General features: G+C 38.3%; 6 protein-coding genes and 2 long non-coding RNA genes across 9 annotated transcripts; 2 read left to right on the plus strand and 6 right to left on the minus strand.

Annotated features, from left to right (window-relative positions):
* Nucleotides 1-2,946: 2,946 nt before the first annotated feature.
* Nucleotides 2,947-8,379, minus strand: LOC136687755 (polymeric immunoglobulin receptor-like). 2 transcript variants are annotated; one of them, XM_066662302.1, is made up of 6 exons: nucleotides 8,129-8,379; nucleotides 7,431-7,757; nucleotides 5,616-5,936; nucleotides 4,939-5,004; nucleotides 4,680-4,738; nucleotides 3,049-3,162 (listed from the first exon to the last, which is right to left on the minus strand). In XM_066662302.1, exons 1-5 carry the CDS (start codon nucleotides 8,172-8,174, stop codon nucleotides 4,689-4,691), a joined length of 810 nt encoding a protein of 269 aa, XP_066518399.1. In that variant the 5' UTR covers nucleotides 8,175-8,379; the 3' UTR covers nucleotides 3,049-3,162; nucleotides 4,680-4,688. The 2 variants fall into 2 exon arrangements, with proteins under 2 accessions (XP_066518398.1, XP_066518399.1); XM_066662301.1 differs by lacking the exon at nucleotides 4,680-4,738 and having other exon boundaries at nucleotides 2,947-3,162.
* A 1,462-nt stretch (nucleotides 8,380-9,841) lies between these two features.
* Nucleotides 9,842-14,268, minus strand: LOC136687789 (CMRF35-like molecule 9). Its single transcript, XM_066662343.1, has 7 exons — nucleotides 14,226-14,268; nucleotides 13,263-13,592; nucleotides 12,724-12,771; nucleotides 12,552-12,614; nucleotides 11,262-11,378; nucleotides 10,807-10,856; nucleotides 9,842-10,435 (listed from the first exon to the last, which is right to left on the minus strand). Exons 1-7 carry the CDS (start codon nucleotides 14,263-14,265, stop codon nucleotides 10,133-10,135), a joined length of 951 nt encoding a protein of 316 aa, XP_066518440.1. The 5' UTR covers nucleotides 14,266-14,268; the 3' UTR covers nucleotides 9,842-10,132.
* Nucleotides 14,269-15,934: 1,666 nt separating this feature from the next.
* Nucleotides 15,935-41,064, plus strand: LOC136677449 (B-cell receptor CD22-like). The gene is made up of 12 exons (XM_066654979.1): nucleotides 15,935-15,986; nucleotides 17,256-17,501; nucleotides 18,056-18,313; nucleotides 18,403-18,660; nucleotides 28,086-28,343; nucleotides 36,130-36,387; nucleotides 37,450-37,698; nucleotides 37,798-37,888; nucleotides 38,252-38,303; nucleotides 38,748-38,819; nucleotides 38,906-38,971; nucleotides 39,878-41,064. Exons 1-12 carry the CDS (start codon nucleotides 15,935-15,937, stop codon nucleotides 39,911-39,913), a joined length of 1,896 nt encoding a protein of 631 aa, XP_066511076.1. The 3' UTR covers nucleotides 39,914-41,064.
* LOC136686698 (uncharacterized) lies at nucleotides 32,690-34,225 on the plus strand. The gene is made up of 3 exons (XR_010800362.1): nucleotides 32,690-32,730; nucleotides 32,818-32,884; nucleotides 34,092-34,225. It is a non-coding gene; the product is annotated as an uncharacterized lncRNA (long non-coding RNA).
* A 12,693-nt stretch (nucleotides 41,065-53,757) lies between the features above and the next one.
* LOC136677454 (B-cell receptor CD22-like) lies at nucleotides 53,758-59,082 on the minus strand. The gene is made up of 5 exons (XM_066654990.1): nucleotides 59,022-59,082; nucleotides 56,603-56,669; nucleotides 55,720-56,052; nucleotides 54,565-54,813; nucleotides 53,758-54,008 (listed from the first exon to the last, which is right to left on the minus strand). The coding sequence occupies exons 1-5, from the start codon at nucleotides 59,046-59,048 to the stop codon at nucleotides 53,758-53,760; spliced, it is 927 nt and encodes a 308-aa protein (XP_066511087.1). The 5' UTR covers nucleotides 59,049-59,082.
* A 6,326-nt stretch (nucleotides 59,083-65,408) lies between these two features.
* On the minus strand, nucleotides 65,409-76,283 carry LOC136677459 (sialoadhesin-like). Its single transcript, XM_066655004.1, has 9 exons — nucleotides 76,229-76,283; nucleotides 74,788-75,120; nucleotides 74,306-74,554; nucleotides 68,530-68,772; nucleotides 68,352-68,430; nucleotides 68,159-68,204; nucleotides 67,999-68,067; nucleotides 66,118-66,195; nucleotides 65,409-65,536 (listed from the first exon to the last, which is right to left on the minus strand). The coding sequence occupies exons 1-9, from the start codon at nucleotides 76,281-76,283 to the stop codon at nucleotides 65,441-65,443; spliced, it is 1,248 nt and encodes a 415-aa protein (XP_066511101.1). The 3' UTR covers nucleotides 65,409-65,440.
* Nucleotides 76,284-82,767: 6,484 nt separating this feature from the next.
* On the minus strand, nucleotides 82,768-86,525 carry LOC136677467 (B-cell receptor CD22-like). Its single transcript, XM_066655016.1, has 9 exons — nucleotides 86,471-86,525; nucleotides 85,945-86,184; nucleotides 85,454-85,702; nucleotides 83,861-84,103; nucleotides 83,693-83,771; nucleotides 83,514-83,556; nucleotides 83,360-83,428; nucleotides 82,953-83,018; nucleotides 82,768-82,773 (listed from the first exon to the last, which is right to left on the minus strand). The coding sequence occupies exons 1-9, from the start codon at nucleotides 86,523-86,525 to the stop codon at nucleotides 82,768-82,770; spliced, it is 1,050 nt and encodes a 349-aa protein (XP_066511113.1).
* Nucleotides 86,526-94,721: 8,196 nt separating this feature from the next.
* Nucleotides 94,722-98,612, minus strand: LOC136686696 (uncharacterized). The gene is made up of 5 exons (XR_010800360.1): nucleotides 98,490-98,612; nucleotides 98,182-98,366; nucleotides 95,453-95,524; nucleotides 95,309-95,374; nucleotides 94,722-94,824 (listed from the first exon to the last, which is right to left on the minus strand). It is a non-coding gene; the product is annotated as an uncharacterized lncRNA (long non-coding RNA).
* Between the last annotated feature and the right edge of the window lie 45,567 nt (nucleotides 98,613-144,179).

The following is a 144,179-nucleotide window of genomic DNA, read 5'->3' on the forward strand; positions in this document are numbered from 1 at the left end:
TGCCAATGTTAGGTTTCATGTTAATTTTCTGATTAATGTGTACAATGCAACATGCAATGTGACAGTTGTCTAGACGACTAGCTCTAAATGTACCCATTGAACAAGCCGTAATAACATTGCACTGTAAGACTGAATGTCTGCACTGGACCCAGTCAGTTGAACTTTGATGTGAAGCTTCCTCAGAAGTGTTGAGGCCTGTAACGTGTTTAATCTTCACTGAGGGTTTGTTTTGACACAGAACATCCCAGCAACTGGATCTTCAGATTTTGGAGTTTGTGTTGGTTCAGAGTCAGGGCCTGGAACTTTCTTCCCTAAATGTAAATAAAAAAAAGACAGAACAGAGAAAAGATCAAACTTATTTTTATTTGTTACCAGGTGTAAATTGAAGAGATGGTATTTTAAGTATATATTATATGACCAGAGACTTACATACATTGAGTATTTACAACATACACACAATCAAGTACATAGCACCTTTCAAAGTAAATGATCTTTTCTTGGCTCTTACTGAGTGATTTTCTTGTGCTTGTGGTTGTTATGGAATGACTGATGGTGGTGTTGGAGGTTTCAGGTTGTATTGTTCCCTTTTACACAATAAAAATGCACATGACATGTGCTGTCTACAATACAAAGTCAGAGTCTCTAATCTTCTGGGAAGGCTTTACACTGGAGGTGGAATGCTGCTATGAGGATTTGATGGCAACAACATCATCTCATATTTCTGTGGCTGAGTGCCATCAAATCCTCACAGGAATGGTCCAGATTCTAGTGTCTGGAATCAGATGAGCTTGTGATTGTTCTACTGTGTACAATCACAAGTGTTAAACTCAAGCTGAAATGATCCTGCTGGTTCTTGTCTTAATCAGTTCATGGTTAGAATGACTCTGGACTCTCAACCCTTCACCACGTGGACAGTGAAATTGGCAGGTCATGTGTGTTTGTTTCCCCACCAATATCCTTGACCCACTCTTACGTTCTGTATCAGAGCTCAGGGAATGTGTCTTGTCCAATCAGATCACTCAGATCAAGCTAAACATTGTAGACAATAAAATACAGCAGATAGCAGCAGACAGAGTGCAACAAAACTTCTGAAAGGACCTAATGGCAAATTATCCTAATATTTCTGGAACAAAATGGAACTTGTTAAACTTAAACATGGATGAGCACAAAGTGTCATATCCATACACTACACTTTATAATGTATAAATGCTTCATTAATTAGTGATATTGAAACAAATACACTAATATCCTATTTTTATTGGAGGCTAAAATGTGCTTTATGGTCATTTGTCAATATTTTGAATTTCTTTGAGGATCAATAAAGGATTTTGTTATTTTATTCAAATCTTAATCAATGCTCTGCCAAGTATTTACAGAATTTCCATCAAGTGCCCATTTGAACAGAGAACAGGTGAATGGTAATAAATCGGTCACATCTTCTACCACAGACTTTCAATATGTCTAACCTTTTAAAACTTTTACAGTCACTAGGGGGTCTTTTAAGAGTCTTCTATCCACTCCACACCAGTACATTCCAGAGTCTGACATCTTCAGTTTAGAGATGGTCACTGTGAAGACCCCTGAACCTTCATCGTATATTGAGAACCTCCCCCTGGTGTTTGGGTTGTGAGTTTCTGAACTCTTAATGATAATGTCTCCATTAGTTTTACATACAGATTTGCAAAAGTACTTCATGTTATCACCAGCATTTTCATGAGAACATCTGATCTTCAGGTCTTCTCCAACATGACCCGTGAAGATCAACATATTCATGACGCTGCCCTGAAACTGATACAAAGGAAAACACTGAGAACAATGTGGGTAAAACATATCATTACATATATGTGTGTAGTCTGACAGCAGCAGGGAGGAAGGATCTACGATAACATTCCTTCATACACATATTGTGGAACACCCTGTCATTGAAGGGGGTGAGAATCATTCTCCAGCATGGATGCTCTTAGATCCTGCTTTCTCCCTTCATCTGGAACAGGGTCTACAGGGGGACTCCCTAGAAAAGAGGTTATTGAGTTTCTCCAGTCTCATCCTCTCTGCACTAGAGATGCTGCTGCGTCATAAAGCACTCAGTACAAAATGGCTATAGAATGGCTGAGAACTATATGTAGTAACTTTTGATAAACTTTTGTTTGGGGGGTTCACAGAAGAAGAAATAAATCTAAAGATATTGTAACTGTTCTTAAATAAAAAGATAGAAATGTCTAGTCAAACCTGTGAAGGTGCAGATGACCGTGGTCAGAAGAAACGTTCTCATTCTCACCTCAGCTCAGAGTTTTCTACAGCATCTCTGTCCAAAACTTTTCTTTGTTCAACATTAAATGTGTGTGTGTGTGTCTGGTATTATTCTAAAATTCTCAGATGACTGCAGGCTTTTTCTTTCCTCATTGCCTTACTGAGTTTCCAGTTTTTACACGCAGAAAAAAAAAAAAAAAACCTACTTCCCCATTCATGTTCAGACATGAGAAGCTGTGTCCTAATACCCAACACTCCCCACCTCCCAACCCCCTTCACTCTGACCACACAATGCCCAGACACACCAGCCCCACAGATGAAGCTAAACCCAGAAGGACTGACCAGTTCCTGGAGAGGTACTGGTTGGTGTAGTACAGCAGAAACACCTCTGGCTCCCTTGTGAGAGACATGGGCAAGCAGTCTGTGCTACACCAATAAGACTCCTAACTGCACTGGCCTACCTGTAATACCAGTAATCTTTTAAGTCACTCTGGAAAAGAGCATCTGCCAAAAATGCCAATGTAAATGAGAAGTCTGACCACAGAAAATGAGCACAGACCCTGCTGAAAAAAACACATCCATAAAACAAGGAACAAATACAACAAGCAAAGAATTTACATTCCACACAACATAATTATATTATTTATTATTCATTTATTATTAATTACAGAGTTAAGTTTTACAAATGAACCCTGACATAACCCCTCACTCTTCTTGATTATTCATGTGTATTGATCTACTGCTGGGTTTCGTCTTCTGTAGACAGCTGCTGATCTTGAGGAAGCTATTAAAGCAGGTGTGTGATATGTGTGTGTAATCTCTACTGAGTGTTAGTTTTCATGCAGAACAACACTGGGTCCTCAGACTTTGGAGTATGGGTGGTTTCAGGGTCAGGGCCTGGAACTTTCTTTGCTGTATATAAAGAAAATAAAATCATTCATTCATTCATTCATTCATTGAAACAAACCCAGGTACCATCCCTGTCCAGTGTTAATATGTATAATTATTTGCAGTTGCAGTTTAACATCTTCAATTTTTCAAAAGCTGGTTTCACTTTTACCAAATGATGGATATTTCTGTAGAAATTCATCCATCCATCCATCCATTATCTGTAACCGCTTATCCAATTTTTAGGGTCACGGGGGGTCCAGAGCCTACCTGGAATCATCGGGCGCAAGGCGGGAATACACCCTGGAGGGGACGCCAGTCCTTCACAGGGCAACACAGACACATTCACACCTACGGACACTTTCGAGTCGCCAATCCACCTGCAATGTGTGTTTTTGGACTGTGGGAGGAAACCGGAGCACCCGGAGGAAACCCACGCGGACACGGGGAGAACACACCAACTCCTCACAGACAGTCACCCGGAGCAGGAATCGAACCCACAACCCCCAGTCACCCCCCTGTGTGACTGCGACACTACCTGCTGCGCCACCGCGCCGCCGTGGAAATTCATAGTTGTCATAGAATCTTTTATTAGTTCTCAAGGTCAGTGAAGTTTAATGACAATCTCCCTACCCCTTGTTTTTGAGTGTTCTATTGCTAGTGTAGTGTTGTCATGCCCTCCTCATGTCTGTTTTGTCCGGCCATGTGCTGAGAGCGAGCACATGGCTATGTTTGTTGTTTTTTCCTGTCTCTGCCTTTGTTCCGCCTCCTCGTCTGTGTCATGTGTTACCCTGCCCCCTTGTTATCTGTCTCAGGTGCATCTCGTCTGTGTTTTGTATTTAAGTCCCCTTCCTGCACTTCCTGTTTGTTGGTCATTTGTTCTTTGTACTGTGTCAAGTCAGTTATCAGTCTGTCTGTCTGTCTCTGCAAGTTTCTACGTTATTGTTTTCCACGTTGTCGTTGTATTTCCTCTGTCGTTTCGTTCTTTAGTCTGTCTGTCCCGTTTGCCCTGTTTAGCTCCCCGTGTCCCGTTTAGCCCGCTTGGATCCCGGTTTCTTGTCCTTCTGTTAAAGTATCTTTGTCTTGTTATTTTTCGTAATTAAAGTTTATCTGTGCTTTAGCGTGTGCGTCCGCTCGGTCAGTCCGCCAGGTGATCCTGACAAGTGTAGTGACCTTCCCCTAAGAAACAGGACAGCCTTTCAAGATTATGTTATAAGGAGCTCTGCCAGTCTGCAGAGATATGCTGCTGGATTTTAGTTACATTTAGAAAATCATTCGCCTTCAGAAGCAGTTCCATAATCAGATATGATCCCCCTCTCCTCACTCTTCCGTGTATAGAACTTACATCTTACTCTGCAACTATTTGTTAGAAATTTCCAGTTTTGCCTTAGATGTTGCAGTAGCCTCAAGCGCCAGAATGTAAATGCTTCACCATTTAAGGTGGAACTGTAAATTTACAGCTAAATACAGAGGCATCAGCTACTCTATGCTCTAAGGTAATACACCGAGTTTTCATAGAGTTTAAAGAAGAAAATACTGACATCTCTGGGTCATGGTGGTGATTCACAAGGCGTCATAAGTCCCTGTTTGGAGTATGACTCTGAAAAAAAATCAGTGTGAAGGGCTATGTCACATTTCAGCCCCTCTATCCTATAAAGAAATGAAGCACCCCACCCCCACCCCTAGGTAAAGCAGGGGTAGGACTAAGAGGTAGGGACAAGGGAAATGGGTCTGGGCATGAGAGAGAGAGAGAGAGAGAGAGAGAGAGAGAGAGAGAGAGAACAAAGCACTTTTACTCACTTTTCCCAGGTACTGTTGGGGTTGGTGTTGCTGATGCTGGGAAATGATCTAACACTTCCCTCTTATCTAGAGAACAATAAGAAAACATTAGCAAGACTTAGCTCACCGTTCATCTCTCAGATTTAAATTTTTATTCTCAGAAAGAACATCAACCCTTGTTTAAAATCAACCAATAGCATAACAGTCCCACCCCCAAACGGACAAAGCCAACCAATTAAAATGGTACAGTTCTTGTCCACCAGAGATTTAAACAGTCAGACAGTTCCTGTCTGATCCTGTCTCTTTATTTATCTGGACTGAATTCAACATGGGCGGCACGGTGGTGCAGCAGGTAGTGCCGCAGTCACACAGCTCCAGGAGCCTGGAGGTTGTGGGTTCGATTCCTGCTCCGAGTGACTGTCTGTGAGGAGTTGCTGTGTTCTCCCCGTGTCCATGTGGGTTTTCTCCGGGTGCTCTGGTTTCCTCCCACAGTCCAAAAACACATGTTGCAGGTGGATTGGTGACTCAAAAGTGAATGTGTGTGTGTCTGTGTTGCCCTGTGAAGGACTGGCGCCCCCTCCAGGGTGTATTCCTGCCTTGCGCCCAATGATTCCAGGTAGGCTCTGGACCCACCGCGACGCTGAATTGGATAAGCGGTTACAGATAATGAATGAATGAATGAATTCAACATGTCGTACCCTCTAGAACTGTCAGAAACACCTCCTGCAGGAAGTCGTCAAGTAACCCCTCCACGCCACAAAAGTACGTTCCAGAATCTGACATCCTGAGGTTGGAGATGATCACAGTGAAGCCCCCTGAACCTTCTAATAATGAGAACCTCCCCCTGGTGCTGGGGTTGTGCAGTGTTGAACTCGTAATGATATAGTCTCTAGAAACAGATTTGCATTCAGACTTGCAGAAGAACTTCAGGAAATATTCAGCATCATCATGAGGACATTGGATCGTCACGTCTTCTCCGACGTAAGCAGTGAAAACTTTTTTCGTAGTGCTTCCTAAAACTGACACAAGAAAAGCACAGAGTGGGGAAAGAAATATTAATTTAAAACAACATTTTCTGTTGATGTTTGTTTAGAAGACATTTTTATTGATTTTTATTATTTCTATGATTGTGCTATTTAATGTATTTGAGTCATTTCTATGATTATGTAATATTAATTTACTATTTTATTGCAACTTTTTTCTTAGCTTCAGCATTATGTTTACATTTCAGATATTTCCATTTATTTTATGATTTATTTTGCATTTTTCTCTCTGTGATTTACTTCAGCTGCACTGAAACCATGCATCATCATCATCATGATCATTACTTTTATAATCGGTGATTATTATTTTGATTAATAATTACATGCTGGAATATAAATAACAAATCATTAGCTGAAAAATGACGTACAATGTAGTTAATTATGGAAATGTGTGTTTGGTAGCTTAGGATGTTTGAAGAAACAAGACATATTGGCAATGTGAAAATGTATTCATTTAACAAACAGGAGCCTCAGTAGTGGGTGGAAGAACCATAGCCACAACAGCCTGGCACCTCCTCCTCACGCTGGTCACCAGCCTGGTCACACACTGCTGTGGGATGCCATCCCATTCTTCAACCAGCAGGAGATGCCACACCATCACACAATACAAACTGTTTGCCATTGGCAGAGAGAATTTGACAAATTCAGCTCTACTGCTCATCCCACAATTGCAGGTTCCTTACAAATGTGGCACTATTTAAAAGGGAAATTAACAGACATTCCAATGGTATCTACCAAACACAAATTTCCTTTTTGTGCTATTTTTATTTATTACTTTGAATATGGACTTGTTGTGTGTTATTTATATTATATTGCACTCACAGTTCAGGAATAAAATAAAATCCTTCTTCTGTTCCTCAATAATTTATCAGAAACTTTGGGAGCATAATGTTTTTAAGTGAAAAGATAGAAATGTCCAGTCAAACCTGTGAAGGTGCAGATGACTGAGGTCAGAAAAAAGGTCCTCATTCTCTCTTCAGCTCTGAGTTTTCTGCAGCGTCTCTGTCCAAAAACCTGATGTGTTCAACGCGAGATTGTGTGTGTGTGTGTGTGGTAATTTTTAACAGATGATTGCATGTTTGTGCTTTATAACTCAGTTATTGCAGGCATTTTCTTTCCTCATTTTTTTTTCTGTTTCCCCATTTCCATTTACTCCTTTAACTACAACAGCAATAACATGAAAGAGTCTCACACCCTCCTCATCACAGTTACCTCAGTGTGACAGTGTCAAACATACTGAAACTTAGTGGCAGAACCAATCAAAATCTCCATCTCAGCTGAGGGGGCGGGGCATTTCACATGAATATTACATCACAGTGTTAATGTCTTACAGAAGTGGAGGCTTCTTAAAAAAAAAAAAAACTTTAAAATGAACCCTGACATAGTCCTTTATTAACTTCATTTAACTCCTGAATTTAAAAAGTATGAAAACAACATCATCATTTATTAACTTATTAATTTATTTCCTACCTTCCAGGACTGTCACAATCACCTCCAGAAGAGAGTTCACAGAGCCTCTCTTCACTCCACACCAGTACGTTCCAGAGTCGGACATCTTAAGACTGGAGATGGTCACAATGAAGACCCCTGAACCTTCGTCTGATAATGAGAACCTCCCACTGGTGGCTGGATTGTGGTTTGTTGTGCTTTTAATGAGGATGTCCTTTTCAGTCAGGCACTGTACATTGCAGAAGAATTTGATGTTCTGATGGTGGAACTCATGAGAACATCTGATCTTCAAATTTTCTCCAACGCGACCCTCCAAGATCAACGCCTCAGGTATAACACTCTCTAAAACTGACACAGGAGATCTGAGTGAGGAACAGTGCAGTGGAATTTACATCCAGGAACAGAGAGAGAGAAATAATAATAATAATAACCATTAATTTATTAATGTATTCATTTATTTATTGAACTTGTGCACCTCTCACAGCAGCGGACTATTTCACACACACAGTCTCAGACAACTCTTTATATATATGTTTCAGTGTTTACAATAATTATTAAATATTAAAAATGATAATCATTTTAGAGTTCAACATTAAAAGATATTGTGTACACATTAGAAATGGATACATGCAGGGTAGACATATTAAAAAAGCATAAACACTGTATATCCATGTACCCCCTCACTATAAGGATTATATAAATCTCTTGTGCAGTCGTACCTGTCAGGACACAGATGATATTGATCAGTAGAAGGTTCATGTTCATTGTGCAGCTTATCTGAGAAAGGACTTCACATGTTGTGCAACCTTTTATCTTTTGGTCACTTTCTCTAATTAGTTCATGGTTTTCCCTTCCGCCCTTGTCTGGTCCTCCTTCCCCAAATCACTTTCTTTCTTTCAGATTCTCACATGTCCCTCTCTCTTCCCTTCAGTTCACAAAGAGCTGTCTCATATCGAAACATTATTTCTTCTTTAGTTGTAATTATTTCTTTATTCTGTGTGTTTTATTAATAACAATACTTTCATGAGTGTTTGGTTCTTTGTTTGAATTTGAGCCACTAGAAAGAGAATGTGAACTCAGGTCTTTCAGGAGAGGCTTCTTATATGTTTTATTTTTTAATACTTTTTAAACTATGTTCATGTGCATGTAATACTTTGTTCAATAATTCATTACAGTTTTATTAAGTTAAAAACCTTGATTTATTTCTGATTCTTCTAATAAAAGTCTTGGATGTGGCCAGAAATGTCATGTTTTCAACTTTTATAACCTCTTTGTCTCTTTATTCAACTTTACTTCAGGTAGCACCTCAGCTACAGCTCGTCGAAGCATTTATTGCTGGTGTCTTAATGTTAAATTTGAATTTTTGAGTAATTCTCAATATAATGTTTTATATTTTCTAAACAAATAAATAGTTTGTGTCATCAACACAATAAAAATAGTTAAACATTAAACATGTATGCCATGCCTCGTAAAAAAAATATATATTTTTTTTAAAGTATTTTCACATGCTCAGTATTTTCAATTTGAATATTTATTTTGTGGAAATAAATAGGCATTTTTTAATATGTTAAATAAAGTTAAGATTAATTAAGATGGGGGGTGGATCTATGATGTTTTAAAAGTTCAATTATATATATATATATATATATATATATATATATATATATATATATATATATATATATATATATATATATATATATATATATATATATATATATATATATTATGGCAAGCCAAACAGGAAATGAACGCTGATATATATAGAATGAACGCTGATATATATAGAATGAACGCTGATATATATAAAATGAACTTTGATATATATAGAATGAAAGCTGACATACAGGGGTTGGAAAATGAAACTAAAACACCTGGTTTTAGACAACAATAATGTATTAGTGTGGTGTAGGGCCTCCTTTTGCGGCCAATACAGGTCAATTTGTCTTGAGAAAGTCCTGCACAGTGGTCAGATGGATTTTAAGCCATTCTTCTTGCAGGATAGTGGCCAGGTCACTACGTGATGCTGGTGGAGGAAAACGTTTCCTGACTCGCTCCTCCAAAACACCCCAAAATGGCTCAATAATATTTAGATCCGGTGACTGTGCAGGCCATGGGAGATGTTCAACTTCACTTTCATGTTCATCAAACCAATCTTTCACCAGTCTTGCTGTGTGTATTCGTGCATTGTCGTCCTGATACACGGAATCGCCTTCAGGATACAATGTTTGAACCATTGAATGCACATGGTCCTCCAGAATGGTTCGGAAGTCCTTGGCCATGATCATTCTATATATATCAAAGTTCATTAAATATTTCCTGTTTGGCTTGCCATAATATATATATATATATATATATATATATATATATATATATATATATATATATATATATATATATATATATATATTAAGAGAGAGAGAGAGAGAGAGAGAGAGAGATTTGGTAAAAACAAACAAAAACACTAATATATATGCAAAATTGTTCAGTTATTGCAACTGCTGGAAAGTACAAATACACAATAAAACCATGAAAACAATGAAACATTTACTGTATTTTCTGCAGAAATCCAGTAAAAACTATTTTGGGGGAAAAACACTAACAATGGAACATTGCAGGTTTGGGAGGTGCATGGAGGGGGCAAATATGAACATATTTATTCAGACAGACCCTGTTCATGGTCCTGTACCTAAACTCCAAACCCTCCCGGTGAGCCAGTCTGGTCAGCAGGAGTCTATGTCCAGTGTCTGGTAGATGGGCTCCTGGACGGACTCCACCATGAGGGTCTGATACACTCTGCTGAGCCGAAGATGGTCTGGATCCATGTATTCCGAGTGTAGTTCAGGACTCCCCAAGGCGTAAGGCTGTAGATAGTAGGGGTCTAAGTCAGGGCTGGTGGGGACCACCTCTGCACCGGGGAGGTGGGACTGAAACAGTGGGTGACCTTCACACGATGCAGATCTCCTGTCTTCGTTCTCAGGCAAGCTGACCTGGATGATGCCAGGGTTCATTCTCACATAGTCATCCTGCAGAGGAAGTGAGAGACAAAACTTTGGTTACACCTGCTCTACACATGTGGGGCTTTTTTTTCTGAACCGAGAAATATTTATAGGGATGTTGTGTTCCGGTACTGCAGTAACTACCTCTGTTCCGCTGGGACTGGCTTTGGAACACTGCTGTGCCTATTTTATTGTACACTGAGATCATGATAATAATTAAATAATGAAATAATGCTGAATCATATTGTAATGTGCATGGTATTTTACATATCACCGTGGTTACCATATCTGTCATCATCTATATGTAATTTTCCTTATTTACACCATAGCTTACACATTCACATGCTCTCGTTCACACTTTAACACTCACTTTTTCACATTCACTCTATCACACTCACCTCAGTGAGTTCTGGGTTTGATTTTCCTCTGCTGTGGTAAAAGGCTGAAACTGTGGGAATAAAATAATAAAAGGAACTATAATAAAAATAAACACATCTGTCACCATGGTCTCTACTGCCCTGTCCTGTGCTTTGCTGCCCTCTACTGTTAGAGAGCATGACTCTGCCATTTGTTTTTAAAGTGGAAATATTACAACAACATCACTTGTACAGTGCATTTTTACATGAATAGGTTTATCTGGAGCCCACCAACACACACAGTAAAACAAGTATCACCAGAGACAAATTACCTACAGCAGCTAAATTGACCCCAACATCCAATTTGTCCACACATCTGATTTACCCCAATAGGTGATTCAAAGCCATTATTCAGATTACCACCAGCAGCCAATTTATCCCCAACAGTTTACCTTCAACTGCTCTAATTTTGGACAATGCATGGTGTGGCTGTTCACCTGAGAGCTGGGCACTGCTGTTGCGTCTGAGAATCAGAACCAAACTGAAAACACACACGAAGAGCAGCATAACCCCACACACCATGGTCACCACAGCCAGGAACCTGAAGTGAGATTCTGCAAAGAAAAGAGAAGCGAGACTGGCCTTCACACAAAAACACACACACAAGCACACATCTGAGGGGAAGAATAAACATATTCAAACAAACAAACAAACAAAAACAAATAAGCTAGGATTTAGTAATCGAGGAGTGTGTTTATATTCACCATGAGAAGGAAACCTTTTAACATGCTGCAGACATCCGCATGAGCTTTGATTTTTAAATAAACACAATGATTTGTTTTTTTTTGTTCAAGTCACATTTGTTTGTTTATTTTTTAAATTAGTTAAATTGTACATTAATATACTTTATTGTAATTAATATCTGACTTTTTATTAAATTTAACATGAAACTTCTAACAATGTGACCTGTGCTATAGTATATTACCTAATAAAAGCAAAAACATAATGCAATGAAATATATCACAGATAATGAGTTAATTACTAAACAAATTAAACAGTTAAGAGAGGTCATTACTAATGTTAAATCTTATATTAGACTGAATCAGCCCCCACTCTGGATTGATCCAGGAGAAATCTGCTTTGTGTAAAGTATACACTGTACCACTAGAGGGGACAGTATCATTGATGTATCTCCTTTTAAAAATGCTCCAAAATTAAAAAAAAAAAAAGGAATTATTTTTTTTACATTCACTTCCACTGAAAGTTTAGAAAGGTTTTTTTCTCTCCTCTGAAATTTCTATTTTGGGAGAAACTGGTTTTGTTTGGCCGATGACAATATGAAAACTCCTTTGTTCAGTGTATATGATTTTTTTTTTTTGGGATCTGGAGCCTACCAACACACACACGGTGAAACAAGATCACCCAATCAGTTTCTATGTGCTGCCAAAATCAGAAAAATACATGGGATAAAGTGAGCCATTCTGATTCTAATCTGTTTCTGATGTCAGGTACAGAGATTTCAGAAATGCGCTGCAAATTGAGTGCAAAAATGACTTTTAGGGTTTAGGGTTAGTTTAGGGGGTAGAGGTTAAGTTTTGGGTTATGTAAAGGGTTTAGGGATTAGGTTTAGAGTTATAGGGTTTAGGAATTAGAGTTAAGGGTAGGGTCTAGGTAAAACCTCCAGAAACCTTTGAGACAAGATAACATTTGAGTATTTGCTTGTGGGTGGGTGTGTGGGGGGAGTGTGCATGTGTGCATGTAAGTGCATGTGTGTGTCAGTGTCATACCTTCCTCTTTTTGCTGTGGTGCTGTGGTTTTCTGTCTTGTGAATGCACTTGTGCTGTTCTCCACTTCAATGTAGAAACGGAAGTCATCATACATATAAAGATGGCCTAACCACAGTTATGAAATGAATATTACTAAAAAGTAATGCTGAATGACGTAACAGGATAATCTCACCTCCATCCACATGAGTTTCTCCTGTAACTGCTTGCTGAGTGGAGAGATCTGAGCAGAAAAGTAAAAGGACTCACTTGCTGTTCAATTCTGTTTACTTACAGTGACTTGTATTGTTCTATTTCTGCTGCCTAAAGGTTTACAGAAATACCTCATCTTGAGTGGACTCAGTTTATTTAAGAGTAACCAATCGGGGACTATGACCAATAAAATTACACAATCTGGAGCAACTGCACATTTGCCTGAGCTCATCATGCTCATTGTCCATGGTTAGATGTGTATAACGCCTTGTAGTATTGGGTATCCAACATTTGGGATCAGTTGGAGTGATACTTCTAGTCCAGAACTAATCATTCAACATCAGTACTTCACCTCATTAATGTCTGTGTGGCTGAATGCCATCAAAAACTTACAGCTATATACATATGTCTAGTGTAAAGCCTGCCAGAAAAATAGATAAAACCAATAAAAAATATATACAATAGCTTTCATAGTTAAACACATATTTGACAGTGTAGTGTTAATAGTGCAGTTGTACTTACTGCTCTTGACAATTATCCTGACTTCACTATTGAAATCTTTGAGAAATTTGATGTCCACTCCACACATGTACTTCCCTGAATCGTGAGTCTCCAACTTCGAGATGATAATGCTGAAAAACCTGGCACTGCTGTTGTCGAACAGAGCAAAGCGTCCTTGTGTGTCCCAGGAGTTGTGAACAGTTGTGCTAATACAGTCCTTGTAGTCAACATCCTGGACTCTGCAGAAATATTTTCTTTTTCCATCATTCCCTGGAGGATATGGGCAGTCAACCTGTAAACTTTGTCCTTCTTGAGAAGTGAACTCAGCGCAGTCTGCAGAGGAGCAGGTTTCTGTGAAGAAACAAAACCTCAGTATACATCTAAAAACTTGATTTGAATGAAATGATCCTGTGAAATCATTTAAGACCTGTACGCAAAGCAGTCAGTGTTGTCCACCAAGAAAATGTGATTATGTCATTTGATAATTTCACTTAAAACAGTGGCCAGGAAAAAAGAAGCGTCCAAAAATTGCTTTTAATCTTATAATTAGTGAATGTATTTCTCTCAGTGTGAAATTTGAGTTATATTGATTAAATTTACGAAGATTTAATTTTTGAAATAGATTATTTTTGAATGGTGTATAACAATAAGGAATATACACCAGTCTATATAACAATACTCAGGATTTCAGGAAAATCTGGAGCTAATTTTACATAAAAATGTTATGGTTATTTTAATGTTATGTTTTTTTAAGTTGAGAGCTCAAAACTCAAATTCTTAAATGTAATACTTTTATTAAAAATTCTAAATTCTAAATTTTTATAAAAAATATAATTATATCATTGCTTTTATAAAAATATATCATTAGATTGTTATAGAATTTAGTTTCACCTTCAACCTGGTAACTTTTAGCTATTTTTCTAACAGTTTAGCAGATTTTTTATGTTACAGGAAATATATCAAATGTACATTAAATATTCCTACCTGAGAATAAGAGTACTAAGACACAGAAGTAGACTCTCATTGCTCCAGCTCTTTGACCATGAAATGAAACTCAGATTTGTGAAAGCATGAATCAGTTTGTTTTTGAGAACATGAATCTAAACAACTACTTCTCATTTTCACTCTCAGTTCACAGCAAACAAAAATATAGGCACGCAAAAAGATACAGTAGTGTAACTAAAGATACAAACAGTGTAAATATAATTTTAAAAAGTAAGAGCATTGGTGTTAAAGTCCAGTTGTGTTCCCTAAAGGTTTATTATATTCTCTTCTCCAGAAAGAGATTAAAAAAACATAATGAAAGTCCTGGAGATGAAACGGGACGAAAGAAATCAACACAACTTTAAAATCGACAGTTGTTATAGAATAAAGTGCAATTATGTTCCCTATATAACTAAAGGTACTGAATATGCACCCTTTAGGGTACACCCACAGTGAGTTTATTTTTAAAACACACAGTGCCCCCTTCAGATCACATCATGGAAGGTCAGAGGTTTTAACACTGTAATCAATAAATAAATAAACAAAAGAACATTCTATTTTTCCTTTTTTGCGATTAAAATGGACTTATTGCTTCTCTCAATCGTGATGACAAATAGTGTGAACTGGCCCTTGGCTTGAAGGTTGCTAGGTTACAAAGATATTTTTTTTCCTTTACCACATCCTGCCTCTAAGCTCAAATGTGAGATATATTTAACTCTTAAGATCATAGACTATTCCTTTCAAATGTCTCAAATACAGTAATCCTGGGTAAATGATATGCATTTAGAACACAGGTGAATTCAGTCCCGATGCATGGACTTCTTTTCATATTTGCGGGTTGACCCAGTAATCAGAGCAGTGTTCAAACCTAAGGCAACAGAGACAAAGGGTTAGAGGGTGAGGGTTAAGGCTCTGGTGGTATATGAATATTGCTAAACACTTTCTGAGATATTAGGTTTGCACCTTCTCTATCTTCCAGCAGACAAAACGAGGTAGGAAGGTAGGAATCAGGGGCATATTCATTTATTTATTTTATTTCTTTATTTATTTATTTACATTGTTTAAAAATAATTAATCAGTAACATATGTATTAATTAGCATAGCTAGTATATAGTATGAAATGTATAATAATTTTTGTAATAAATGTAGTATTAATTGTTGTAAACACATAATGCATTTTGGAATGACAGTATAACAATACAAAAGGTTTCATGTTCTTATGATTGTCCAAAAAAAATTTGCACAGTACAATTTCTTACTAAGAATGTAAATATAAAATTGGCTTTGGCTTTTCAAATTTGCCTCAGATGACAAATGTGATTTTAGGATTCATCCATTAATTAGTTTTTGTTTTTTGGTAGTTGACCTGTCACCAGTTGCTGGTTTAATGGAATCCAGTCTTTTTCAGATGCTCATTTTCCTGGTTTTCCTCACACATGGTCAGTCAATGTTTCTCTCAATCAACAAACACACTTGGGGCAACTTACAGTGACGAAAACAATGCTTAAATATAAGTATCAGAGAACAGAGCCCTTATATAATTTTTATACCAATTGCTCCTGTTTGAGGATAACTGTATTGCTTATTAGTATGTTATAAACCAGTAACTGATATACATGTATAACACTTTGAAATACAATGAAATTGAATGATTTTCTATGACATGCCTATGATTTTCTGGAGGTTCTGCTAAGAGGGAGAAGGTGAGGATGCTTGGCAGTCCACCACTTATAAACAGCTGTGTAAATGGGTCATCTCTCGGTAAGTATACAACTTTAAAAGTGTAACACAACTGAAAAGTAGTTGTTATGGCTTCCAAATATTGTCTCTGACCTTGTTGTTCACTGGGGTTTGGCTAATGGTCTTATCAGCATCTTAGATAATTTATTATAGATTTATCTTATTTGTTACAGTGGAAGGGGTATAAGCTGTAGTTTTCAACAATGCTACAACAACATTGTCCCAGTCATGTCTGTCTTCTCAGTCCCATGTGGTTTTTTTTGTTTGTTTTTTTTTTCCTCTCTGGTATACTTTGTTACTACTGAAATTAAATTAATAATCATTAACAAGCCTTTAACTTGTTATTATCTGTTCACAAATATTTGATCAATTGGGCTCTATGTTTTGGATCACTGTCTGGTGGGAATGTGTTGTCTTCTAGCAAATGTGCTTGAAAATCAGAATAATGTTTTTGGGGTTGAGTTCATTTCTTCATTTGTGCAAAATAGGTCACAAATAAATTAATTATTTCTTCATCTGTTCATCAGTTCTGTTGTTCTTATAGTTGTTGTTGATTTTGATTTTATTAACACAAATGGATGACTTTTGTTTGCATATGAAAGGAGAAGCACTTAATATCTAGCTGTATTCCCTCATCTGGTATATTTATTTAATGTTATCCAGAATGATTTAGTTTAATGCAGAATTGGGAATCTTGTCCAAATGTTTACTGGTTTAATTGAAGTTACTGCTTGAACTGGGAACAGAACCTAAGTCTAATCTATAGGGGGCTGTGGTTATACTCGCTACTTTACATTAAAAACATTTTTCAGTTGCCTGAGTTTCTGGTGTTCTGTGGTTGTTGATCTTTGACAGCAGTTGGATGGATGCTTCCAAAACAAGAACAAATTATTCTATGTCACATTGTAATGAGAAACACAGTTGTACAGTACTTAACACACAGATGAATGGTTTGCTAAATCACATTTGCTAGAACCCAAAATCATTTGAAGTTTTGATGTTCAAAAACATTTGAAATTCTTTATTTTTCTTGCCAAAATAAAAATTATTGGACATAGAGCCTATTGTCAAACCACACACACACACACACACATATATATATATATATATATATATATATATATATATGTGTGTGTGTGTGTGTGTGTGTGTGTGGTTTGACAATAGGCTCTATGTCCAATAATTTTTGGACATATATATATATATATATATATATATATATATATATATATATATATATATATTAAGATGGACTTGGCCTGAATAGCTAACATTGTCTTGTTGCCTTAGAGCTCCGTGTAGAAACTCCTGAAGCAGTGACAGAAGGAGGAGCAGCAGTTCTGAAATGTGTAACCACTTGCAGTTTGATCACCCCAACATTCATCTGGTACAAAAATAGACATCCCTTAACCACAAAGACCTCCATCAACAACCAGCTTCGCCTGCAGCCAGTCAGCAGTGAGGATGCAGGCAGTTATATCTGTGCTGTACAAATGTCAAGTGTCTTCTCTCCTCCAAAAGACCTCATCGTTAGATGTAAGTACAGGCCTAACGTTTCTCACAACATTGAGGTGCCAACAGTGTCTGTAGCAAAAGGTCTGGGAAACATACCAACCTTAAACATAAGGCCAAATCAAAACCTCAATCTTAAGCATAAACATTATCCTATGTTCCAGAAGGTCGGGAGCTGCAGGACTGTCTCTTGTGTAATGATCTCCCACAACAGTTTCAACACTTTTCTGTGAACCTCGTTCAGAAAATTCTAAAAAAAGTTTCAGTAACACAGTCATAGTCTATAAAATACTATTCTTGGCTTAAAAAAAAAAAAAAAAAAAAAAAAAAAAAAACTCATAAAATTATTAAAATAAATCCCTAAATATTTTAGGCCCATTTCTGAACATCTCATACCCAATCACTCATCACATACATTTAGAATGTGACCCTGTCATCTGTTCAGCAATAGCAAATGACGCACCACTGTCACCACAAATAAGACAATATCGCCTGTCATTGTGTTACTAACATACGCTCATAAATTGAGTGTGTTGTGTTGAACTTCTCACTTCTTAATTTCTTATTTGTAATGGCAGATCCTCCAAAGAATGTCTCAGTGTCCATCAGTCCCTCTGCTGAAATAGTGGAGGACAGTTCAGTGACTCTGACCTGCAGCAGTGATGCCAATCCACCTTTGCAGGTCTACACCTGGCTTAAAGAATTAAAGTATATTGGAACAGGAAAGACTTATAGAATTTCCAACATCCGCTCTGAGGACAGCGGAGATTATACCTGCCAGAGTCAGAATCAGTTCGGAGAGGGAAGATCTCCTGCTGTGAACTTAAATGTTCAGTGTAAGTTTGTGATGTTTTATTTCATATCATGGAGAATCATAATCATGTATGTCTAGAGAATATTATTTAATGTTTTTTTTCTTATAAAGATCCTCCAAAGAGTGTCTCAGTGTCAATCAGTTCCTCTGGTGAAATAGTGGAGGGCAGTTCAATGACTCTGACCTGCAGCAGTGATGCTAATCCACCTGTGGAGAACTACACCTGGTTTAAAGGATTAAAGACTATAAGAACAAGAGAGAGTTTCAGAATTCTCAACATCAGCTCTGAGGACAGTGGGGAATATACATGTGAGTGTCGCAATCGATGGGGGAAGAGAAGATCTCCTGCTGTGGATTTAAATATTCTCTGTGAGTGAGCTCAATATACAAATGTCAGAACAGTCAAAATATCTGATAACATAACTAAAACATATTTACAAATGATGACCATAAATAAATAATACTTCATCCTTTGGTTTGTCTAATTTTAGTTCAAATTTAAGTTTACAAAAATAAAAACACATGGGGAAGTATGTTACTTTTCCCCCACAGAGATGAATATCTCAAACATAATTGCCATCTTGATTTCGTGTCTTTTGTAGATTCACCAAGGGATGTCTCCATGTCCATCAGTTCCTCAGGTGAAACAGTGGAGCACAGTTCATTAACTCTGACCTGCAGCAGTGATGCTAATCCACCTGTGCAGAATTATACCTGGTTTAAAGCAGGTAGAGCCTCACCTGTTGGATCTGGATTGAAATTCAGAATTCCTGCAGATGATGGAGGGGGGTTTTACTGCGAAGCTTGGAATAAAGTAGGAAGACGGAATTCATCAACTGTTATATTTCAATGTCCAGGTTGGAACTTAGTTTTACCCACTTTCATTTACTCATAGCAGAAGGTGCAACTAAGAAATGTGTATGCTTGCTGCAGTGTGAGTTACACTGCTGATTTTTATCCCACAGGCTGGGGTTTAATTCCCTGCCTGTGCAACCACACACTGTCCTTAAAGAAGACTCTTAACACCATATCCAGCAAAACTGTGACATGATTCAAATTGGAAGTCACTGTGAATAAGAGCCCCCACCAATTTTTGTGAATGTGTTTCATTTTTCTGATCCCAGGACAGAATTATACACTTGTTTTTGTTCTTGTGGGACTAGTGTGTGTTGGAGGTCTGGCCTTCATTTGCATCAGATTTTCTAAAAGGAACTGTCAGGTAAGCTTTTGGAATCATCTAATGTATTGCATCACATCATTACACAAAGCTGACTCTATTTTTTAGGGATTTTCCTGTCTCTAAAACAAAGTAAATGCATAATCTGTAATAACTATATATTAACATGTTCACACATATTTAACAGCATTACTAGTCATGTTTTACACTTACAGATGGATCATAGTGCAGTTTCACGGCTTATGAATTGATACATGCCTGTTACACGATTTAATTTTTACAGTTATACAGAGCATTTGCACTTGTGTAATTACACATCTAATAAGTAAATTGTTGCCACATTACATTTACATGTTTCATAGTCACATGATTTGGTTACTACATCACAAATCAATGTCTTTTCTGTAGCTGGATAAATGTTATCAGAATTTTATATGGTTTTACAGACAACTGTAATCAAAAACAGCAATAAATTTTCAGTTTACCATCCAACCTATTACACATTTTACACAATGCATTATGCATAGTGGATACAAGAGTGATATAAAAGTATTTATACAAGAGTAAATACCCTGTTACACTTGTGTAACCCTGACTAAAAAGTTGATACAAATGTATTTAGAGAAATCGGTGATTACATTGTTGATAATATGGATCTACATATTTATTACAAATAACACATACATATTTTTTTTAATGCAAGAAATCTAATTCATTATTTAAATATATCTGTATGAAATAAGATCAAACTTTGTTGCTTTTGTTTAAAACTCAGGGCTTCCGAAATGCTTCTCCTGCTATGGTAAGGGATTTATATTATTCAAACAGACTGTTTTTATCTAATTTTTGATCTAGTGATGCTATTTGCTTTGTTCCTTAAGTAATAATTTATTTATTTATTTTACATGATTTGACTTCAGTTTATCTATTACATTTTAACACTGATTTAAATTGATTTAAAATTTTTAAGATGGAAGGCAAGTGTGTTTCTATGTATGAAGCAAGCTTGAAATTTCCATTGTTCTATACTGAGCTGAATCCTTTACTAAAGAACCATTAAAGAATGTTTTTCTTTTTTAAATGACAAGGTGTTGTCAAGAATTTGAGAATCGGTCTCTTGCTGTCTCTCAGTCTTTTACGCAGACAGATCTGCAAATGTCCCAAGATGAGAACCACAAGGTTCTGAACACATACTCTACAGATGTATTTGAAAACCAGGGCCTTTTCAATACGGACCCATGTTGCGGTGACCATCACGACACTTACCTTAATCCTGGGGCTTTGTCCTACACTGAAGAAGCAATCTACGAAGTGAGTAACAATTTAATACTGATGTTTTATTTTACATTAAATGTAAATAAATGTAAAAATATTGTGTCAGATGCCAATTTAATATTATAAATATATGTTCAGTTTTGAGAAGGACACTTTGTATTTTGTGACTTATTTTATGTCACATTCAGCCATATAAATATGGTCACTTTTCAGGTCTAAAATCAGCAAAATAACTTAAGATGCATATGTAGGCTGCAGTTTCATAATTCTATATGCTACTAGAAAGTCTAATTTCTCTCTCTTTTCTTTTCTCTGTCTTCCAGAATATTCAAACCTATTCCACAAATTACATCTGAGGATTTATCAAAAGTGTGAAAAACATGTCTTTTGTACTTAAGGGTTAAAACTTATATTTCAAGGTTCATTGAGTCTCTCTTAACAAAAAGAAAAAAAAAAAAAAAGGATTATATTATAAAAATTGTATTAACCTTAATTATAAACAGTTACACTTATTAAAAATGTTGTCTCTCTTAGCAAAGTACTGAATTATGCTAAAGGCTTCAATTAAGCAGTATGTTATTAATATTACACATTCATGATATAATCTGCTTATTGCTTTTGCTATGATCGTTATGTTGCTCTTTCAAAGGTCACAAATAAAAATATCTACATTATCCTTTCATTCTGTTCATTTTTTATCTGATCATATCATGCATACACACAGTTTAGTGGCACATGCACTTCAGAGAAAGACTACAAACAACATATTTATCTGCGTAGCAATTTAGATTTTTTTTTTACAAGAACATAAGAAGCTATTAGGATACAGAGCCTAGGAAGTAGGGTCCACACAAATTGGATTTAAGGTATAAAATCTGGGATGAAGGACATTTAAATTAATAGAGTTCAAGTTGCAGGACACAATTAGGATCCAGGGCCAACTGATGTTTGTTTACGAATAGAGGGAGTAACCCACAAATTAGTTCATATATATGGAACTTGAATGGACAAACACACAGGCAAATCTGAAGTCTGAAACAGAAACAAATTATTCTATTTATCTGTGCAATTATTTAAACCAAAATAGTGCATTAAAACTTGGATAACTGATATTTGTAGAAAATGTGTACATAAGAAATATGCGTCATTTCATTTTTGGCCTTTAATTTGAAGGCTGCTTCCACAGGGACTTTATGACGAATGAATAACAATTGAATAACACATTTATAAAACAATGCTTTGGTATGTATAAAAAGATGACACAGCTAAGTCAAGTTGTTACTTGATTTTAAATTCTTTTCTATTGATGCAAGGGATTTTTCATTAAATGTAGCTTCATTTATAACACCTTCATGAAGGTTAGACAAGTTATTAAACAAGTCTACCTCCCTGTAGTTTAAAGGGGATATATTCTCTCAGGTTCCATGGTGGAACACAGTTCTGTTTCTTAATGAAACGTCTGTGACCTGCTTTGGTCCAAACTCCACAAGCACCACAGCAGCGTTCTCCCCCTGTCCAGAACACCCACTTTCAGCACCTGTCCCTTTAAATAATAACGTGCCACTCGCTGTTCGCTCTGACCCTACTGTATGTTTTTACTCTAATTTCTCTGCACTCATTGGGTCATTTTTGCTGCTTTTAACCTTGTCTAGGTGCTCTCACGTAAACACAGGTCCAGTGCTGAGATTGGACAGACATAGATAAGAAGGCGGGGCAATTGTAATCAGAATGGATAGGCCACAGAAACTGACTTGGCATTCTTGTTCCACAGTTTGTGTTTTGGTGTGAGCTTCATGTGTTATGAAGACGTTATATATTTAGACTCGTGGTAATGTTTCCCAACATTGCACATGGTTGAGGACCTGTGACCTAGACAGTAGAATCTTTTTTTAAATTCAGTTTTAAGATTATGAACAGTTCATGACAGCAAAATTCACTTATGTCTCAATGACTCTTTCCACCTCTTACCACAAAAGGAAGTCACAACACGAGGAAGTTGCTCAATTTCCCTGGTTAAAGAAAGGGAAGCTGTGGGGTAATACAGAGCCTTACAACTGCTGGAAGGAAAGAGCACATTGTCAGTTTAAGATTCACACTTTTGAAGCAGATTTTTTAATGACCTATGTAGTTAGAAATTGAGATTAACAGGACGAGTCAATGATCTCTGTGTTGGCTTTGTATCAGCTTCATTCTGAAGACTTGTTAAAAGCAGAGAACATACAGACGGAACAAGAGAGGAAGGGACGTTTCTGCTTGGTTTGCTGGGGTTTTCTTGTGAGTGAATGGGTTTGTCACATGACCGCTGTGGCTGTTTATTCAGGGATTATTAACTAGAACTCATAGACCATGGTAAGTCACCGCTGTCTGTTGCTACAATATAAACAACAGAAATCTAAAGATATGACTGGATTGGTACCAATTTGCTATTTTTGGTAATACTTCCTTGTACAAGCCTTTAGGTACTTCTAGATAGCACAACAGGGGACATGACTGTAAATTCCAAGCCAGTTTAACTAAACTGATTTGAAAGTCTTTGCCAGTATCTGGGTAAATAAAACCTAGTTGTTGGATGCTTATGTGTCTAAATACTTTTGGAAAACCTAAATTCTGCCGGTATAATGAAGGATTTCATTCAGTTTTGCTGCAGTAAAGCATTCACCTTTTTGGAGAGGTCTTTTGAGAGTAGACACTGGAGAAATTATTAGCGATTATTTATACATTCCTTTGTTGATGTGGTATAATAGATTATTATATTGTTATATTATTTATGGTTGAAATGAACAACATTTTAAAGTTTGGATTTCATTATATATCATTTGTTTATTTTGTGTGAGTGCGTAATTTTGTATAGCAGTGTCACTTTATTCAGTTCAGATACTGTTTTTCTTAACTTTGATAACACTGATTAAAGGCAAGGTTCATGATTGTAATGATCTAAAAATATTTTTATAAATTTTAGAAAAGTGTTTTATCACCATTTGCTGGTCTCCAGTCAGTTTGTGCACTGGAAAATGGACTAATGCTTTAAATGGAACACAGGTGTCACTAAGCAAGAAAGGGCTAGGCTTCCAGCAAAACAGCAAAGAGAGACCTACAATCACTGAAATCAGTATATTTCTTTATTCTTGCTGCACATGTGGGTAATACTGACTTATTTTTGCTGTTTCCGATCATTTAGGCAGGAACCCACTGTAATTTACTGAGAGTGCTAATTGTATAAAAGTAAACACAGAATAAATATGCTACAAAACTTAACTCGAGTTGCAAATGAATTTCTGTGGTAATTCAAACTGTGAATAAAACAACAGACAAGTTATACTTAAGCCACATACAAACAACAACAAAAGTATTTTTTTTTCCTCCAAAGCACCTTAAGATGCAGAGCTTCTGAATGTAAACTAACCAGAGAGAACTGCAGTTCCCCACAATCATAGCTGCCCCCTTTAAATAGTACTGATAAAACATTTAAACACTGTTTGAGGAAAAAGTCGACAGAGCTCAGTTTTTAACTAGAAATTTCACACTGATATGTGTTAAATGCTTGCTCTTAAACTAAACTTATTTTTTTCTTGTTTTCTTTTCTTTTTTTTTTTTTATATATATAAGATGTTTCTCGTAACCACTCTTCTGCAGTTGCTGTTCTTTCATCTGACACTCCCTGGTGAGTCAGAGCTGTTTCTTGCACCCACCCTTACTCACTCTATTATTTATTAACAAGTGTGTAAATATTTAGACACCCTGAAAATCATTTTTCATCAATAAAATGAACAGAGGTGGCGCTGTGGTACACCAGGTGTATTCAACGGCACACAACACTGGGTTCTCGGGGTCCTGAGTTCAATCTCCACAGACCTGAAGATACTGCAAAAGTCAAAGTAAAAACTCACTGCAAAATCAAAAGAACCATTAGATATTCGTCAGGATGTAGTCCAATGATTGATGGAAAACTGTGGATAAAGTAGAAAACAAACAACATGGTTTACCATCACTGAAAGTAATAACAGATAATATGATACTATAAATTACAGCTTCAAAATCATTGTGATGCTTCACTGAGCTGTAATAGAAAGAATAGCCTCTATCATTGCTCCTCTGGGCTCAGCACTGCAGAAAGTGTACTATGTAACTCATAGGAGGCAAGCAGAAAATAATGTCCCACCCTCACCCTTGATTTGAGGACAATGCTCTAAAAGATGATTTAAACCTTTCAATTTGATAGAAGGAGAATTTGATAGGAGAAAATCGAGCACCACTTTTACTCACTTCAGATCTGAGAACATCCAAAGCTGTCTGGGTCCATCCTTGTACTGTGAGAACAGCTAATCACTGGGTCTGAAAGGATGTAGAGACAGAGAGGAGACACTCAGGCTGAGAAAATGGAATTAAGCAGCAGAGCAATTAAGCAGAGATTGTGCTGGTGTTTCTCAGAGTAATGGACTCACCTCAGCCCAGACATCACTGTTAGTGAATGCAGAGCATTTTCCAAATGCACCCAACTTCTAAGACTGAAGTCTGAATTTACCTTTTCCACTGTTAAGCTGTTTCATGCATCTTGTTTTCAGTGGTTTCTGAACAACAGTGGAATGTGGTATACACCAGAAGACAAATATGTGTTTTAAAGGGGTCCAGAGTGACTATGCACAGCAGCTTTAAATATCCATCTTATCTCAAATCGGTCAAGATGTTTTGGGTCAAGAGTCCAGTCAAACATGAGGAAGGAGTGGATCTGAGGGAAGATCCGGATTATAAACACAGGACTGAGTATCTGGAAAATCCACAAGGAAAAATATTTTCCCTCAGACTGGAGAACATCACAGAGAAAGATGAGAGCATGTTCTGCAGTAGAATCACTTCAGATTCTAAGAGACAAAGGTTTCTGGGCTTTCCTGGAGTGAATCTTATAGTCACAGGTGTGTTAAAGCATTACTTTTAATTTTTATACTATTTATTTTTATTTCTGCTTAAAATAAAGACAATAGCAGGTTAACTAATAAATAAACTTATAAACTGATAAATGATTAGTAAAAGTCTTGCTATAAATGTTTTTTTAAAGTTCAAAACAAGACAAATGTATTATTTTCTTATTATCAGTACATAATTAAAATTAGATAATTGAAAATTACTAAAACCATTCATATCGTTATTAGTCATAATAATCTTCAAAGGCCTTTTATCTACAAGGTGTTGGGTCTAAATTCAACACTCATTTGCATGTAATTGGCAGCATTTAATTAATTTACGTTCTAGATAGTGCTAAATGGCCTGCTGTATTGTAGTTTTTTGTGGTTCTTAGCTGCTTTGGGATGTACTCAATATTTTAAGCATTTTAGTTTTATCTATTAAAAGTCTTACTATAGAACACTTTCTGATGTTGTCTTTAAGTAAAAGCCTTTTAAACCAGTAAAAGAAAGTGTTAAATTTCTGATACAGTAGATAGAATTGGCACATTTTCACTTTTAGAAATGAATAAAACTCAGCTATAACTGATTTATGATTTTCTTTCTATCTTGTCTTTTGCAAAATGTCTTGATTTCAACCAAGGGCTAGAGTTAGTTAAATGGTTGAATGTGTAACTGTTAAACTTCTTAACAGTGTTAGTTACAATGTTTTTATTTTTATAGGAACTACAGTTTTTTATTGGATCGTTTTTGATTTAAAGTTTTGAAGATATACAATAACTTTGTGAAGAATGTTTGAAATGAAGAAGTTTAAACTGTTATAATATAACAAATATTTTCACACCAATATTCTTTGACTATTAGTTTAATTATTAATGATTCCAGGTAGGCTCTGGACCCACCGCGACCCTGAATTTGATAAGCGGTTACAGATAATGAATGAATGAATGAATAATGTGTGCAAGGTTTGAAGGTGTCTGTACAAACTTCTGAAGCCTGTATAGAGTGAAAAATCATCTTCAAATGTAACCCTTATATTGTCTTTCTCTCCTCTCACTCTCTTTCTTCCACTCTCTCAGGTCTTAGAGTGGAGATTCCTGAGAATGTTACTGAAGGAAATACAACCCTTCTGACCTGTTCATCAAACTGCAGTCTGATGGATGCGTCAGCCTTCATGTGGTTTAAAGACGGACACCGTATCGCTACAAATAAAAAAAATAACACACTCTCCCTCCAGCCGACAAGAAAAGACCACTCGGGCAGTTATAGCTGCGCTGTTCAAGGTTATGAACACCTTCCCTCTCCTGCAGTCACCCTCAGTGTCAGATGTGAGTAAATGCTGTGGCCCGACATACTTTAAACAGTTCTTTTTATAAGAAATTAATAACATTCTGATTACATAGCAATATATATATGTTATAACATAAGCTCCACAAATCATTACATAAAACCAAGGCAACCTGAGTAAATACAATATACAATTCATGTAACAAATGGGGAGGAGAAAAAAACACTATTAAACAACCCTATGTTAACATATTAATTTGTTAATAGAACTAATTAAATTTAGCACATGATACGACAATGCAATTAAATTGTGGAAGACATAAGGGTTAAAAAATAAATCATATATCAGTTTGGGGAAGTGTAACTATGCCATTGTTATGCTCTAGGATTCTGAACCTTACTCTGTAGACTTAGTTCACTACAAATTAAACTAGCATTCACGAGTTGACCATTAGAAAGATACTGGTTACAAATTGTTTCCAATAAAGGGAGTTGTCTCATTATTCTCAAAGATAGGAAGCAAATTGGTCTAGTTTTGTACAAAAAAAAAAAAAAAAATCAATCCCTGAAGCACAGTGATGATTTTCTGAAAGTGTAGGGCTACCATGCTTTTTCTGTACACTGGTGACATGCTATAACTGAAGGTACTATGGTGTATAGGATAAGTCATCTCTTCACAAGTGAATCAAGACAATGATCCAAACTACATTTCCTTCCCATTGGCCAAATCTGGTCCTGAAAGCAGTCCCTGCTCAATAATGCTTCCAACTAGGGAGGGACTAAAATGGTGAGGTGTAAAATGGCCACAGACCCGTTAATCATCATGAAATGCAGAGCTCCAGCAAAAACTCACTGCTTGTAAAATCTCTGAAGTTGCAGCTGTTTTCACATTTGTTTTATCCAACTCAATGGTAGCTTGTAACATGTCCCTGAGGAATTTTGAAGAGGTTCAAATGCTCCTTGGGGTGGTGGCTGACAAAAGTCTTCAGCCAAAGCAGAACGTACATCAAGTAAAACTGATCTGTGAGAACTGAGGAACAAAAACAATCAGCTAAAAGGGAGCTTAGTCGAGTCGAGCTGATCCTATGCAGTGGAAAAGCGCCATACGTTTATGGGTCAGAGTTCTTAAACTAATGATCTCACTCATCAATCTGCAGATCCGCCAAAGAACATCTCAGTGTCCATCAGTCCCTCTGGTGAAATAGTGGAGGGCAGTTCAGTGACTCTGACCTGCAGTTGTGATGCTAATCCACCTGTGATGGAATATACTTGGTTTAAGAAAAAGCAATTGGTAGCAAAGGGCAACACTTACACCATCTCCAACATCAGCTCTGGGGATGATGGACTGTACAAGTGCAAGTCCATCAATGCAGTGGATTATCGGTACTCTGCGGGTGTTACTCTGAAAATAGTTGGTAAGGCTAAGTGTATTTGTTATGCACATTAGAAGGCTCAAACTACTGGAGTCCTCAGTGGTACAGTATTTAAGAGCATACATTGTGATTTCTCATTGTTCACAGCTGGACAGAGAAAATGGGTTCCTGTTGTTATTGGGGTCATCGTTTCCTGTGGAACTTTGTTCTTTGTGGTCTTCTTAGTTCTCCTGAGGTAAACCACTCATACTACTTGTTATTTTTATTAAAAGTAAACATTTACTGAAAGCAGTCACAATTAGGAAGAAACCAAAGCCATCAGGAGATTATAATCATATACAAGATATGACGTAAAATATCATATGCCAATTCTTTAGAATTTCACATGGGACCCACCCAACCCTACCCTCTTCCAACCGGTAGCCACAAAATTTCTTTTGTTCCAGTCCTACAGCTACACCATAAGTTTACAGTGGCCATTTACGATCCGATCTGCAACCAGCTACACTTAACATCTAAAGCTACTCATTGAGCAGATCACATGAGTACCCAAACCACCCACTGCATCACTAGCTTTTCACAGGGGGCATCAGGTAGGCCCCTCTCCTTGTCAGTGTTTCACCAAATTAAGCCCACAACACCTCCAGAACAGTGTAGTCTGGCATCCCAGACCCATCTCCACTCCAAGCCAGCTTTACAGCCCTACGTTACCTTTTACCATTAACAACCGTAAATCCACACTGTCCTCCCTGCTGACTAGTGCTGTACCTAGCCCCACTGACACCGTTAACGCATGCTCAGTGCCACCAGTTCCATGTGATCAGGGAAAGACTGTATGGCTCAAAACCCGAGAGCAAAAGGAGACTTAAGTAAATGTTGACTTCCAAAAATAAAGAGGGAAAAGGCAGCTAAACAAAAGCAATGATGCCAAACACAAAGATTGGTGTGAAGCAAATAATTAGAAACCTAGAGATCAGTAGAAAGAATTTCCTTAAGATAGACAAAAGGCTCAAGAGAAATTAGAGAAAAACTGAGCAGTCCAAAGACTTGATAGAAAGGAGACCCAGAAGAACACTCGAGGGGACTTTACCAAAATTACCAGTCAGGCTTGTATAGCACTCTTGAAAAAGAAACCCAAAACTGAGTACTGAGGTGTGTGTTGGCTTTCCTTAAGTAGGAGAGGAACAGCTGCTGCTGATTTCTCCTAATTATGGAGTGGTGTCTCCATGTCTCCCTCTGGTGGCTGGGAATGGCCTAGAGGGCAACTGGGCCCCTGTCTGGACTTACTGTTTTTGTTTTTATATTTACATCACTGTTTTCTCATACCCGAATGGACATTATACTTCTTATAGTGGGCCTACCTCAAGGGGTTGCCCAGAAACTCAAATCCAGTACAATAGGTGTCATAACCTAAGAAAATAATCATTGGGAGTTGCCACAGCCATCCGTAAACAGGAGCCTGGGAATCTCAAGTTTCTCATTAGGAAGCCCTTTTCACTTCCCCCATTCTTATCCTATGATGCTAACCAATGTGTATGACTGCTAGCTAACACAGTGGAAAGTTACTGCTCTGTTCCAAATGTTACAAGCTAAGAAAAGATTGTATTAAATCTGATAATATTGTATTAGTTTGAAAACCGCAATGGCTGGACACATGCTAAATGTTAGCAATCGAGCAGGAGAAACTGCTGTAAAGTAGCATGCATTAAGGAATTGAAATGAATTGTGAAAGCATATTTTATACAGGATTCTTGAACCATCACAAAAATTTCACTCATACATTTTTAGCACTTGTATTTTTACAGCGCTCTCAAACTAAGTAGCATACAGTTTCTACTGTACTTGTTTTAATGATTTTAATTGAATAAAATAATAAATATGACATTTGTTTGAAACAGGAGGAAGAAAAGGTACTGCTGGTCTGAGGGTCACATCTTCAGTCAGGTACGTCTGTGCACAGTCTGCTCAGCTAAGTAGAAATGTATCTATAGCCATTTTGGTATGACCAAAGATGACAGAGCTAACTGGAACATGGTCAGTTTTCATAACTCCCATAATGTCTAAATAATTGAGGTTTTAATGTAAGCAGAACATTTATTTCGTTTCCTAAACTACTGTTTTGCTTTGGTTTTGTTTGTTCAGAGAATTAAATAGGCCATATTCTCTCTCTTCTCCAGAGTGGAATAGTTCTGCTTTGGTCAAAACCCAACAGCAGCATTCTCCCACTCTCTAAACAGCCCAATTCAGAAAACTCACTTTCAGCACCTGTTCCTTTAAATGATAATGAGCCGCTCACTGTTCACCCCAACCCTGAGCGCACAGCAGTGAGAAGCGAGGAGCAGAATCTCTTTTTAGCAGAATCTGTTTTTTTAGCCATTTTCACTTGGTTCTCTTTCTTCTCTGTTTTCGTTTTCCTGTTTTTACTCAGTGCTCTTATTACTCTGCACTCATTGCTGTGTTTAACCTCATCTTTGCACTCTCACATAAATGCAGGTCCAGCGCTGTGATTGCACAGACTCGGATGAGATGGGTGTGGGGGGCGATTCTTAAGTCTCTGCAGTGTATGATGCAGTGCAAAATCTGAACAACACTAGTTACATTAAATAGTTTCATTGCTGGTGACTTCATGAATTTATTTATTTATTTATTTATTTATTTATTTATTTATTTATTTATTTATTCATTCAATCATTTTTAACAGACTACTACTGCTCTAGTCATTCAGGATGAGGGTCACTATGCCAACAGTGTACCCCACACTGGGGGCTCTTGTATCTCCAAAGCTGAGGAGGTGGAGTATGCCAGTGTCCAGCACAGCAGCAACAAAAAAGAACGTAAGACTCAGCAGGGCGACGATGTTGATTACGCTGCTATTGTCTTCAATCACTCGCCCAGGTAGAGTACCCTATACTGCACTTTATACACTGCTCATTACTAGCATAGCGTAGTGGACAACACGTTCTTTATGTGTGGCTGGGGTTCAAATCACTACTCAGACATGCAATATCAATATAAACTTACACTGTACAAGCCCCTTTTTTAACCTTGTAACCTCACTGAGTGTTTGTCATGCGATCCTCTTGTTAGACCTGCTGACACAGTGGACTCCTCGGTCATCTACAGCACGGTCAAATGATGGACAAAACTGCCACCACCTCCTCTTCAGTTCTACCTTCAACTTCCACAACTGCAGCTGCTTCCAGAGACAGGATCAAGGGTTAACATATTGGACACTATATAACATATTGCATGTCCTGTGATGTTTGTATAAATTACGGGATGTTTTCTGAGTGTTCTGGTATGTTTATGTCTGCTGTGAATATTGAGTTTGATTCAGCTCAGTGGATACAGGCCTATAAGTACTGGCATTGTCATTTTTCTAGGCTGCTATTGTGTAATGTTTTGAAAATATTATACTGTATATTTCATGTCATGCATTGTGTACTGGGTTGTGTTTTTTTTATTGGTTGGTTTTGATGAGGTTCTGTTGGCCTTCTTTTGAATGTTCTACTGTGTATATCATCACTATCCAAAGACAAACATGCATCTTCAAAATAGTAATTTTACACAAGTAGTAAAGCAACCTTAACTTTCAATGGAAGTCAGTGTAAAAAGATTTAATTTTGGAGAATTTCTATTGGTTGGTTTGCCATGACATTTTCACGCAATGTTAAGGGCAGCTGCTGTATTTAAAATTTACAAAACTGAAGAGATATGATTTTCTCTGGACAGCATTGATATGTACAAAATTCTCTTAAAATTATGGGATGTTTTCTGCTGGCATTTATTCTCCAGTTCCAACTTGGAGAATTTCTCTTGAATATGATTAAAAAAAAAAAAAAAAAACATCAATATTAGGTCATTTAAAACTGATGTGTGTTTAATTTTGTATCACTTATGACACACACACACACACACAGAGTTTCTACACCACTGCAACAAAGGGAACAAACTCCCTATTAACAGCAAAGCAGCCAGGTGTTTTGGATACCCTAAAGGGCTTAGACTCAATGCTTTTTCCAGTGCAATGCCACCCAAATCTTACCTGCTCTGTGGTGGTTGTGGAGTAAAGAACAGGGTAAAATTGGCTAAAATATATGCAGAGCAACAGATGGACTACAGTCTGATGTAAAATTAAATTGTGCTCCTGTGTGGTCAGAGGAGCTCTAGAACAAAATAAGGTGGTCATAATGTTATGGCTGGTCTATGTATAAAAAGTAGAAGTAATACATATTTGGAGTTGCTTTGCAGTAAGTGCAGGCAGGGGTGTGTTTTGACACGTTATGACTCAGCTCTCTGGGCCAAGCGGGAAGTCTGGTGTCTGGTGTGTTTCTAATGTTCGCTGTCAGTCAGACTCTAGTTGTACACTTCTCCCTCCACGGGTCGATGGTGAAGGACGACTACACTCTGAAAGACGAATGTAAACAAGGTAAGCCCACCCTCCCCGCACTCCTTTGTCTTTAATGAAGCCAGTGATTGGGCCGAATCTTCCTCTGATGTGAACTCTGCTGGGCAGATGGGGTCTCGTGTGCTGCAGTGGGCATTGCTGAATATAGTTGGGCTGATTTCTCTTGCTGCACAAGGTCAGTGTTTTTAATTAAATTAATTGAATTAAACAATACATATTATAAACACACTTGGCTTACATTTGAAGTTCTCACACTTCTCAGCGCTGGACCTCATCTCATCCACACAGCTTCCTCTTTTTTCAAACCTCAAGGAGAAGTAAAATAGTAATCCTTAATGCAATGGTGTTTTTTCGAACTAATGTGTTTATTTATTTTTGTTTGTTTGTAAACAAACCCAATTGATGTGGCACCACTGGTGGTCAGGTTTCTTGGGTTTGCAGCGCTGTGTATAGTTCAGAGCCTATCTTTGCATTTACTAATGTTCTGCTAATATTTACAGTGAGGATGTGATGACGTTCAACTTCACAAACGTTAGTCAGGTCAGTGGCTGGTGCTGCATGGTCAGTTCTAGATCATAAACCTCGGTCCAGTCCATCCAACTGCTCAAAAGCCCAGTGCTAGGGGTCTTTATACCCCTTTAACTGACACTTGACAATGGGCATGAGGATGTCTAGCTCATGTGTAGCTACTCCAGAATTTCAATTTGTATTATTTGCTTTCCAGTGGAGCTTAAATTAACAATACCATCTTAATGTAGCTTACACTGTGAAAAAGAAAATGCTGAGAACTTGTCAACAAGGTTTTATGCAGCTGTCTTTACTTAAATTAGTCTGTTTCACCAACTTTATTTTATATTACTTGTTCAACCAATGCTCAGTATTTCCTTCTGGCTACAGAGTATGTAATGTTGTGCTAACTAACATCATCTTCAGTGAATAATAATTTAAATTAAAACCTAATTCTCTCTAAAGAGAAATTAGTGAGAAAACTAAACTACTATGTCATCATGATGCATCAGGATGTTTGGGTTGTCTTTGCCTAAGTAATTAGTTTAACCAACCTACACTGTACAAAATTCACCAGCTTCAACTCAAAAACGTTCAAAAAGCTGCCTTAAACTTTTAAGTTAAATCCAATTAGAATTACTCTTCATTGCAACTCATGGCTTTAAGTCGTTTGGCTTTGAATTATTTTCTGTGAGTTGATTTGACTTTGAACTTCTTGTTGTTTCAACTTGACTACATACATTGAAACTACACATGACTTTAAAGAAGTATTGACATTATGTGACGACCTCATTTTTACAGTGCACCCGTACTATAATATTATATGTCTTTACAAATTGTTTCCACATGTATTTTATACACTTCTGGACCCACAGAGTCTCTGTCCAAGGATTGGAGCGTGACACATGTTCCAAGCAAAATCTGCACCCTCCATCACACCACAGTGGTCTTACCCTGTAAATACTCCTATCCCAGAGGTCAGGTGGTCACCACTTCTTTCTGGCAGCTCTATAAGAATATGAAAGGGGCGGAGCCTCTCTCTGTGGGCGGGGCACTTGGAGGAGTTGCCGGTGACTGTTCTCTCACTCTGAAAAACGTCACGCAGGGCGATGCCGGCATCTATCAGTTCTTCTTCAGGACCAACACTTCCACCCAAGATCGGACCAATGAACATGGGGTAACTCTAGAGACCACAGGTGAGGAACTTATTCTGAGGCTCTTTCAAACCCAACATCTACAGGTGACGTGGTCAGGGCAGGCTGCTGGGAGATTGCTGTGAGGATTTGATTGTATTCCATAATGATGTAAATTAGGATACATTAACATTAGAGTTTTAATCCTGCTGTGGATGTAGGTGAATGACGTGTTAGTAATCCCAGTTGCCTGCACTGGGAATCAAACCCTGGTCTGCTGCATGATGGGAAGTGGCTTAACATGCTACAGACCACAAAAACAACACTATCAAATCAAGAATAATAGCTATAAAATAGATACAACCCAACAGACAACAAGAAAAACTTACAAACAAATATCAGAGTCTATGACAGACTAGAAATCAAGGCATAGGGTCGAGCAAAGACAACACCCAAACACTGGGTTAATATACAGGGAAACAAACTAGAGAAGGAAACAGGGACTGCAGATAAGGCAACAGTGAAGAGCAGAGGTTCCTCATTGCATCTTGCTTCCTCTTGTTCTTAGGGGAGTCTTCTTCCAGTCAATGGCATGCGTAGCAATAATGTCATGGACAAAAGTTCATTCATTCATTATCTGTAACCGCTTATCCAATTTAGGGTCGTGGTGGGTCCAGAGCCTACCTGGAATCATTGGGCTCAAGGCAGGAATACACCCTGGAGGGGGCTCCAGTCCTTCACAGGGCAACACACACAGTCACACCTACATACACTTTTTTTTTAAGTCACCAATTCACCTACCAACATGTGTTTTTGGACTGTGGGAGGAAACCCACGCAGACATGGGGAGAACACACCAAACTCCTCACAGACAGTCACCCGGAGCAGGAATCGAACCCACAACCTCCAGGCCCCTGGAGTGGTGTGACTGCGACACTACCTGCTGCGCCACCGTGCCGCCCATGGACAAAAGTTCCAAAAGAAAAAAACAAAAATCTAAGAAAAACTAACTTAAAAGCAAAAATATGATGCTTTGAATGCTATTTTACTTTCCTGTTATCTTCTTCTGTTCTTGCCAGTTTTCTTGTCCCACGGTTTTCACTAAATCAGGAGTGAATGAACATTATTCTGATCTCACATAGAGGAACTGCAGAAAAAAATAAAATACTGTGCAAGAAATGAATAAAATATCAACAACTTCCAGTGCTACACTTCTTAGCAATCACCTGGAACAATGTATTAACCACTTACCAGAAGATATAGCCACATCCTCATGACAACTAACCAATATACTCCATATTCCAGCTGTTATTTAAAGAGTTTGGTGTTATTTATATTGTCATCCAGATCTAAAGGTGGAGATGTACTCAGAGATAGAGTCAGATGTTGTGGAGGAGGGAAGCTGGGTGACTCTGAGCTGTGGAACATGCATCCCTTCCCTCACCGTACCAACTTATGTCTGGATGAAAAATGGACATGAACACAGCAGGATAAATGGCAACAACCTATTGGATAAACTGCAGGTCAAAAGGGAAGATACTGGCAGCTACTCATGCTCCATTGGTGGACACTTGACTTCTTCAGTGGTGAACTTTACTGTCAAATGTAGGCCAACGTCCATCATACTAAAACAGTATAAAGCACTGTTGATTTTGGAATCTTAAAGAGTGTTTACAAAAGTTATATATTAAAGCACTGACCAAAAACATACTAAATTATCTCTTTCCCCCCAATTCCCTATTTAATTTTAAATATCTTTTTGTTTTAATGTCTTCACCAGCTCCTCCAAGGGACATCTCAGTGTCCATCAGTCCCTCTGGTGAAATAGTGGAGGGCATTTCAGTGACTCTGACCTGCAGCAGTGATGCTGATCCACCTGTGGAGATCTACAGCTGGTTTAAGGGTTCTGCCAAATTAGGAGAAGGAGAAATCTACAGCGTTCTGAACATCAGCTCTGAGGACAGTGGAGAATACACATGTCAGTGTCAGAATCAAGACGGCGAGGGGAGATCTCCTGCTGTGGGGTTAAATGTTCTGTGTAAGTAATGAAACATTTTTTAATGTGGAAAACTAAAAACTAAATTTCAAAAGGGATTTTAGGAACAAGTGGCAATATCTGGGGCCCAAGCAAAGCTCATAGAGGTTTCATTTTAGAAATGGAGCCCTAGTGGCATGGAGACAGAAACACCTATGATAGGCACCTATGATGCATTAAACATAACACTATAATGTGGTAGCTGGCACATGGGTGGGTTTGAACCAGAGATCTTTTATATAAGACACCAATGTTAACTGAGTCAGCTACCAGTGGAGTTGTTTGTAAAGGGACTGAGTTAAAGAATAAACTGAAAACTAAAAAATTAAAGGCACCAAGTAGGTGTTGGTGTGGACCAGGATAGGGAAGATCTCTGGAACAGAGTGAAAGTAAATTCAAGAGAACTGCCCTGCTCCTGGCTTAGAGGGTAGTGTAAACAAACTGCAACACTGCGAGGAATTTGAGGCAAACCAAAGCTATCAGGGAAAGACTAAATGGCTCAAAAGTTGAGAGCAAAAAGAGACTTAAGTAAAAGTGGACATCCCAGGATTTTTTTCCTTTTTTATGATAAAGAAAAGGCTTAAGAAGAATGAAAGAGGAATGGAGCAGTCTAAAGACTTGAATGACACCCAGGAGAACACTTGAGAGGCTTTATAAAAATGAGCAGCCAGGCTTTTGTGACAAAAGAGAAACCGAAGTCTGAGCACAGAGGAGTGTGCTGGCTTCACTTAAGTAGGAGAGGATCAGGTGCTGTTGAGTTCTCCTAATTAAGGTCTGGTGGCTGGTAGGGGCCTAGCCGGCAACTGGGCCCCTGTCTGGACCCTTAAATACTCATTGATCAAAGGCATTCAGTAAGATATGTCATCTGATGAATTAGTTTTTTTTCGGGTTTCTGATGTTCCATAACGGCAAATATGCACTAAAATCATCACATGACCTCAGCATCTGTTGTGACACAAGGCTGCCGCATTTAATTTCACTCAGACAAAGCATTTTTTAGTTTCAGCTTTTCTTAATCAACTAAATGACTTGATGAGCACAGATACTATTGCTTATCTCTCACAGATCCTCCAAAGAACGTCTCATTGTCCAACAGTTCCTCTGGTGAAATAGTGGAGGACATTTCAGTGATTCTAACCTGCAGCAGTGATGCTAATCCACCTGTGGAGAACTACACCTGGTTTATAGAAGGTGGGGTCTCACCTGTAGGATCTGGACACAGTTATAGTCCTCTACAGAGTGGATCCTACTACTGCGAGGCTCGTAATGAACATGGAGCTCAGAGATCAGCTCCAATTACTTTGATATTAAAAGGTAAACCACTTATATCTATGTTTATTTTATTTTGAAGATATTGTCCTGAGTTTATACTGAAATAGCACCTGTAAAATGTTTTTCTTGACCTTGTCTCAGGAGGTCATTCCATCACTCTGTATGTAGCTGTTGCTGTTGGAGCTGGACTCTGTGTCATTGCAGCTCTTCTTATTTTAGCCCTGAGCTTGAGGTGAGGCTGGTGTATTGTTTAATTTTCATATTCATTCGCTCCTTAATTTTAGGTGTTAATAAACCTTTAAAAACAATTTATATAGTGTTGTATGGCAATCATAATACCCTATAAAATCGCATGAATCTATGATGATTTAATCATTAAAGCCTCAATCAGAACATAGCAAATCACAATAGTTGGCTTTGTCATAAAATCTTATCTAATAGTTAGTATACACTATGTGAGCCATAATAAGGCATTTTTAGGTGTTAGGAATGTCATTAAATGCCTTAAATTGTGTTTATGATATATACTGGATTAACTGGAATTACTTTAGAATGTAAAAGAATTGTCGTCTATGCTATTTAACACTGGGAGCAGGAGACAAAATCAGAAGAAGGACAAGACAAAGACAAATAAGAGTGAAAATCAGGTGAGCTCTCTCCAGAACAGCAGAACGCTATATATTCAATAAATACATTCCCCTGTAAGTGGCAGTATTTCAAGTAAAAAGTAGTAATGTAAATAAATAAATAACAGTAAAAACAACATAAAATTACAATTTTTTTAAACCAATGTTCAAATAAAATATTTACTAATTACATAAAAAAATAAATAGTTTTCACCTTTAATTTCCAAAACACATTCAAAAATGTAAAAATGTTCTTAAATGTTATTACTTTAACTTAATGATATGCAAAGGAATGCATTTTCTGACCAATTCAAGGCTATAACCACACACACACATGCGCATGCGCAAACAGTTTATATGTTTACAGTAAGAAATGTTAATAAAAGATCACCATTTTAGCTTATGTTTGTTAAGGCTTACTTAACAGTTAACTACAGTGCAACAACATGTATGTTCCCAATGCAGGAAGTTGAAGGTGACACATACATGGCTCTGGATCCTTCAGTCAGGGCCAGTGATGTGTACCAAACACTCACGGTAAGTGTCTATAAATTTAAATCAATGTTATTCAGAGGTGTTTAAAGTTAACCATTTCTAAACATTTCTTTTTCTGTTTTACACAGAATCTGCGTCCTGATCATCCTGTCACTGTAAACACATCTGTATCCTCTGATTATGAGAACATAGAAGTGAGTGTCATCTATTAGACCCAGTACACTGTCTTTAAAGAAATATAATATAAATAATATTTATGTGGTCTGACTTTCATAAATCACTTGAAACGTCAAGCACAGCTATAGAATATTATTTAGACTAGAAAATATGAGCTGTATATTTATGAATGAAAATAATACAAAAATAATAATTTGAAGCTATTATATTTGTTAATTTCAAAATACCATAACAAACCAGCCCTAAATTAACACAGCAGTTTTGGATATTATTGGTAATAAATACCTTAACAGATATTTATCAAATCTAAACATTTACAAAATGAATATTTCTCTACAGATTTATAATAATAATAATAATAATAATAATAATAATAATAATAATAATTATTATTATTATTATTATTATTCTGTGACCCTGTGACCCTCCAGGGTGTATTCCCACCTTGCGCTCAATGATTCCAGGTAGGCTCTGGACCCACCGCGACCCTGAACTGGATAAGCGCTTACAGATAATGAATGAATGAATGAATGAATTATTCTGTGAGGAGTTGGTGTGTTCTCCTCCTGTCCGCTTGGGTTTCCTCCTGGTGCTCCGGTTTCCTCCCACAGTCCAAAAACACATGTTGGTAGGTGGATTGGCGACTCAAAAGTGTCCGTAGGTGTGAGTGTGTGAGTGAATGTGTGTGTCTGTGTTGCCCTGTGAAGGACTGGCGCCCCCTCTAGGGTGTATTCCCGCCTTGCGCCCAATGATTCCAGGTAGGCTCTGGACCCCCCACGACCCTGAACTGGATAAGTGGTTACAGATAATGAACGAATTAATTAATTAATTATTATAATAATTATTATTATTTTACAAAAAAAAAAAATGGCAGTCACCTATATTATATATATATATATATAAAGTCTTTACTTTTCTTTCAGACGCTGAATAACAAGATAAAGACCAGTCAGTGCTGAGACCACCCCTCAACAAACCCTGAAGAGCCAAATAACACCCCCATATAACAATAACATTGACTTCAGGGCATTATATCATTTTACATATAAATGAACAGAGCTGGGAGAAATACTTGTGGCTGAACAATGCTCAGATATTACTGACACTGATAAAAATGAAGCATATTGTTGGAATACAATAATATACACTGACTGCTACTTGCAGGAACAGAGAGAGCACTAAGACACTTATATAAAGTTTTAGGGTAGCTAACACGTCTGATAGGAAATGACACGAATGAGAGGACCTGGAAATGACCAAAAGAATGTGGATTGGCCCCAGAGGAGGTTAGACTTCAGTCATGTACCAAGTCTCTGCTCAGGCTGCTAACTATTTTCAACAGAGTGCTTTAAGGAATTTTGATTTTGTTCAGCTGTGGACTCTGAGTAAGTTTAAATAAACCCCCACTCTCACAGTTGTAAAAGAGAAGAGAATCAGCACTCTGGACAGCTCCACACTCATCACCTTTCATAAAAATATAAATCTTCTAAATATCAATGCCCTCTAGAGTCAGAGAGTGGTGATGAGTCTAAGTTAAAAACCACAAACACAAATTTACAAACTTAAAACTCTGTGAGAAACTCAAGCTACATTTAAAATAAAAATAATTAACACACAAACATATTTAAATCTCAAAAACCCTCCTTTTATGGCAGTGTTTATCCTGATTTTATATAAATTTAACTGAATCTGACTCTCCAGATCACAGCTGAAACTACCCCACCGCTCCACAGTCCTCTCTCTGCTCTTCTGCCAAACCCCAGGCAGTGAGTGTTGTATTGTGTTATTATTATTATGGTCTCAGCATTTAGACCTGCTCTGTTTTTGGGGTCTTCCAGCTCCAGGCAATGGTTCACCCAGTCAGGGCTACTGTTTAAAAAAAAAATATTTGAAAACAGGGAAAAAAAACGAGGCTTCTTGCAATATAATAAATGTAAATATGTATATAAGTACAAGCAAAGCATATGGTTCTGAAACTGTCTCTCTGTCTGTCTCTCTCTAATGTCTTTTCACTGAGCTGTATTTTATGGAGGGCTCCTCCTCCGTCTCAGACAGGGTCCTATGAACAAAAGAAAATCATATGAAATACACTGTATAAACATAAAACAGAGAAAAGTGTTGAAGAAAAACATGATGTTATTCTGTAATTAATAATAAAAGTTATAGTACAAAATGTTCTTAGGCCTATCCTCATAATATGAGAACTTCTGAACTTCTGAACTGCATAGAAAACAAGAGAGAGAGAGCTATTTGAGGTTTAATAGCTCACCCTGTGGTGTATTTTAACATTGCTAAACATGAGTGAGTGAGTAAAGCCTGGTCACTGACGTGCCTTAAAACCATTCACTATGTTTAAGTGAATCGTACTGGTGACATTCACACACTGGCAGCTTTAGGATGGTGGACAGTAACAGTAGACTGTAAAAAAATTCTTGTAAATTTTACAGTAAAATACTGGCAGCAGAGTTCCCAGGCATTTACTGTATTTTTACAGGAACACTACTGTATTTCAAATTTACAGCATATTACTGTAATTGAGTATTACAATAAAATACTGTAGCAAACGCTGTACAAACCGGATTCCAAAAAAGTTGGAACACTAAACAAATTGTAAATAAAAACTGAATGCAATGATGTGGAGGTGCCAAAATCTAATATTTTATTCAGAATAGAACACAAATCACAGATCAAAAGTTTAAACTGAGAGAATGTACCTTTTTAAGGGAAAAATATGTTGTTTCAAAATGTCATGGCGTCAACAAATCCCCAAAAAGTTGGGACAAGGCCAATTTTTAACATTGTGTGGCATCCCCCCTTCTTCTTACAACAGACATCTGGGGACAGAGGAGACCAGTTTCTCAAGTAAATAGGAATCCTCTCCCATTCATGTCTAATACAGGCCTCTAACTGTTCAATCGTCTTGGGCCTTCTTTGTCGCACCTTCCTCTTTATGATGCGTCAAATGTTCTCTATAGGTGAAAGTCAGTGATGCATCAGTGATGCAGGCTTCTGAACGGAGCGTTGATAACAACTTGGGTTATCCTTGTCCTCTCTGGTCCGGATGACATGGCGTCCCAGTGTTCCATAAAGAACTTCAAATCGTGACTCATCTGACCACAGAACAGTCTTCCATTTTGCCACACTCCATTTTAAAAGACCCCTGGCCCGGTGCAAACGTCTGAGCTTGTGGAGCTTGCTTAGAAATGGCTTCCTCTTTGCACAGTAGAGTTTCAGCTGGCAACGGCGGATGGCACGGTGGATTGTGTTCACTGACAATGCTTTCTGGAAGTATTCCTGAGCCCATTCTGTTATTTCCTTGACAGTGGCATTCCTGTTTGAGGTGCAGTGATGTTTAAGGGCCCGGAGATCACGAGCATCCAGTAGAGTTTTACGGCCTTCACCCTTACACACAGCAATTGTTCCAGATTCTCTGAATCTTTTGATGATGTTATGCACGGATGATGATGATAACTTAAAAGTCTTTGCTATTTTACGCTGGGTAACACCATTCTGGTATTACTGCATCTTTCTGCGCAACAATGGTGGAATTGGTGATCCTCTTACAATCTTGGCTTCAGAAAGACACTGACACTCTGAGAAGATCTTTTTATACCCAATCATGTTGTCAATTGACCTAATTAGTGTTAATTGGTCTTCCAGCTGTTGGTTATATGCTCAATTTCCTTTTTCCAGCCACTTATTGCTACTTGTCCCAACTTTTTTGGGATTTGTTGACACTGTGACATTTTGAATCAACATATTTTTCCTTTAAAATGTTACATTTACTCAGATTAAACTTTAGATCTGTCATCTATGTTCTATTACGAATAAAATATTGACATTTGCCATCTCCACATCATTGCATTCAGTTTTTATTCACAATTGGTTAAGTGTTCTGTTTTTTTATCACATATATTGTTATATTTGCTAAATATTTCTGACCTGTAGATGCAGATTAAAACCAGTAAAAAAGAGAAGGAAGCCTCCACCTCCTCCTCCTCCCACAGCAATCCTAACTGTAGATGAACCCTGCCCTGCAGTCAGAGGAACATTACCAGGATTAATTTCACCTATTCTACTCAGACCATTCATAAGATAAGATATATCATAAGATATATCTTATTCATTAATAAGATAATATGTTAAGCATATCTGTGTTTGTTGCAGAGGGTGAGTGTGTTCCAATTGAAAAACCCACTCCTCATTGTTCCCTCCTCCCTCCTTGTGTGACATAGTAATGTACCTCAGAGTGGTCAGTGAATGTGGGCGAGGGCAAATGAAAATCAGAATGGAAACACAGATTAGCTCTATATTTTCCATTGGACAATTAAAGAATCTCAGTTCACTTAGCCATTCCACATTAAATGGTGCTACAGAACATTGTGTTTTAACACTGAGAAAAGTCTAGGAAAAAGGAATAAAACACATAAAAAGTACATGTTTTCAAGCTCCTCCCTAATCACTGAACTCCTCACCTGATCACGGAGAGTACGCCCAGCAAACCATCAGAAAAAATCTCATCTCATGACTTGAATCCCCGATCTCGTTCTTTCGGTCATTACCCAGAGCTCATGACCACAGGTGAGAGTGGGTACGTAGACGTAGGAGGCTGAATACACTGTTGTTAGGTGCATATGTGAGCCAAAACCTCTTGCCTGTCAGGGACAAACACCAACTGTACAGCCATCAGCCAGGGTATACCTTTTCTGCTAGTCATAGGAGTGCTTGCTGGATTGTGTTTGTCTGGACCTTCACTTCAGATTTCTTTATCCATGGTTAACCCTACTGGGAGCTAACAGCTCCTGACGACGTAGCCCTGGAGGTCATCAGACGACCCAAGCCCTCCCGCTATGACAAGGCCACGATACAGGAAACATGGTGTCAAAATTCACAATGTTTTTATGAAACCTCTTTACCTAATTATTGAAACTGGTCTCAGCTCTACAATCTAATTTTACATTAGCGTGTGTGCTATTTCACCATCTCCTGTTTTGAAACTTGTGGTCTCAGTAATCTTCGGCTGAGTGTAAATGACATTTGTTTCTGTTGCTGCTCTGAAAAAGAGCTGATTTTCCAGTAGAGAACATCCTTTTTATGTGTAGTTTATTTATTTATTTATTTATTTATTTTATTGTTTAGAGTGTAAATTATATTTATTTCCACTTTTGACTCTCAGCTCTCTGCAATTCAAACAAAGCTTATCCTATAAACAGGACACTGACTAATTTCAGATATACACACTTACAAAAAAAAAAAAAAAAAAAAAAAATTAACCCTTTAAAGGGAACGTCTACAGTCGAGGGCAATTACAGTTCTCTGGTTGCTTACGTTCCATCTTTTAAACTTGAATGGTATGTTTAAAGTGAAAACTGTTGTTTGAAGTTTAACTTGTCTGTAAGTTTTTATTCACTGTTTGAATTACCACAGAAACTCATAACTCATAAAACACTCACCATTCCAATGACAAACAGACATCCTCATTCTGTTTTTCAAGTAAAAACACATTTTCACACACAGCAAAGTGTAAACTGACGAAACAACTGTTTGTGCTTTAAATGTTTTTAGGCTGAGACTGGTAATCACACCTCCCTCCCCCAGGAAGCAGGTCTCTGTGTGCAACACCCACACAGTGATGACACATTTTAAGTTATTATTATTATTTATTATTATTATTATTATTATTATTATTATTATTATTATTATTATTATTATTATTAGCTTATTTTCTTTTTAAAATAATCTGCAGATTTTTTTTATACATTTCCTTTAAGTGTATAGATTACTGTCATAGAGTTTGACCAGTAGGGGGAAGCACAGTGCTATGTAGTAACTGCTTGTTAACCGACTAGAAACACAATACAGCCTCATAAAATGGAAGACGCCCCATTTTGTTGATGCAGCGAGGTTAATATCAGACATGTGTACAAATAGACCCCTAGTGGTAATCAAGCGCCTGCCATTTTGCCCTGGGTGAGGAAAGTGCACTTTCTACTTTAGCCCAGTTTTTTCTTTATCAATATTATTTATCAATAATTAAAAATAAAGATTACCCTCTCTGTCCTCAGTTCCCCCAAAAGTCTTTTGATATCTGATAGCATTTATTTGAGTTCTTGTGAGAATCTTGCCCTGAGGTAGTGGTTGATTCAGGGTAGGTTCTGACCCCACCGTGACCTTGAACTGGAAACGCGGTTACAGACAATGAATGAATGTTTGGATATGATGAACTGTGCAAAAGACTCCATTTAGAGAATATAGTCTTTATATATAGTATAAGAACAAACAGAGGGTAATTATGAGAATATAAAGAGAGCAGAGAATGTTTAAACAGTCAGCCACATAACCTTGTGTCCCATCACTTTTACATTTTACACTTTTAGATTACATGGCCCATACTCTTACATTGGTCCTTGAATAGTCTCAAAACTTGTGTTACACCGTACTAAGCTCGGAGAGTGTATAACAAGTTTTGACAGCTTTTTACAGAGGACCAATCATTGGGATCTCCATCCAATGACTTGGGAGTAGATGTAGTGCTGTTTGTCCAATCATCAAACATCAGAACCTGACCTCAGTAACTCTAACTGCCATCAAATCCTCACAGCAGTGTTCCAGCACCTAGTGCAAACCACTACCAGAATAACAGAGACTCCTTAAGCAGTAAACGTTCATATTTTGTGATCATTTATCCCACTGATATGATGTTACATTTTTAACCTTCTTTCAGGAGTCTGATTAGTGTGTGTTAAATTATTAAATTAAATCTCTTTAAATTACTGCATTGTGATGTAATCACTGGGCCTGCATCTGTCTGCAGTTTGTTAAGAGACAGGAAGTGGGTTCTGTGCTGTACAAATTACAAACTCCTGATTACAATATCATTGACTTTGTGGCATTATATATCTTCACATATACATAATAAACCACTGGGATTAATATATGTGGCTGGACAAAATTTCAAATATATGCGACCCATACAAATAAATGTGCAGTATTTAAATAACATTAGAAATATTGGCTACTAATTTGCAGGAAAAATCATCTTTACTAAGTACTAAGTTTTAATGTAGCTAGCACATCTATATTAAAATGTCTCACATGAGAGCGAATGACCACAAGAATGTGGATTAGCCCCAGAGGGAGTCAGATCGCAGGTCATGTACAAAACTGCTCTTGCACTGCTCACTATTTAACAATGCCCTCTAGAGTCAGAGAGTGGTAATGATTCTAAAAGATACAACTCACAGACACATTTATAACGTTAATTTTATTAGTTTTCACCTTCTGCAAGAAACCCAATCTGCATTGTCCAGTTTTAACAAACATAAATCTCAAAACACTACTTCATGACTCTATTTATCTAGATTTTATACAAGCGTAAATGAATCACGGCTGATCTCCAAAATCTTCTGCTCTTCTGCCTATGGGAAAGTCAGTGCATGGTGTATTATGTTATTATTATTGTCTCATTTTTGCATGTCATTGTGTGAATGTGTTTTGCACCATATTCACTGCTTCAACTGCTGCAAAATTGTGAGCGTATGATATTTTTGTACTTGTGTGTGTAGATTTAGATTTGTGCACCTGCAATGAAAAATTTGTGAAGGTGTAACTCTTAAGTTGCATTTGTGGGAGAGGAACAATCTACAAGTTTGTAACTCTGGAGATTTACTCTGTGACTTCAAATTTACTGATACACATGTGTGACTATTTTCTACAACTACACATTTCACTGTCACAGGTGCTCAGGGGTTTTGCACCAAATACACCTTCCATTTTAATATAATGCTAGTGTTTTGTAAATCCCACCCATCAGTGACCAATGCCAATGGAGATTCAAGGTGTACTCCTTCCTCTAAAACCCTCCCATATGTGAAATTTGTTTCAGAACTCAGAAGAAAAAAAGTTAATCAGAGATTCCAGAAGCAAAAGAACCTGACTGGAGAAGTCCAAGAAAAAAAAAATGAAAAAAAAAAAAAAACAATAAAAGCAAAGACTGGCAAAATATGAAATATGAAAAATAAGTAATCAGTATCAAATAACAGCAAAGAGTAAGTAAAGAGACGGTAACCAAGTATATTTTAAAGATATACTTTAGATATTTTTTTTTTCTTTTTTTCATTTACAATATATACTTTCTGCTCTTGATTCTAGGGATTTTGCTTGCGGACTTATATTTTCTTTTGTAAAACTTTTGACACAAATTATATATATATATATATATATATATATATATATATATATATATATATATATATAATCACAATTCCACTTTGTAGAACAGCCAATACAGATTTTGTACTCCCCCCCTCTCTCTCTCTCTCTCTCAGCTGGTGTTGTTCATTTGTCCATTTGATGTTTCATTTGGTGTTGATGTCCTACAAGAAAATAACACAAATATAAGTTGTTGTTTTTTAACTCCATTAAACTGTGACACAGTTCTGAATCACTTCTGTAAGATCACTCACTGTAGGATTTATACCATTATTATTAGCTTTCTGCAGTTATCTGGTATTTATTCACACTCATGTAGACATAGCACTGTTTTTATTATAGGATTTAAAGGAACACTGTAGTATTTCTACCTTAAAATTACAGCTTCTAAATGATTGTAATGATTGCCAGGTCCTCTGCTGGTTTACTGCACTGAATCATGGGGCGGAGGACTCTCACAAGAAATGGGTAACACTTAACAACACATAGCTCACAGGTGAATCATTACTTAGCTACAAGAATAATCTAGCTCCATATTTCTGTGTGTGTGGGTGTGTGTGAGAGAGAGACAGAGAGAGAGAGACAGAGAGAGAGAGAGAGAGAGAGAGAGAGAGCGAGAGCTAGGGAGCATGTGTGCAAGAGCCGGCCATGTTTAAGGGGGTTAGAGAGGGAGCGAGAGATGTGTGAGACTCGATTTCAAAACAGTACTGTAAACAGGTAGGGGGGTCTCAGGAGACAAAAAAGCTAATTCTTGCATAGTATTTTTAAAGGAAGACTGATAGAAGCTTGGATTATAGTTGAGTAATGGGAGTTTCAGCATATCACCACCCTTTCTCTGATTTACTCTTTTTCTCTACATCTGAGCATGTGCAGAAACAGAAACACAGAGGACATAATAGATGCGTGTCCTTTATTTAGACATACATCTGAAAAATCACGTTATATTTCATGTTTTGTTTAATGTTCACTTTGTTAAACTCAGAAGGAAATCAGAAGAGATGTCAGTTTTTGTTCATTTTCGCAGGATGTGTAGCTTATTTCAACACACACCATACTTACACCGATACTGAATTAGCACCAAAAATATCTGTTGTTTGTTTATAAAACAATGTGAGCCTTAGTTCCAATTTGTCCTCCAGGTGTCACTATTACCTGCTCTGAGTTAATAATGTGTAGTTCTCTTTGTGAAGAAAAATCTTTACTATTTCCAGCTGCTACTGAAAGAATAACCAGAGGAAGGTATTTCTGGACTTTATCTTAAAGAATGTCAATCTGTGTCAGCACTGTACTCTCTGAGATTAATTTAGATTGTGAAGTCTGATCAATACTCACTGCTACATTTGCATAAACAGTACTGAAGACATCTTCATCATCAGCAGCATCATTAGGATAGACATTCTTATCCTGCAAAACATGAGTTAGACAACAGTTTAAACTTGAGCACAGAGATAAGTTTGCAATGCTATTTTAGCTATTTAATATAGAAAGAATTTGTAAGTTAACTATGCAGTGATGTACTATGAAATACTGTAATATTCTGTAGTATAATGCAGTTGTCAGGGGAACGTGAAGGGCGGACTAATGGAGACGGACGCACTCGCTAAAACAGACTTTTATTTACAAGTAATTAACAAAACAAACGAAAACGAACTCGAGGGAAACACCAGGCGAGGAACTGGAAACAAAACGACAAGGAAATGGAAAAACACAAAACAACATGACTTGAAACAGGAACACCACAAAAGAACAACCCGACTTGAAACATAGCAAACAATACAATACAAAACAAATGACCGATGACAGGAAGTGACAACAACGGAACTTAAATACATGAACAAACGAGACACACCTGACACAGATAACGAGGGTGACGAACAAGGAGGCGGAACGAAGGCAGAGACAAAGGCGGAGACATGGACAATAACAGACAGACAGAGCCACATGGCGGGGGAAAGCAAACAAGATAGGGCCAGGATGTGACAGCAGTGTATTATGCTAGGTTATATTGTACGTTATGCCAAGTTTTTATGGTGGATAATTCATTTGAGAATACTTGTTTATCCCATATTTTTTGGTTGAAGTTTAAATGAATAAAAATCACGTATTAGACAATTATTTTGCAATTAATGAAACTTACTTTAAAATACATTTGTTTATTAAAGATTTATGAACTTTTAATTCATAATGTACTTGTCATGAACTAATAAAGCATTTAGAACTATATATTGTTCATTAATACAAACACTTATAAATATAAAATAAGAACATACCAGTAATTCAGTTTTTATACATCATTTATGTACTTATTAAAATATTAATTCCTATGTAATTAGCATATATACAAATGATTGTTAATGTGGGATTATTACATTCACATAATAATATATACAATTTTAATTCTTGATTTACTTATAATGAACTAATCATGTATTTAAGAGTTATTCTTTATTTTAAATAATGATAGTGGTGGCTATGGAGCAACATAAGTCTAAACTATTTATTCATCATTTATTCATCAGCCCTGTATCCTCTTAAAACTATTTCAATGTTTCATAATGGTCAGTAATCATTAATATGCACCTATCCCGTTTATAAAACATCTGCAATGTGGATGTAAACAGTTCACTAAGAAAAATACCATTTGTACATTATGCGTCATCAGAATTCATAGTTGTTGGATGTTCACTGAGTAATCTCCCAGCCATTGGTGGCGCTGTTTCACTAAATACACTGTATGCCTTTGGTACCTAAAGGGTTAGGGTTAGATTTCGTGGTTGTTGTTAGCAATAGCATTTAGTTCTCTCAAAACTGTGATGTCTCTCATATTTTGTAGCTTAGTGTTAGGTTTTTGGTTATGTTTAAGCAATAAACTCATTCATAATGTCTCTGGGGCACACCCTACAGGATGTATTCCTGCCTTGCGCCCAATGATTCCAAGTGGGCTCTGGACCCACCGTGACCCTGAATTGGATAAGCAGTTGCAGATAATGAATGAATGAATGAATAAATGAATAATGTCTCTGGTTTAAGGTTAGGTTTAGAGTTTTGTTCAGGGGAATATTTTATTTCAAGTTTTTGTTTCCTCTTTGATAAACAACAGGGAACAAATGAGTCTTAAAGCAAATCAGAAGAAATTTTATTTACATTTCTTCTTTTTGGAGGATTTTCACTTAGAAAATCAACACACTCCATAGTTACATTCATTCATTCATTCATTTAGGTTTGTGGTGGGTCCAGAGCCTACCTGGAATCATTGGGCACAAGGCAGGAACACACCCTGGAGGGAGCACCAGTCCTTCACAGGTCAACAAACACACACACACACACACACACACACACACACACGCACACACCCTTATGGAAACTTCTGAGGCACCAATCCACCTACCAACATTTTCTTTGGACTGTTGGAGCAAACTGGAGCACCTGGAGGAAACCCATGGACACCCTGGGAAAACACAACAAATTCCTCACAGAGAGTCACCTGGAGTGGGATTTGAACCCATACCACCCATACATTCAGGTTCCTGGAGCTGTGTGACACTGATACTAAATTGTAACCAGACATGTCTGTTGTGTCTTTATAAAATAATGTGAGCCTTAGTTCCAGCATTTGTCCTCCAGGTGTCACTATTACCTGCGCTGAGTGAATAGGGTGTAGTTCCCTAGGGTGTGAAGAAGAATGGTGTGTAAGTGTGAAGGGATAAAAGAAACGTTGCTGTTGCACTGCTATTGGACTCTCCTTAATTATGTAACCACACAGATATAACAACATCTAGATTAATCTTTACCATTCCCACTATTGCTACCTAAGGAATGACCAGAGCAAGGTGTTAATGGACTTTATCTTAAAGAATTTAAAACTACAGGAATCTGTGAGCTGGATTTAGATTGTAAATTCTGATCAATACTCACTGCTACATTTGCATAAACAGTACTGCAGGCATCTTCTTCTTTATCATCATCATGAGGATGGATATTCATATTCTGAGTTAGACAACAGTTTAAACATGGGAGTAGAGGTGAGTTTGCAAGGCTAATATCTATTAAATATAGAAAGAATGCATAAGTTATAAACAATGCATTGATATACTACATAATACTGTAATATACTAAAGTATAATGCAGTATATTATGCTAAGTTATACTATATATCAGGTATATACAGGGGTTGGACAATGAAACTGAAACCTGCCATTTTAGTGTGGGAGGTTTCATGGCTAAATTGGACCAGTAAGAGTAGAGTGTGAAGGTTCAATTAGCAGAGGGTAAGAGCACAGTTTTGCTCAAAATATTGCAATGCACACAACATTATGGGTGACATACCAGAGATCAAAAGAGGACAAATTGTTGGTGCACGTCTTGCTGGTGCATCTGTGACCAAGACAGCAAGTCTTTGTGATGTATCAAGAGCCACGGTATCCAGGGTAATGTCAGCATACCACCAAGAAGGACGAAACACATCCAACAGGATTAACTGTGGACGCAAGAGGAAGCTGTCTGAAAGGGATGTTCGGGTTCTAACCCGGATTGTATCCAAAACACATAAAACCACGGCTGCCCAAATCAGGGCAGAATTAAATGTGCACCTCAACTCTCCTGTTTCCACCAGAACTGTCCGTCGGGAGCTCCACAGGGTCAATATACACGGCCGGGCTGCTATAGCCAAACCTTTGGTCACTCATGCCAATGCCAAACTTCGGTTTCAATGGTGCAAGGAGCGCAAATCTTGGGCTGTGGACAATGTGAAACATGTATTGTTCTCTGATGAGTCCACTTTTACTGTTTTTCCCACATCCGGGAGAGTTACGGTGTGGAGAAGCCCCAAAGAAGCGTACCACCCAGACTGTTGCATGCCCAGAGTGAAGCATGGGGGTGGATCAGTGATGGTTTGGGCTGCCATATCATGGTATTCCCTTGGCCCAATACTTGTGCTAGATGGGCGCGTCACTGCCAAGGACTACCGAACCATTCTGGAGGACCATGTGCATCCAATGTTTCAAACATTGTATCCTGAAGGCGGTGCCGTGTATCAGGATGACAATGCACCAATACACACAGCAAGACTGGTGAAAGATTGGTTTGATGAACATGAAAGTGAAGTTGAACATCTCCCATGGCCTGCACAGTCACCAGATCTAAATATTATTGAGCCACTTTGGGGTGTTTTGGAGGAGCGAGTCAGGAAATGTTTTCCTCCACCAGCATCACGTAGTGACCTGGCCACTATCCTGCAAGAAGAATGGCTTAAAATCCCTCTGACCACTGTGCAGGACTTGTATATGTCATTCCCAAGACGAATTGACGCTGTATTGGCCGCAAAAGGAGGCCCTACACCATACTAATAAATTATTGTGGTCTAAAACCAGGTGTTTCAGTTTCATTGTCCAACCCCTTTATGTTGATAGTTAATTTTTGATTACTTGTTTATACTATAGGTTTTTTGTGCTTGGAATTTAAATGAAAAATAAACTAAGAACTAAAATGACAGAAAGCTAAAAAATACTGAGCTACAGTCAAAGATAATTAAGAAGTAAAACACTAAACAACAACATAAGGACAAAATGAGAAACTAAAGCAAAATAGAAAGAAGAATATACTAAGGATACAAATAAGGAACTAGTGAGACATGTACTAACAAACCATGAACAGAAAGAGCAAGAAATGTAGAGAGAGTAAATACCATAGTCAGAACAGTGAGAGCTAGGAAGAAGAAACGCTAGGAAATCTCCAAAACCTTGACTGGCAGACAAAGACAGGGAAAAATAAGCGGGGCTATAAACCATTAGAGATCATGAAACACCTAGGGATGATTGAGACACGTGACAGCGACACGAGGAAGACAAGCACAGAATGCAAACAAAACACAAAGCAGAGACAAGAGAACCAGACTAAAGCCAAAGGGAACAGAACACAGGAAGTAAAGAAACACCAAACCTGGCAGGACTGTATTTCTATGAGGTTTCCTATTAATGATAGGAACAATGCACTAAAATTACTGTCTGTATCTGCTTACCTGTATTAAATACATATACATTTTAATGGCTGGTCCTTACTTGTACATTCTCGTATTCAGGAAAACTGGACGCATCATCCTCGGGAGGTCGGGTGCTGTGGTCAACATTCTGTGGGAGAGAGTTACAACAGGGAACTAATGAGTCTTTAGTCACTCAGGACCCTTCACTGACTGAGATCTGGAATCCTGCTGGAGCTCACCACATAGAGATCTTCATCCTTCTTCATATTTCTGTTCTGCCTCTTCCTTCTTCTGTCAGAGAACAGCACACAGTCAATCACCCAAAGAGTAAAGCATCAGCCACTGTGTTATTGTATAATTGCTTTTATTAAATTCATTTTCTACTAAAAGTATCAAACATTTTTATGTATTTAACACAATTCTCTTTGAATAAATATTCTCACCTCATGGAGAAAATGACAATAAGAATAAACACAATCCCACGAAGTCCAACTCCAACAGTTACAACTACAAACACAATCAGAGGGTGTTTGACTGAAAAAAAAAAAAAGCAAGAGTTAAGTAATGAATTTTGAATCAAGCAAAACACAAACCAAATCAACAGCTACAGTAATGTTATTTACCTCTGATAACGAATGGAGCTGATCTCTGAGCTCCATGTTCATTACGAGCCTCGCAGTAGTAGGATCCACTCTGTAGAGGCCTGTAACTGTGTCCAGATCCTACAGGTGAGACTCCACCTTCTATAAACCAGATGTAGTTCTCCACAGGTGGATAAGCATCACTGCTGCAGGTCAGAGTCACTGAACTGTCCTCCACTATTTCACCAGAGGAACTGATGGACACTGAGACATTCCTTAGAGGATCTACAACAGACAATTAGCTTGATAAACAATTACTGTTGAAATACTCATTAAATCAAGATGAACTCACACTGAACATTTAAATCCACAGCAGGAGATCTTCTCTCTCCAATTTGATTTTGACTCTGGCATGTGTATTCTCCACTGTGCTCAGAGCGAATGTTGGGTATTCTGAAATGCTCTCCTTTTCCAATAGACACTGATCCTTTAAACCAAGTGTAGTTCTCCACAGGTGGATGACCATCACTGGTGCAGGTCAGAGTCATATATATAACATATAACTTTAGTAGCACAACTTAAAAAAAGTAATTGGATTTATATATTGAAGACTTATCCAGATTTTATGTATTATATAATGTACAAACACAGACATACACACAAATATATGAACATATGGTAATTTTGTAGTGTACTTTGTGTATTGTTGATATAGTTAAAGGTTAATGGATGTACTTAATCTACATGAATTACTGAAATGTCCTACAACCAAACACAGCTCTTATATACAGCACTGAGCAAAATATGGTCATGTTCATTTGTCCAGAATTATTACACCTACATCTGACAGTGAGAGTGTGATCAGGGGAAGGGAGGTGTTGATATCCGTTTACAGCACAGCTATAACTGCCTGCATCCTCACTGCTGACTGGCTGCAGGTGGAGCTGGTTGTTGGTGGTGGCCTTTGTGGTTAGAGGACGTCCATTTTTGTACCAGATGAATGTTGGGGCAGTCAGATTGCAGGTGGTTACACATTTCAGAACTGCTGCTCCTCCCTCTGTCACTGCTCCAGGAGTTTCTACACGGAGCTCTAAGCCAATGAGAGAAGATCAAATCAGGAAAGAGAAAGTGTAAAGCTGTAGCTGCTCAGGTTCATATGTTCTACACTTTGAAACAGATCAGATCACAAAGGGAATCAGAGGATAAACAGAGTCAGGTTTATTCAAACAGGGGAAATCAAAACATGCAGCACCCAGCACAGGAGTGGAATGAAGGCACTGACTGTTTTCAGCAGGAACTCATTAGTAACTGATCAGGTGCAGTTTTCTGACTCCACTGTGAGATGATGAACTATGTTTCACTGATGGAGAATATGACATCACTCACCTGTAACTGTTAGATCAACTCCAGGATAACCCATTACCCAGTACCCATTACTTTATTTGTTATAATTCTGAAGCAGTACTGATGTTCATCCTTCTTCTTTACATTACTCAGTTTGAGGGATAAATGTTTCTTCTGTTCATCAGTAAAATACTCCACTCTTCCTGAGTAATTTGACACATTTCAGATCAGGTTTCTCCACACCTTTAACTGGGTCTATGAACCAAAAAGTTTATGTCACTCAAACCATCTGGGTGAGTGTAAGAGCCGTTCATAAACACTGTGGACCCTTTTAAAGCACATATTTTCCATTGGTTGTATTTCACACTCCACTCTCACTCAGAACTGTTGTTCCTCCCTCTGTCACTGCTCCAGGAGTTTCTACACAGAGCTCTAAGACCAAATCTATGTAAAATATCACTTTCATTCTTGTGTATTAAATAATCAGAATCAGCAGCTATGGGAGACCCAGGTGATAAGAATGGTGTTAAAAAGGAGACACCAATGGCTACAGAATATAGAACAGTAGTGCAATAAAGTCCTGGTCTAAAAACCTGTAAATAATTTAAACAATGAGCTCTGAATTAGTTGTGGACTTGGTTATTTGACATACCTGTAATTTTGAGTTGAACTCCAGGATAACCCAACCATTTATCTTTATCTGTTATGAATCTGAAGTAAAAGTCCCGTTCATCCTTCTTCTCTACATTACTCAGTTTTAGGGAGAAGTGTTTCTTCTGTTCATCAGTAAAATACTCCACTCTTCCTGAGTAATTGGGGTCTTTGGACATATCAGGTTTCTTGTCTGTGTTAATGGACCAAAAAGCTTCTTTCACTGTAAGATTATCTGGGTGAGTGTAAGAGCCATTCATAAACACTGTGGAGCCTTTTAAAGCACATATTTTCTGTTGGTTGTATTTCACACTCCACCCTGCTCCAGAAGCCCCTGAAACACATGATTGATGAAAGAGCTGGTTACAGACTGGAGCCCATAAGACAGTCAGAGTTACTGTAGTTTACAGCTTCACTTCTCTCTAACTCCAGCAGCTACTGTACAACACTGAGCTGATTCTGAGAGAAAGCACAAAGAGAGAAGAGTCTGAAAACACTGCAGTTATTGCCCCAAGATGTTTCATTACCACATTGCAATTAATATATAGATCTAGCAGGGCTGACAATTTATGGACCTTACAGAATCTTCTGATATTTCCAAGTTTAAAGTCACTGAGCTCTTCAGTGTGACCCCGTTCTACTCTCAGTCTTTGTCTGTGGAGGAAGCATGGCTGTGTACTTGATTCAATACCTGTTAGCAACCAATGTGACAGAAATATCTGGATTCAATAATTATGAGAGCTGTCCACATACATTTGGACATATAGTGTATTGTATAATAGCAAATGTATACAGAGTAAATCTACTGTTCATCTAGATTTGAGCAGCTTTAAAGATGTTTAAAGTTGCTGTTGTAGTGGAGATATTCTGGATCTGCTACTTACCCATAATCATTAACAGAAAGGCCACAGGAAGAGGAGGAGCCAGTGTGAGTGACATCTTCATGACTTCCTGTAAGAGGACAAAGAGACAGTAAGAAGGTGATAGAGGACATAGAAGCAGAGAGGGATATGGAGGACGTAGAGACAGAGAGAAGGATACAGAGGATATAGAGAAAGATACAATAGATAGACGTAGGGACAGGAGACTAATATTTATATCTGTATTTTATATAGTTAACAACAACTGAATGTCAAATAAAATTACAATTACAGTAACAATTCTGTATGTTTGAAACGTTTGTTAGTTTTCAGATGAAATAGGACCGATTATACATGAGTCATCACTGGATTTGGAACACCTTGCTTGTTTCTACACTCATCGCCCATTCTGTCAGCTTCACTGACCACACATGAGGGTTTATAGTTCTACAAAAAAAATATATATATAATAAAAAAAACAGACTGTAACGTATATATGTTTTGCTGCATACATTTTTGTCCCTATTTAACCCTGTTCTTCGTAGGTCAGGACCCCCAGGGAGCAGGTATGATTTGGGAGGTGGATCATTGTCAGCTCTGCACTGACACTGACGTGATGGAGATGTGTTACACCTGAACAGACCACCACCACATCAGTGTCAAGGCAGCACTGAGAATGACCCACATAATACCTGCTCTGTGGTGCCCTTTCTTGCTAGTACTCTTCTCCAGCTCTAGACAACTGTGGAGGAAACATGCAGTAGGGACAGGGACAGCTTAGCCACTTCCATGTTGGCAAACTTAAACTCATATCTATCACAACATCACCCTGAATTCAAACCCTGTAATTATCATATAACCAATTACAGTCATTACCCAGGATCAGGTTATTCAAACCTTTTTCTTTGAGCATAGGACACATCTTTACAAATTCTGTATTTGGCATGGTGGCGCAGCAGGTAATGTCACAGTCACACTTCCTCCAGGGACCTGGAGGTTGTGAGTTTGAGTCCCACTCTGGGTGACTGTCTGTGAGGTGTTTGGTGTGTTATCCCTGTGTCTGTGTGGGATGCCTCTGGGTGCTCTGGTTTCCTCTGGGTGCTCCGGTTCCCTCCCATGATCCAAAAACACATGTTGGTAGGTGGATTGGTGACTCAAAAGTATCCATAGGTGTGAGTGAATGTGTGAGTGTGTGTTGCCCTGTGAAGGACTGGTGTCCTCTCCAAGGTGTGTTCCTGCCTTGTGCCCAGAGATTGAGTGTAGGCTCTGGACCCACCGTGACCCTGAACTGGATAAGTGCTTACAGACAATGAATATACATATATAAGTTAGGAAAGCTTTTGTCTTTTTGAACATTTTTAAACATATGAACATGTGAGCTTCATTTGAACATTACTGAGAGATGGAGCTTATGTAACTAAACAAATACTAAACAATGTCTGTTTCTGTTCTGTTTCCTCTGTGTTCATGGTGTCTCATTGTGTTAGTGCTTCTGCGTCTGTTCAGTGTGAAGCTGGATTGCTGTAGTTACTACTCATGTGTTCCATTTTGTATATAATGAACCAAATTCATCTCTGCATGTGCTTCTGTTTTTCATCTCCCTCATACCCCACCTGACATAATGAGAAACCTAAGTGAAGAAGTACTGAGATGGAATATTTTAATATTTACTTTAATATTTTTTTCTGAATAGAAGGAATCACAAAAGCTGTCTCTAGGAGAGAAGGATACGTCAAAACTGCATCTATCATTCTTTACACAGCATCTCTTTCTCTCTTTCTGGCTGGGTTTCCATCCAAAAACATAAAGGTTATGTGCAGTGGAATTGTGGCACAAAAGATGTGAAATGAATTTTGTTCCCATTCACTACACTTCTGTGAATAAACGTCAGATGATGTAGATGTAGATGTAGTCAATAAATACTGCGTGGCCTCTTGCAAGTTGCTGTAAATTTTTACTAAAGCAACACAAACTAAAATAAGCTACGTTTGTGGTAGTCCTAAAGCATAGATAGGTGAGAAGAGGAAGGATGCCTGTGGTCACACGGTCCAGTCTGCGGTGTGGGCTGTGCTCTGTTTGCAGCATGTACTAACCAGCAACATAATTTATTAAATAATAATAAAAAAACAAAATTCCATTACTCTTTTAAAGATCATGGTATATATATATATATATATATATATATATATATATATATATATATATATATATATATATAGAATTCACAAAAACTCTGGATGGAAATCACAAACCCTCTCACAGTATTATTTTCTACTCCATGTCTTATTTTGAGTTAGTTAGAAAGTTTAGCTGTTTGTTGAGGTGTGAGCTTTTACACTTTCCACAGCAACTTCGCAAAAATCCGCAAATATTAAACTATATGATGACACTGTGGATTGTAATCTATTTCCTTAAAATCTTCCAAAATGAAAACAGTTCTCACCGTTCTGACGAAGCTCATTTCCAGCATCCAGTGAATAAAAGCTAAGGAAAGGCGCAGAATGTAAATTGATAAACAGCCTATGGTTTACAAGCTTGTTGGAACAGGAATCTCACCTCTCTCTCACAGGAAACATGTGACCTTAGATACAGTGAGTTATGGGCTTAACTTTAAACTTCTGCAAATTCAGTAACATCAGGGAAACTACATAATGTCCAAAAGTTTCAACCCCTTAATGTTAGTGGATACAGTTAATGTAAATACCTCAGTAGAAAATTCTAAAATGTAATAGGAGAGATTGAAACAGACACACAGTCTTAAGGCAACATGTTCTATAAAAAATGAAAAAAAAAATTGTTAGATTGGTACAAAGAACCCCAGCATTGGGCTGTGAAACAGGGGTCTGTGTTCTTTGGAGAGGTGGAGCCCTATCTAGTGTTTTCACATGACGATCCTAGCATCTACCTTCTGTCAAACTTCACCTTGTTACTAAATGTTAATCTATACATGATGTTATCAATCGCCTATAGCTATAATTCTACTACTAAACATTGATTACTGATATTCAGTACATAGCTGTAACTCATGGACAGTGTAATAATCATTCAGTAACTTCTAATGGACTTGTTCTGTCTGAGTGCTGACACTGGTCTCAGCTCTACAGTCAAATCTCAGATCAGTGTGTTGATTGTGACACAGTGAGTATTTGGATTCACTCACGTGTGTAAATGTGTTTTGCACCATATTCACTGCTGAAACTGTAGTAAAACTGTGAATGTCTGCATACAGAATTGCATTTGTGCACAAGAAGTTGTTATGTTGTTACTTGCCTTGTTCTGGTTAGTGTTTGAGCCAATTTGTCACCCATAGTTGTAGTCCAGAATACTCAAGCGTTATGGGTAATGTGGTTTTACACAGAGTGGGTTGATTAGTGTAAACACCCTTCAAGTTCCTGTATATATTGTGGCATAGTGTTTATGAGTTTATGAGTTGGTTAGGAGCATGTGGCTGGGCATCGTTAATTAAGGGATGGGCATTCATGTCACCCAGCATGTTGGGTAATAAAGTTAAGTTACCGTCACTGAACTCCAGGGCTCGGGATAAGTGATAGCAGGCTTTTCAAATAGAGGTCATGCTTTCTGAACGTTGCTGTTCTGTTTAAAAGAATACAAGTTCAATAAAGCTTCTGAGCAATCTTCCAGCTTCTGGGTTGTTCACTTCATCACAATATGTTTATCCTCTGTAATACTCTGTAAAGCCACTCACTGAATACTGTGATTTCAAAGTTCATTTGGATGATGCTCTCTGTGATACGTTAGTGTGTGGATTAAAGAGTGAGGTGATACAAAAACAGTTTTTCACTGAAGTTGACCTAATGCTACCTAATGGTAGCAAAAAAGCCACAACCATTGGGGGCTGCAGCTAGAGTGCACAATATATCTGCCATTTCATTGGTATCAGACACATTTTAAAGGAGAAGCTACACCATGTATTTCTCTCACACTCAAATGTACAGCTCAAGACTTATACTAGTGAGGCTGTGCCAATGCTTGGCAAGGCAGACATTTGGGTATTAGTAGGTAAATTAATAGAAAGCCACTCTGCTCATTTATGTAGTCAAGTGAGACAATTCAGCTCTTATAGTAAGACCGTAGTTCAATAAACTGCAGTGGACAAGAACTGGACAAGAGTGAAATCATTATTGGATGAAGAACGAGAATGTTTGTCTTGAAAGAGCTAAACTTTGGACACTGTGTTATAGTCTGTATGAAGGAGCTGGCACACAGCTATATTTGGTGGCCAGGTTTGGATGTTGAAATTGAAGGAACTGTCAAACCCTGGCAATGTATTCGTCTTGATTTTGTAGGACCATTGGAGGGTGCAATGCTGTTAGTCGCTGTAGATGCACATTCGAAATTGCCTGAGGTTTCAGTCATGCCTACAGTAAATTCAGAGCCAACAATCCAAGTTTTAAGGGAAATGTTTGGCAGGTGTGGTCCTTCATCCATGTCTAAAGAGATGGGGGAGTTCCTACAGAACAACGGGATCCAACATATCTTCTCCAGCCCTTATTACCCATCTATTAATCGCCTAGCTGAGAGAATGATCCAAACCCTAAAACTTGCACTAAAGTCATCGATGCATGGAGCTCCTGTTAAGCAGCGTCTCAATAAATTCTTGCTCAAATATCGCAATATACCCCATACATCCACGGGAGCATCACCTGCATACCTGTTCATGAGGAGACATCTTCACACATGTCTTGATTTATTGAAGCCCACACCTACCAAAACATTTCTCTGATGGAGATCAGGTCCTGCAACCATTTGTGGATACATTGATGGACTGTGATTACAGTGATTTTTGGAAATGAATTTGAGGCTGTATTTATTGCTGTCCTGTCTGAGGGCCCTAGGACCACTAATATTGATTTTGGGCCTTGTAGTGTATGTTGTGTATACACCGTGATATATATATATATATATATATAAATATATATATTTATATATTGTGTTTGTAGCATTCGACCTTATTCAAACTCTTATGATTACTGATGTTTGACTAATGATAATAATTAAAATTTTATGATTGACTTAAATAATTAAGACATTAACAAGTAGTTTGAGAATGAATAATGGCCTAGCTACGTGAGTTCTTCAGGATCTTCAGACTTTTAATGAACAGACTCCACACACTGTTATTTCAAATAATGGAAATATTTATTAAAAAGAAAAAGAATATTTACTTAACATAGCATAATCTTAGGAATTCTCACTGGATCAACGCAGGTCAAACTAGTTGGAATCTAAAGATAGGCTAGGCGATATGACTTGACTAATGTGTTACTAAATGAGGTTTTAATTAATGTATAAATTTATCAAGAGACTTAATTAGGCATCAGCTTCTGAAAAGTGAGTAAAGTTTGCTTGCTTACTCTTTTTTTGCCTTTTTCACCGAGCCGTCGGGTCCCGCAGTTTCAATCTCCGTGCTCCGGGTTTTTGCTTCTTATCCTCCCCGCGTCATTGAAGGTAGGCTCGCTGGAAAGGGGATTCCTTCCAGGTTGAGTCAGACACTCTTGGCCTTAGACGGGTGACGTCAGTCGGGAGTTTCCCTTCATGGAGGACTGCAGGCCTGGCTGGTCTTTCCCCTGAATGGGGTGGCTTCTCAGAGTTGTTCCGTCCGTTACTCGAGTCTCCAGAAGCGATGCCCTCAGAAGTCAGCTTATAACGCTAATGTATGCGCTATCAACTAATCTCAAGGGGTGATATCTTATTCTGGCCACGAATAAGTTTCACCTGCTTTGATCAATCGTGAGATTAAACTTAGATTGGGCGATAAAACATGAACACAATTAAAAAAACAAAGACTATTTGGAGTTATTCGACGTTACTTGTAGTTTTCTTTCACACTGCTAGCTGGCGCAAGACGTCTCTTGGAAGCTGAGTGAGGTCCTTTAGAGTCTTTGTTTCGTCGACGTAAGGAAGAGAAAAGTGTCGCGCTTAGAGAGGTTGCGCAACGTGAGGATGTCTTCGAAGCGGCCGAGAGAGAGTTGAGAGCGTAAGAGCCGTTAGAAACTAGAGAAAGTTCGGAAGTTTTAGAGAGACTAAGGAGGAGGCTCAAGAGAGCAAAGTCGGAAATCTAAGAGATCGGAAGTCAGAGAGATCGGAAGTTAGAGAGAGCTGAAGTCAAGAGAGTAGGTCAGAGCAACCAAGGTCGGAAATCAGAGAGAGCGAAAATCAGAACACATTCTCTTTTCAAAGGTGGCGCGGTCACACCCAATTGGGAGGTGTCCTTCCTTTGATTGGATCCTAGGTCTGAGGCTCACGTGACTTGTTTCACGTTTCAGAGAGAAAAAGAGAGAGAGAGAGAGAGAGAGGAAAGATTCATGTATGCACAAAATTACTTATACATGTTTGAGACATAGCACAATGAGTGTCCTGGATTATTAATATCAAACATCTACGTGTATATATCTTGGGTAATTTATGATTACATCCCACTACAATATTATGCTAGAAGATACTAATTCGTTTTCTTAATCAGAGACAGAAACTTTCTTTCATGATTGAAACAGTAATACACATCACTTCATTGGTTGGTAGACGTTCATCTGAGGACAACAAAAGGGGTTGACATTAATACAGATTTGCATAAAACAATGTTCATAAACACTCGTTGCTCGGTGTGCATTTAGGAGTCAGTAGGGCGAAACACGATTTCGCAAACGTCCACTTGGGGTCGCTGTTGGTCCATGCTGTTCGTCCTGTGCGGATGGGTTACCAGGAGGTCAAACCGAGTTTAGTTAGTGTTGCCATCTGCTGATTTTCACAAGAGATAACGTTTCGCCATTTAGGCGCCACAGCCAGAAAGAGTCCTTTTAATTCTGGTTTTCACCACTTTGTTTGTTCTTCTCTTTGCCTGAGAGCATCATAAACTGGGTTTGTTATCTGGGCCGTAACCAGGCGTCCTTTGATGCAGGCCTTAAGTGGGTGTTTGTGTGTGTGTGTGTGTGTGTGTGTGTGTGTGTGTGGGAAACAGGGTCTGTGCGCACACACACAATCCTGTGGAATGTGGGGTTCTGTTACAAACACAATCCTTATTAGAGTGGAGAGTTCCCCACTCAGAATCTTTCATTTCTTCATTTGATTTGATCCATACTCCACTACAGCCTTGTCTAGTCCAAATAGAGATTTCTCCAGATCCTCTGATTTATTTTAATGTTTTGCACCATATATTGTTATATCCCCAATTCCTTTAATATTTTAAGTTAAAAAAAATAATGCCTGCAGTCTTTCACACAGTGATAATGCCTTCTCCAAATTTACCTCTGAAATACTCCAAGATGCTCTTTGTAAACCTAATCATATCACTGATCTGTTTCCAGTTAACCTACTTAACATTTATCTGTAGCATTACACCGTTTAACCAGCTTATTGTAACTTCATCCCACCTTTTTTCTAGAACAAAAACACCCTTTTTTTAAATTGTTGTAGGCATATTAGGTGAGCAGTTTTTTTCCCCAAATATTATACATTTTCTAAGTTTCAATATTTAAAAAGTAGTATTTGCACCATTTTCTATTAAATATAGTATTTAAAATTATTCATTGCATTGTTTTTTGCATGGTGTTTTGCATTGGTTTATAAGTGAAATTAAGAATTATATCCCCTCAAACAACCCACTGCTGCACATCTTAATACCCAGCTGATGCAAAAGTACTTATATACTGAAGATATTCAAATATATAAAAAATAATAATAATAAATAAAACAACATTTGTATAAAATATATGGCATGCTTTATTTCATTCCCACTTTCAACTGTAAAACTCAGCAAAATCAAAGATGTGTGTTCTCTTTGAAGAATTAAGTTAATCATTTATTGTCTGTAACTGCTTATTGAGTTCAGGGTCACGGTGGGTCCGGAGCATATCCAGAATCATTGGGCACAAGGCAGGAACACACCCTGGGGGATCCACACATTTGGAGGATGTGTACAATAGATAATTCAAACAAATATAAACTATTTCTCTATTTCTCTCTCTCTCTCTCTCTCTCTCTCTCTCTCTCTCTCTCTCTCTCTCGAAGGGCTTTAATTTATATATTTATTTAATTAAATAATTCAATAATGTGAACGTGATTTCCTAATTTTTGTAATGTGTTTTTTTTTTATCTTTGTTTCTGCTTGGTGTATCGCAGCCTATACAAAATCAATACAGCATTTCAACAAAAGTAAACGGTTTATGTGTCTTAAACCAGCCGAGTGGTGAGATCACACTTGCGTATTCCCTGACTCCAGAGTGGTAGTAGCACTCAGCTTAATGCCAAATGTGGCGAATGAATATCTGTAGGCCTAATAGACATGGCTTTAGCAGAGGTCATTTGGTACACGTCATCTTGATGGATGCAGGATATTGCAGGAAAAATTAATGTGATTTCAGGACAATTTTTTAAATACCCAGAAGGCTGGATAAAACAGTTTAATGGGCAGTAAATGGTCCATGGGCTGTAGTTTGCCAATGACTGGCTTACAGTGTTTTTAAATTCACACCATTAACACAATCATTATCAGATTATTCATTTACACTCATGTAATTAGAAAACTGTAATTTATAAGACTGTTACAGGATTTAAGGAAGTTGGATGTAGATCTGGATTATAGCTCAGTACAGGTGTCTCAGAGCATGTCTACACTTACTCTGAATCAAAAGAAATGCTATGTTTAAGTGTGTTCTCTGTGGAGGATGTGTAGATTATATTCACACAATACATCAACACACTTGAAAGCTACTGTGAAACCAGAAATATCCAGACTAACCTTTACCATTTACATCAGCTAACACAGCAATGGCCAGAACAAGGTAAACATGGATTTTATGTTTCAAAAGGTAAGTTCTGTATCAGTACTTCTGGGAGCTGGATTCAGATTGTAAAAGTCTGATCATCACACACTGTTACATTCTCATAGTCAGGAATACTGCAGGCATCATCACCATCTTCAGGATTCACAACCACATCCTGAAAAACAGTGAGTTAAAGTTAAAACGTGGGCATAGAGCAAACTTTGTTACAGTTTTTAGCCATTACATGTAGAATTAATTTATATGGTTAATATATATATATAAATATATATATATATTAACATACAATAAAATACTAAAACACACCATAATACAGTGTACTATACTGTGTGTATTATGCTAGGTCATGCTTCACTTTATATAAAGTATTGATTACTTTACAGATTTTTGTGTGTGTAAAATTGTATGTGGCACCAGACATATCTGGTGTGCCTTGATAGTATCATCAGAGACTTAGTTCCAGTAATTATCCTCCAGGTGTCACTGGTGTATTATATAATGGAAGAGTGGAGTTACCCATGTAAAGGAGTATACTATGTAGGGAGTATTAAAAAAGACATATTGTTACACAGCTACTGTTCACTTGTTAACATGTTACCCTACACAACACAATATCTCGATTAATTTTTACCATTTCCAGCAGCTAATAAAGGAATGACCAGAACAAGGTTATAATAGACTTTATGTACTGGATTCTGTGAGCTGGATTCACATTGTAAAAGTCAGTTCAATACTCACTGCTACATTCTCATAGTCAAACATATTGCAGGCATCATCATCACCATCATCTTCATTATGAGGATGGACCTGAATACACTAAAAAAGTGAGTTAGAGAACAGTTTAAACATGGGCATAGATTTGTTTGAAAAATTATTTTAGCCATTATATGATTTGATAAAGTGGCATGGTGGTGCAGCAGTTAGTGTCGCAGTCACACAGCTCCAGGGACCTGGAGGTTGTGGGTTCAATTCCCGCTCCTGGTGACTGTCTGTGAGGAGTTGGTGCGTTCTCCCCGTGTCCGTGTGGGTTTCCTCCGGGCGCTCCGGTTTCCTCCCACAGTCCAAAAACACACGTTGGTAGGTGAATTGGCGACTCAAAAGTGTCTGTAGGTGTGAGTGTGTGTGTTGCTCTGTGAAGGACTGGCGCCCCCTCCAGGGTGTATTCCCGCCTTGCGCCCAATGATTCCAGGTAGGCTCTGGACCCCCCGCGACCCTAAATTGGATAAGCGGTTACAGATAATGGATGGATGGATGATTTGATAAAATAAACAATATATTAATATACTATAAAATGCTGTAGTAGACTGTTAGGTTTTACTACAGGGTGAGTCAAAAGTCACAGGAGACACATTTATTTCAGGGGAAAATGACGTATCTAAATACCCCAGAAAGTAATGAGTGAGGGACCTATGTTTTAGGAACTTAGCCACCATTTTGAAAGCTGCAATATTGGATAAAGGACAAGTTGTTCCAATGAGAATGTGATCATGTATCACATCAAAGCAGACCAGAATTGCCTCAGAAATTGATTGCTGCAATATTTCTTGTGATTCACAAGTTATCAACACAAAGTTTTTAAAAAATGTTGTTCATTACAGGCTTGTTACAGCCTCAACCAGACACTAAATGCTCAACGCTTCTTGACAATGCAACAGGAAACAGTGCTCCAATCCATTCTGACCAAAGATGGTGCTGAGCATTTATGGTCTGGTCAAGCCTGTAACAAGCCTGTAATGAACAACAAACATTTTAAATATTCTGTGTTAATAACATTTGAGCCAGAAGAGATATTGCACTGATTGTGGTAATCGAATACTGAGACAATTCTGATTCTTTGACATGACCACCTTCACATTTGCCCTTGATCCAGTATTGTGGCTTTCAAGATTGCGGCCATGTTTCGGACATAGTCTAAAAAGATAAGCCCTTCACCTATTATTTGCTGGGGTATACAGATGAGTCATTTTCTCTTTTGTTTCTGGAATAGATGAAAATGTGTCCTGCAACTTTACACATATGCCAGGTTTGAGATGAAATGTATTTCCTATATATTTTGTGTAAATGTAATATCACTTAGAAAATGAATGTGTAATTATTGACATATGTAGTGGCTTTTGTAATGTACTGTAATAAACTATATGAAGTAGTGAGACATATTTTCAGGGCTCCCCTTAGTGGTGCAACTCTTCACACTTCGGCTGTGTTTGCTAAGTTATTGTACGTTTTGCAGGGAGCAAATCATCGCAGTCCAAAAAAATTATGTATCTTCCAATATAGTAACTTTAAAGGAGAAGAAAAAACCCTTAAAGTTCAATGGAAGTCAGTGTAAAAAGATTTTACTCAAAGTAATTTTGGAGCGCTTCTACTCATCCATTCAATGTGAAATTTCCACAAAGTGTGAAGGACAGCTGTTGTGTTATTGTTTTTTGTTTTTTTAATTGGAAAATATGCTAGTATTCACACTTGTAGTTTGCTGGCATTGTGTCACTGGGGAAAACCAGTGTTTGTACCTGCACCATTTCCCATTAATCAATTCACTAAAGTCAGTGTATTTGTTGTTGTTTACCTGTTGAACCTGTAATCAATCTGTTATGTAAAATTTTAAATGCATTTTCTTACTTCTATGTTCTTGTAGTCAGGGAAACTAGAGACATCATCTGTAGCAGGAAGGGTCTTGTGGTTAACATTCTGTGGGAGAGAGTTACAACAGGGGACTAATGAGTCTTTAATCACTCAGGACCCTTCACTGACTGAAATCTGGAATCCTGCTGGAGCTCACCACATAGAGATCTTCATCCATATTTCTGTTCTGCTTCTTTCTTCTTCTGTCAGAGAACAGCAAATTGTCAATCAAAGATTAAATATCCCATCAGCATATCAACATTATTTTATAGTTATTTGTAAATATTATCTCTTCTGGAATTATTATTTAGTATAATTCTATTAATTCTGCTTTTAATAAATAGTCTCACTTCATCCAGACAATGACAATTAGAAGAGCTGCGATTCCAAAAGTTCCAGCTAAAGCTACAAACACAGTCACAGAGTTTCCTGCAGAAAACAACACACAGACATTTGAAAGAGTTCAGTAATGAATTATGAATTAAGCAAAACAAAAAACACATCAACAGCTACAGTACTGTTCTTTACCTCTGATAACGAATGGAGCTGATCTCTGAGCTCCATGTTCATTACGAGCCTCGCAGTAGTAGGATCCACTCTGTAGAGGACTGTAACTGTGTCCAGATCCTACAGGTGAGACTCCACCTTCTTTAAACCAGGTGTAGTTCTCCACAGGTGGATTAGCATCACTGCTGCAGGTCAGAGTCACTGAACTGTCGTCCACTATTTCACCAGAGGGACTGATGGACACTGAGACGTTCTTTGGAGGATCTAGAAAGAGGTGAGTTATAACTGCATTAGTGACAGTGTTTAATGTAAATCACAGTCATAACAGTTTATTTCTCACACTTTCACTCAATTAAACTCAAAGTCATTTTCAACCCTTCAGGGGCAGAGGTCATGACCAAAGTACACTCTGGGATTCTGGGAGTCTCTTCAAGACTTGTCCCGTCTAAGATATGTTCATGTTTGAAGTGTACATTCTATTTTTTTTGTGTGATGTAAGATTGTGTGTAATCCAGTTCTTTTTTATCATGTATTTTTTTTTCTCTGTTCATATTTCATGTGGTATATATTAGGACATATTTTACAAATTTGAGCTTCAGTATGTTTTTGTTACTGTAGAAAAGGGTGAGTTATTTTTGTATGTGAACACTAGTCTGTACCTGGAAGTGTGAATAACTGGTGCTATAAGACTCCAGAAGAAGTTACAATTATCTGTTCCTGACTAAAATAACATAGAGTACTGTGTACATGTAGCAACAGCACTAACTCTTAAATACATAAGTGAATCTAAAATGATGTAGTGGGGTAAGGATTGCAATATTTTTGAAAATACATGTTTCTGATGCCATGTAACCCAGCTAGCATGGTAGATCTGGGCCGATTCTGGCTCAGGCTTGGCACTATCGGCTGGCTGCCGTCTCGGCGTGAATGCGGCACGCTGCATCTGGCCTAATTCCGGCTGCACGTTGGCACGCTCGGCTGGCGAGGCGATTGCCGTTGCAGTTAGCACACTACACTGATCAGCATTTTATTAAATACTGCGTATTAATCTAATGTGGCCCACATATAAAAATAAAAGAAAATACTGGTAACTGTCTGGAAAACGATGTAAATGCCATACAGTTAAAGGTCAGCTCTGTACTGTACTGTTTTGGAATACTGATCTAATGACTGGGACACGAACGACAGAAATGATTATGATAAACAGGGTTAATAAGGAGACAGTGCCGTGCTGAATGGAGGAAATTGTTATTTAAGCTTTTGAAGACGACTGGACTGGAACGACAGCTTTAAAATGAATGAACTCTGAATGAGAAAATGGAAGGTGGCAGAAGCGAACCGCTGTAAAAACACAGAAGAAGAAGACGATGAAGATTCGCGCTCTTTTCTGTGACCGCGGCGCGCGAGCAGCTCTCACCCTCAGCTTCGTCCCCTGAGTATTTCAATTTAACCTCATATTTTTGGACAAATAAGTGTTTTGGTATCGCCCAAATGTAGTTAACATAGTTAATGTTATGTACGTTATTGTATCAACTGCTATACGTTACATACGTCATATTGAACCGTTTTTTTAAATGACAGATTTTAGCTGACCTGTTTAACTCTAGGTAGTTTTTTTTCTCCTCTGACATAGAAAATGTTTAAAAGACGTGACAATCGCTCATACATGAGTTATTTTAATTTGAGTAATCATGTGGTTTGTTGGTGTGTTTTACAAGACGATGTGAGCATTTTTGTGGGTTTTTATGTCACACAGAACCCCATACCTCAGTATAAGAAATAAAACTGCTTAAACACATTAAGAAGACATAAGGTACTAGATAAGTGGGTTAAAATACATTCTCAATCTCAGTGCTGGTTTTTGGTGTAATGTAATGTTTTAAATATATAATTCCTCACACACTAATCCTTTGTTAGGGAGTAGCAGTGATTTTGGGGCGAGGGATTAATGGGTTGAAGGAGGTTATATTGAAAATGATAGAAGCCTATTTATTGAGAAAAAAATTAACAAAAGCATGTGAAGTAGTTTATTTTTGGAGCTGTGAAGTTAGTTAAATTTTTCAAAATTAACTATGAACATGAACTAATTCATTTTCTTTATGTAATTATGTAAAGATGGACTGCAGTAAGAAAACTAGTGGGCAGTGAAAAATGCAGGTGGGCAGGGAGAAAAGCAGATAGGAGGTTAATTCAAGTTTAGATGAGATCTTTAGCATCAGTTGTAGCATACATAATTTTACATTTGAAGTTCTGTAGTTAATTAATGTGCATGCATAAGCAGTTCACAGTTTTTCATTAAATATTTTTATAGAAAATATATTGAAGAGAACAGGACATGTACATAATCTCTATATGTTTAATTATAGAGCTGGAATTCAACAAGGAGTACAACTGAGGTGACTACACTTGAGCGTTCTTTCACTACACTGCACGTCCTGAAAATCCCTGTTGTCCAGGCTGACAGAGATGAGGATACGGCTGATATTTCCATCATTGTTGAGGGCAGTGAGGTATTGACAAAGCGTGAAAACACAGCAGAGGCTTGCAAACTGTTGATGGAACTGATGTGTGCCACGAATAAGTGTCATATGTGTACTTCCACACATTTGAGGAAACTCAAACTGTTTTAAAGTACCTTTCTGCCTTTTTTTTATTTATTTACTTATTTATTTTTCTTTTCCAAACCTACTGGAGAACTTTAAGCGATTTGTTATATGGCCTTAGCATAGTATATTTTTAAAGAAAAGTCTGAATGTAATTGCCGGTTCTTAGGGTGTAAGACCAATTGTTTTTTTTTTTTGAAAAACAGTATTTGAATGTAAATTGGAATTAATAAATCATGACACTGCCAATTTCAAATTTCAGTGCCAGTTACAAATGTATTTTCTATTTTTATGTACTGTTTGTATACATTGCAATTGCTTTATGTTCACACTGCTTCAATGTTGTATGAAAAGCACACTTAACTGATATTACATTGTCAGATGTTGTCATTGTGGTGATTCCCTCAATTGTACATATTTGTACATTTAATTAGGAAACATGATTATATTATAATTGTAGATTTTAAAATGTGTTGATTTCATACACCCTGTTTCATCTCCAGGACTTTTATTATGTTTTTTGTTAAATTTGTTAAACATTTCTATAACAAAATACTACAATCATATATGTCTCCCTCTGGAGAAGAGAATGCAATGTACCTTTAAGGAACAAAACTGGACTTTTAAACACTTGTACCTTTAGTGACCAATAATGTACCTTTTTTTTTCTTTTTTTCTGTGAGTGTAAGTTAATAAAGCTGTAATTTCACCATTAACCTGATTGTACCCTTTTTCGGAAGGAAGGGAGGTGGGGGTGATATGTGTGTGTGTGTGTGTGTGTCGGAGGGTGGTGTATAGAAATAAACTATTGCAACCGATAATGAGCCAGATCTGGGCAGAATCTGGCACTAATGGCGTGCTTCTGGCTCAAACTCGGCCATGGTCCGGTTATTGCGATTTAGTTATGGCTTGCTGACTAGGGCCGAGTCATTTGAGCCACGCCTCAGCCACAACAATCGGCCGAGTCTGTGGCGAGGGTTTCCCAGACTCGGGCCAAAATTATCGGCCCATTCTACATCACCCGTACATCACGGCCGAGACAATGCCGACTCCGCGTGCCGGCATCGGGCCGAGTGTTTTTGTTCCAGCGTGCGTGATTCGGCCGATACAATTTTGCTAGCTGGAAATTTATTATATTTTTTATTTAACCTTTGCTGGTTTACAAAACATAGGTTTTGTATTATTACCCCTAAGCATGTGTGTTTATTTAGGGTGACCAGACGTGCTTTTTCACCCGGACATGTCCTCTTTTTTAGACTTAAAAAAATGGATTTTGTTTTTCTAGAGCTTACATAGAATTTCGAGAAGTGTTTCGTTCACAAACTAGTCCCGCCCTCCCCTACTCCGATTGGTTCGCTTGAGTGAGAAGGGGGCGTGGTGAACAGTGGTGATTGCTCTAAGACTGCAAGGGAAGCTCAGCTTCCCCTAAAATGTAAAAAAAATAAGTGATCAAATATATACTGTTGTGTGTACATGTCACTGAATAAATATGCACTACAACGCGCTCGACTTTTGCTCAGAATCAGCTTCTTATCACTGGTAAAGACGTGGCTTTCCTCTCAATCATTCCCGCAGTTTCACAGTGATTTAAACAGAGTTCAATAGCGAAGTAGCGAAGTGCAGTGAAACGAGACGAGGGGGTTTGTCCCGCCCATCGGACGCTCAGCGTCTCTGGGGGTCTATGGGGCAGTGGGCTGGCCTCGGCTGGCCCGGATGCTCAGCTTCTGCATGATGATTGGATGATCTGTCTGAGGCTGAATCCCTTTTTGATTGACAGTGAAATGAGCGAATCAGCGATCCTTTGGTGTAAAGATCTGTGGGAGCACAGGCGGACACACTTCACATGGGCCAAGGCCGTTTAAGCAGCCTAGCTCTGCTGGCCATTGAGAGGACACTAGTCAAGTCCCTGGAAAAGACGCCTTGTTGGTACGACAGGGTCAAAGATCATTTTCTTAAAAAGGAACGGAGGGTAGAATTTACGTATAAATAAACCGACACATTTTATGATGTAGGCCGAAAATGAGCTTCTCCTCCTTGAAAGACCAGCATCCGCCACTGGTAGTGAAGTAGCCTAAAATCTTCTGATTGGACGGTCTGACTGTAGAGCTACCGTTATTGGTCGATAACCTTCTCTGTAAACATTTAATTGGTCAGTCTGCACGTGAGTAGTCCTTGTTTACGTCAGGCAAAGCTCATGTACACACCCTCATCTCGAGCAGCTGTACTGAAACGTAAATGTAAGTTCTCGGATGAATTAAAAAAAGAAATTCATATTCAAATAAAGGTGTAAAGGACCTAAAAGCACACATAGGTTCAGCTAAGCATACAATGGCAGCGAGGGGCATGACCTCATCAAAGAGATTAAATAAAAGATTATTTGCATATTGAGTTTGTCTGTGTGTGTGATTCATGATTGTTGAGTGGGTTTATAGGTTAGCCAGACATCCCTCCTCTGATGAAGGCTTAAAAGGCAGACACCTTTACAGCACAGTTTGGATTAAGTGGCAACAAGACCATTCTCAGCAATGTCAGAAAAAAGGGCAGGCTGTGCTGCTCCAGCACACCACCTTAAAGTGGTGGATGAAAATATCAGAATTATATAAAAACAGAAGTAACCCAGTCTACAATATACCCAGGAGGTGTAGATACCATGGACCAAATGGCTGGCACTCTGGGAGAAAGAGTAAATGCAGGGAAGGTATTTATTAAATGAAAAGGACACAAGGGAAACAAACAAAGAATAAACTAACTACAAACACCTAATCAAACAAGCATGAAACTCAACAAAACCTTAGAGACCTGAAGATAAAGACAATAAGGAGACGTAAACATAACTCAGAATAACAAGACAAAACCACACACCTGGATAGCTAATCTATCCCTGGAGATGTGTGAATGTGACACTACCTGCTGCGCCGCTGTGCCCTAAACATTAGAAATTTTACTAAAACATCAAAAACCTATAAAACTCGAGAGAGGCATGGTGACTGCAGGTAGGCTCTGGATCCATCGCTACCCTGACACTTACAGATAATGAATGAATATAAAAACTAATTGATTCATTCATTCAGATACATTTTGACCCACTTATTAAAGAGCAACAACAACTACAGCTAATGCAACTAAGGGCTAAAAATTAATAAAAAATAAAAAAACAGTTGTTGTGTACTGCTGTCTGGAAATGTCGTACTCACATCTGACTGTGAGATTGTGATCAGGGGAAGGGAGGTGTTCATATCCGTTTACAGCACAGCTATAATTGCCTGCATCCTCACTGCTGACTGGCTGCAGGTGGAGCTGGTTGTTGATGGTGGTCTTTGTGGTTAAAGGACGTCCATTTTTGTACCAGATGAATGTTGGGGCAGTCAGATTGCAGGTGGTTACACATTTCAGAACTGCTGCTCCTCCCTCTGTCACTGCTCCAGGAGTTTCTACACAGAGCTCTAAGACAATGAAAGAAGATCAAATCTATGTAAAATATCACTTTCGTACTTGTGTATTAAATAATCAGGATCAGCAGCTATGGGAGACCCAGGTGATAAGAATGGTGTTAAAAAGGAGACACCAATGGTTACAGGAAATAGAACAGTAGGGCAATAAAGTCCTGGTCTAAAAACCTGTAAATAATTTAAACAATGAGCTCTGAATTAGTTGTGGACTTGGTTATTTGACATACCTGTAGTTTTGAGCTGAACTCCAGGATAACCCAACCATTTATCTTTATCTGTTATGAATCTGAAGTAAAACTCCCGTTCATCCTTCTTCTCTACATTACTCAGTTTTAGGGAGAAGTGTTTCTTCTGTTCATCAGTAAAATACTCCACTCTTCCTGAGTAATTGGGGTCTTTGGACATATCAGGATTCTTGTCTGTGTTAATCGACCAAAAAGCTTCTGTCACTATATGATCATCTGGGTGAGTGTAAGAGCCGTTCATAAACACTGTGGACCCTTTTAAAGCACATATTTTCTGTTGGTTGTATTTCACACTCCACTCTGCTCCAGAAGCCCCTGAAACACATGATTGATGAAAGAGCTGATTACAGACTGGAGCCCATAAGAGAGTCAGAGTTACTGACTTTGACCTGAAACAGTCTGTAAACCCTGTAGCAGGAGGAGGGAGTGAGTGGTAAGATATGCACTGTATGGTCAAAAGTGCCTGGATATCTGATCATCCCATCTACATGAGCTTGATGGAAATATTGTTCTAAAATGAAGCACAGTAATATGTACCTTTAACCACCTCATTGTAAATTAATACGGAAGACATTAAATCTATGAAGGAACACCTAAGGAATTATGTAGTAAACAAAAAAGTGTTTTATGTGTTTTATACTTTAGATTCTTCAAAGTAGCCCCCTGTTGCTTTGATGACAGCTTTGACCACTCTCTGCGTTCTCTCAGTCAGCTTCGTGAGGTCGTCACCTGGAACGTTTTTCAGTGAACAGCTCTTCATGTGTCTGAGATCATAACTTGGGTTGTGCAGAGGTAGGGGCTGGTACACAGTTCTATTCAGTGAACAGCTCTATTCCACCAATGACTAATGAGAAGGTGTGTGCAAACTTTTGACTGGTACTGTATATATGTAGCAAGGGTTTCTCCTGCATTTCAAAGCTGTAATTATATTTTCTGCCAGTGGATGTCATGAATGTTCGCTTGTTCTAACCCTCTATTATTCAGACCCACCATTAAAGCTTCATGGATGAGCTGTTGCTCCTAGATCCTTCCACCTCACATGTATATACCTACAATTGACTGGGGGAGGTCTAGCAGCACAGTCATTCTGTGATCTGATCAGCAGTTATACTGACATCTATATTTATTTTTTAATTATTTATTGTTACACTAATATAGCACCTTTGTAGACACCCAAGGACACTTTACGATCAACAATTCACAGGACACCATTCTATTCATAATTCATTCAACACACAAGCAGCAACTAAGTGGCGTTCTTTGAAAATGCAATACTTAAAGACACAGACTTCCGTACAATCCTGATGTACTATCATTATTTGTCTGTGGAGAATACACCAATATGCGCTTGTTTTTATAACCCTTAGGAATGAGACTGAAATACCTGGACTCTCCATAAAAACATGTCCATGTTCTGACTTACCCACTATCATCAGCAGAAACACCACAGGAAGAGGAGGAACCAGCCGGAAAGACATCGTCAGGACTTCCTTTAGGATTTCAAATTGATTGTTAATCCTAGTTAATGATGGTATTGTTATCATGAATATGAGCTGTGTGTGTGTGTGTGTGTGTGTGTGTGTGTGTGTGTGTGTTACAAGTCTTTACTGAATCAATGTGATTTAGGATTACATAAACAGATTTATGGTAATCTGAAGTGTTGGTGCTGTTGTCATGCTGCTCTCGATCAGAGGGGTGTTGAAATCTCTGGGAGACTTCTGGTCTTGGCTAAAACATTTTTGACTGTCACGTTTCAGCTATGTTGATCAAGTGATATCTGCCAGAGCTACAACTCACACTGTGTTATAATGTTCAATCAACCATAATCAAATGTAATTCCTAACTATATGTATGTATCTGTAAGTTGGCTGACACCTTATTCAAAACTTACATATTTGCAGGGTCAGATACCAGCATGTGCTTCTAGAGTTGTTCACAGCTGCTTGTGCACTTATTTTAAACTGTGGGTTTGTGTGTGTTACTATTATTACTATTATTATTATTATTATTATTATTATTATTTTTATTATTACTACTACATTAATAGGTCAGCACAAAACAAATAGTACCTGAGGGAGTCCAATGCGAACTTCAACACTAGTGCTTCCTGTTCAGTACTCTTGGAAATTGCTTCCTGCTAACTCTCTGCACTAGGGAAAGCTTCTGAAATTCCTGGAGTAAGCAGCACTAGTTACATGCAAAATTAAAAATTCTTGAAAGTTGTCCCATGTCCATTGCACTCTTTGAGGCTAGTTCTTTTTGACCAGGTCTATTTAATAAGTTTAAAAAGAACTTCATATGCAATCAAATCAGTCCCAGGAAAGGCCCCATCCTCCATTTGATTCTGGTGCAGATCCATCCTTGACTGCTTAAGTTATGCTCACTTGTGGATGTATGACTCCTCTCACTGTTCTAATAAGTTGCAAATAATTAGCCTAGTGACATTGATGATGTCCTTGTTGTACATGGCTACAACACCTATGTGCCCTTCTGCACCTCATAAATCACCTTTAAATTGTTGCTGCTGCTCCATGCAGACCGAAAAGCATAGTCATTAAGTGATATAGGTCACTAGGTGCAGAACACTGTCTGTTTGCTACTAGCATCAATGAGACCTGCAAATACCTGATGTACAAGACCAGCAACATCACGTATTATGCACTACCATAGGGCAGAGTCTAAAAGGCCAAAGGTGTTCAGTAATATTTTCAATACTCTAATGGTTGCATGTAATATTCTCTTGCAACGCAATGTGCTAGACATGCAAGAGCTAACTCTATTATATGATCCACACCAGAGTGATCTCTCTCTCTCTCTCTCTCTCTCTCTCTCTCTCTCTCTCTCTCTCTCTCTCTCTCACACACACACACACACACACACACACACACACACACACACACACACCAAATACCCCTGAGGCACATTGTTTTGAATGCACATTATAACATTATAACACATAAACAATTTTCTTCTAAATTGCATTATTTCTTTTGATAACCATCAAAAGCTTAATGGTTTACTAAGTTGGGATTCACTATGCTTTTCTATATTCTTGATTTTTTTCCCCTAAAGGACGCAAATAAGTAATTTAAACTTCTGTTCTGTGAGCTGTAAGGTTTGGTTTTTACAAAAGCTAGGAAAGTAGATTCAGTTCTGAGCAACTTCAGCACAAATCTAAAATAGAAAAAAGTATATAGTGATAGTTAATGTCACTGTAGGTTGATATTCTTCTAAAAACATCTCCTAAATATCTTTAAAACTAAAACCACTTCTTACCGTTCTGTGGAGAGGCTAATGTCCAGCGTCCAGATGATAGTGGCTCAGGGCATAAAATGATAAACTGTCTGTGGTTTAAAGGTTTTTAGGTTGATGACACTAGTATTCACACCTACCTCTCACAGGAAGCTAGATATGAGACTAATTTTAAAGTTTGTCTAATGCACCATCTTTAGGAGCTCTATTCAGTGACTTAGGGTGAGATGAAGTGCTGCGTGTCTAATCACCCAACATCAGAACCTAACCTCAGTAATTCTAATGTGGCTGCAATCAGATCCTCACAGCAAAGCTCCAAAACCTAGTGCACACTATTCTTTGAAGAGCAGATTATGTTTTGGTGATTATTTATTACATGTCCCTTTAAATGGCTGTTCTCATAGAAACCATTCATGTCTGTTGTGAAACATAACACACAAACACTGAAAGTGAACATGAACTTACAACTAAGACACAAGAAGAAAATATTATAAGAGACTGGTGTTTGACATCATCACTGCTGGTACTGTGTGTAGTTTTAAATTGACCGAAAGAGGGCTTTCAGGTTAAAATTAAGATGTTCACTGTGGAAATACAGTCACAACAACCACAATAATGATAACAGTAATGATAGATGACTCTAAGTGCATTAACATTTTACAGCACTAAATATATAACTGCATATATAAGTTTTGGTGCTTGAGGTTTAGTGAAATAATTCACTTTCCTCCACAAAGAACACACGTCTGCACATTTTAATACATTCATTCATTCATTTATTCATTATCTGTACCTGGTTATCCAGTTCAGGGTCGCAAGGGGTCCAGAGCCTACCTGGAATCATTGGGCGCAAGGCGGGAATACACCCTGGAGGGGGCGCCAGTCCTTTACAGGACAACACAGACACACACACATATTCACTCCCACACTCACACCTATGGACACTTTTGAGTCGCCAATCCACCTACCAATGCATGTTTTTGGACTGTGGGAGGAAACCGGAGCACCCAGAGGAAACCCACGCGGCATTTTAATACAGATTAAATTTTTTAAAATCTGCACAAGAAAGGGTGTGTATATTTCATTTCTGCTTTTTAAACTCATCTTAAACTCAAAATGTCATGTTTGAGTGTTTCGTTTGTGGAAGTGTAGTTTATTCTCACTTAAATAATTAAACTTTTATGAAATAATACATAATCACAAAGATTTTTTTATGAAAATAACTCTTGGTAACACTTTACATTTCAGAAATGCTGCTCCTCCCTCTGTCACTGACTTTATGGCATTATATTACATAAACACAGATAGAAGATATATTTGTGGCCAGACAATACTCAAATATTATAAACCCATGAAAAATAAATTAGAAATGTATTTATTAAATGATGCATATTTATTGCTAATTAAAAAACAGCTTCTAATTCATAATGCCCTCTAGAGGCAGAGAGGCCCCTATCAGACATGTTTAGAATCTCAAATGTTTTTATTTATTTTTAACGTTTTTGAATTACAATTATGTAAGCTGCATGTAAACTTAAAAACATACAAGTGTAAATGAATCTGCCTCTCTGGATCACAGCCCACGTAAACAAAAGCCCTCTACACTCTGCCTCCTCCCTCTGCTCAGTCACCCGACCACTGAACCAACCTCAGTCAGTGAGTGTTGTATTTTGTTATTATTATTGTCTCAGATATTAGACCTGTGCTGTTCTTGGGGTGGGGCGGCACGGTGGCGCAGCAGGTAGTGTCGCAGTCACACAGCTCCAGGGACCTGGAGGTTGTGGGTTCGATTCCAGCTCCAGGTGACTGTCTGTGAGGAGTTGGTGTGTTCTCCCCGTGTCCGCGTGGGTTTCCTCCGGGTGCTCCGGTTTCCTCCCACAGTCCAAAAACACACGTTGCAGGTGGATTGGCGACTCGTGAGTGTGTGAGTGAATGTGTGTGTGTCTGTGTTGCCCTGTGAAGGACTGGCGTCCCCTCCAGGGTGTATTCCCACCTTGCGCCCGATGATTCCAGGTAGGCTCTGGACCCCCTGTGACCCTAAATTGGATAAGCGGTTACAGATAATGGATGGATGGATGGATGTTCTTGGGGTCTTCCAGCTCAAGTCAGTAGTTCACACAGCCTGAATGGCATGAATAACATACATGCAAGCTATGAGATAAATATTAAACTTTGTTTAATGTACAATCTTTAGGAGCTTTATCCAAATACTTTGGACTAGATGAAGTGCTGTGTGTCTAATCATCCGTCTCAAACTGACTTCACTGACATTAATGTGGCTGCCATCAAATCCACACAGCACCTAGTTTAAATATTTCTCAGAAGAGCAGAGGCTGTTCCTGAAGAAGAGGACAGTCACATTTGGTGATCATTTGTTTTACTGAGCTGATGTTACTGATGTAGCTGATGTTTTAATCCTCATTCCTGTTTAGTTTAGTCTGTTTAGTTCATGTACTGTCCCTTTATATGACTGTTATGTGACGTCACTGCAGGGCCAGCGTCTGCCCGCAGTTTGTGAATAGACACGAAGAGGGCGCTGTTTTATTCTCTGGGAAAATGTTGAATCCTCACAGTTTGAACTCCACACGCATGTCATATCCAGTCACAGCCACGTTCAGTAGAGTTCAGATAATCCACACATTTATAACACTGATAAATATATAGCAAAACTTTCAGAAGCTTCTGAAACATGTGTCACACACAGGAGGTCCATTTAATACCAGTGTCTCACTGAGCTTTTCCAACAGAGAACACACTTCTTTCTCGTTTTGAAGTAAATTAAGTTAATTTCTGCTATTGAATCTAAGAAAAATTCAATTCAAACTGCAATCCACACAAACCTTTGTCAGATACACTTTCATTTTCATAGTTACACTGAGTTGTGACGTCATCACTGAAGAGACTGTGTGTAGTTTTGAATTGACCGGAAGAGGTTTGAAATTAAGATATTCACAGTCAACACCACCACCACCACAACAACAACAACAATAATAACAGTAATAAATGGTGCTTTACAATTTAATATTTATCAGGCAAGAACTAAATATATAACTGGTTATAAAACGTTTTGGAGCTCCTGATCAAATGGGACATGTTTTTGATTAGCAAAAATTAGACACATCCCTCCACAGACAAAACATTTCTAACATTTTAATATACAATTAATACATCATTAATGTTTATTTAATGTTTATGAATAAATAAATAAAAATAAAGAGTGTCTGTGCACAATCTAGGGAACATGTTTTATTTCATAATTTATTTTATTTATGCATTTTTAAACTCAACAAATCAATATGCCCTGTTTGAGTGTTTTGACTATGAGAAATATCAGTGCACACTCACATTATATGCAATATTCTGTGTAAAACTTTAGTGAAAAAGTCCTTTAAAGTGAGCACTTTTGGACAACATTCGGCACCAATCACTGTAAAAGAGCCATGAACTCTGTCAGATTGTGTAGTTCCAAAGCCACATTTTAGTTTTCCAGCACTTTGCTGACGATGGCGTTTGTTCCATCAGGACAAAGCTGCAGTGAGCCGGTAATGAATTTGAATAAGATCCTTATTCCCCAGGTTCTTAATCTGATGTTCCATTCCACCTTAAATTGTGCTTTAAATTAAATTGTGCTTTAAATTAAATTGTGCTTTAACTGAAACAGCTTGCCAGCTGAGAAAAGGACGAGCGGTTGATGCCAGAGAAAATCTTCAGTGTGGGACTATTTTTTAAACCGTGAGTACAATTTGTCATTGTAAAACGTACAGTGAAATATGTCTTCTGCATTAAGCAGTGACACAAACTAGTTCACTAAGGGCTGTGAACAGTGGCGGATGCTGGTCTTTCAAGGAGGGGAAGCTCAATTTTGGCCTGCATCATAAAATGTGTCGGTTTATTTATATGTAAATTCTACCCTCCGTTCCTTTTTAAGAAAATGATCTGTGACCCTGTCGTACCAACAAGGCGTCTCTTCCAGGGACTTGACTAGTATCCTCTCAATGGCCAGCAGAGCTAGGCTGCTTAAACGGCCTTGGCCCATGTGAAGTGTGTCCGCCTGTGCTGCCACGTATCTTTACACCAAAGGATCGCTGATTCGCTCATTTCGCTGTCAATCAAAAAGGGATTCAGCTTCAGACAGATCATCCAATCATCATGCAGAAGCTGAGCGTCCGGGCCAGCCGAGGCCAGTCCACTGCCCCATAGACCGTTTCGTTTCGCTGCACTTCGCTGCTTCGCTATTGAACTCTGTGGATGCTCAGCGTCCTCACTGTTTAAAGCACTGTGAATGGAATGATTGAGAGGAAAGCCGGGTCTTTGCCAGTGATAAGAAGCAGATTCTGAACAAAAGTTGAGCGCGTTGTAGCGCATATTTATTCAGTGACATGTACACACAACAGTATATATTTGATCACTTATTTTTTTACATTTTAGGGGAAGCTGAGCTTCCCTTGCAGTCTTAGAGCAAACGCCACTGGCTGTGAACACCCACTCAGAGCTGTAGAGTGTGTTTAAATTCACACCAATATCACCATCATTATCAGAATTCTGACGTTATCTGATTATTCGTTTACTCTCATGTAGACAGAACACTGTAATTTCTCCGAAAGGATTTAAGCCGGTACAGTATTTAAGGAAATCTGCTAGAGATATGGATTATATCTCAGTGCTGGGTTTCGGCACATGTCTAACTTTACTCTGGTGTCCTCCCTTTCTCTACATCTGAGCATGTGCAGAGACAGAGCAGGACACAGATGAGAAGACACATGCAGTGGTAAAGATGTATATTCTGTAATTAGTAAACATTTAGAAATGGAACATAGAGTTGTCTCCTTAAGAACTAAGTTCTGTATCAGTAGTGTGAGCTGTATTCAGATTGTAAATATCTGATTTATACTCACTGCTGCATTCCCATATTCAGGAATACTGCAGGCATCATCATCATCATCTGGATGGATCTTCATATCCTGTGGCACAAAGAAGTAGAGAGAATTTTTAAAACACATCATTACTGAAACAATGCCACAGGTGTACAGTTATGTAAGCTAGCAAAATATTTTTGTTATATATTATGGATATATCATATAACACTATACTACATTATAATGCACCAAACTGTCATTACTGTAGTTACTATAAGTAACTACTCTGTACCATACTATAATATATTTATACTGTAGTAAACTGTAATGCATTACACTACAATATAGATCAGATGCTGGTGTTGAATGATTAGTTCTAGATCACCTGCTCAGAGTAATCTACATGAAATATATGAATATATGGAACTTGAAGTGCAGCTACTTACTTGTATGTTCTCATAATCAGGAAGACTGGTCACATCATCCTCAGGGGGGCGGGTTTTGTAGTCAACATTCTGTGGGAGAGATATAACAAGGGGCGTATGGGACAGTTTTTCACTCTGGACACTTAACTGACTGTTATGTAGAGTTGGAACTCACCACATATAGAGCATTCATATTTCTGTTCTGCTTCTTTATTCTGCTGTTAGAATGTGAAACAAATAAGGACAATTTTATTGTATACCCCTTTCCATTGAAGTTTGGAAAACAGCATTAAATTCTATTGGAAAAGACATTTAGTTTAATGTAAGTAACTCTATTGACTTAAATATCCTCACATCATCCAGACAATGAGAAAAAGAAGAACTCCTATTCCAACTCCAACAGCTACAGCTCCAAACACAATCACAGAGTTCCCTGCAGAAAACCACAAACTAGAGTTCAGTAATGAATTCTGAATCAAGTAAAACAGAAACCATATCAACAGCTAGAGTCATGTGCTCTACCTCTGACAAAGAATGGAGCTGATCTCTGTGATCCATGTTCATTACGAGCCTCGCAGTAGTAAGATCCACTCTGTAGAGGACTGTAACTGTGCCCAGATCCTACAGGTGAGACTTCACCTTCTATAAACCAGGTGTAGACCTCCACAGGTGGATTAGCATCACTGCTGCAGGTCAGAGTCACTGAACTGTCCTCCACTATTTCACCAGGGGGACTGATGGACACTGAGACATTCTTTGGTGGATCTGGAGAAAGGCGAGGCATAACTGCTACAGTAATTGTGTTCAATATAAATAACTCATTTCCCCTCGTAAATATTCCAAAATCACCATGTATTATTTTAAATTCAAAGCATTAAGAAACCACAGGAACTCAGAATCTAAGTGGCAGGCCACAGGAAGTTACAGAGCGTGGTCGCTGAGTACTGAGGTACATAGTGTGCAAAAGTTGCCAAATCAGCCCAAAACTGCAACATAAGCTTAATGGCATGTGTTTCAATGAATAAGCAGCTGCATGCCTTTCTTTACCAAGTACAAAGCCAAGTGTTGGGTGGTGTTGTAAAGTACTGGAGCAATGGAAACATATTCTGTGGAGTGATGAATCACATTTCTTTATCTAGAAGTTTGATGGATGTGTCCATTCATGTGCCTGAATAAAATCTACCAACTATAAGTTGGTGGAGGACAGATAAAGCTATGTGTTTGTTCACAAGCATAGACCCTGTAGATAAAGTGAAAGGAAATCTTTTGACAGTTTGGACAATTGTATGCTTCCAGCAACGTGCAAACATTTTGGGGAAGGTCTTTTGTGTTCCAGCACGTCTGTGCCTAGTGCACAAGGAAGTTCCATAAAGACATGTTTGGTTAGGTGGGTTTGGTGTGTAGAAACTTGATTGAACCCCACAGAGCTTTGACCACATCCACATCAAACATCATTGATTATCTGTAACCGCTTATCCAATTCAGGGTCGCGGTGGGTCCAGAGCCTACCTGGAATCTACCAGGGAATCAAGGTGGGAATACACCCTGGAGGGGGCGCCAGTCCTTCATAGGGCAACACAGACACACACACACACACACACACACACACACACACACACACACACACACACACACACACACTTTTTGAGTCGCCAATCCACCTAACAGAATGTGTTTTTGGACTGTGGGAGGAAACCGGAGCACCCGGAGGAAACCCACGTGGACACGGGGGAGAACACACCAACTCCTCACAGACAGTCACCTGGAGCGGGAATCGAACCCACAACCTCCAGGTCCCTGGAGCTGTGTGACTGCGACACTATCTGCTGCACCACCGTGCCGCCCTACATCAAACATCTTTTGGACAAAATAGAATGGAGATTCTGAGCCCCAGATCCTCTCACCAACAGTGTCAGGCCTCCCAAAAGCACTTATTGATGAATTCCCACAAAATTTCCCACAGACACACCCCAAAATCTTCCCAGAAAAGTGAAAGTTGTTACAGCTTGATAGGGGCACTTGACACAATATCCATACAACACAACTCTTTTACACAGCAATCATGAACACACTGACCACTGATTGTACACTGCTTCCTGGAAATATGACACTCACATCTGACTGTGAGAGTGTTATTAGGGGAAGGGAGGTGTTGATATCCGTTTACAGCACAGCTATAACTGTCTGCATCCTCACTGCTGACTGGCTGCAGGTGGAGCTGGTTGTTGATGGTGGTCTTTGTGGTTAAAGGATGTCCATTTTTGTACCAGATGAATGTTGGGGCAGTCAGACTGCAGGTGGTTACACATTTCAGAACTGCTGCTCCTCCCTCTGTCACTGCTCCAGGAGTTTCTACACTGAGCTCTAAGACAATGAAAGAAGATCAAATCTATGTTAATAATCCATGTATTTTTTCTATATTAAATTTTCAGTATCTGTAGGTATGGGAGCATTTTGTGATACGAACTGAATACGAAATATCAACAGGTGCAGGTTTTAAAACAGCAGTGCAAAAAAAAAAAAAAAAAAAAAGTTTGGTATAAAAGCATGGAGAATTTGAAATGATGAATGCTAAATTAATTGTGAAACTTTGTGAATTCACATACCTGTAAATATCAGCTGAACTCCAGGATAACCTAACCATTTATATTCATCTGTTATAATTCTGAAGTAATAGTGATGTTCATCTTTCTTCTCTACATTACTCAGTTTGAGGGAGAAGTGTTTCTGTTTATCAGTAAAATACTCCACTCTTCCTGAGTAATCTGACTCTTTACTCAGATCAGGTTTCTCCACACCGTGAACTGGGTCTATGATCCAAAATGTCTTTGTCACTGTAAGTCCATCTGGGTGAGTATAAGAGCCATTCATAAACACTGTGGACCCTTTTAAAGCACATATTTCCTGTTGGTTGTATATTACACTCCACTCTGCTCCAGAAGCCCCTGAAACACATGATTGATGAAAGAGCTGATTACAGACTGGAGCCCATAAGACTGGGGGCTGGGGAAGGGGTGGAAGCTCATTTTTGTTCAAACACAAATTACCAGCTAAGCATTTCCTTCAACATCAGTGTTTAGAGCAGAAAGTTTATTTAAACTGTGCTATTGTAGTGACGATCTTTAAACTCACCCACAATCATCAGCAGAAAGGTCAGTGGAAGAGAAGGAGACAGTCTGAGTGACATCATCGAACTGAAACCTACATCATGAAGAAAATAGAAAATTACCATATTGACAAAGCTTCCAGACTGAAATAAATCTTCTCCCACATTAAATCTGACATTCTTTTACAGTGGTTCCCGACCCTGGAAACGGAGGACCTCCCTGTCCTGCACATTCTGGACTCCTCCCTGCTCCCAACACCTGACCCAACTGAGTATCTCATAAACAAGCTTTTTCTGAGTTGAACTTGGTTTGTTCCAGCAGGAAACACAAACACACGCGGGACAGGAGACTCACCAACAAATTACTGTTGTTGGTGAACTATATATGTACAATCCAATTTCCTGAAAACTTTGGATGAAATGCAAAATTAAAAAATGAAATAGATTGCAATGATCTAAACCCTTATATTTAATTGAAAATGGAAAATACAATATTGCACCTGGAAACTGTTTTGTTTTTTGAAAAATAATTTATATTTGACTTTGATGACAGCAACATGTTCCAAACAATTTGGGAGAGGGAACAAAAATCTGTTAAAGTTGTGTAATACTAAAATAATGACGTTAATTGGCAACAGGTCAATGGCATCTTTCAGGGTCTTTCAGAAGTTAAAAAGAGAGGGGCTAACCACTCTTTGAAATACTGCATGATAAGCAACAGTGAAATAAGTAAAGGTTCATGTTTATCAACTTAAAAAAGTGAAGATCTTGGGGATTTCATCATGTATGGCACATAAAATGAGAGACGTTTCAGAGAAACTGGTTAAATTTTCAAATGCTAGACAAGGCCTAAAATCAGTATTAGCTGTTGTCTGTCGGCCTTCAGATGGTACAAAAGTAAAAATCAGCAGGTTTCCATAGTGGAAATCATTGCATGGGCTCAAACACTTCTCAAAATCACTGTCCGTGAACAGTTTTTCACTTCATCCACAAACAAAAGTTAACAAAAGTTCATCCACAAACAAAAGTTAGAAACCGGAGATCCAGAAATGGACTCAGTTCAAAGAACACGGATCAAAAATTCCTAATCGTCAATTCCCAATATGTTTAGAACATAGAAAAATTCACATATAATTTATCCATCCATCCATCCATTATCTGTAACTGCTTATCCAATTTAGGGTCGCGGGGGGACCAGAGCCTACCTGGAATCATCGGGCGCAAGGCGGGAATACACCCTGGAGGGGACGCCAGTCCTTCACAGGGCAACACAGACACACACACACATTCACATATAATTTATCTCTCACCAAAAAATGTTATTTAATTTATTTTAATTAAGAAACAAAATGTAAATAGAAAATATAAGAAACAAAATATTAAATAAATAACGAAAACATTCTATAAAAAGATGTATTTTGATATGTACATAAACAAATACACCCATACAAACACGTCCATATATAACTTATACATTACACACGTAACCCTATACATACAACATGCAACATATACGCCCTAAACATCCATACACTCTGACCAAAACACAGGTAGTGCAACAGTGCTAATGACTTGACAGCAGCAGATACAACAGTGGTGCAGTGGAATGTGTCCTTTGGTCTCATAACCAAATTTGTAATTCTTCTTAGAAATCATTGATGCTGTGTCCTCTGAGCTAAAGAGGAGAAGGAAAATATGACTGGTAATAAGCACACAGCTTAAAAGACAGCATCTGTGATGGTCTGGGGGTAACATAGTGCACATGGCATGAGTGAATTGCACATCTGTGGAGGCACCATTAATGCTGAATGATTAATGATGTTTATTTCAGTAAGATGAGGCCAATCCAGATTCTGCATGAATTACAACATCTCCTTAGTAAAAGAGTATGGGAGCTAAAGTAGTCCAGACCTGTCACACATGGAAAAAATACTACAACAGAGACACAGACCTGTTGAGCAACTGCAATCTTATCACAAGCAAGAACTAGAAAACAGATTACTTTCAAATCTACAGCAAAATGTCTCCTCAGTTCCCAAATATTTACTGTATGTTATTAAAAGTAGACGTGATGAACTCAGTGGTAAACACAACCCAGTCTCAAATGTTGTGGAAATGAGGTTGTACATTTTCCATTGGACAATTAAAACATTACTTTCCAGTACAGGATTAAAAATAATAATAAAAAAATAATAATCTAAGCGATGTGCATTTGTATTTTTCTTAAATTTGAAATAAGCTCTTTTTAAAGAAAATGTCTTACCCGTTCTCGTACTGATGCTTCTCACCACTTTTCAAATGATTGTAAGAACAAAGGTGAATCTGAAATGTTGAAGTCATGTGGTTAACACGGATAGCTTATGAGCTGAATAAAATTCACCCAGGCTGGTTTCACTTCCTCTTTCAGGATGTAGAAGCAGATTTCAGATGCAGCAAGAGTCGAGTTTGACCATTAGCTTCTGCAGGTATTTCTCAGGACTCTGACACACTCACACTACTGCTGTGAAACTTCTTGTCTCAGTAAATGTTGACTGAGTGTAAATGATGTTTGTTTCTGCTGTCACTTACTAAATTTACCTGTAGACTACAAACAGAGCACTGTCATATTTTGGACACACACATTTTAACATAGATTTTAATTGCATATATCTGATGTTAGTGTCTTGCTGATTTTTCTTTTATTCAGTAGTCTGATATCTGTGTGCAGCTAACCTGAACAATTCATTTATATATCACTCTTAAGGGCACAGTGAAAAACAATAAATTCTGCTAGTTTTATTCACAGATATAAAGTTGGAAAAATAATCATGTGTAAATGAATTCTGACTTTTGAAGACAATACCAAACAAATGTTGTAAGTTGTAAGTTATATATATGAAGAGACTGTGGGATGTGATGTCATCACAACTGTGACTGTATCTGTGTGTGTGTGAATTGACAGGAAATTGGCACCTTTGTTATGGGTAAAATATTTCAACAATTTCCTATCCATTAGTGTCTTCTACATCAGAGAGTGAGGGGTTAAATGGAGTGACACCCCATATTAGAGTGTTTGAGGAGAGTTTCTGGTTTGGAAATGGGCCAAGAGCCAGATTAGTTTATTTGTTTGTTTGTTATTTTCTGAAACTGTATAGTGGATATTTATTGTTTCTTGCACATTATCATTTGCTTGGTATGATCTCAGTTGTAGAAGCAGGTCTGACAGATCCCGTGTCTTTTATTATTATTATTTTTTTGTATTTTAGGATTGTAAAGTTTACAGATTTCTGTATATGCATTTGTGTTTAGTTTTGTGGAATTGGGTTTCGTCAGTTTTATTTCATGCTTCCTGGCAGCCAGGGGGCTTCTGACAGCTGGACAGGTGCGTGGTCGTATACTTGGAAAAAGGTAAAGGGATGGAATTAGTTTTAATCTGTTTGAGTGAATGTAAAGCAGAGAATGTGAACATTTCCAGAGTGTGGCTAATGACTCCGGCAGATCTAAAGGAGAGAGGTAGAAGACAGACAGACGGGGGAATATCCTGAAACACTGGCATCCCTCCGCTCCACCGTTGACAAACCTGAATGATTGTGTGAAGTCGTGGGACGACAGCACCAGTGTCATAGTTTACTCTAATTTCCTGCTATAATTGTCTGTTAGAGGAGGTATAATGAGTAGAGTGAAAGATTTTTAATTTTTAATTTACAATAATACAATCACAACAATACAGCTCAACCTTACATGTGCGTCTGTTTCTTTATGTGTTGAAAAAATCATAATAAAATATATTCCAAAACAAACAAAAAAAAACAAAAAAAAAAAAAAACAGATCGACAGTAAACAGACCAAACACACACACAGTGCCACTCCAGATGATAATAGATCAGTAAATCAGATCCAGTTTACCTCTACCACCAGTAAAGTACCTCTTCAGATCAGAACTTGGAACAATACTTTAGACAACACTCTTAACTTTTCACAGCTCCATTTCACAATCTTTAGCACAATCGACTGCCCTCTAGAGGAAGAGATGTGCAATCTGGAAGTACTTCACAAGAGTGGATTTGTGTAGATCTTTATTCTGCAGAAACTCATCCATTCAGAAACATACAGAAATGCAGAGATGGAGCTTTAGACTGAAACATCATGCAGCGTGGGACTGGAACAGATCAGTATTATCTTAATAACAAATAGAAGTGTGAGATCTCCACAAGATTTCTACCACAACATGTTCAGTGTTTAGCATTCAGTGCAATTCATCTAGATCAACACATAACACTGGAGAAATTCATACAGCTTTGTTTCTGCATTAAAATGATGATTTTTTAAAAATTTATTTTTATTTACTTCAGAGTCTGTTCAATTACGAGTCTCAACTAGAAAATATTTACACTCCACTACCCTCCACCCCACTACATTTTCCACCCCACTACTCTCAGAGCTACACTGCCCTCTAGAGCAAGAGATGTGCAATCACAAGCATCATCCTGCAGAACAACACTCACCGTATTCTCAGCTCGGTCTGGGGTTCTGTTTCTCCTCTTTCCTCTAAAAGAAACACATAATTTACTTCCCAAAAGTGAAATGAGACAGGATTCATTATGTTTTTCTACATCTGCTCTTCTACAGTAAACTAAACACACTACAACTCTCTGGATCTGAATCATAAAGAACTGGACACTGGACAATCCCCTCCTCACCTCCTCAAGAACACTACAGTAAGCAGTGCTGCTACACGTAGTGGTTTTGCTAAAAGGAGTACCTTCAGCATTAAAGGGCTTGTAAGTTAACACAATGTTAAAGAACAGTGCAGACAGTAACAAATGCCTCTCACTGGGAGAATTTACACACAACATGTACATTAGATCACATTCAGCCATTCAGGTGTCATTAACATATGTATTTTACACATGGAGTGTAAAGACATCAACATGATCTTAGTAAAGCTGGACTGACTGTAGGATCTGAGCTCCTGTTTCTTTTACAGTGGCATGGCAGAAGCCCAAAGACATTTGGTCAAATTCAGAAATAAAGGGAAACCAAAGTTATCAGGGAAAGAGTGAACAGCTCAACAGCTGACAGCAAAAAGAGACTTAAGTAAAAGGGGGCTTCCCAAACTTTAACATAAAAAAAGATAAACAAAATGCTCAAGAGGAATCAGAGAGGAATGGAGCAGTCTAAAGACTTGAAGGACACCCAGGAGAACACTCGAGAGGCTTTACAAAAATGATCAGCCAGGCTTGTGTGACAAAAGAGAAACCCAAGGCTGAGCACTGAGGTGTGTGTAGGCTTCACTTAGTAGAGGGGCAGGTGCTGTTGAGTTCTCCTAATTAAGGCGTGGTGGCTCTGTGGCTCCCTCTGGTAGCTGGGAGTGGCCTAGCAGGCAACCAGGCCCCTGTCTGGACCTTTAGACACTCATTGACCAAGGGCATTTAGTAAAGATGTGTTTCAGGTTTTACATTTAGCTTTTTACCCTTACCTTTAAGTCATTAAATGAAAAATGAGAAACTGATTTTGAGGTTTAAAAATATAATTCAGAGAAATATGACAGACATACAAATATATGAATATATGACTTTAATTCAGCTCAAATATGCAGATACATCTTATAAATAAGTTTATTTTGGGTTTCTAGTGCCCCATATTGGCAAACACTAAAATCATCACATGACCTCAGCATCTCTTGTGACACAAGGCTGCCGCATTTAATTTGACTTGATGATATCGATTGTCTTTCATAGATTCTACAAAGAATGCCTCAGTGTCCTCCAGTCCCTCTGGTGGAATAGTGGGGGACAGTTCAGTGACTCTGACCTGCAGCAGTGATGCTAATCCACCTGTGGAGATCTACACCTGGTTTGTAGAAGGTGGAGTCTCACCTGTAGGATCTGGACACAGTTACAGTCCTCTACAGATTGGATCCTACTACTGCGAGGCTCATAATGAACATGGAGCTCAGAGAATAACTCCAGTTTCTGTGTTATCAGATGGTGAGAGTCTTGATCCTTATTTTATTTTAATACATTGACCACACTGGACTCTACCACTGAGGAGCTCAGAACTGTAATGGTTTCTGAGTAGAGTAGGTGACATTAATCCTGGTAATGTTCCTCTGACTGCAAGGCAGTGTTCATCTACAGTTTGGATTGCTGTGGGAGGAGCAGGTGGAGGCTTCCTTCTCTTTTTAATGGTTTTAATCTGCATCTACAGGTCAGAAAAATTTATCAACATATTCTCTTAATGGGCGGCACGGTGGCGCAGCAGGTAGTGTCGCAGTCACACAGCTCCAGGGGCCTGGAGGTTGTGTGTTCGATTCCCGCTCCGGGTGACTGTCTGTGAGGAGTTGGTGTGTTCTCCCCGTGTCCGCGTGGGTTTCCTCCGGGTGCTCCGGTTTCCTCCCACAGTCCAAAAACACACGTTGCAGGTGGATTGGCGACTCGAAAGTGTGTGTGAGTGAATGTGTGTGTGTCTGTGTTGCCCTGTGAAGGACTGGCGTCCCCTCCAGGGTGTATTCCCGCCTTGCGCCCGATGATTCCAGGTAGGCTCTGGACCCCCCGCGACCCTAAATTGGATAAGCGGTTACAGATAATGGATGGATGGATATTCTCTTAATATCCAACAAATATATGTGATAAAAAATAATCACCACAAAAAAAAACAAAAAACAAAAAAAAAAACAAATTTGTATCATTTTACCACAGGGTTAGGAAAAGACAAAAAAACAAGGACACAGATCAGGCAAGTTGACGCAGATCAGACAACAATTGGCGTTTTAGCTTTTAAACACTCAAATGAGTTTTAAACAGTTTTTCATGAATCCCTGTCTCTCAGGACGATTTCTATACAGTACCCAGTAAACACAGCTGTTCCAGGCCTGTAGAGTTCACCGCTGATGAAGTGCACTACCCTTCTGTTATGTTTCAGCGAGATAAAGTGATTGCCGCTGACCTCCAGGGAGAGCAGCAGTACTCTACAGTTACTTTCTACAATCCTGAAACTGCAGTGTGTGAATGTCACCAGTACGATTCACTTAAAAATAGAGTTTGAATATAAGGCAAATCAGTGACCAGGCTTTAGTCTGTCTCACTCACTCACACACTCATGTTTAGTAGGGTTAAAATACACCACAAGGGGGAGCTATTAAACCTCAAATAGCTCTTAGAGCTTCATATGATGTATACATCACACTTTGTTTTCTATGCAGTTCAGAAGTTGCATATTATGAGAACAGGCCTAAGAACATTTTGTACTATCCCTTTTGTATTAATTACAGAGTATCATAATGTTTTCTTTCAACACTGCTCTCTGTTTTATTTTTATACGGTGTATTTAATATGATTTTCTTCTGTTCATAGAACCCTGCCTGAGACAAATAAGGAGTCCACCGTAATCTACAGCTCAGTGAAAAGATGTTAGAGAGATTTTTAAATATTTTTTTGAAACCAGTAGCCCTGACTGAGTGAATTATTGCTTGGAGCTAGAAGTCCCCAAGAACAGAGCAGGTCTAAAGACTGCGACAATAATAATAACACAATACAACACTCAATGACTGGGGTTTGTCAGAAGAGCAGAGGGAGGAGTGTGGAGGAGTGGAGTGGTGTTGGGGGGTGCATTTCAGCTGTGATCTGGAGAGTCAGATTCACTTAAACTTGTATAAAATCAGGATAAACACTGTCATAAAAGGAGTATTTTTGAGATTTAAATATGTTTGTGTGTTCATTCTTTTTATGTTAAATGTGGCTTGGGTTTCATACAGAGGTTTTAGTTTGTAAATTTGGGTTTGTGGTTTTTAACTTAGACTCATCACCACTCTCTGATTCTAGAGGGCATTGTTATTAAGAAGATTTATGTTTTTATGGAAGGTGATGAGTGTGGAGCTGTCCAGAGTGCTGATTCTCGTCTCTTTTAAGACTGTGAGAGTGGTGGTTTATTTAAACTTACTCAGAGTCCACAGCTGAACAAAATCAAAATTCCTTAAAGCACTCTGTTGAAAATAGTTAGCAGCCTGAGCAGAGACTTGGTACATGACTGAAGTCTGACCTCCTCTGGGGCCAATCCACACTGTTTTGTTCATTTTCAGTTCCTCTCATTCGGGTCATTTCCTATCAGACGTGTTAGCTACCCTAAAACTTTATATAAGGGTCTTAGTGCTCTCTCTGTTCCTGCAAGTAGCAGTCAGTGTATATTATTGTATTCAAATAATATGCTTCATATTTACGTGTCAGTAATATCTGATCATTGTTCAGCCACAAGTATTTCTCCCAGCTCTGTTCATTTAAATGTAAAATGATATAATGCCCTGAAGTCAATGTTATTGTTATATGGGGGTGTCATTTGGCTCTTCAGGGTTTGTTGAGGGGTGGTCTCAGCACTGACTGGTCTTTATCTTGTTATTCAGCATCTGAAAGAAAAGCAAAGTCAAAATTTGGGAAAAAATGTTAAAATATTTAAATAAAATATATAAAACTATCAAGGCTACTCCCAATGTTTGTTGTTGTAAAATAATAATAATAATAATAATAATAATAATAATAATAATAATAATAACAAACCTGTAGAGAAATATTAGTTTTTGTAAATGTTTAGATTTAATAAATCTTTGTTAAGATATTTTTTTATGAATAATATCCAAAGACTGTATTAATATAGGGCTGGTATGTTACAGTATTTTTAAATGAACAAATATTATAGTTTTACTTTATTATTTTTATATGATGTTCATTCATACATATTCAGCTCATATTTCTAGTCGAAATAATATACTATAGCTGTGCTTGACGTTTCAAGTGATTTATGAAAGTTCGACCACATAAATATTGTATAAAATGTAAATGTTATTATATTTCTTTGAAGACAGTGTACTGGGTCCAATAGCTGACACTCACTTCTATGTTCTCATAGTCAGAGGATACAGGTTTGTTTACAGTGACAGGACGATCAGGACGCAGATTCTGTGTAAAACAGAGAAATAAATGATTAGGACTTTAAACTCCTCTGAATAACATTGATTTAAATTTACAGACACTTACTGTGAGTGTTTGGTACACATTGCTGGCCCTGACTGAATGATCCAGAGCCATGTATGTGTCACCTTCAACTTCCTGCATTGGAAACATACATGTTGTTACACTGTAGTTAACTGTTAATTAAGTCTTAACAAACATGAGCTAATAAATAAATGTGTGATAATTATTTATTAACGAGTCCTATTGTAAACATGTAAACTGGTCCCGCGTGTATGTGTGTGTGTGTGTGTGTGTTTATAGCCTTGGTCACAGAATGCATTCCTTTATCTATATAATTAATTTAGAGTATCAAAAGTTAAGACAGAAAATGTTGACTTGATTTTGAATTTGTTTTGTAAATTAAAGATTTTTAAACATATTTTTTATGTAATTAGTAAATATTTTATTTGGACATTGGCCTTGTTTGTAAAATAAATAAATAAATAATAAAAAAAAAAGTTGGAAAGCAGAACTTTATTGTTGTTTTTACTGTTATTTATTTATTTATTTTTATATAAGGTATATTCTGTTCCAGCACAAGAAATTTCCATAAAAGCATGTTTGGTTAGGTGTGTTTGGTGTGTAGGAACTTGATCGGACCCCACAGAGCTCTGAACACAACCACATCAAACACCTTTTGGACAAAATAGAATGGAGATTCTGAGCCCCAGATCCTCTCACCAACAGTGTCAGGCCTCCCAAATGCACTTTTGATGAATGAGCAAAATTTCCCACAGACACACCCCAAAATCTTGTAGAAATCCTTCCCAGAAAAGTGAAAGTTGTTACAGTTTGAAAGGGCACATGACACTCTATCAATATCCATACAACACAACTCCTTTACACAGCAATCATGCACACACACACTGAACAATGTGATTGTACACTGCTGTCTGGAAATATTACACTCACATCTGACTGCAAGCATGTGATCAGGGGAAGGGAGGTGTTGATATCCATTTACAGCACAGCTATAACTGCCTGCATCCTCACTTTTTTTTCTGCATCCACCGCAAAGTGCAGTTGTATTTTTTTTAAATTTGAAATAAGTTCTTCTAAAAAAACATCTTACCCATTCTCGTATTGATGCTTCTTAACCTCTTTTCAAACAATGATGAGAACAGAGGTGAATCTAAAGAGTTGAAGTCATGTGGTTAACACGTATAGCTTATAAGCTGAATATAATTCACCCAGGCTGGTTTCACTTCCCCCTTCAGAATGTAAAGGGAGATTTCAGATGCAGTAAGAATCAAGTTTGACCATCAGCTTCTGCAGGTATTTCTCAACAATATTTCTCAGAACAGGATGAGGTCCACCAGCTTTTTTCCTCTTCATCTGCTTTTCGTTCATCTTACTTTTATTCCACTTCGTATTATCTCCACTTTATAAAAAAATATTTTTATATAAATATTTAAAAAAAAAAAGCAACTTTTTATATTCAACAAATGACCCCTGCACTAATCACAAGTCTACTGTTACCAGATACATATTTACCCATGACCTAAACTTATATGATGGTATGAACAAGTATTACTTCATTCATTCATTCATTGAAGTGGTCTGTAACCACTTATCCAGTTCGTGCTGCGTCCAGGACCTACCCATAATCACTGGGCGCAGGGCGAGTACACACCCTGCAGGGGGCGCCAGTCCTTCAATGGCAACACACACACACACCCTGAGCACCCGGAGGAAACCAATGCAGGCACAGGGAGAACACACCAAACTGTTTTTTTTTTTCTGACTATGACACTGGTTTCATTTCTACAGTCAAATCTCAACTCAGTGTGTGGAGCCTGACACCCTCTCACTACTGTTGTGAAACTTGTTGTCTCAGTACATATTGACTGAGTGTAACTGATGTTTGTTTCTGCTATCACTATGAAACCGAATATATCTGCAATTAAACTTACCTTCAGACTACAAACAGAGCACTGACATATTTTGGATACACACACATTTAAACACAGACATTGATCTCATAAATCTGATGTTAGTCACTTGCAGAGTTTTTTCACTCACGAGTCTGATTGCTGTGTGCAGACAATCTGAAAGATGATCATTTACATATCAGTCTAAAGGGTACAATGAAAAAAAATAATTCCTCACATTTTTATTCATAGACATAAAGAGAAATTGGAAAAATAATCATGTGTAAATGAATTCTGACTTCTGAAGATAACACGCTTAATAATCTATCTATCTATCTATCTATCTATCTATCTATCTATCTATCTATCTAACCACAAATCCTAACACTCCCTTAACACTCCAGTGACTGTGTAACTTCCCTTTGCCAATAAACAGTACCATGTCTTCATCAGCGCTTGATGAGACTGGTATCTGAGAGCTCTACTCTACACATCCAGTAAGGTGGCTTTTCGCCTGTTTTGCTCTAACCTTCATCTGTATTGACGAAAGGCTGAGACAGTTTGGCCTTTGTTTCATCTCATTTCTATATACTTCATTGAAACCATGTGTCACAGAGAACCACTTATTATTTCCTGTACATTCATGGTGTACTAAATGAAAAATAAAAGTCAGAACATGTTTCAATTACGTTTTTCTCGAGTGTTCCATAAACACATATTTAATTATAACTCAGTGAAGGTTAACACAGGTCTTCATTATGTGAAAGTGAATCATACTGGTCTGTGATGGACTGGCACCATGTCCAGGCACCAACAAGACCCTGAACTGTATAAGAAGTTCCATAAATCGATGAATGACTGAAACATACTGGAGAAACTCACCCAGTGGCAGCACTGAGATGATGTAATGTAACATTGTCAAACAGCTGCTCCCCCTGGTGGTGAGTGCTGGTCGTTGCATGTTGCTGAAACCTGACTGCAGCGTAAAGGATGTCGTCATCAGTTTCGGACACAGCAGCAGTAGACCGTACAGATCTGGATTTAGCAGTAGTGTCCTCCACATGATCCTGAGGCAGAGAGAAAAGTGTCTGATAAACAATGACCTGCACTTATCCACAGACACCAAGTTTGGAGTCCATTCCTTAAAAACCTCAAAGACGAAACACACACATTATTTTATGAATGCCTACCATAGGAGAGCAGTGTGTGATGTGTAGGGTGACCAGACGTCCTCTTTTTAGACTTAAAAATGTCCGGGCGGAATTTCACAAACGTCCGGGATTTTGTTTCTCTAGAGCTTACATAGAACTAGGAGAAGCATTTCGTTCACAAACTAGTCCCGCCCTCCCCTATTCCGATTGGTTCGCTTGAGTGAGAAGGGGGAGTGGTGAAGTATCCTAAAATCTTCTGATTGGACGGTCTGACTCTAGAGCTACCGTTATTGGTTGATAACCTTCTCTGTAAGCATTTAATGCTTCCAATGCCCCCCACCGAGACGCGTCTTCTTTTTCTGCATCTCAGATCTGGTCACCCTAGTGATGTGGTGATTGTGGGTGGTGGTCAGTTTACCTGTTTTAGCTGATCATGGTCAGGTTCAGTGGATTGTTTCTTCATCCTGTGGAAACAAGAAAACAATTTGAGAAAAACACAAACCACTGCTGTCAGTAGTAAACCCAGCACTTTGTCAGAGTACATGAAGATATTTCATTATTTTTCACTGACTTGTAGATGTAGATTAAGACAAAGAATATAAGAAAGCCCCCTCCTGCTCCACCCAGTGCAATCCAACCTGCAGACCAACTCCTCCCTGCAGAACAGAAGACATCTATCATTATTTTAAACATGAACACTGCATTATTTCTGTTTCTGTTTACAACATACTCTCAACAAAGATCATCACAGTTCCATTCTGAGCTCCATGTTGATTTTGAGCTTCACAGAGGTACAGTCCAGTGAGGTCAGGAGTAATGTTGAAGCTGTAACTGTGTCCAGATCCTACAGGTAATTCTTCAGCCTCTTTAAACCAGGTGTAGTTTTCCACAGGTGGATTCGCATCACTGCTGCAGGTCAGAGTCACTGAACGGCCCTCCACTATTTCACCAGAGGAACTGATGGACACTGAGACATTCTTTGGAGGATCTAGAGATAGATTTTTATAAATAGATGCTGTTATTTCAATAGTTAAATATATGAAGGTCACTCTAAGACCATCTGGGTGAGTGTAAGAGCCGTTCATAAACACTGTGGACCCTTTTAAAGCACATATTTCCTGTTGGTTGTATTTCACACTCCACTCTGCTCCAGAAGCCCCTGAAACACAGGATTGATGAAAGAGCTGATTACAGACTGGAGCCCATAAGACAGTCAGAGTTACTGTAGTTTACAGCTTCACTTCTCTCCAACTCCAGCAGCTACTGTACAACACTGAGCTGATTCTGAGAGAAAGCACAAAGAGAGAAGAGTCTGAAAACACTGCAGCAGGGGGAGGGAAGGGAAGGGAGCAGCCAATGTGATACAGCTCCGAACACTGACAACTTATAGTATATTTAAATATAATACACCCACATTAAACATTAAAGCAGAAATTATATCTCAACTGCGCTGTTTTAGTGATGATCACGATCTTTAGACTCACCATCAATCATCAGCAGAAAGATCAGAGGAAGAGGAGGAGCCAGTCTGAGTGACATCATCTCACTGAAACCTACATCAACAAAGTAGAGAATTACATTCTGGACTTCTCCCTGCTCCCAGCACCTGAGCCAACTGAGCAGCTCATTAACAAGCTCTTTCTGAGCTGAACTGGGTGTGTTCCAGTAGGAAACACTAACACATTCAGGACAGGACACTTCAGGAGTGAGTCCTATTAGATCTCACCAAGAAAAATTTAATCTACAAACATTTTCCAGCTGTTTGTCTAATGAACAGAAAATTCTTACCTATTCTTCACCAGCACTCATCACCAGTGTCCAGACAATGAATGGCGAGAACAGATAGAACAGGCTCTAAAAAGTTAAAATCGTGTAATTAACATGTCTAGCACATGAGTCTAGCACAAGTCTCATTAATATTCTATTTCCTCTTACAGGATGTTTGTGACTGTTGTAGACGCAGCGAGAGATTGCCCTGACCATCAACTTCTTCAAAGTTTTAACTGATTAAAACTAAATTATTAAGTCTTTCCATTGTCTGTTTTTAACATTAAATTTCTCTCTGATATGATCCATGTATCACTGTCTGTATCAGGACTTTAAGTAGTGCATCCTCTACTGCTGCTGCTTCAAGAAGTAGTGATCATCACTGGTGAATTGTTCAGCTGAAGAGAGACATGAAAAGATAATCTACAGAACACAATGAGATCTTCCTGCTTTATTCATTACTATTGTATTAATCATACATCTCTAGTCTATTAAAAATAATAATGAAAGAGCTCCTCACTCAGTCCTCCACAAATGAACACTGCACTAATCACAGGACACCGGTAAACTGCACTTCTCTGAATGATATGATTAACAAATGTCTTTTATCAGCATCTCACACATTCACTTTTTTATTTTGTACATTGTGGTTTCAGTAAGTTCAGATGTTGAATGGTGTTTATTGCTGGTTTTGAAATGAAACAAACTTCTGCAATTCATTCAACTTTTTTAAATAAATGGAGCGCTGCTATATTTCAGACACTCTTACGTAAATACTTGAAAGAAATAAAATAAATTATTTTGATAATGGAAACTAAGAAACATTTCTCCATAGAGAGCACATTTCTGCACGTTTTAATACACATTTAATGTTTATTAATGGAATGTTAAATATTCCAAAAACTGGCACTGTTTGAAGGTTAAATTACTGTTTATTTGTGTCCTCTGAGAGACACTGTAGCCAGTTTTCACTTAGACAATCTACAAATATTTTATTTGACCCAGGACACTGAAACATTTAAACAGAACTGTAAAAATGGCATTTGAAAAACAGGGACTATATCTGCAGAAAAAAAACTGACTTCTCTCTCAGGAGTCTGAATAATATGTGTACTATCACTTTAAATGACTGAAGTGTGAAGTAATTACTGAGACCAGGGGTGATACTTAGTGGTTTTGCTAAAAGGAGTACCTTCAGCATTAAAGGGCTTGTAAGTTAACACGGTGTTAAAGAACAGTGCAGACAGTAACAACTGCCTCTCACTGGGAGAATTTACACACAACATGTACATTAGATCACATTCAGCTATTCAGGTGACTGTAGGATCTGAGCTCCTGTTTCTTTTACAGTGCCATGGCAGAAGCCCAAAGACATTTGGTCAAATTCATAAATAAAGGGAAACCAAAGTTATCAGGGAAAGAGTGAACAGCTCAACAGCTGACAGCAAAAAGGAGGCTTAAGTAAAAGGGGGCGTCCCAAACTTAAAGAGAGGAATCAGAGAGGAATGGAGCAGTCTAAAGACTTGAAGGACACCCAGGAGAACACTCAAGAGGCTTTACAAAAATGACCAGCCAGGCTTGTGTGACAAAAGAGAAACCCAAGGCTGAGCACTGAGGAGTGTGTTGGCTTCGCTTATGTAGGAGAGAATCAGGTTCTGTTGAGTTCTCGCAATTGTGGTGTGGAGGCTCCGTGGCTCCCTCTGGTGGCTGGGAATAGCCTAGCAGGCAAACAGGCCCCTGTCTGGACACTTAGACACTTATTGATCAAAGGCATTCAGTGAAGATGTGTTATATGTTTTATTTAGCTTTTTTTTACCTTTACATTTAAGTCATTAAATAAAAATTGAGAAAATTATTTTGAGTTTTAAAAAATATTAAAAGTGTAATAATAAAAGTGTGACAAATGTGAAAATATGACTTTCATAAAAGTTTTAATTCTGCTCAGATAGGTCATCTTATGAATAAGTTTAATTTGGGTTTCTGATGTCCCATAATGGCAAATACGCACTAAAATCATCACATGACCTCAGCTTCTGTTGTGACAGAAGGCTTCCACATGTAATTTCACGCTGACAAAGCATTTATTAGCTCCAGCTTTTCTTATTTAACTAAATGACTTGATGAGCACAAATACTATTGATTGTCTCTCATAGATCCTCCAAAGAATGTCTCAGTTCCTCTGGTGAAATACTAGAGGACAGTTCAGTGACTCTGACCTACAGCTCTGATGCTTATCCACATGTGGAGGTCTACACCTGGTTTATAGAAGGTGGAGTCTCACCTGTAGGATCTGGACACAGTTACAGTCCTCTACAGAGTGGATCCTACTACTGCAAGGCTCAAAATGAACATGGAGGTCAGAGATCAGCTCCATTCTTTTTCAGAGGTAGAGCATTTAGACCTGCTCTGTTCTTGGGGACTTACAGCTCCAGGCAATAGTTCACCCAGTCAGGGCTACTGGTTTCAAATTTTTTTTAAAAACATGATTTAAAAACAAAAACAAAAAAACCCTGAGGCTTCTTGCAATATAATAAATGTAAATATATATATAAGAACAAACAAAGCATATGGTTCTGAAACTGTCTCTCTCTGTCTGTTTCTCTCTAATGTCTTTTCACTGAGCTGTAGATTACAGAAGGCTCCTCTTCTGTCTCAGACAGGGTCCTATGAACAGAAGAAAATCATATTAAATACACCGTATAAAGATAAAACAGAGAGCAGTGTTGAAGGAAAACATGATGTTACTCTGTAATTAACAGAAAAAGGTATATTACAAAATGTTCTTAGACCTGTTCTCATAATATGCAACTTCTGAACTGCAACAAAGTGTGATTTATATATCATATGAAGCTCTAAGAGCTATTTGAGGTTTAATATCTCCCTCTTGTGGTGTATGTTAACCCTGCTAAACATGAGTGAGTGAGTGAGTGAGTGAGTGAGTGAGTGAGGCAGACTAAAGCCTGGTCACTGACTACACTCTATTTTTAAATGAATCTTACTGGTGACACTCACACACTGGCAGCTTCAGGATGGTGGACAGTAATGGTAGAGTACTGCTGCTCCCCCTGGAGGTCAGGGGCAGTCACTTTATCTCGCTGAAATATGACAGAAGCATATTGCACTTCATCAGAGGTGGACTCTACAGACCTGGAACAGCTGTGTTTACCGGGGATTGAATAGACATCGTCCTGAGAGACAGATTCATGAAAAACTGTTTAAAAAAAAGTGTTAAAAAGCTAAAAGGCCAATTGTTGTCTAATATGTGTCAACTTGCCTGATCTGTGTCCTGGCTTTTTTGTCTTTTCCTAATCCTGTGATAAAATAATACACATTTGTTATTTTTTTGTTGTAATTCTTTTTGTTATTACATATATTTTTTAGATATTATGAGAAGATTTTGCTAAATATTTCTGACCTATAGATGCTGATTAAAACCATTAAAAATAGAAGGAAGCCTCCACCTGCTCCTCCTCCCACAGCAATCCAAACTGTAGATGAACACTGCCCTGCAGTCAGAGGAACATTGCCAGGATTAATGTCACCTACTCTACTCAGAAACCATCACGGTTCTGAGCTCCTCAGTGGATTACAGTCCACTGTGGTCAGAGTATTCAAAATGAAAAAAATAAAGATCAGGTGTCCCACCATCGAATAACACAGGAATTAGAGCTGATCTCTTAACTCCATGTTTATTATGAGCCTCGCAGTAGTAGGATCCACTCTGTAGAGGACTAGAACTGTGTCCAGATCCTACAGGTGAGACTCCACCTTCTTTAAACCAGGTGTAGTTCTCCACAGGTGGATTAGCATCACTGCTGCAGGTCAGAGTCACTGAACTGCCCCCCACTATTTCACCAAAGGGACTTATGGACACTGAGACGTTCTTTGGAGAATCTTTAGAAATATAACATATAACTTTAGTAGCACAACTTAAAAAACGTAATTGGATTTATATCTTGAAGACTTTATGATTTTATGTATTATATAATGTACAAACACAGACATACACACAAATATATGAACATATGGTAATTTTGTAGTGTACTTTGTGTATTGTTGATATAGTTAAAGGTTAATGGATGTACTTAATCTACATGAATTATTGAAATGTCCTACAACCAAACACAGCTCTTATATACAGCACTGAGCAAAATATGGTCATGTTCTTTTGTCCAGAATTATTGCACCTACATCTGACTGTGAAAGTGTGATTAGGGGAAGGGAAGTGTTGATATCCATTTACAGCACAGCTATAACTGCCTGCATCTTCACTGCTGACTGGCTGCAGGTGGAGCTGGTTGTTGATGGTGGTGTTCGTGGTTAAAGGATGTCCATTTTTGTACCAGATGAATGTTGGGTCAGTCAGATTGCAGGTGGTTACACATTTCAGAACTGCTGCTCCTCCCTCTGTCACTGCTCCAGGAGTTTCTACACGGAGCTCTAAGACAATGAGAGAAGATCAAATCAGGAAAGAGAAAGTGTAAAGCTGTAGCCGCCCAGGTTCATATGTTCTACACTGTGAAACAGATCAGATCACAAAGGGAATCAGATGATAAACAGAGTCAGGTTTATTCAAACAGGGGAAATCAAAACATGCAGCACCCAGCACAGGAGTGGAATGAAGACACTGACTGTTTTCCGCAGGAACTCATTAGAAACTGATCAGGTGCAGTTTTCTGACTCCACTGTGAGATGATGAACTATGTTTCACTGATGGAGAATATGACATCACTCACCTGTAACTGTCAGATGAACTCCAGGTGTGCCTAGCCATCTTTCTTTATCATCATTTGTTATGATTCTGAGGCAGTACTGATGTTCATCCTTCTTCTCTACATTACTCAGTTTGAGGGAGAAGTGTTTCTTCTGTTCATCAGTAAAATACTCCACTCTTCCTGAGTAATCTGACTCTTTACTCAGATCAGGTTTCTCCACACCATGAACTGGGTCTATGATCCAAAAAGTCTTATTCACTCTATGATCATCTGGGTGAGTGTAAGAGCCGTTCATAAACACTGTGGACCCTTTTAAGGCACATATTTCCTGTTGGTTGTATTTCACACTCCACTCTGCTCCAGAAGCCCCTGAAACACAGGATTGATGAAAGAGCTGATTACAGACTGGAGCCCATAAGACAGTCAGAGTTACTGTAGTTTACAGCTTCACTTCTCTCCAACTCCAGCAGCTACTGTACAACACTGAGCTGATTCTGAGAGAAAGCACAAAGAGAGAAGAGTCTGAAAACACTGCAGCGGGGGGAGGGAAGGGAAGGGAGCAGCCAATGTGATACAGCTCCGAACACTGACAACTTATAGTTTATTTACATATAATACACCCACATTAAACATTAAAGCAGAAATTATATATCAACTGCGCTGTTTTAGTGATGATCTCTATCTTTAGACTCACCATCAATCATCAGCAGAAAGATCAGAGGAAGAGGAGGAGCCAGTCTGAGTGACATCATCTCACTGAAACCTACATCAACAAAGTAGAGAATTACATTCTGGACTTCTCCCTGCTCCCAGCACCTGAGCCAACTGAGCAGCTCATTAACAAGCTCTTTCTGAGCTGAACTGGGTGTGTTCCAGTAGGAAACACTAACACATTCAGGACAGGACACTTCAGGAGTGAGTCCTATTAGATCTCACCAAGAAAAATTTAATCTACAAACATTTTCCAGCTGTTTGTCCACAATCATGAACCATTTTTACAAAGTAACTACACTTTCTACTTCTAATGAACAGAAAATTCTTACCTATTCTTCACCAGCACTCATCACCAGTGTCCAGACAATGAATGACGAGAACAGATAGAACAGGCTCTAAAAAGTTAAAATCATGTAATTAACATGTCTAGCACATGAGTCTAGCACAAGTCTCATTAATATTCTACTTCCTCTTACAGGATGTTTGTGACTGTTGTAGACGCAGCGAGAGATTGCCCTGACCATCAACTTCTTCAAAGTTTTAACTGATTAAAACTAAATTATTAAGTCTTTCCATTGTCTGTTTTTAACATTAAATTTCTCTCTGATATGATCCATGTATCACCGTCTGTATCAGGACTTTAAGTAGTGCATCCTCTACTGCTGCTGCTTCAAGAAGTAGTGATCATCACTGGTGAATTGTTCAGCTGAAGAGAGACATGAAAAGATAATCTACAGAACACAATGAGATCTTCCTGCTTTATTCATTACTATTGTATTAGTCATACATCTCTAGTCTATTAAAAAATAATAATGAAAGAGCCCCTCCCTCAGTCCTCCACAAATGAACACTGCACTAATCACAGGACACCGGTAAACTGCACTTCTCTGAATGATATGATTAACAAATGTCTTTTTCCAGCATCTCAGCAGCAGCTATGCTCTCACTGTTGTTTGTGCCTCCTCTCTTGAAGGATAATGACTCTCTAATGCATCTTCATCTCTGTTTATAAATGAGAATATAGATATTTAGGAATGTTTGTCTTTCAAGGAAAGTTTAAATACATCAATATTTACCTCCCAATGCATCTGTTGTGTCTGACTGTTGACACTGGTCTCAGCTCTACAGTCGAACCTCAGATCAGTGTGTGTGTGGACAGACACACATTCACCTTTTTATTTTGTACATTGTGGTTTCAGTAAGTTCAGATGTTGAATGGTGTTTATTGCTGGTTTTGAAATGAAACAAAGTTCTGCAATTCATTCAACTTTTTTAAATAAATGGAGCACTGCTATATTTCAGACACTCTCACATAAATAAATGAAAGAAATAAAATTGTATAGTTTTATAATGGAAACTAAGAAACATTTCTCCATAGAGAGCACATTTAAATACACACTAAATCTTTATTCACGGAATGTAAAATATTCAAGAAATGCACTGTTTGAAGGTTAAATTACTGTTTATTTGTGTCCTCTGAGAGACACTGTAGCCAGTTTTCACTTAGACAATCTACAAATATTTTATTTGAGCCAGGACAGTGAAACATTTAAACAGAGCTGTAAAAAATGGCATTAAAAAAGCAGGGAGTATATCTGCAGAATAAACTGACTTCTCTCTCAGGACTCTGAATAATATGTGCACTATCACTTTAAATGACTGAAGTGTGAAGTAATTACTGAGACCAGGGGTGACACTTAGTGGTTTTGCTAAAAGAAGTAACTTCAGCATTAAAGGGCTTGTAAGTTAACACGGTGTTAAAGATCAGTGCAGACAGTAACAACTGCCTCTCACTGGGAGAATTTACACACAACATGTACATTAGATCACATTCAGCTATTCAGGTGTCATTAACATATGTATTTTACACATGGAGTGTAAAGACATCAACATGATCTTAGTAAAGCTGGACTGACTGTAGGATCTGAGCTCCTGTTTCTTTTACAGTGGCATGGCAAAACCCAAAGACATTTGGTCAAATTCAGAAATAAGGGGAAACCAAAGTTATCAGGGAAAGAGTGAACAGCTCAACAGCTGACAGCAAAAAGGAGACTTAAGTAAAAGGGGGCTTCCCAAACTTTAACATAAAAAATATATATATTTATAATGCAGGTCTATAGCATTGATGTATTATAGTACATACCATTAAACCTGGCTTTGTCATAAAATCTGATCTAATAGTTAGTATACAGTATGTGAGCCATAATAAGGTATTTTTAGGTGTTAGGAACGTCGTTAAATGCCTTAAATTTTGTTTATGATAAATAAAAAAATTATCTGGAATTACTTTAGATTGTAGTAGAATTATCACCTATTCTATTTAACACTGGGAGCAGGAGACAGAAGCAGAAGAAGGACAAGACAAAGACAAATAAGAGTGAAAATCAGGTGAGCTCTCTCCTGCAGAACGCTATATATTCAATAAATACATTCTCCTGTAGGTGGCAGTATACCTTAAGTAAAACGTAGTAATGTAAATAAATAAATAAATAAATAAATAACTGTAAAAACAACATAAAACTACTGTTTTACATTTGTTTTACAGATAAAACCAATGTCCAATTAAAATATTTACTAATTACATTAAAACATGTTTAAATAGTTTTCACCTTTGCTTTCCAAAACAATTTCAAAATCAAGTAAAAATTTTCTTTCTTTGATTACTCTAACTTAATGATATAGAAAACGGAATGCATTTCCTGAACACACACAAGGTGCCAGTTTACATGTTTACAATAAGACTTGTTAATAAATAATTAACACACATTTATTTATTAACTCATGTTGGTTAAGGCTTAATAAACAGTTAACAACAGTGTAACAACATGTATGTTTCCAATGCAGGAAGTTGAAGGTGACACATACATGGCTCACGGTAAGTGTCTGTAAATTTAAATCAATGTTATTTTGAGGTGTTTAAAGTCCTAATCATTTCTTTCTCTGTTTTACACAGAATCTGCGTCCTGATCGTCCTGTCATTGTAAACACATCTGTATCCGCTGACTATGAGAACATAGAAGTGAGTGCCAGCTACCGGACCCAGTACACTGTCTTCAAAGAAATATAATAACATTTACATTTTATACAATATTTATGTGGTCGAACTTTCATAAATCACTTGAAAGTCAAGCACAGCTATAGTATATTATTTAGACTAGAAATATGAGCTGAATATGTATGAATGAACATAATATAAATAATAAGGTAAATCTATTTTATTTGTTCATTTAAAAATACCATAACAAACCAGCCCTATATTAACACAACTGTATATATATATATATATTATTTTAAAGCTTTTTCACAAAGTCTTTACTTTTTTTCAGATGCTGAATAAGAGGGTAAAGACCAATCAGTGCTGAGACCACCCCTCAACAAATGCTGACGAGACAAATAACACCCCATATTATAACATTGACTTCAGGGCATTATATCCTTTTACATCTTACATAAATGAACAGAGCTGGGAGAAATACTTGTGGCTGAACAATGCTCAGATATTACTGACACTGATCAAAATTAAGCATATTGTTTGAATACAGTAATATACACTGACTGCTACTTGCAGGAACAGAGAGAGCACTAAGACCCTTATATAAAGTTTTTGGGTAGCTAAAACATCTGTTAGGAAATAACCCAAATGAGAGGAACTGAAAATGAACAAAACAGTGTGGATTGGCCCCAGAGGAGGTTAGACTTCAGTCATGTACCAAGTCTCTGCTCAGGCTGCTAACTATTTTCAACAGAGTGCTTTAAGAAAATTTGATTTTGTTCAGCTGTGGACTCTGAGTAAGTTTAAATAAACCCCCACTCTCACAGTTGTAAAAGAGAAGAGAATCAGCACTCTGGACAGCTCCACACTCGTCACCTCCCATAAACATATACATCTCCTAAATAACAATGCCCTATTGAGTCAGAGAGTGGTGATGAGTCCAAAAACCACAAACCCAAATTTACAAACTAAAACCTCTGTATGAAACCCAAGCCACATTTAAAATAAAAATAATGAACACACAAACCTATTTAAATCTCAAAAATACTCCTTTTATGACAGTGTTTATCCTGATTTTATACACGTTTAAGTGAATCTGACTCTCCAGATCACAGCTGAAATGCACCCCCCAACACCACTCCACTCCTCCACACTCCTCCCTCTGCTCTTCTGACAAACCCCAGACAGTGAGTGTTGTATTGTGTTATTATTATTGTCGCAGCCTTTGGACCTGCTCTGTTCTTGGGGACCTCCAGCTCCAGGCAATAGTTCACCCAGTCAGGGCTACTGGTTTAAAAAAAATATTTAAAAACATGATTAAAGAAAAAAAAACCTGAGGCTTATTGCAATATAATAAATGTAAATATGTATATAAGTACAAACAAAGCATATGGTTCTGAAACTGTCTCTCTCTGTCTGTTTCTCTCTAATGTCTTTTCACTGAGCTGTAGATTATGGAGGGCTCCTCTTCTGTCTCAGACAGGGTTCTATGAACAGAAGAAAATCATATTAAATACACCGTATAAAGATAAAACAGAGCAGTGTTGAAGGAAAACATGATTAATATAAAATTAATACAAAAGGGATAGTACAAAATATTCTTAGACCTTTTCTCATAATATGCAACTTCTGAACTGCATAGAAAATTGTGATGTATACATCATATGAAGCTCTAAGAGCTATTTGAGGTTTAATATCTCCCCCATGTGGTGTATTTTAACACTGCTAAACATGAGTGAGTGAGTGAGTGCATGAGTAAGACAAACTAAAGCCTGGTCACTGACTTGCCTCAAATCCAAACTCTATTTTTAAATGAATCTTACTTGTGACACTCACACACTGGCAGCTTCAGGATGGTGGACAGTAAAAGTAGAGTAGTGTTGCTCCCTCTGGAGGTCAGGGGCACTCATTTTATCTCGCTGACCCACCACTACCCTGAAGGATAAGCGGTTACAGATAATGAATGAATGAATGAATGAATGAAACATGACAGAAGCGTATTGCACTTGGACTCTACAGACTTTGAACAGCTGTGTTTACAGGGAACTGAATACACATCGTCCTGAAAGACAGAGATTCATGAAAAACTGTTTAAAACTAATTTAAGTTTTAAAAAGCTAAAAAGCCAATGTTGCCTGATGTGTCCTTGCATTTTTGTCTTTTCATAATCCTGTGATAAAATGATGCAAATTTATTTATTTATTTATTTATTTATTCGTTTAATTATTTATTTAATTGTTTATTTATTGTAATTATTTTTCAATCACATATATTTGTTAGATATTATGAGAAGGTTTTACTAAATATCTCTGACCTGTAGATACATTAAAACCATTAAAAATAGAAGGAAGCCTCCACATCCTCCTTCTTCCACAGCAATCCAAACTGTAGATGAACACTGCCCTGCAGTCAGAAGAACATTACCAGGACTAATGTCACCTACTCTACTCAGAGACCATCACAGTTCTGAGCTCCTCAGTGGTAGAGTCCAGTGTGGTCAAGTGTCTCACCATCTAATAACACAGAAACTGGAGTTATTCTCTGAGCTCCATGTTCATTATGAGCCTCGCAGTAGTAGGATCCACTCTGTAGGGGACTGTAACTGTGTCCAGATCTTACAGGTGAGACTCCACCTCCTTTAAACCAGGTGTAGTTCTCCACAGGTGGATTAGCATCACTGCTGCAGGTCAGAGTCACTGAACTGTCCTCCACTATTTCACCAGAGGAACTGATGGACACTGAAATATTCTTTGGAGGATCTGGAGATAGATTTGATAAATAGATGCTGTTACTACTTTAATAGTTAAATATATGAATTAGGTAATGCTGTTGAGCCAGTAGGGGGTAGTAATGTCTTCCTCTTCTTCTCCTGTGTCTCTGAGTAGTGTGTTGTATCAGAAAACAAATATTTGGGAACAAATATAAAAGCAAAGTGAACTCAGTCAGATTGCAGGTGGTTACACATTTCAGAACTGCTGCTCCTCCCTCTGTCACTGCTCCAGGAGTTTCTACATGGAGCTCTAAGACAATGAGAGAAGATCAAATCAGGAAAGAGAAAGTGTAAAGCTGTAGCTGCTCAGGTTATATGTTCTACACTGTGAAACAGATCAAATCACAAAGGGAATCAGATGATAAACAGAGTCAGGTTTCAAACAGGAGAAATCAAAACATGCAGCGCCCAGCACACGAGTGGAATGAAGACACTGACTGTTTTCAGCAGGAACTCATTAGTAAATGATCAGGTGAAGTTTTCTGACTCCACTGTGAGATTATGAACCATATTTCACTGATGGAAAATATTACTCACCTGTAACTTTCAAAGGAACTTCAGGACCCTGCCATCTCTCTTAGCACATAGCTCTGTTGGTTATTGTTCGTGTCACCGCCTTTGTCCTCGTTAGTCTCATTTGTAATCCGTCCTCCTCGTTGTCTGTTCCATGTGTCTCTTGTCTGTGTTATGTATTTAAGTTCCCTTGTCTCACTTTTCTCTGGTCTGTCATTTGTTTTGTTTCATGTTGTTGTTTCGTTGCCAGTCGTTTCTTGGTATCATTTCCAAGTCTAGTCTGTCCCAGCTGTTCCTCGTTTTGTTTCTCCATCATCATTTCCTGTTGTTGTTCCTCGTATTTGTTTCCACTGTTACCGTGCTGTTTCTGTAGTTGACTGTCTTTGTTTTGTTATATTCTTTTGTTAATAAAGTTTACCGTGTTTTAGCACGTGCATCCGCCTCCATCAGTCTGCCCCCGCAAGCCTGACATTATGATTTTGAAGCATTACTGATGATCATCCTTCTTACTCAGTTTGAGAGAGAAGTGTTTCTTCTGTTCATCAGTAAAATACTCCACTCTTCCTGATTATTCTGACTCTTTACTCAGATCAGGTTTCTCCACACCCTCAATGGGGTCTATATTCCAAAAAGTATCTGTCACTGTAAGACCATCTGGGTGAGTGTAAGAGCCGTTCATAAACACTGTGGACCCTGAAACACATAAATTTCAAACTGAAATCTTCTCCCACATTAAACCTGACGTCCTTTTACAGTGGTTCCCAAACCTGGAATTGGAGGACCTCACTGTCCTGCACATTCTGGACTTCTGCCTGCTCCCAACACCTGACCCAACTGAGCAGCTCAGAAACAACTGCCTTCTGAGTAGGAAACACAAATACATGCAGAACAGGACACTCCAGGACCTATGTCCTATTAGATCTAACCAAGAAATAACTGCCTTTAAAACATTAGTCCTCACAGTATTTAAAATCACACACTTTGACTCGCTACTTCCTCTCAGGGGAATCCCTGACGCCATCTAAAGAGCTGGTTCTTTTCTGCATTAGCTGAAGTGAAGTGTGTTAAATGGTACTAGTGAGGGAACAAGTCAACACCGATGTCCACTTCAGATGCTGAACTTGCCACGTGACACGTGACACAATTGGCACAGAAATGTTGAGGATGCCTAAACCCAAAACACTTCACAATGCTTATACTGCCAAAAGCATTGAATAAATCTATGACTAAATATGTTTATGTTACGTTAGGTTATAAACTGCTCTTTCTGTTGATGTTACAGTGTAGAGTGTCTGTAGCAAATGCAAAAAAAAAAAATAAGTTAATAAGATAATACGTTAAGCATGTCTGTGTTTGTTGCAGAGGGTGAGTGTGTTCCAATTGAAAAACCCAATCCTCATTGTTCCATCCTCCCCTTCTCTTGTTAATGTCCACTTGTGTGACATAGTAATGTACTTCAGAGTGGTCAGTGAATGTGGGTGAGAGCAAATGAAAATCAGAATGGAAACACAGCTTAGCTCTTCATTTTCCATTGGACAATTAAAGAATCTCAGTTCACTTAGCCATTCCACATTAAATGGTGCTACAGAACATTGTTTTTTAACGCTGAGAAAAGTCAAGGAAAAAGGAATAAAACATATAAAAAGTACCTGTTTTCAAGCTCCTCCCTAATCACTGAACTCCTCACCTGATCACGGAGAGTACGCCCAGCAAACCATCAGAAAAAATCTCACCTCATGACTTGAATCCCCGATCTCGTTCTTTCGGTCATTACCCAGAGCTCATGACCACAGGTGAGAGTGGGTACGTAGATTGACTGGTAAATTGAGAGCTTTGCTTTATGGCTCAGCTTCTTTTTCACCTTGATGGATTGGTACAGTGATCACATTACTGCATGTGCTGAAATTAACCTACACCAGTGGAGACCATAATAATAACATACACACTGCTCCAGTTCAGATCAGGCAGGCTGTTACTCTCAATCACTCCTCTCCAGGTTTCCAAATCATTGCCAATGGGAGCATTAAAATCCCCCAGCAAGACAAAGGAGTCAGTGCATGGAATTCTCTCCAGAACTCCTCTCCCTACCTTCAAGGAGGCTGAATACACTGTTGTTAGGTGCATATGCAAGCCGAAGCCTCTTGCTTATCAGGGACAAACACCAACTGTACGGCCATCAGCCAGGGTATACCTTTTCTGCTGGTCATAGGAGTGCTTGTTGGATTGAGTTTGTCTGGACATTCACTTCAGATTTCTTTATCCATGGTTAACCCTACTGGGAGTTAACAGCTCCCGACAATATAGCCCTGGAGGTCATCAGACAACCCAAGCCCTCCCGCTATGACAAGGCCACGATACAGGAAACATGGTGTCAAAATTCACAACGTTTTTAAGAAACCTCTTTACCTGATGATTGAAACTGGTCTCAGCTCTACAATCTAATTTTACATTAGCATGTGTGCTATGTCACCATCTCCTGTTTTGAAACTTGTGGTCTCAGTAATCTTCGGCTGAGTGTAAATGACATTTGTTTCAGTTGCTGCTCTGAAAAAGAGCTGATTTTCCTGCAGAGAATATCCTTTTTAAATTAATTTATTTATTAATTATTTATTTATTATTTATTATACATTTATTTATTTAATTATTTATTTAATTATTTTTATTATTTAGTGTGAATTATATTTATTTCCAATTTTGACTCTGAAACAAACAAGCTTATCCTACAAACAGGACACTGCCTAATTTCAGATATACACGCTTAAAAAGAAAATAATAATAATTTAACCCTTTAAAGGGAACGTCTACAGTCGATAGCAGTTGCAGTTCTCTGCCTGCTTACGTTCCATCTTTTAAACTTGAATGGTATGTTTAAAGTGAAAACTGTTGTTTGTATATGAATAAAGTTTAACTTGTCTGTAAGTTTTTATTCACTGTTTGAATTACCACAGAAACTCATAACTCATAAAACACTCACCATGCCAATGACAAACAGACATTTTCACACACAGTGATCTCTCTCTCTCTCTCTCTCTCTCTCTCTCTCTCTCTCTCACTCTATCTATCTATCCATCTATCTAGATATTTATCTATACACATGGAATTACAATTTAGAAATTTCATCTAAAGTCCATTATTTCTTGTTAACACCGCCAAATGTACAGTAGCTTGCCAAGCAGGCATTGAATATTCTTTTGTATATTTAGTATCTTTTTTTCAGTTATACATTTGTCAGGATGTAAACACAAGGCATTATAAACATTATATTAATTATTTATTTAAAGTTAATTTGATATGTAGGGTTCTGTACAGTGAGCTGCATTTTACAAAGACTAAGAAAGTAGAAACACTACCCAACAACTTCAGCCCAGATTCATAAATAATAATTTGTACAGATTTATGATATCATTGCATTCTTTTTTTTTTTTTTTTTAAAAACAAACATTCTAACACCCTAACAATCTTCAAAGTTACATTTATTTTCTTACTATTTTATGACGAGGCTCATGTCGAACGTCCAGAAAATAAAACCTGGGAACAGTTGCAGTGTGTAAACTGATGAAACCACTGTTTGTGCTTTAAATATTTTTAGGCTGAGACTGGTAATCACACCTCCCTCCCCCAGGAAGCAGGTCTCTGTGTGCAACACCCACAAAGTGATGATACATTTTAAGTTATTATTATTATTATTATTATTATTATTATTATTATTATTGGCTTATTTTATTTTAAAAAAAGTCTGCAGATTTTTTTTATACATTTCCTTTAAGTGTATAGATTACTGTCATAGAGTTTGACCAGTAGGGGGAAGCACAGTGCTATGTAGTAACTGCTTGTAAACCGACTAGAAACACAATACAGCCTCATAAAATGGAAGACGCCCCATTTTGTTGATGCAGCGAGGTTAATATCAGACATGTGTACAAATAGACCTCTAGTGGTAATCAAGCGCCTGCCATATTGCCCTGGGTGAGGAAAGTGCACTTTCTATTTTAGCCCAGTTTTTTCTTTATCAATATTATTTATCAATAATTAAAAATAAAGATTACCCTCTCTGTCCTCAGTTCCCCCAAAAGTCTTTTGATATCTGATAGCATTTATTTGAGTTCTTGTGAGAATCTTGCCCTGAGGTAGTGGTTGATTCAGGGTAGGTTCTGACCCCACCGTGACCTTGAACTGGAAACGCGGTTACAGACAATGAATGAATGTTTGGATATGATGAACTGTGCAAAAGACTCCATTTAGAGAATATAGTCTTTATATATAATATAAGAACAAACAGAGGGTAATTATGAGAATATAAAGAGAGCAGAGAATGTTTAAACAGTCAGCCACATAACCTTGTGTCCCATCACTTTTACATTTTACACTTTTAGATTACATGGCCCATACTCTTACATTGGTCCTTGAATAGTCTCAAAACTTGTGTTACACTGTACTAAGCTCGGAGAGTGTAACACAAGTTTTGAGGCTATTCAACTTTTCACAGAGGACAAATCAATGGGATCTCTATCCAATGACTTGGGAGTAGATGTAGTGCTGTTTGTCCAATCATCAAACATCAGAACCTGACCTCAGTAACTCTAACTGCCATCAAATCCTCACAGCAGTGTTCCAGCACCTAGTGCAAATCACTACCAGAATACTAACAGAGACTCCTTAAGCAGTAAACATTCATATTTTGTGATCATTTTTCCCACTGATATGATGTTACATTTTTAACCTTCATTCAGGAGTCTGATTAGCGTGTGTACTCTCTCTTTAAATTACTGCATTGTGATGTAATCACTGGGCCTGCATCTGTCTGCAGTTTGTTAATAAACAGGAAGTGGGTTCTGTGCTGTACAAATTACAAACTCCTGATTACAATATCATTGACTTTGTGGCATTATATATCTTCACATATACATAATAAACCACTGGGATTAATATATGTGGCTGGACAAAATTTGTGCACCTGCAATGAATAATTTGTGAAGGCATAACTCTTAAGTTGTATTTGTGGGAGAGGAACAATCTACAGGTTTGTAACTATGGAGATTTTCTCTGTGACTTCAAATTTACTGATACACATGTGTGACTATTTTCTACAACTACACATTTCACTGTCACAGGTGCTCAGGGGTTTTGCACCAAATAGACCTTCCATTTTAATATAATGCTAGAGTTTTGTAAATCCCACCCATCAGTGACCAATGCCAATGGAGATTCAAGGTGTACTCCTTCCTCTAAAACCCTCCCATATGTGAAATTTGTTTCAGAACTCCGAAGAAAAAAAGTTAATCAGAGATTCCAGAAGCAAAAGAACCTGACTGGAGAAGTCCAAGAAAAAACAACAACAAAAAAAAAACAATAAAAGCAAAGACTGGCAAAATATGAAAAATAAGTAATCAGTATCAAATAACAGCAAAGAGTAAGTAAAGAGAAGGTAACCAAGTATATTTTAAAGATATACTTTAGATATTTTTTTTTCTTTTTTTCCTTTACAATATATACTTTCTGCTCTTGATTCTAGGGATTTTGCTTGCACACTTATATTTGCTTTTGTAAAACTTTTGACACAAATTTTATATATATATAATATATATATAATCACAATTCCACTTTGTAGAACAGCCAATACAGATTTTGTACTCCCTCTCTCTCTCTCAGCTGGTGTTGTTCATTTGTCCATTTGATGTTTCATTTGGTGTTGATGTCCTACAAGAAAATAACACAAATATAAGGTGTTGTTTTTTAACTCCATTAAACTGTGACACAGTTCTGAATCACTTCTGTAAGATCACTCACTGTAGGATTTACACCATTAATACCATTATTATTAGCTTTCTGCAGTTATCTGGTATTTATTTACACTCATGTAGACATGGCACTGTTTTTATTATAGGATTTAAAGGAACACTGTAGTATTTCTACCTTAAAATTACAGCTTCTAAATGATTGTAATGATTATAGGGAGAATAGAGCCTCTGTAGTGACTATGCCAGGTCCTCTGCTGGTTTACTGCACTGAATCACGGGGCGGGGGACTCTCACAAGAAATGGGTAACACTTAACACATAGCTCACAGGTGAATCATTGCTTAGCTACATAGCTCTATATTTCTCTGTGTGTGTGTGTGTGTGTGTATGGGTATATGTGTGTGTGAGAGAGAGAGAGAGAGAGAGAGAGAGAGAGAGAGAGAGAGAGAGAGGGGGAGAGAGAGAAAGAGAGAGAGAGAGAGAGAGGGGGAGAGAGAGAGAGAGAGAGAGAGAGAGAGAGACAGAGACAGAGCTAGGGAGCATGTGTGCAAGAGCCGGCCATGTTTAAGGGGGTTAGAGAGGGAGCGAGAGATGTGTGAGACTCGATTTCAAAACAGTACTGTAAACAGGTAGGGGGGTCTCAGGAGACAAAAAAGCTAATTCTTGCATAGTATTTTTAAAGGAAGACTGATAGAGACTTGGATTTTAGTTCAGTAATGGGAGTTTCAGCATATCACCACCCTTTCTCTGATTTACTCTTTTTCTCTACATCTGAGCATGTGCAGAAACAGAAACACATAGAGGACATAATAGATGCGTGTCCTTTATTTAGATATACATCTGAAAAATCATGTTATATTTCATGTTTTGTTTAATGTTCACTTTGTTAAACTCAGAAGGAAATCAGAAGAGATGTCAGTTTTTGTTCATTTTCGCAGGATGTGTAGCTTATTTCAACACACACCATACTTACACTGATACTGAATTAGCACCAAAATATCTGTTGTTTGTTTATAAAACAATGTGAGCCTTAGTTTGCCCTCCAGGTGTCACTATTACCTGCTCTGAGTTAATAATGTGTAGTTCTCTTTGTGAAGAAGAATCTTTACTATCTCCAGCCGCTACTGAAAGAATAACCAGAGGAAGGTATTTCTGGACTTTATCTTAAAGAATGTTAATCTGTGTCAGCACTGTACTCTCTGAGATTAATTTAGATTGTGAAGTCTGATCAATACTCACTGCTACATTTGCATAAGTACTGAAGACATCTTCATCATCAGCAGCATCATTAGGATAGACATTCTTATCCTGCAAAACATGAGTTAGACAACAGTTTAAACTTGAGCATAGCGATAAGTTTGCAATGCTATTTTAGCTATTTAATATAGAAAGAATTTGTAAGTTAACTATGCAGTGATATACTATGAAATACTGTAATATTCTGTAGTATAATGCAGTTGTCAGGGGAACGTGAAGGGCGGACTAACGGAGACGGACGCACTCGCTAAAACAAACTTATTTACAAGTAATTAACAAAACAAACGAAAACGAACTCGAGGGAAACACCAGGCGAGGAACTGGAAACAAAAGGACGAGGAAATGCAAAAACACGAAACAACATGACTTGAAACAGGAACACCACAAAAGAACAACCCTCACGGGTGCAGTAGCGGCCGTCGCTGGGGCAGGTACAGCCGTGGAAGCCGCCTCTGCTGGGACAGGTGTGGCCATGGAAGCCGCCTTCGATGGAGCAGGTGCAGCCGTGGCCGCCGCTTTCGCGGGGACAGAAGCGGCTGGAGGCGCCGCTTTCACGGAGACAGGAGCGGCTGGAGGCGCCGCTTTCACGGAGACAGGAGCGGCTGGAGGCGCTGCTTTCACGGAGAGCTCCCCGGACCTGAGGGGGTAGTCCTCGGGAGCAGGGGATCCTGCAGAGACGTCCTCGGTAGCAGGGGTTCCTGCAGAGATGTTCTCGGGAGCAGGGGTTTCTGCAGAGATGTTCTCGGGAGCAGGGGTTTCTGCAGAGATGTTCTCGGGAGCAGGGGTTTCTGCAGAGATGTTCTCGGGAGCAGGGGTTTCTGCAGAGATGTTCTCGGGAGCAGGGGTTTCTGCAGAGATGTTCTCGGGAGCAGGGGTTTCTGCAGAGATGTTCTCGGGAGCAGGGGTTTCTGCAGAGATGTTCTCGGGAGCAGGGGTTTCTGCAGAGATGTCCTCGGTAGCAGGGGGTCCTGCAAAAACATCCTCGGGAGCAGGGGTTCCTGCAGAGATGTTCTCGGGAGCAGGGGTTCCTGCAGAGATGTTCTCGGGAGCAGGGGTTTCTGCAGAGATGTTCTCGGGAGCAGGGGTTTCTGCAGAGATGTTCTCGGGAGCAGGGGTTTCTGCAGAGATGTTCTCGGGAGCAGGGGTTTCTGCAGAGACGTCCTCGGTAGCAGGGGGTCCTGCAAAAACATCCTCGGGAGCAGGGGTTCCTGCAGAGATGTTCTCGGGAGCAGGGGTTTCTGCAGAGATGTTCTCGGGAGCAGGGGTTTCTGCAGAGATGTTCTCGGGAGCAGGGGTTTCTGCAGAGATGTTCTCGGGAGCAGGGGTTTCTGCAGAGATGTTCTCGGGAGCAGGGGTTTCTGCAGAGACGTCCTCGGGAGCAGGGGTTTCTGCAGAGATGTTCTCGGGAGCAGGGGTTTCTGCAGAGACGTCCTCGGGAGCAGGGGTTTCTGCAGAGATGTTCTCGGGAGAAGGCCGGTAGAATCGTTTTTTTAGAAGTTCACAAAATGAATCTACAGTAAGTGCTGAGGCTTTTTCTTTTAGTACTTCCTCTGCCCACTTCAACGCTTCTCCTCTGAGGAGAGATTTAACGAGCATGACCTGGATCAGGTCAGGAGGAGCAGGACAGGATAAAAACTGAAAATAAAAGTTTGCACTGCAAAATAAAACCCTCACACTTGGGACCGCCTTCAAATCCTGTAGGGACTCCCATAAAAGACTGTAAAACAGCAGGTTGATCACCCACCATTCTGGCCAGTAATTTTTCATCTGTTTTCAGGGTGTTATCCATGGATATAGCTGTGTTAGCTGCGTCCTTTTGTGGATCGGTCATTATGTCAGGGGAACGTGAAGGGCGGACTAACGGAGACGGATGCACTCGCTAAAACACAGACGTTTATTTACAAGTAATTAACAAAACAAACGAAAACGAACTCGAGGGAAACACCAGGTGAGGAACTGGAAACAAAACGACAAGGAAATGGAAAAACACAAAACAACATGATTTGAAACAGGAACACCACAAAAGAACAACCTGACTTGAAACATAGCAAACAATACAATACAAAACAAATGACCGATGACAGGAAGTGACAACAAGGAACTTAAATACATGAACAAACGAGACACACCTGACACAGATAACGAGTGTGACAAACAAGGAGGCAGAACGAAGGCAGAGACAAAGGCGGAGACATGGACAATAACAGAGAGACAGAGCCACATGGCGGGGGAAAACAAACAAGATAGGGCCAGGATGTGACAGCAGTGTATTATGCTAGGTTATATTGTACGTTATGCCAAGTTTTTATGGTGGATAATTCATTTGAGAATACTTGTTTATCCCATATTTTTTGTGGTTGAAGTTTAAATGAATAAAAACAATTATTATTGTTGTATTAGACAATTATTTCGCAATTAATGAAACTTACTTAGGGTTAGGGTTAGATTTTGGGGTTGGTGTTAGCAATAGCATTTAGTTCTCTCAAAACTGTGATGTCTCTCATATTTTGTAGATTAGTGTTTGGTTTTCGGTTATGTTTAAGCAATAAACTCATTCATAATGTCTCTGATTTAGTGTTAGGTTTAAAGATTTGTTCAGGGGAATATTTTATTTTGTGTTTTTGTTTCCTCTTTGTTAAACTCAGCAGCAAATCAGAAGAAATGTTATTTAAGTTTGTTCTTTTTGGAGGATTTTCACTTAGAAAATCAATACACTCTATAGCTACATTCATTTATTCATTCATTAATTCTGGTTTGTTGTGGTTCCAGAGCCTACCTGGAATCACTGGGCACAAGGCAGGAACACACCCTGGAGGGTGCGCCAGTCGTTCACAGGGCAACACACACACACACACACACACCTAAGGAAACTTCCGAGTCACCAATCCACCTACCAATATTTTTTCTGGACTGTTGGAGCAAACCGAAGCACCTGGAGGAAACCCATGGACACCCTAGGAAAACACAACAAACTCCTCACAGACAGTCACCTGGAGTGGGACTTGAACCCACACCACCCATATCTTCAGGTTCCTGGAGCTGTGTGACACTGATACTAAATTATCACCAGACATGTCTGTTGTGTCTTTATAAAATAATGTGAACCTTAGTGACACCTGGAGGACAAATACTGGAACTATTACCTGTGCTGAGTGAATAGGGTGTAGTTCCCTATGCAACGAAGAATGGTGTGTAAGTGTGAAGGGATAAAAGAAACGTTGCTGTTGCACTGCTATTGGACTCTCCTTAATTTATGTAACCACACAGATATAACAACATCTAGATTAATCTTTACCATTTCCACTACTGCTACCGAAGGAATGACCAGAGCAAGGTGTTAATGGACTTTATCTTAAAGAATTTAAAACTACAGGAATCTGTGAGCTGGATTTAGATTGTAAATTCTGATCAATACTCACTGCTACATTTGCATGAACAGTACTGCAGGCATCATCATCATCATCATCATCATCATCATCATGAGGATGGATATTCATATTCTGAGTTAGACAACAGTTTAAACATGGGAGTAGAGGTGAGTTTGCAAGGCTAATATCTATTAAATATAGAAAGAATTAATAAGTTATAAACAATGCATTGATATACTACATAATACTGTAATATACTGAAGTATAATGCAGTATATTATGCTAAGATATACTATATATCAGGTATTTATGTTGGATAATTAATTTTTTATTACTTGTTTTTTTGTGGTTGGAATTTAAATTAAAAATTACTTGATAAAAAATGCTTCCTCAATTAGTGAAAAAATAGTGTTTTTGGTTACACTTTATAATAACATTTGTTATAAAATATTTAAATTTCAAATTCATAATGATTTAATTGTGAAATAATGAAGCATTTTGAGTTATACATCATTCACTTCTGTATTAAAAACATATTGAGAATCAGGATTTTAGTGGTTATATATCAGTTATGTACTTACTATAATAATTACAATTCATATGGTTTGGACTTGCCATGAGGAACGAGGGAGCAGAAGTAAATGCAGAGATATTTATTTACACAATGAAAAACAGCACAAGAGGACAAAAATACAAAGAATAATATAAACCAAAAATAAAATGACAGAAAACTAAAACATACTGAGCTACAGTCAAAGAGAATTAAGAAGTAAAACACTAAAGAACAACATAAAGACAAAATGAGAAACTAAAGCAAAATAGAAAGAAGAATATACTAAGGATACAAACAAGGAAGTAGTGAGACATCTACTAACAAACCATGAACAGAGAAAGCTAGGAATATATAGAGAGTATATACCAAAGTCAGAACAGTTAGAGCTAGGAACAAGAGACACTAGGAAATCTCCAAAATCTTGACTGGCAGACAAAGACAGCGACAAAGACATGGGACTATAAACCATTAGAGATCATGAAACACCTAGGGATGATTCAGACAAACAAAACACAGAGTAGAGACAAGAGAACCAGACTAAAGCAAAAGGGAACAGAACACAGGAAGGAAAGAAACACCAAACCTGGCAGGACTATATTCCTATGAGGTTTCCTATTAATGATTGGAACAATGCACTAAAATCACTGTCTGTATTTGCTTACCTGTATTAAATACATTCATTCATTCATTCATTATCTGTAACCGCTTATCCAATTTAGGGTCGCGGGGGGTTCAGAGCCTACCTGGAATCATTGGGCGCAAGGCGTATTAAATACATATACATTTTAAAGCCTGGTCCTTACTTGTACATTCTCGTATTCAGGAAAACTGGACGCATCATCCTCGGGAGGTCGGGTGCTGTGGTAAACATTCTGTGGGAGAGAGTTACAACAAGGAACTAATGAGTCTTTAGTCACTCAGGACCCTTCACTGACTGAGATCTGGAATCCTGCTGGAGCTCACCACATAGAGATCTTCATCCTTCTTCATATTTCTGTTCTGCCTCTTACTTCTTCTGTCAGAGAACAGCACACAGTCAATCACCCAAAGAGTAAAGCATCAGCCACTGTGGTATTGTATAATTACTTTTATTAAATTCATTTTCTACTAAAAGTATCAAACATTTTTATGTATTTAACACAATTCTCTTTGAATAAATATTCTCACCTCATGCAGAAAATCACAATAAGAATAAACACAATCCCACAAAGTCCAACTCCAACAGTTACAACTACAAATACAATCAGAGGGTGTTTGACTGAAAAAAAAGCAAGAGTTAAGTAATGAATTTTGAATCAAGCAAAACACAAACCAAATCAACAGCTACAGTAAGGTGCTCTAACTCTGCTAACAAATTGAGCTGATCTCTGAGCTCCATGTTCATTACGAGCCTCGCAGTAGTAGGATCCACTCTGTAGAGGACTGTAACTGTGTCCAGATCCTACAGGTGAGACTCCACCTTCTATAAACCAGGTGTAGTTCTCCACAGGTGGATTAGCATCACTGCTGCAGGTCAGAGTCACTGAACTGTCCTCCACTATTTCACCAGAGGGACAGATGGACACTGAGACATTCCTTGGAGGATCTACAACAGACAATTAGCTTGATAAACAATTACTGTTGAAATACTCATTAAATCAAGATGAACTCACACTGAACATTTAAATCCACAGCAGGAGATCTTCTCTCTCCGAGTTGATTCTGACTCTGGCATGTGTATTCTCCACTGTGCTCAGAGCGAATGTTGGGTATTCTGAAATGCTCTCCTTTTCCAATAGACACTGATCCTTTAAACCAAGTGTAGTTCTCCACAGGTGGATGACCATCACTGGTGCAGGTTAGAGTCACTGAACTGCCCTCCACTATTTCACCAAAGGGACTTATGGACACTGAGACGTTCTTTGGAGAATCTTTAGAAATATAACATATAACTTTAGTAGCACAACTTAAAAAACGTAATTGGATTTATATCTTGAAGACTTTATGATTTTATGTATTATATAATGTACAAACACAGACATACACACAAATATATGAACATATGGTAATTTTGTAGTGTACTTTGTGTATTGTTGATATAGTTAAAGATTAATGGATGTACTTAATCTACATGAATTACTGGAATGTCCTACAACCAAACACAGCTCTTATATACAGCACTGAGCAAAATATGGTCATGTTCTTTTGTCCAGAAATATTACACCTACATCTGACTGTAAGAGTGTGATCAGGGGAAGGGAGGTGTTGATATCCGTTTACAGCACAGCTATAACTGCCTGCATCTTCACTGCTGACTGGCTGCAGGTGGAGCTGGTTGTTGATGGTGGTCTTTGTGGTTAAAGGACGTCCATTTTTGTACCAGATGAATGTTGGGTCAGTCAGATTGCAGGTGGTTACACATTTTAGAACTGCTGCTCCTCCCTCTGTCACTGCTCCAGGAGTTTCTACATGGAGCTCTAAGACAATGAGAGAAGATCAAATCAGGAAAGAGAAAGTGTAAAGCTGTAGCTGCTCAGGTTCATATGTTCTACACTGTGAAACAGATCAGATCACAAAGAGAATCAGAGGATAAACAGAGTCAGGTTTATTCAAACAGGGGAAATCAAAACATGCAGCGCCCAGCACAGGAGTGGAATGAAGACACTGACTTTTTTTTCAGCAGGAACTCATTAGTAACTGATCAGGTGCAGTTTTCTGACTCCACTGTGAGATGATGAACTATGTTTCACTGATGGAGAATATGACATCACTCACCTGTAACTGTCAGAAGAACTCCAGGTTTACCCAGCCATCTTTCTTTATATGTATTTGTTATGATTCTGAAGTAGTACTGATGTTCATCCTTCTTCTCTACATTACTCAGTTTGAGGGAGAAGTGTTTCCTCTGTTCATCAGTAAAATACTCCACTCTTCCTGAGTAATCTGACTCATATTTCAGATCAGGTTTCTGCTCATACTTATCTAGTTCTATGATCCAAAAAGCTTCTGTCACTGTAAGAATATCTGGGTGAGTGTAAGAGCCGTTCATAAACACTGTGGACCCTTTTAAAGCACATATTTCCTGTTGGTTGTATGTGACACTCCACTCTGCTCCAGAAGCCCCTGAAACACAAGATTGATGAAAGAGCTGATTACAGACTGGAGCCCATAAGACAGTCAGAGATACTGACTTTTAACTGAAAGAGTCTGTAAACCCTGTAGCAATAGGAGGGAGTGAGTGGTAAGATATGCACTGTATGGTCAAAAGTGCCAGGATATATGATCATTCCATCTACAGGAGCTTGATGGAAATAATGTTCTAAAATGAAGGACAGCATTATGTACTTTTAATCACCTCATTGTAAATTAATACGCAAGACATTAAATCTATGAAGGAATGCTTTATATTCCAGGTGGAGTTTCACAAACGTCAGAGATTTTGTTTTTCTAGAGCTTGCATAGAATTTTGAGAAGCGCTTTGTTCACAAACTAGTCTCCCCCCCCCCCCCCCTCCCATCTACATAATTTAGGGTGAGCAGATCTCACCATCTCAGATCTGGTCACCCTAAATTATGTGGTAAACAAAAAAAGTGTTTTATGTGTTTTGTACTTTAGATTCTTCGAAGTAGCCCCCTGTTGCTTTGATGGCAGATTTGACCACTCTCTATGTTCCCTCAGTCAGCTTCATGAGATCGTCACCTGGAACGGTTTTCAGTGAAAAGCTATGACCTCGTCAAGAGTTAATTTGTAGAAATGCTCTCCTTCTTCATGTGTCTGAGATCATAACTTGGGTTGTGCAGAGGTAGGGGCTGGTACACAGTTCTATTAAGTGAACAGCTCTATTCCAATGACTAATGAGAAGGTGTGTGCAAACTTTTGATTGGTACTGTATATATGTAACAAGGGTTTCTCCTGCATTTCAAAGCTGTAATTATATTTTCTGCCAGTGGGTGTCATGAATGTTCGCTTGTTCTAACCCTCTATTATTCAGACCCACCATTAAAGCTTCATGGATGAGCTGTTGCTGCTAGATCCTTCCACCTCACAGGTATATACCTGGGGGAGGTCTAGCAGCACAGTCATTTTGTGATCTGATCAGCAGTTATACTGACATTTATATTTATTTGTTATTTATTTATTGTTACACATATATAGCACCTTTGTAGACACCCAAGGACACTTTACCATCAACAATTCACAGGACACCATTCTATTCATAATTCATTCAACACACAAGCAGCAACTAAGTGGCATTCTTTGAATCCTGATCTACTACCATTGTTTGTCTGTGGAGCATACACCAGTATGTGCTTGTTTTTCTAACCCTTAGGAATAAGACTGAAATACCTGGACTCTCCATAAAAACACGTCCATGTTCTGACTTACCCACTATCATCAGCAGAAACACCACAGGAAGAGGAGGAGCCAGTCGGAGTGACATCGTCAGGACTTCCTTTAGGATTTCAAATTGAATGTTAATTCTAGTTAATGATGTTATTGTTGTCATGAATATGAGCTGTTTGTGTGCTTGTGTGTGTGTGTGTGTGTGTGTGTGTTACAAGTCTTTACTGAATCAATGTGATCTGGGATTACATAAACAGATTTATGGTAACCTGAAGTGTTGGTGCTGTTGTCATGCTGCTCTCGATCAGAGGGGTGTTGAAATCTCTGGGAGACTTCTGGTCTTTGTTACATTTTTCTGTCTGTCACTTTTCAGTTATGTTGATCAAGTGATGTCTGCCAGAGCTACAACTCACACTGTGTTATAATGGTCAATCAACCATAATCAAATGTAATTCCTAACTATATGTATGTATCTGTAAGTTGGCTGACACCTTATTCAAAACTTAAAACATATTTGCAGGGTCAGATACCAGCATGTGCTTCTAGAGTTGTTCACAGCCGCTTGTGCACTTATTTTAAACTGTGGGTTTGTGTGTGTGCAACAGATAGGTTAAATGCAGAAGACACATTTTGTTGTACAATGACAAATAATTGCACATTATTATTATTATTACTATTATCATTATTATTATTGTTATTATTATTATTACTACATTATTATGTCAGCACACAACAAATAGTACCTGAAGGAATCCAATGCCAACTTCAACCCTAGTGCTTCCTGTTCCATGGTGGAATAATTCAGTACTCTTGGAAATTGCTTCCTGCTAACTCTCTGCACTAGGAAAAGCTTCTGAAATTCCTGGAGTAAGCAGCACTAGTTCTAAACACATGCAAAATTTCTAATTCTGGAAAGTTGTCCCATGTCCATTGCACTCTTTGAGGCTAGTTCTTTTTTCACCAGGTCTATTTAATAAGTTTAAAAAGAACTTCATATGCAATCAAATCAGTCCAAGGAAAGACCCCATCCTCCATTTGATTCTGGCGCAGATCGATCCTTGACTGCTTAGGTCATGCTCACTTGTTGATGTTTGTCTCCTCACACTAGGTGCAGAACACTGTCTGTTTGCTACTAGCATCAATGAGACCTGCAAATACCTGATGTACAAATCCAGCAACATCACGTATTATGCGCTACCATAGGGCAGAGTCTAAAAGGCCAAAGGTGTTCAGTAATATTTTCAATACTCTAATGGTTGTATGTAATATTCTCTTGCAACGCAATGTGCTAGACATGCAAGAGCTAACTCTGGTATGTAATCCACACCAGAGTGATCTCTCTCTCTCTCTCTCTCTCTATCTCTCTCTCTCTCTCTCTCTCTCTCTCTCTCTCTCTCTCTCTCTCTCTCTCACACACACACACACACACACACACACACACACACACACACACACCAAATACCCCTGAGGCACATTGTTTTGAATGCACATTATAACACATAAACAATTTTCTTCTAAATTGCATTATTTCTTTTGATAACCATCAAAAGCTTAATGGTTTACCAAGTTGGGATTCACTATGCTTTTCTATATTCTTGATTTTTTCCCCTAAAGGACACAAATAAATAATTTAAACTTCTGTTCTGTGAGCTGTAAGGTTTGGTTTTTACAAAAGCTAGGAAAGTAGATTCAGTTCTGAGCAACTTCAGCACAAATCTAAAATAGAAAAATGTATATAGTGATAGTTAATTTCACTGTAGGTTGATATTCTTCTAAAAACATCTCCTAAATATCTTTAAAACTAAAACCACTTCTTACCGTTCTGTAGCCTCTCGCTAATGTCCAGCGTCCAGATGATAGTGGCTCAGAGCATAAACTGATAAACTGTCTGTGGTTTAAATATTTTTAAGTTGATGGCACTGGTATTCACACCTACCTCTCACAGGAAGCTAGATATTAGAGTAATTTTAAAGTTTGTCTAATGCACCATCTTTAGGAGCTCTATTCAGTGACTTAGGGTGAGATGAATAGTACAGATTAAATTTTTTAAAATCTGCACAAGAAAGGGTGTGTATATTTCATTTCTGCTTTTTAAACTCATCTTAAACTCAAAATGTCATGTTTGAGTGTTTCGTTTGTTGAAGTGTAGTTTATTCTCACTTAAATAATCAAACTTTTATGAAATAATACATAATCACAAAGATTTTTTTATGAAAATAACTCTTGGTAACACTTTACAGTAAGGGTACATTCACATTACTTAAATAAAGTTTTCATTAAATAATGACAGATGAAAGAACAAACATTACTTTAAGATTTTATAAGTGGATAAATGATGTCCATTTTTGTACCAGATGAATGTTGACCACTGCTCCTCCCTCTGTCACTGACTTTATGGCATTAAATTACATAAACACAGATAGAAGATATATTTGTGGCCAGACAATACTCAAATATTATAAACCCATGAAAAATAAATTAGAAATCCATCCATTATCTGTAACCGCTTATCCAATTTAGGGTCGCGGGGGGTCCAGAGCCTACCTGGAATCATCGGGCGCAAGGCGGGAATACACCCTGGAGGGGACACCAGTCCTTCACAGGGCAACACAGACACACATTCACTCACACACTCACGAGTCGCCAATCCACCTGCAACGTGTGTTTTTGGACTGTGGGAGGAAACCGGAGCACTCGGAGGAAACCCACACGGACACGGGGAGAACACACCAACTCCTCACAGACAGTCATCCGGAGCTGGAATCGAACCCACAACCTCCAGGCCCCTGGAGCTGTGTGACTGCGACACTACCTGCTGCGCCACCGTGCCGCCCTAAATTAGAAATGTATATATTAAATTATGCATATTTATTGCTAATTAAAAAAACAGCTTCTAAGTCATGATGCCCTCTAGAGGCCCCTATCAGACATGTTTAGAATCTCAAATGTTTTTATTTATTTTTAATGTTTTTGAATTACAATTATGTAAGCTGCATGTAAACTTAAACACATACAAGTGTAAATGAATCTGCCTCTCTGGATCACAGCCCACGTAAACAAAAGCCCTCTACACTCTGCCTCCTCCCTCTGCTCAGTCACCCGACCACTGAACCAACCTCAGTCAGTGAGTGTTGTATTTTGTTATTATTATTGTCTCAGATATTAGACCTGTGCTGTTCTTGGGGTCTTCCAGCTCAAGTCAGTAGTTCACACAGCCTGAATGGCATGAATAACCAACGTGAGATCATTCAGGAAATGTCTCAGTAGCAGCTATGACATTTTTTTTCCTTCCTCAGGAGGATGATAATAACTCTCTACTTCAGCTTCATTTCTGGAAATGCTTCTATTTCAGAAACTGAAATTTCTATTTCACATTTAACTTTCTTACTGTTCTGTGAAGAGGTGTATGTACAGCATCCAGATAATAAAAACTATGAATAGTTATAGAGTGTGAACTGATAAACTGCTTGTGGTTAACATGCCTTTGTGTTGCTGAGACCAGTGATCATACCTTCCTCTCACAGGAAGTAGTTCAGCTTGTATACAGCAAGCTATGATTTAAATATTAAAATTTGTCTAATGTACAATCTTTAGGAGCTTTATCCAAGGACTTGGGACTAGATAAAGTGCTGTGTGTCTAATCATCCATCTCAACCTGGCTTCATTGACACTAATGTGGCTGCCATCAAATCCACACAGCAGTGTTCCAGCACCTAGTTTAAATATTTCTCAGAAGAGCAGAGGCTGTTCCTGAAGAAGAGGACAGTCACATTTGGTGATCATTTGTTTTACTGAGCTGATGTTACTGATGTAGCTGATGTTTTAATCCTCATTCCTGTTTAGTTTAGTCTGTTTAGTTCATGTACTGTCCCTTTATATGACTGTTATGTGACGTCACTGCAGGGCCAGTGCCTGTCTGCAGTTTGTGAATAGACACGAAGAGGGCGCTGTTTTATTCTCTGGGAAAATGTTGAATCCTCACAGTTTGAACTCCACACGCATGTCATATCCAGTCACAGCCACGTTCAGTAGAGTTCAGAGAATCCACACATTTATAACACTGATAAATATATAGCAAAACTTTCAGAAGCTTCTGAAACATGTGTCACACACAGGAGGTCCATTTAATACCAGTGTCTCACTGAGCTGCTTTTCCAACAGAGAACACACTTCTTTCTCGTTTTGAAGTGATGAATGCAAATTAGGTTAATTTCTGCTATTGAATCCAAGAAAAAAAAAGTTATGTGACGTCACCACTGTGTAATGGGTCAAGAACTAAATAACTAATGTAACTGGTTATAAAACGTTTAGAGCTCCTGATCAAATGGGACACTGTGGATTAGCGAAAATAAGACACATTCCTCCACAGACAAAACATTTCTAACATTTTAATATACAATAAATACATCATTAATGTTTATTAAATAAATAAATAAAAATAAACAGTGTCTGTGCACAATTTAGGAAACATGTTTTATTTCATAATTTATTTTATTTATGCATTTTTAAACTCAACAAATCAATATGCCCTGAGTGTTTTGACTATGAGAAATATCAGTGCACACTCACATTATATGCAATATTCTGTGTAAAACTTTAGTGAAAAAGTCCTTTATAGTGAGCACTTTTGGACAACATTCGGCACCAATCACTGTAAAAGAGCCATGAACTCTGTCAGATTGCATAGTTCCACAGCTGCACTTTAGTTTTCCAGCACATTGCTGGCGATGGCGTTTGTTCCATCAGGACAAAGCTGCAGTGAGCCGGTAATGAATCTGAATAAGATCCTTATTCCCCAGGTTCTTAATCTGATGTTCCATTCCACCTTAAATTGTGCTTTATATTAAATTGTACTTTACATTAAATTGTGCTTTAACTTAAACTGCTTGTGAGCTGAGAAAAGGACAAGCGGTTGATGCCACAGAAAATCTTCAGTGTGGGGCTATGTTTTAAACTGTGAGTACAATTTCTCATTGTAAAATGTACAGTGAAATGTCTTCTGCATTAAGCAGTGACACAAACTAGTTCACTAAGGGCTGTGAACACCCACCCAGAGCTGTAGAGTGTGTTTAAATTCACACCAATATCACCATCATTATCAGAATTCTGATGTTATCTGATTATTCGTTTACTCTCATGTAGACATTCATTCATTATCTGTAACCGCTTATCCAATTCAGGGTCACCCCTGGAGCTGTGTGACTGTGACACTACCTGCTGCGCCACTGTGCCGCCCTCTCATGTAGACAGAACACTGTAATTTCTCAGACTGTATTTAAGTTGGTACAGTATTTAAGGAAATCTGTTAGAGATATGGATTATAGCTCAGTGCTGGGTTTCAGCACATGTCTAACTTTACTCTGGTGTCCTCTGTTTCTCTACATCTGAGCATGTGCAGAGACAGAGCAGGACACAGATGAGAAGACACATGCAGTGGTAAAGATGTATATTCTGTAATTGGTAAGAATTTAGAAGTTGAACATAGAGTTGTCTCCTTATTAGATTAAAAGTGATAACTAAATACTTAAGAACTAAGTTCTGCATCAGTAGTGTGAGCTGTATTCAGATTGTAAATATCTGATTAATACTCACTGCTGCATTCCCATATTCAGGAATACTGCAGGCATCATCATAATCATTTGGATGGATCTTCATATCCTGTGGCACAAAGAAGTAGAGAAAATTTTTAAAACACATCATTACTGAAACAATGCCACATGTGTACAGTTATGTAAGCTAGCAAAATATTTTTGTTATATAATATGGATATACCATATAATACTATACCTCATTATAATGCACCAAACTGTCATTACTGTAGTTACTATAAGTAACTTCTCTGTACCATACTATATTTATACTGTAGTAAACTATAATGCATTACACTACAATATAGATCAGATGCTGGTGTTGAATGATTAGTTCTAGGTCATCTGCTCATCTCAGAGATTTTGGATGAAGCTAATTTCAGCTGCTCCACCAACAAATTAAATTTGCTTCATAAATGTAATATATTGTTATTAAATGCAGGGGGGTGCAGGAGTGGCTAGTATTATATTATATGGGTAGTATACCATTTGATTTGACAAGTAAATACAATCAGTGTGTAATGTATATACAAATATTTGAATGCAAGAGTAATCTACATGAAATATATGAATATATGAAACTTAAAATGCAGCTACTTGTATGTCCTCATAATCAGGAAGACTGGTCACATCATCCTCAGGGGGGTGGGGCTTGTAGTCAACATTCTGTGGGAGAGTTATAACAAGGGGCATAGGTTTTTCACTCTGGACACTTCACTGACTGTTATCTAGATTTGGAACTCACAACGTAGAGAGCATTCATATTTCTGTTCTGCTTCTTTCTTCTGCTGCCAGAATGTGAAACAAATAATGAGAGTTTTATTGTGTCTGTGGTGGAAAATTATGACAGAAAATAAGACAGCTGAGTCTCTGAGTCGGCATCAAATTAGACAGCAATTTATTACGTGAGAGAGGGTGCTGCGCGCAACGCTGTTTTTCACCTCTCTCCTGACCGCTTCTTTATTAGCGCCTTTTATACCTGGAAAGCCCTTTGAAGTTCACCATCTGTTCGCTCTTTTACATTTCAATCATCTTTCACTGTATCCTGTTCCTATAACTCAGAGTTTCCCACCATTTGTTTTCCACTCTCTCCTGTATTTCTAACACCTTTCCAGACGTGCCGTGTGCCTCCCCCTCTACCTCTTTGGTCTGGAGACAAAGGGAGTTGATTGAAGGGAAAGTGTCGATATGTTATTTGAAACACACACACACAAAACTCTGCGGTCTCACACAGAGAATTAGGAATAAAACAATTTCAGTTTAAACAAGCATGCATGGCCATTGCTGATTAAATATCTCTATTGATTATGAATCATTTCTATAAACAAATTTCCATCACATTTCCCTCCTTTGATTCTTAATCAATCATTTTTACAGATTATCTTCATCAAACAAATGTTCCAGCCCCAGGTCTTTATCTACTTCATCAGGTTTAGAGTTCTTTGTGATCTCAAAGGCACTAAGACCAGTTCTTTTCTGTGGTCTGGTTCTGCTTTGCCAGAGGACCAGAGGGAGGCACTTAACCCAATTAAGGCCTGTTTGTTGTCATTTTGAGACCATTTTTAATGGTTCCATTAACCCTTTCTACTGCCCCAGCATCGGCGGGGTGGTGGCTGCAATGTTTTCTCATGTCTATTTCTAGGTACTTAGACTAATTAGGCCTGTGTGTACAAATGGAGTGCCATTATCACTCGAGACGCATTGTGGCTGGTCCCATCTGGGGATTATTTCTCTGAGGAATGTTTTGGCTACTGCTTCGCCATCTTGAATACCTATAGGAAAAGCTTCAAACCATTTACTGAACATGCATACACAGACCAGGAGAAACCGCTTCCCTTCTGCTGGTGTTAGCTCCACAAAATAAATATGCCAATGGAATGGCTCTGTCGCTGGGGGGTGACCTACAGGTTGTTGCGACAGAGGTTGTTGCCTGTGTTTTTTTGTGCACATGTGAGGCCTGTTGAACAAAACTTTTGGGTGAGTGTAGAGAGTCCGGGTGCATACCAATGCCTGGCTATCATATTTTATCATTCCCTCCTTTTTCTCATGTGATATCTCCCATGAGCAATAGCAATTAACCTATTAAGCAACACATTTAATGTATGATTTGGACCACTGAGCTTGCTCTGCTCCAGTGGCAGTGGATTGAATAGCCTGCAGAGTGGGTTTCTCTTGATCTGTTACAGGAAGTTGTGTGGCGGCGACCAGAGCTGTGAAAGCTATGTGTTTAGCTACATGGGTTTATAATTATCCCATGCCATGTCAGGTTTTATGGGGTTTCACACACATTCGTATCTAATAAAGTTGATATAAATTTATTAATAGCACAAACTCTTCAAAATGTGATATACTGATTTCTCAGTTATCACATGTTCTAAAACATGTTAAATCAGATCTTGTATTAAACAAATTGGTTGGCTCAAATCAATAATGACTCAATTCATATCAATAACCGGTAACCATTAATCACACTGGGGACAAAATGAATCTTATTGTTAATAATAATTTTAAAATCTCAAATATTTAGAATAAAAGTCAATCAAACCATTACCAAACTCAACAATTTCGATGATAATTAATTAATAAATTTCAACAAGTTGAAATTTGAAACAAAGTATCATAAACTTAAATGAAACAAATGTAAGGTTCAAGTGAATCAAATTGTCACCTCAAAGAATCAACTCAGTGATACAGTCTGAATCAAACCAATGACTCAACCGAATCACCTTATCAATGAATCCCGCTTTTTTGTCCCGCAGTGGCCTCTAAACGGCAAAATAGGGGAGTTTTTATTTATTTATGTTTGCATACAGTCTATATAAATATATCTATACGTCATACTAAATGCATATATGTATTTATACCAGAGCTCTGGGGGATTCCATTCAGTCCTAGGTAATCCCTTGAAATCACATATTTCGGATCAGCCAATCTACACATAGATTAGAAGCATTTTTATATTTCCCCTAATAAATATTTCGCGTGGACTATCAATAAAATCACCTTTATTTATTATGTTTTATCATTAGTTTCTATAACGCTATCTGATCTGCAGATTTATAGTAATTATCTAGTCAGGCAGTTAACTTAAGTGTTGAGAAGAGAGTACTTCCCTTTTCACTGTGTCAGTGGGTCCCATCTCAGCGCGTCCTGCCTCCCCGCCGGCCATCTCTTCTCGTAGTGTGCTGTTTCTGGCTTTTCTTGCTCCTGAGCATATTGTTCCGAGCAGTCTCTGTTTGCCACAATTGTAGCACTGATTCGTCCATGTATCTCTCTGAAATACGTTTGGCTGGAAAGCTGGCCTGTTCCCTGCAAACCCTCTTCCTCTGCTTTGCCCTCGACCCCTCCCTTGTCCTTTTCCTCTGCCTCCTCCACATGAAGCGCTGATGGGGAGTGTTGCAACTTGTTGTACCATCGTCAGCATGGCTTGGTCCAAAGTGTCTGCCCGCTTTTTCCTTTCCTTTTTTCCCAGAGTATTGAGAAGTTCTTCGTGATGTTTAGCGTGGTTTTCTATGACACTGAGGGGCTATCTAGAATACCCCACACAATGTTGCTTAATAGCGCTGGAAAGTTCTGGCTTCAGATCTAGTAGGAAACTGTTGCGCAGATGTGCTTCCCATGGGGTCACATATTCCACATTAGCCGTTCTTGCTGCAGGTGCATCCAGTCCGCTGAAGTCTGTATGAATTCTCGCCAGGCGGACCAGATAATCTTGAACCGTCTCTCTTCTTCCTATCTGCATGCTGCTATTTTTCCTGTGTTTACGTTCAAAGCAAAAGCATCTCCTAAATGGGTTTTCAAGTCTCTTATCATATTTTGATAAGGAGTGTTGGGATCCTGTGAAGCGTTCTCTCCAGGGTCGTAGGTGGGGTGGGCTAGGCGGACGTCTCTGTTTGGCCAGCCTCGGTCCACCTGGCAATAACTGGAACCTAACTTGCGGAATAAAATGCGTTTTATCTTGTTCAACGTCAGGCGACAAGACATAACAAAATCTTCAAACTCTTCTCCAAACTTTCGTCCTCCTACTTGTCGGGGGTTGGATAGGCCAGAGGCAGCTTCCATCATGTTCTTTTCAGTCCAATGTCGATGTACTAACAGGGGTCCTTCCGGGCCAGCCACTTCTACCATGGGGAAAGAGCCGCTTGGGTTCTGGAGCAAGGCTATCACCTGTCCTTGGTTGGTTGGGTTTCCGGAGAGCGGGGGTAATTGGTCTCCCCCTTCAGTTCCACCTGAAGTTTTGGTTCAGGTTCGGGCGGAGATGAGTGGAGAGTGAAAGCCGATTCCCTCCTGCTCTCTGTCCAACACTTAGATTTCCCACTGCAGATTGACATAGGGACCAGGTGCTGGATGTGGGACCATTGGGTTTTGGTGCTCTGGTGGGTTGTATGGTGGAGGGGGTTGCACTGCTACTTGCTCAGGTGCTGCTGCGGCTTGGTTGTTCTCTGGTGCGATTCTTTTCGGCAGGGCGGCATTGAGGTCAGGATTGGCTGTGATTGAGAGACACTGAGACAGAGGTTTAGTTTTGCCCCTTCACTTTTTTCTGTTTCCCTATGCTCTGCTTCTTCTATCCAAAACCCCACTGCCCATAACATATTTTTTCTTTATGTTTTGCACAGTGTTTAACCACCGCCCGTGGGCATCCCACAGGTGGTTGTTTCACCCTGTCCTTGATCTTATTTAAATATTTCACACTGAGGTTCTCAGTAGTCGGGAATCCGAAATAGTTTATCCACAATGGGACATATGTCACACTATCAGTGCCACAATCCTGGATCATCTGACTAAAAGAGCCGCAGTGTGAATCTTATAATTATAATATTATATATATTTATATAAAGTAGTATAGTATAATATAGTATAATATAATAGTATAATTTTATAAAAAAAAATTGTTAACTGGGATCCCATCTTGTTCTCTTACTTGATTTAGTGACTCTGTTTAGTGATTATATAGAAATTTAGCCCCAACAACAATGTCTCACCTCCTTTTACCTACTTAACACTATTAGCACTCCTTTCCACGGTCCAGAACTATACTCTGGAGACACGTCTATCAACAGAGACCTCTCTATGAGCAGGCTACTCTTTTCCTTTTGTCACCCTTGTGATATTTCTACCACTAGGGGCCTCGCTATAACCAGGCTAGTCTTTTAGTCCAGTGATAATAATTTTTATCACTAGAGGTCTCGCTATGACCAGGCTAGTCTTCACTCGTTACACCGTCATGTAACTAAACTTAATCCAGGACAGAGTGTTCAAAAGGAGGTGGAAGGGAATAGTTTAAACTTTAATTAATCTCAAATAATTAGACTGTCACTCACCTCCAATGTTTGTAGATGAGGCTTGGATTGTTAGCGGAGGGATGATCAGTCACACGTCATTTTTTTTCTTCCCTGCCTTTGGGTCCAGTCTCTGCCGGACAGCGTCATCAGTCCGTGTTCATTGCTCCTCTCTCTGCCACAATCCGTTGCTCATTCTGCCAACTACGCCAAATTGTGGTGGAAAATTATGACAAATTAGACAGCTGAGTCTCTGAGTCGGCAGCAAATAAGACAGCAATTTATTAACGTGAGAGAGGAACACTGCGCGCAACGCTGTTTTTCACCTCTCTCCTTATACCTGGAAAACCCTTTGAAGTTCACCATCTGTTCGCTCTTTTACATTTCAATCATCTTTCACTGTATCCTGTTCCCATAACTCTGAGTCTCCCACCATTTGTTTTCCACTCTCTCCTGTATTTCTTTGGTCTGGAGACAAAGGGAGTTGATTGAAGGGAAGGTGTCAATATGTAATTTGAAACACACACATACACACACATGAGTCTGCTGTCTCACACAGAGAATTAGGAATGAAACAATTTCAGTTTACACAAGCATGCGTGATCATTGCTGATTAAAAATATCTCTATTGATTATGAATCATTTCTATAAACAAATTTACATCACACGTCATAGACGTTTGGGAAAAGGCATTAAATTCTATTGGAAAGACATATAGTTTAATGTAAATAATTCTATTGACTAAATATCCTCACATCATCCAGACAATGAGAAAAAGAAGAACTCCAATTCCACAAAGTCCAATTCCAACAGCTACAGCTACAAACACAATCACAAAGTTCCCTGCAGTGAACCACAAACTAGAGTTCAGTAATGAATTCTGAATCAAGTAAAACAGAAACCATATCAACAGCTAGAGTCATGTGCTCTACCTCTGAAAAACAATGGAGCTGATCTCGGAGCTCCATGTTCATTATGAGCCTCGCAGTAGTAGGATCCACTCTGTAGAGGACTGTAACTGTGTCCAGATCCTACAGGTGAGACTGCACCTTCTTTAAACCAGGTGTAGTTCTCCACAGGTGGATTAACATCACTGCTGCAGGTCAGAGTCACTGAACTGTCCTCCACTATTTCACCAGGGGAACTGATGGACACTGAGACATTCTTTGGTGGATCTGGAGAAAGGTGAGGAACAACTGCTTCAGTAACTGTTTTGAATATAAAACACAGACACTATTTCACTATTAGATATTCCAAAATCACCTGGTGTTATATAAAATTTCAAGCATTAAGAAACCACAAGAACTCAGAATCTAAGTGGCAGGCCACAGAAAGTTACAGAGCGTGGTCCCTGAGTACTGAGGTACATAGTGTGTAAAAGTTGCCAAATCAGCCTAAAACAGCACCATAAGCTTAATGTCATGTGTTTCAATGAATAAGCATTTCTTTACCAAGTACAAAGCCAAGTGTTGGGTGGTGTGTTGTTAAGTACTCTGGCACTGGACTCTGGAGCAATGGAAACGTTCTGTGGAATGATGAATCACACTTCTCTATCTAGAAGTCAGATAACCTTTTAATAACTGGGTAAAATTTGTTTGACGGAAGTGAGATATTTGGATGCAGATGCTAATGTTGGAGCTCCACATCTGAGTACTTTAAACGTGGTCTGAGTGCAAACATAGTTTCCTTCAAAATGAGCACTGTCATACACACACACACACACACACACACACACACACACACACACACACATATTTCTCTCTCTCTCTCTCTCTCTCTCTCTCTCTCTCTCTCTCTCTCTCCCTCTCTCTCCCTCCCTCTCTCTCTGTCTCTCTCTCTCTCTCTCTCTCTCTTAAATATTAAATAAACTTAAATGTGATACTTGAATCTTCCATTCAGGATTATTGTCTGCTGCTCACCTGAACAGAGCTCATTTATGTATTCATTTTAAAGATGCAGTCAACAATTCAGTGGGTTTTATTTGCGGAGATAAAAAAAAAATGAAATACAAACTCACACATAACATGAATAATTACTTTTGGAACGTGACATCAAATTGATATAGTAGTGTACCTTAAAGGTAAAAATGAGTGAAATAAAGAAGAAGCGCATGAGCTCTTTAAGAAAATGCAGTGTGATGTCATCACTGCAGGGAATTTCTTTGTGCTTAGGGTATGAACTGACTGGAAGATGGCGCAGTAGTTTTCTGGATAAAAATGACATACACATTTTTAGGTTATTGTTGACCTCCACATCAGAGAGTGAGAGTTCATATGATACTGTGAGGTTTGAGGTCTGTCCCAAAGTTTATAGTCTGGTATATTTGTGTGTGTGTGTGTGGGGGTATGTGTGTGTGTGTGTGTGTGTGTGTGTGTGGGTATGTGTGAGGTTTTTCTTCTGCAAAAGAAAACAGCTGCTGTAGACCCTGAGAGACTGAGTCTTCTACATATGGAAGTACTTCACAAGACTGTTTTTGTGTAGATCTTTATTCTGCAGAAACACATCCATTCAGAAACATACAGAAATGCATAGATGAAGCTTTAGACTGAAACATCGCGCATTTATCAGCTTGTATCTGCTTTAAAATGAGCAAAGGTCTCTCTCTCTCTCTCTCTCTCTCTCTCTCTCTCTCTCTCTCTCTCTGTGTCTTTCTCTCTCTCTCTCTCTCACTCTCTCTCTCTCTCTCTCTCTCTCTCTCTCTCTCTCTCTCTCTCTCTCTGTGTCTTTCTTGCTCCATGGAGAAGTATTCAGTGTTGTTTCCTCACAGACTGAAAAAGGAAAGTAGTTTAAATGAGCTAAACATAAGTTTACACCTGTACAAATACACAAACACACACACACACCCACACGCATACAGAGAGAGAGAGAGAGAGAGAGAGAGAGAGAGAGAGAGAGAGAGAGAGAGTAACAGACAGGGACCAAAGTCATTAAACCTTTTCAGGATGTATAATGTATAACTGTATGTTAATAATCTTATGTAGATAATAGATCAAAGGTAAAACAGTAACATGATACTACTCAAGTCTCCATTTAACACAGGAACTGGAGCTGATCTCTGAGCTCCATTTTCATTACGGGCCTCGCAGTAGTAGGATCCACTCTGTAGAGGAATGTAACTGCGTCCCATAGATCCTACAGGTGAGACTGCACCCTCCTTCTGCAGGTCAGAGTCACTGAACTGCAATCCACTATTTCACCAGAGGAACTGATACATATTGAGACGCTCTCTGGAGGATCTAGAGACAGATTTTATAAATGCAGTAGCTGTTAATAATATAATAGTTGAATATGTAAGGGTAGTAATGATGTTGAGACACTAGAGGGCAGCAATGCCATCCCCTTATCCTCCTGAGTCCTTAACCTATGTAAAACAGAAAATCTCTTTAGGAACAGGTACAGAAGCAAACTGAACTCACATCTGACTATGAGAGTGTGATCAGGGGAAGGGAGGTGTTGATATCTGTTTACCGCACAGCTATAACTGCCTGCATCCTCACTGCTGACTGGCTGCAGGTGGAGCTGGTTGTTGATGGTGGTCTTTGTGGTTAAAGTACGTCCATTTTTGTACCAGATGAATGTTGGGGCAGTCAGACTGCAGGTGGTTACACATTTCAGAATTGCTGCTCATCATTAACAGAAAGGCCATAGGAAGAGGAGGAGCCAGTGTGAGTGACATCTTCATGACTTCCTGTAAGAGGACAAAGAGACTGTAAGAAGGTGATAGAGGACATAGAAGCAGAGAGGGATATGGAGGACGTAGAGACAGAGAGAAGGATACAGAGGATATAGAGAAAGATACAATAGATAGACGTAGGGACAGGAGACTAATATTTATATCTGTATATTATATAGTTAACAACAACTGAATGTCAAATGAAATTACAATTACAGTAACAATTCTGTATGTTTGAAACGTTTGTTAGTTTTCAGGATACATCAAAACTGCATCTATCATTATTTACACAGCCTCTCTTTCTCTCTTTCTGGCTGGGTTTCCATCCAAAAACATAAAGGTTATGTGCAGTGGAATTGTGGCACAAAAGATGTGAAATGAATTTTGTTCCCATTCACTACACTTCTGTGAATAAACGTCAGATGATGTAGATGTAGATGTAGTCAATAAATACTGCGTGGCCTCTTGCAAGTTGCTGTAATTTTTTACTAAAGCAACACAAACTAAAATAAGCTATGTTTGTGGTAGTCCTAAAGCATAGATAGGTGAGAAGAGGAAGGATGGCTGCGGTCACATGGTCCAGTCTGTGGTGTGGGCTGTGCTCTGTTTGCAGCGCAAACCAGCAACATAATTTAGAAAATAATAATTAAAAAGAAAAATTCCATTGCTCTTTTACAGATCCTCTTATTTCAATATATATATATATATATATATATATATATATATATATATTTAAATTTTGTTTTTTTTTTCTTTCTCTGAGTTCATTCATCTTTCTCAATAGTTGAATGTTTCTTTCAATTGATGCCTATTTTCATAATTCACAAAAACTCTGGATGGAAATCACAAACCCTCTCACAGTATTATTTTCTTCTACTCCAATTATTATTCTGTGTTAGTTAGAAAGTTTAGCTGTTTGTTGAGGTGTGAGCTATGGTTTTACACTTTCCACAGCAACTTCAGCACAAATCCGCAAATATTAAACTATATGATGACACTGTGGATTGTAATCTATTTCCTTAAAACCTTCCAAAATGAAAACAGTTCTCACCGTTCTGACGAAGCTCATTTCCAGCATCCAGTGAATAAAAGCTAAAGAGAGGCGCAGAATGTAAATTGATAAACAGACTATGGTTTACAAGCTTGTGGGAACAGGAATCTCACCTCTCTCTCACAGGAAACATGTGACCTTAGATACAGTTATGGGCTTAACTTTAAACTTCTGCAAATTCAGTAACATCAGGGAAACTACATAATGTCCAAAAGTTTCAACCCCTTAATGTTAGTGGATACAGTTAATGTAAATACCTCAGTAGAAAATTCTAAAATGTAATAGGAGAGATTGAAACAGACACACAGTCTTAAGGCAACATGTTCTATAAAAAATGAAAAAAAAAAATTGTTAGATCGGTACAAAGAACCCCAGCATTGGGCTGTGAAATAGGGATCTGTGTTCTTTGGAGAGGTGGAGCCCTATCCAGTGTTTTCACATGACCATCCAAGCATCTACCTTCTGTCAAACTTCACCTTGTTACTAAATGTTAATCTATACATGATGTTATCAATCGCCTATAGCTATAATTCTACTACTAAACATTGATTACTGATATTCAGTACATACCTGTATCCAAATCTCAGATCAGTGTGTTGACAGTGACACAGTGAGTATTTGGATTCACTCACGTGTGTAAATGTGTTTTGCACCATATTCACTGCTGAAACTGTAGTAAAACTGTGAACGTGTGCATACAGAATTGCATTTGTGCACAAGACATTGTATGTTGTTACAGTGTTTGAGCCAATTTGTCACCCATAGTTGTAGTTCAGAATACTCAAGCTTTATGGGTAATGTGGTTTTACACAGAGGGGGTTGGTTAGTGTAAACACCCTTAAAGTCCCTTTATATATGTTTATCCTCTGTAATACTCTGTAAAGCTACTCACTGAATACTGTGATTTCAAAGTTAATTTGGATGATGCTCTCTGTGATAAGTTAGTGTGTGGATAAAAGAATGAGGTGATACAGAAACAGTTTTTCATTGAAGTTGACCTAATGCTACCTAATGGTAGCAAAAGAGCCACAGCAATTGGGGGCTGCAGCTAGAGTGCACAATATATCTGCCATTTCATTGGTATCAGACACATTTTAAAGGAGATTCTACACCATGTATTTCTCACACACTCATATGTCCAGCTCAAGACTTATACTAGTGAGGCTGTGCCAATGCTTGGCAAGGCAAAAATTTGGGTATTAGTAGGTAAATTAATAGAAAGCCACTCTGATCATCCACAGATCATCAAAACAAATTTTGGAAAGCAAGGACTGTTCCCAATGTTCTTAAATAAAATAGAACAGTTAAATAAAGTAGAAGCTGACATTGAACGTCTTCATGAATTAGAGATTCTCACAGGGGCCTGCATCCACACAAGCTGAGAATGTTTGTCTTGAAAGAGTTAAACTTTGGACACTGCGTTATAGTC

The sequence above is a fragment of the Hoplias malabaricus genome, chromosome 2 (genome assembly GCF_029633855.1).
Source record: "Hoplias malabaricus isolate fHopMal1 chromosome 2, fHopMal1.hap1, whole genome shotgun sequence".
NCBI lineage: Eukaryota > Metazoa > Chordata > Actinopteri > Characiformes > Erythrinidae > Hoplias > Hoplias malabaricus.

Bases quoted from the DNA above. Each gene is read 5' to 3' on its own strand.
- LOC136687755 (XM_066662301.1), bottom strand. From the start codon at position 8,174: ATGAACATGAACCTTCTACTGATCAATATCATCTGTGTCCTGACAG. The intron at 7,758-8,128 runs GTACGACTGCAC...CTCCTGTGTCAG, and splicing joins TATCATCTGTGTCCTGACAG to TTTTAGAGAGTGTTATACCT. The intron at 5,937-7,430 runs GTAGGAAATAAA...TTCTTGTGTCAG, and splicing joins GATTGTGACAGTCCTGGAAG to TTTTAGGAAGCACTACGAAA.
- LOC136687789 (XM_066662343.1), bottom strand. From the start codon at position 14,265: ATGAGAGTCTACTTCTGTGTCTTAGTACTCTTATTCTCAG. The intron at 12,772-13,262 runs GTAAGTACAACT...TTTTCTGCTCAG, and splicing joins CAGGATAATTGTCAAGAGCA to ATCTCTCCACTCAGCAAGCA. The intron at 11,379-12,551 runs GTATGACACTGA...TTTTCTTTGCAG, and splicing joins ACCACAGCAAAAAGAGGAAG to AATCTCACTTCAGGTTCCTG.
- LOC136677449 (XM_066654979.1), top strand. From the start codon at position 15,935: ATGCTTGGCAGTCCACCACTTATAAACAGCTGTGTAAATGGGTCATCT. The intron at 15,987-17,255 runs GTAAGTATACAA...TTGTTGCCTTAG, and splicing joins TGTAAATGGGTCATCTCTCG to AGCTCCGTGTAGAAACTCCT. The intron at 17,502-18,055 runs GTAAGTACAGGC...TTGTAATGGCAG, and splicing joins AAAAGACCTCATCGTTAGAT to ATCCTCCAAAGAATGTCTCA.
- LOC136677454 (XM_066654990.1), bottom strand. From the start codon at position 59,048: ATGCTGGAAATGAGCTTCGTCAGAACG. The intron at 56,053-56,602 runs GTAAGTAGCAGA...CATGTGTTTCAG, and splicing joins CTTTCTGTTAATGATTATGG to GGGCTTCTGGAGCAGGGTGG. The intron at 54,814-55,719 runs GTATGTCAAATA...TCATTGGCTTAG, and splicing joins AGTTCAACTCAAAATTACAG to AGCTCCGTGTAGAAACTCCT.
- LOC136677459 (XM_066655004.1), bottom strand. From the start codon at position 76,283: ATGTCTTTCCGGCTGGTTCCTCCTCTTCCTGTGGTGTTTCTGCTGATG. The intron at 68,431-68,529 runs GTAAAGAACAGT...TGTTTTCTGCAG, and splicing joins AGCTCCATTCGTTATCAGAG to GAAACTCTGTGACTGTGTTT. The intron at 68,205-68,351 runs GTGAGACTATTT...GTTCTCTGACAG, and splicing joins ATTGTCATTGTCTGGATGAA to AAGAAGAAAGAAGCAGAACA.
- LOC136677467 (XM_066655016.1), bottom strand. From the start codon at position 86,525: ATGTCACTCAGACTGTCTCCTTCTCTTCCACTGACCTTTCTGCTGATG. The intron at 83,772-83,860 runs GTAGAGCACATG...GGTTTTCTGCAG, and splicing joins AGCTCCATTCTTTGTCAGAG to GGAACTCTGTGATTGTGTTT. The intron at 83,557-83,692 runs GTGAGGATATTT...ACATTCTAACAG, and splicing joins TTTCTCATTGTCTGGATGAT to CAGAATAAAGAAGCAGAACA.